The 133,691-nt window shown below is 39.2% G+C and overlaps 7 protein-coding genes and 1 long non-coding RNA gene across 12 annotated transcripts; 5 read left to right on the top strand and 3 right to left on the bottom strand.

The window, feature by feature from the left end:
- Nucleotides 1-5,149: 5,149 nt before the first annotated feature.
- Nucleotides 5,150-8,784, bottom strand: mycla (MYCL proto-oncogene, bHLH transcription factor a). The gene is made up of 3 exons (XM_077236550.1): nucleotides 8,469-8,784; nucleotides 7,217-7,806; nucleotides 5,150-6,237 (listed from the first exon to the last, which is right to left on the bottom strand). Exons 2-3 carry the CDS (start codon nucleotides 7,779-7,781, stop codon nucleotides 5,678-5,680), a joined length of 1,125 nt encoding a protein of 374 aa, XP_077092665.1. The 5' UTR covers nucleotides 7,782-7,806; nucleotides 8,469-8,784; the 3' UTR covers nucleotides 5,150-5,677.
- A 7,131-nt stretch (nucleotides 8,785-15,915) lies between these two features.
- Nucleotides 15,916-49,254, top strand: mfsd2aa (MFSD2 lysolipid transporter A, lysophospholipid a). Its single transcript, XM_077236590.1, has 14 exons — nucleotides 15,916-16,164; nucleotides 18,673-18,810; nucleotides 22,178-22,302; nucleotides 27,664-27,787; nucleotides 28,986-29,064; nucleotides 31,661-31,830; nucleotides 31,920-32,010; nucleotides 42,742-42,863; nucleotides 43,336-43,419; nucleotides 43,715-43,798; nucleotides 43,884-43,996; nucleotides 47,436-47,579; nucleotides 47,716-47,895; nucleotides 48,025-49,254. The coding sequence occupies exons 1-14, from the start codon at nucleotides 16,072-16,074 to the stop codon at nucleotides 48,077-48,079; spliced, it is 1,602 nt and encodes a 533-aa protein (XP_077092705.1). The 5' UTR covers nucleotides 15,916-16,071; the 3' UTR covers nucleotides 48,080-49,254.
- Nucleotides 49,255-49,462: 208 nt separating this feature from the next.
- On the top strand, nucleotides 49,463-58,578 carry LOC143744856 (uncharacterized). The gene is made up of 8 exons (XM_077236549.1): nucleotides 49,463-50,030; nucleotides 50,122-50,234; nucleotides 51,496-51,605; nucleotides 55,178-55,352; nucleotides 55,430-55,547; nucleotides 55,655-55,740; nucleotides 55,904-55,992; nucleotides 57,402-58,578. Exons 1-8 carry the CDS (start codon nucleotides 49,563-49,565, stop codon nucleotides 58,157-58,159), a joined length of 1,917 nt encoding a protein of 638 aa, XP_077092664.1. The 5' UTR covers nucleotides 49,463-49,562; the 3' UTR covers nucleotides 58,160-58,578.
- Nucleotides 58,579-59,264: 686 nt separating this feature from the next.
- On the bottom strand, nucleotides 59,265-84,041 carry LOC143745368 (CD276 antigen). The gene is made up of 8 exons (XM_077237480.1): nucleotides 84,017-84,041; nucleotides 82,909-83,253; nucleotides 82,511-82,795; nucleotides 82,209-82,414; nucleotides 61,939-62,071; nucleotides 60,759-61,103; nucleotides 60,361-60,645; nucleotides 59,265-60,264 (listed from the first exon to the last, which is right to left on the bottom strand). Exons 1-8 carry the CDS (start codon nucleotides 84,039-84,041, stop codon nucleotides 60,053-60,055), a joined length of 1,836 nt encoding a protein of 611 aa, XP_077093595.1. The 3' UTR covers nucleotides 59,265-60,052.
- A 3,565-nt stretch (nucleotides 84,042-87,606) lies between these two features.
- LOC143745366 (uncharacterized) lies at nucleotides 87,607-90,904 on the top strand. The gene is made up of 7 exons (XM_077237479.1): nucleotides 87,607-88,344; nucleotides 88,418-88,557; nucleotides 88,726-89,127; nucleotides 89,234-89,417; nucleotides 89,499-90,375; nucleotides 90,454-90,587; nucleotides 90,830-90,904. Exons 5-7 carry the CDS (start codon nucleotides 89,721-89,723, stop codon nucleotides 90,902-90,904), a joined length of 864 nt encoding a protein of 287 aa, XP_077093594.1. The 5' UTR covers nucleotides 87,607-88,344; nucleotides 88,418-88,557; nucleotides 88,726-89,127; nucleotides 89,234-89,417; nucleotides 89,499-89,720.
- Nucleotides 90,905-92,701: 1,797 nt separating this feature from the next.
- LOC143744855 (uncharacterized) lies at nucleotides 92,702-94,128 on the top strand. Its single transcript, XR_013205927.1, has 4 exons — nucleotides 92,702-92,778; nucleotides 92,869-92,955; nucleotides 93,891-93,951; nucleotides 94,095-94,128. It is a non-coding gene; the product is annotated as an uncharacterized LOC143744855 (long non-coding RNA).
- Nucleotides 94,129-94,160: 32 nt separating this feature from the next.
- Nucleotides 94,161-97,474, top strand: LOC143744853 (uncharacterized). Of its 3 annotated transcripts, none has more exons than XM_077236548.1 (9): nucleotides 94,161-94,281; nucleotides 94,359-94,420; nucleotides 94,892-94,926; nucleotides 95,015-95,081; nucleotides 95,184-95,218; nucleotides 96,627-96,674; nucleotides 96,740-96,893; nucleotides 96,981-97,091; nucleotides 97,310-97,474. In XM_077236548.1, exons 4-9 carry the CDS (start codon nucleotides 95,015-95,017, stop codon nucleotides 97,420-97,422), a joined length of 528 nt encoding a protein of 175 aa, XP_077092663.1. In that variant the 5' UTR covers nucleotides 94,161-94,281; nucleotides 94,359-94,420; nucleotides 94,892-94,926; the 3' UTR covers nucleotides 97,423-97,474. The 3 variants fall into 3 exon arrangements, with proteins under 3 accessions (XP_077092663.1, XP_077092661.1, XP_077092662.1); XM_077236546.1 differs by having other exon boundaries at nucleotides 95,181-95,218; XM_077236547.1 differs by lacking the exon at nucleotides 94,892-94,926 and having other exon boundaries at nucleotides 95,181-95,218.
- Nucleotides 97,475-104,592: 7,118 nt separating this feature from the next.
- On the bottom strand, nucleotides 104,593-132,937 carry LOC143744852 (uncharacterized). 3 transcript variants are annotated; one of them, XM_077236544.1, is made up of 8 exons: nucleotides 132,654-132,890; nucleotides 120,601-120,849; nucleotides 110,963-111,097; nucleotides 109,857-109,900; nucleotides 109,543-109,684; nucleotides 109,285-109,395; nucleotides 107,367-109,178; nucleotides 104,593-107,330 (listed from the first exon to the last, which is right to left on the bottom strand). In XM_077236544.1, the coding sequence occupies exons 2-8, from the start codon at nucleotides 120,839-120,841 to the stop codon at nucleotides 105,856-105,858; spliced, it is 3,960 nt and encodes a 1,319-aa protein (XP_077092659.1). In that variant the 5' UTR covers nucleotides 120,842-120,849; nucleotides 132,654-132,890; the 3' UTR covers nucleotides 104,593-105,855. The 3 variants fall into 3 exon arrangements, with proteins under 3 accessions (XP_077092659.1, XP_077092660.1, XP_077092658.1); XM_077236545.1 differs by having other exon boundaries at nucleotides 107,391-109,178; XM_077236543.1 differs by having other exon boundaries at nucleotides 104,593-109,178; nucleotides 132,654-132,937.
- Between the last annotated feature and the right edge of the window lie 754 nt (nucleotides 132,938-133,691).

The raw sequence follows: 133,691 nt of genomic DNA, 5'->3' as shown, positions 1-133,691 counted from the left end.
TGCATTACTGTTTGTGCATATAATAGGCGTATATAATCGTGCATATAATAACCCTGCTTTGTATTTTATACACAATCAAGACTATTAGTTATGCGTCCTTCTACCGCCAGAAGGCAGCATCGGATCACTAATTATGTCACACTTTATGAAGCAAGCGTTAGCCATGGGTTGGGACAGAATGCGTTTATGTTTCTGTGCATGTTTTATATATGGACTGTATGTATATAAAAACGTTTATTAATCCGTAGCATATATAAGCTAATTTTATCATGCCAAAAGCTTGAGTCTGAATCTGAGGAAAGAGCAATAGCGAGAGATAGAGGGAGGGGCAGGGAAGAGAGTTACATAACAAAGGCATGTCTGTGCTGAGGTCAGCCAGAGCTCCCTCTCTCTACACTACTGACCTATATTCAGCTTGCATCACACAAGGATACATACACACTAACCATACATGGCTAATTACACACTTTATTTTCTTTCCCAGGTGTTTATTATTTTATTTTTAATCTAGTCTCAAAATCAATTTGAGTTTTTATAGTGCTTGCATGACAAAAATAGAATAAAATGCAAATGTACAGTTCTTAGTTTTGTACATCTGCATAGATCCCATCTAGGCATAACATTCATAGATCCATAAAAAATGAGCAGAGTATAGCACCTTTTTCCACTTTTTTGTGAAAATTAAAAGTATTTGCTATACACACACCGTCACAAATTTCATAATTATTGGTGTATTATATCCAACTTGCACACAGAATTCCTATCATTTATTATTGCATCCAGGCAAATTGTAAACGGCATCAATGATAATGCATTGAAGTTAGTGCAGATAAGTGATAATTGAAGCTTTGGTTTGATGACCAGGCGTCTAAAATCTCATTAAAGACAAAAACCAAACAGACAAAGACCCCCCACCAATCTAATGCCAGTCCCTCCCCCATAGATACAACTCCGTCAGCCAATCACAGCACAGGGGGGCGGTTTCAAATGATACAACTGAGTCTCTAGGTTCAGTTGAAGGCTCTCTCCATTCATCTGAGAGTGCATCAATACAATGCAACAGCTGTTCCTTACCAACGAGCACACATAGACACACAAACCCCTATTACCACTTATAATACTTACATAAAAATCAAGTTAAGACATGTATTTCCTGTATTTAAGGCAACATTTTAATTTAGTAATTGTTAATTAGATATAATACAATGCATATAATGAAGGCAAATCTAAATACAATTGGTTTATCAAAAAGCATTTGTCAAAAAATATATATATTTAAATGAATTCATGGATGAATCATTCAGTAACATGCATGAAGAAAAAAATATAGGGTCAATTTAGATTTTGTGCCGACTTTAAGAGTGTCTAATAGTGTGTATATATGCCTTGTTGGCAAAAGTTAGCGCAATTTTACTTTTGTGTTACTTTTTTCTCATCTGGGGCTTGCTTGTTTGTTTTACAAATATAGGTTTGCATAAAATTCTGAGTTTGCATTTCACTGTTTTTATTCATTTTGAGGAATACATAATCTGTTTTGTGCAAGTGAGATGAGTAAATGCATCCTCACATTTAGTAGAAGTACAATAAAAATACCATGTTCACACAGCGCACACAACACCTCTGCACCTGACTGCCGATTTCTCTCAACATGGCGACAGGAGAGGTATCCGTCTATAAATGTTGCTTAGTTAGTCGAGTAACTAATCGCAGGTGAAGCGATTAGTCACTCGAGACGGCAAAGCGTTTAAGTGTTTGCTTAATGCAGTTTTCTGTTTCTGTTGTTTAGATTATTATTGGCTGCTAGGTAGGATTAATTCATCAACAAAAATCCCATCAAGTTTGGTCAGAAATCTTGGGGTAATCTGTAATGACCAGCTGACCCTCAAAGACCTTAATGCAAAGACAGCACGATCATGCAGGTTTGCACTGCACAACATCAGGAAGACCTGAGACCCTTCCAAACTTAACATGCTGCACAACTTCTTGTCCAGGCCTTTGTCATTTCTATGCTGGACTATTGCAATTCTCTTCCGGCTGGACTTCCATTATGTTCGATCAGACCACTAAATGATCCAGAACACAGTATCATGACTGGTCTTCATTAAGCCCAAGAGAGTCCACGGCACACTTCTGTTTATCTCTCTGCACTGGCTACCAGTTACGGTTCGCATCAAGTTCAAGATGCTTGCATATAGACCAGCCACAGGCTCTGCACCCTCCACTCTTATGAGTCTACATCCCCTCCAGAAGCCTGAGGTCCGTAAATGAGCAAAGCCTCATGGTACCTTTACTGAGAGACACAAAATCACTGTCCAGACAGTCACAGACAATCACTGTCTTACAATGTTCCTTGCTGGTGGAATGATTTTCCCAACCCTATCTGAAAGAAACAGAAGGGAAGAAACAGCTGAAGATTCATCTCAACTGCATCCTGAAAAAGAATTTGCCCCTATGCTTTTACTTTTCCTTAATCTCTGCCTGTTCTAGCTTGTACTATTCTAAACAATGCTCTGAAACTTTGTATTACCTGCACTGCTCGTGTTTGTTGCCTCTTTGGGATGAATCACTTGTAGGCTACCTCATTTGTAAATCGCTATGGATGAAAGCGTCTGCTAAATTAATAAATGTAAATGGGAAAACAAAAGTAACTTGCGTTACTTGTTTGAAAAAGCAACTCAGATATTTTCTTTTCATTTAAAAGTAGGCCTAATGTGTTACTTAACTAGTGACTTGAAAAAGTAATCTGATTACATAAATACCTTATACTGTTTATATGTTTGGATGGCAAAGTGGAGACGCACGGGTCTATCTGTTTGCAGCCAGATGGCTATTGTGTTTAAACTGTGGGATTAAGATTACTTGAGAGTTGAGACAAAAGCACTCCAAATCAAATCTGTTAATGATTTACTTAAAGCTGCAGTCCGTAGTTTTTCCTCTTTGTCGCCATCTCTGTTCGAAATCTGCAATTGCAGTTATTCTTGAAATTATCAACTTTACGTGGGTTGTGCCTCGGCACGGCACAGTGCGGATGAATCCAATGTTTTGAGGAGAATGTGCGGCTGTCAGTCACCGCGCCGGTGTGGATACTGTCAATCAGAATCACTTTTTGAAGGTATGACCATCATAAGAATTTTCACCGGAAGATGTCATCTGAACAAGAAAGTAACATCCACTTTTGTTCGGAGTGGACCAACTAAGGGGAAAAAAGCATTGCAGTAAATCGCGCTGATTAAATCTAACGATCGCTTATCATATCATGTCAAACCGTGCAAATTTTACTTTGTTCTCAAATTGTTAATGTTAACAACATCAGCATTGCGTGACTACATTTAAAAAATCGCAACGCAACATAGACAAGCCGAGATAGCCTCCTAGCCGAGACACCTTCTTCTTCTTTTTTTTTGAGAGATACCTTTTTAATTTGTACAGATGTGACGTAATGACGCAAAGACATGATCAAATATCCCGCGGAAATCCACCAGTACCACTGGAATTAAAAACATTATTACAAGCCCGTTTTGAATCGAGCTAAAGCAGTAGTTTTGAACATTGGCTGGTTATGTACTTCCTCAAAAATTTATTTTGGATAATTTTTAACCCAAAAAAGTAACGGACTAGAGCTTTAAATGTTTGGGCAGACAGATTCAGTTTCAGAGCAAGTCAAATGCAATAAACTTGCTTCTGTGCCACACCCAGACCATAACGTCCACAGACAGTGAGGTGACAAACAGACAGAGAGACAGAGAGACATAAACACTGCCTGTTGTAACTGCAGTTACTCTCTGACAGAGAGAAAAGGAGAAATGAAAGAGATTGGAGGGGGAAAGAAACACACACAGGGATTAAGAAGTGGGAACTAAATAAATGAGTATGTGTGGCAAAGATTAGCTTCATTATGATCAGTGGGTCACCGGTTGTTTGGGAGCTGTCTGACTTCCTGTGATTCTATGGGAATGGAATCTGGGTCAGCGCTTGGCAGAGATGGTGCTGGTGCAGCCGGGCTTTATGTCTGAGAGAGAGCTACTGTTTATGTGTGGATTCTTATGTAATAGACTTTGAATAATGGGAAAAGAGAGGGATATGACCTCTTTAAAAATAAACACACCAAACACCAATAATAGCTGCACTATAACAAGATAAAGTAGATAAAGTTACTACTGTTTAATAGTGGGAATGTACAAAAGCAGTTGCAGGTGTTCACCAAAACAATTGTTTCACTTATGCTCACCAAAACTATTCTGCATTTATTTTATGATTAAAAGTATAGTAAAATGTGATGTACAATTAAAAGAGTTAAACATTAATTTTCAGCAGCCATTACTCCAGTCTTTAGTTTCACATGATCCTTCAGAAATCATTCTAATATGCTGTTTTTGTGCTCAAGAAACACTTATCAATATTGAAAACAGTTGCAGTGGTTAATTTTTTTGTGGAATACAAAGTTCAAAAGAGCAGCATTTACTTGAAGTAGAACATTTTGTAAATGTTTTTACGGTAACTTTTGGTCTATTTAACGTGTCCTTGCTGCATAAATATTCATTTCTCGCTCTCAAAATAAAAAAACTTTTCTAGACAATCATGAAGTAAAATCTGATGAACTAAACTGATCCCAGTTTGGTGAAGAAATTCAGATATACGTGAAAAGGCATGGCTGCTAGCATCACTTCCTCTTTAAGCTTCCTGCATCCCACTTCTGCAGTTTTAAGAAATCATTTCAAGAAATGAGATTTGGGACTAAACTTCATATATGAGTGAGAGAATAAGCCTCCCATAAACGCAAATCAGTTTTCACACCTCTACCGTGTCACAGTTTAACCTGTTGTGCAGGATAATGGGGGTAAAGGTGATTTTTGAACTACCTGTTTTGCAGTAAATAACCAGAACACTTCCTCTTTCAGCTTTAACAGCAGACACACACAGGAAAGGATCTGAAAAACTAATATTAACGGGAGCCATAATTTGCTGCCTCTTAATAATCAGAAAAAAAAACTAAATTCTGACCAGGAATTTTACTCTTTAGCTTAAACTGAATGACTCTAGCTTAGGTTTATTCTCACAAAACATCTGGAGAGTACATACTCAGTGCACTTTCCTGTCATAGTGTTCATTTTAGACCCTGGCCCAACTTTATTTAATGGGGAGAAAACACTTATTTTAGATGCTTTATTCTTTAACAAAATAGAATCTCTGTGCAGTTGAGTAGATACAGGAGGACAACATCCTCTGAATACAGTATTTACAACAAGATTTGTACAGATCAAGTTATGAACAAGACATTCATATTTTCTACACGTTCAAACACCATGCTTCCCACTCATAATAAACCCCCCCCCCCCCCCCCCACCCCCACATGCATACAAACACCACCCACCCTTCTTGCTATGGAGGTAAATGTATCAACTTCCTCTTCATCGCCATCTGCTGAGGTTTATAAAGGCATTGCATGTGCACATTTCTGGCATTGTCTCCTCAAACAAAGTTGTCCGTGTGTCGACTAAAGTCTAGAGCCCAGCACTCACACATGTACAGATCCCTTCAAGAAGGGCAGCTTTCAATGTGATTTTAAAGATCTCCCTGCAGTGTTTTAAGTGTCATTTCAGTGATTGACAAACAATGAGTTCTCTTGTCCATAATGAGCTTTGGAAATATTGTGCAGTGTTAAAGTAGACATTTTTTTTCAGGAGTTCTGTAACGCACTGATCCTGCGGAGAAGCTGTTGTTGTTTGGCTTTCAGTTTTTTCTTCTCCTGAGCTTGTCGCCTTTGGCACCCATGAAGCTTCAGCAAGTAATCCGTCGCGTGCGTCAGAATCGCCACCTTAGAGGTCTTCGAGGATCCGGACAGACCTGGAATCTCCTCCCGGAGCGCCTGGAACCTCGAGCGAAGGTCATCCCTCCTCTTCCTCTCCAGGAAGTTACGACGCTGCTCGCTGAAGTCCTCTGAATCCGATGTGGCGGGTGAGGAAAGTGGGGACGAGGGAGAGGACGAAGGCTCCAGACGAGGCCGTTTGCTCACAGGCTCAATCTCATCGAAGTCATCGTCAGGATCCGTGTCAGGGGAGGGAGCAGCATAATTGTGTTGCTGCCGATGTAGAGACACGTGGAAGTGCTTGGGACATGGTCCAAATGGATCGGCACTCACTGTAATGGTTACCGGCGTTCGTCGGCTTGGAGGGCGACCACGCTTCGGTCGGTTGTCCACTGTCACCACGTCAATCACATCATCATCCTCATCGTCATCTGAGACCACAAAACATTTGTCACATTTAGCTAAAGCACTTAGCATATCAAATTAATTGAGACATCTTTTCCAGCACAACATGCTTTAAGAAAACCTGCTAACTATTTTCCACAAAAAAAAGGGAATAGAAACCTACAAATCAAATGAATGGATCCACTGCATAGCAGTTAAATCAGCCAATGTGTGATGGTTGTTTACACGTCACCTCACTAATAAGTCAATCTGTAGAATATTTCACAGTTCTTGGCAAGAAAGTTGCATTCCAACTGCACAGCCACATGAGCCAGTTAGTTTTTAATGCCATACCAGCTTCAATATAGCCATTTTAATGGCAAAATAGAGGCCAAAATATAATAAAACTACCAAGATTTTTTAAACCACATTTGTATAAATAGAGAAAAATACCCCAAACTCATTCTGATTGTTGTTAACCTTAAGTATTAAAAAAAAACTAACTAAAAAATAAACCAGACTAAAAATATGAATTAGAAATATTAATTCATCCATCATGAAAAAAATAAAATGTGAAGACAAAACATCTTATATGATGAATGTAAACGCTGCATGACCTTGCCTGCAGTGACAACTGGGTTTATAAAAGTGAAATTTCCCCTCACTAGTGTGCAGGGTGTGGGAAAAGGAAAACTGGGCGTGGAGCAGACTACAGAACTTTGAGCAGAGAAAAAAGGAATCTGCTGCAACAATTGACGCTCCACATCAGCTTTTAGTCTAAAAGTGGCTTGGTCACAGGCAAAGCTTGATGCTTTGGCTTCTTATGGATCAATTTTCTTTGGAATGGAAGAATAACACTAACTTCCAAATCTGTTCTGAATTGAAGTTATTAGATAAATTACTTCCGATAACATCCATCTTTATAGCGCAGTAACAGCAGCTATATCACCTCATAGGCTCAGGATTATTCTTAAGTACAAATGGACTCATGCCAGTAATCACATGTGAAGTAATCACATATCTTACCGGATGAATCCGAGCGACACTCAGAACCAGAGGAGCCCGCAGCCACTTTCTTGTTATGCGGGACAGGGAGTTCCAGGACTGCGGCGGGGCTCACGCACTGTGCCGCATGGGTCCCAGTCACGGGCGTGCCCGATGGAGCACGAGCAGTTTTCTGTGTGGTCATGGTCTGAATCTGAGCGGTCACCGGTGCTCGCTCGCCATGAGCCACTTTTTCAAGTCGGTGACTCGTGGAAAAACCACTCCACATGCAGTCTTTGATAACAATAGAGCCCAGATTACCAAAAATGTCCAGTGGGTCGAATTTGTGCAGCCCCTCGTACTCCTCATCACATGTTAATACCTTCGGCGGTGCCCACCCGAGCCAGTCCCCTGGTAGCGGCAGTAACCAATCCCCAACAAGGGTCCTTGAGGGTGACATGGGCGGGGTGGGAAGCAGCTCGAATTTCTTCCATATATCCTCACTTGGGGCTGTAGACTTAAAGAAGTCCTCCTCGGTGTCCATCTCATCGTAAAAGTAGTGCTCCATGTCCCAGCCGTACAGTGTGCGAGTGTTGACTCCAAGCATTGCTGCAGAATGTCTACAAGATTATCTGTGAAGACAACAGGGTCATTAGATCAAATGATGACTGCCCACGTGGAGTTCAAATGCGACGCAATGCACATAAACAGAAAGCTCTCATACGATGCATGCTTCTTACGCATTAACGTTACTTAACTCACATAATGTACCTATACTTTAAAGCAAGTTTGTAATGATACATATTTACATGCAATTTTGACATACAAATACATTCTCACCAAATGCATTGCTTAAATTATATCTTCCCATGTAAACGCATATGATCTACTGCACGCTCCTAATCGATTGCATTGACTAATTGTACTACTAACTATAAATTACAAACATTTGATTTCTGTAGCACGCGCACAACTGCAGGGGTTCGCCTAGTGAGCGCTCGTGCTGCCAAAAAACAACCAACGGAACATAAAGTCGTTAATCAACACTAGCAGGATTAAATCACTGATTAAAAGTCACATAGAAACCATGAGTTGCGGAATAAATGTGGTGCTTTAACGTTATATTCTATAAAGATAAGACGTACTAACAAGGGGGTAAAGGGAACACCCGGGTTCGATTAAAGGATCCAGGAAATGTTCAACGGCCCACAGGGTTAACACGAAAGTTTACAACGAAACGAACTTAAGGTACGGTTTAAGCAAATTATTGAATTCTGATGTAAAATGCACTTACCATGGGGTTGCAGACCTGCACAGTCCAGGGGGAGTCTACGGGACGCGCAGAACAGAACAAAGAAGCGCAGCGTCCGGTAGAACTCCGGTACACACGCGCTCACTAAACAATAGCGCGCGAGACACACCAGACGCCTGTTTTACGGCCGTTTAACCTGAACAACGAGAAAAGTTTTGTTTTCCCTTGCAGAAAAAAGCGGGTGTCCTGTTACAACGGCAGCAACGATCGATCCGCGTGGTGCAGTGCAGCCGCACCCTCCCCCAGCCCACTGCCGGTAAAAGTGCTTTCGCGCCAGATCTGCGTCTTTGTGTGCGAGAGCGTCGCGTGGACCCACCCACCGGAATCAGGGGGCGGGGAGAGCGTGTGAACCGCGCTTAATGTGAACGTGAAGGCAATTCGCAGCACTAAAATAAGCATTTGAATGAAAATAGAAGCGTCTACGTCACGGCTCCAATTTAATCACGATTGAGCTGATGCGTCTTTTTAATTGTCTGATCGATGACGCACTAATCAATATGTTGCGTATGAACTGGCGAGGGCAGCACGCGCTAATCCCTGAAAGCCAAGATGAAAACACCGGAGTTTTTGCCCTCTCTACGGTTTTGTTTAAAGTATCTGTTGATTAAATGTAACTGATTTTTATTTTTAATTATATTTTTACTTTAATTGCATGATAAATGTAGACCTAATAAACGTCACCAAAGTGTTGCATACAGGAAAAGCAAAAAACAGTACTAATAACCTTCGAATAACAGTAATTTGAAAACAATAAGATATAGTCGCCCTAGACTGCCTAGAGAATAAAAATAAGCCATAAAATAACGAGAATAAAAAAAAATGACTATGTTTCTTTTTTTAATTACCATGAATTGAGGTGTCTCTGATTCTTGTCATCTTGGGGCAAAATAGGAAACAAAACCAAATGGAAAAAATTGAAGTTTATATCAAGGAATATTTTGCATCAATCCGTAACCTATACAGTCCATATCATTTTGCTCCCCATATGCCCCCCGACTTTTTATTATTATTATTATTATTACAAATTTAATTGTCACAGTCAGATATCAAATATTTTGCAGATCACAGGTGAAATATATTTTATTCTTGCTATTTACCCAATTTAAAATGAGTGGTATTACAAAAAACTCTTCATTTTTTTAACAAGAGAGATAAAAATCAAATGAAATGGTTCCTTTCAAAGTGGACATTTTAGTTTAATAAAACATCTATTCCGCAAACCAAATGCAGGTTGTGTGCACCATGTTTTCCATGCCTCATTGATCAGTGTTTCTTATTAAGTTTGTTGATGAACATGCCATTTCTTTTTATTAGCCTATATGATTTCAGTCAGGAATTCTAACTCTGCTACTTTTGTATGCTATGCTACATCTATTGGAGACAAATTATCCATGTTTTTCCATTTCATTTGGATTGAGCACTCAGATAGGTTTGAGATTTAGTATGCAGTTATTGGTTGTGTTGATGTCATGAACCCCTCCACCCAACACACTCCTCGCTGAGAGCAGAGTGTGAATGCTGGTTGAGTAGAAGTGTGATCTAATGCTTGACCGTATACAGGGCATCACACATCTACGCAAATAACCAGAGCAGATACAGCACTGAGTGGAAAAGGTTTAGGTCTATCAGGTCATACACTGACATTTCTATGAAACTGCTTTTGGCAACAGATGTCTACAGATAATTTGTAGATATGGAAGTAAAAAAATGTATGTATTATGGGAAAAAGTGCCAGTGCAAAAAAAGAAATGTGTCTGGTATACTTATGTATGTTTTAGGATAATGTAGGAAAGACAAAGAAAGTGGATTGCACTCCATAGGAGTGCAATATTTCTCTTTAGGCTATTTTGTAACGTGTGCAGTTAAGATGGAAATTGGGCGTATTGCATTTATCATCAAATCCCTACACAAACACAGGAAAGGTGGATAAATGAAAGTTCAGGAACAGTGATTTGTCCTAACAACCAGTTCAGCATTTTCTTATTAAAAGTAGGCCTATGTTCAGATTATTTTTAACTGAATATAAAGGTCTGGGACACACACATTTGAGCATGCTATGTTCTATTAACTGCTCTGGACATCTGTTGTATAAGTCTGGTCAGTCAAAACACCCAGTCAAGTGGTCAAAAGGCTTATAATGGGCAATATACTTACTACTTAAACAAAGAACCCCCCCCCCCCCCCCCCCCCCACACACACACACACACACACACACACACACACTTTTCAAGGAGCACACGCAGATTGTATTTGGGCGCCCCCCTACTGCATAAAGGACACATGACACTTCCTAACCCTGCATTGGCTTGCATGAAAGAAACAAAAGATTTTTTTTTCCTGTTTCTTCCATCCCTCATTCCCAGAGAAGGGTATTTCCTGCCTGAGGGCTTGTACACAGATAATTGCATACTATTAAAATAATACAATTACATAAAATATAACATATTCAATAAAAATATAATATATATATTTGATTTATTTTTTTATTAGTAATTATAATAACACATAGTCACACACACACTTATATATATATATATATATATATATATTAACTTATACATATGTAAGTATATACTTACATGTATAAGTTAGTATATGTATATATAAGTTAAGTTTTACATTATTTTACATTATCTTCATTTTTTTAATTATTTAAAATATATTGAAATATTTTACTATTGTCTTTATTTATTTTACATCTGTGGCTATTTATACTCTAAACTCACCCCTCTCATCACCACAACATACAAACACAAAAGAAGTCACCCAAAGACATGACAGTAGTATCCATATCCCCCACTCAGTTCTGTCTTTCTCTCCTCTTCTTCCCACTCCCTTGCTTCTGTACCCCACCATCCCCCTCTTCAATAGAGGCAAAAACTTGGAGGCCACTGTCTTTGTTAAGGCAACAGATTAGCCTGTAACAAAGGGTTAAGGGAGGGTTAGCGCTCCAGGCTAGCTGCGCTCCATGTGCTAGGAGCTGGTATTGTTCTACAGAGCCTCACACTCATATGCGCATGTGGAGAAAGGTTGGAGCCTTAAAACCTTTCGGTAATTACACTATCTACACACACTCTCTAAAGTGGAGTCAGAAAATAAAGGCTTACCACTTCATTATGTGAAAATGAGATGCTGTACATGAACAATAATTGTTTTCACACATGGAAATGACCTGATCAAAGACCAAGTATGTGCAGTTAAAGTAAACACAAGCTATGGATGATGACAAAAGATCCGACAAAATAATCCCTCTGCCATTCATAGAGGTGTGTTTGAGAGGAGTCTGATCTTCAGACTAACTCCTGTTTCTGCCCCTCAATCCCCATTCCCCTCATCTCACCTTTAACCCCCTATAACCCCAATGACCTCAGAGGGTTTCAGAGTCCAGAAAGATTTTATGTGAGAGCTCTGGAAATGAGTTTGGGCCCAGTCCGATTTTTTTTATTATTAAAACAAATTTTAATTCTACAGAAGGTTTCTATTCAAACAAATGCTGTTCTGTTTTAACTTTATATTCATCAAAGAATCCTGAATAATGCATCATTGTTACCACAACATATGAAGCAGCACAACTGTTTTCAACATTGATAATAATCAGAAACGTTTCTTGTGCATAAAATCAGCATTTATTTGAATCAAAATACAGTAAAAACAAAAATATTGTGAAATTATATTACAATTCAAAATAACTGTTTTATAACTGTATATATCAGTTTTTTTCATTTGTCTCATTTAAATACATACATTAGCATAAACCTATTGTTTCCCGAGGATGGGCCATACACAAGCCAAGCATGACACAATTCACATAAGTGAACTACAGTGATCAGAGAAGCCAGTTTAAAATGTAACTGTCATTGTAATTGTCATGGAAATTTCATGTGTCATGACACATTCAACAGCTTTTGAGGGAAATGTGCTCATATTGATTGTTTTCACAGTCAAGTTAGAAGGGGAGATCTCGCTAAAGGTGGCATTTTTTTAATCATTTTGCTGTGTCTGGTAAATCATTTACTTTTTTATCATTAAGTACGATGATCTAATCCAAGATCTAATTCATTTGAATAAAATTTAGTTGCATTGATTATATTTCCGTTTGAATAAAATCCCAGCTCGTCTATTTATTGCTTGTAATTGCATTGCTGTCCAGCAGATGACGCCACACCCATAAATTCATTCGTCATTGGAACATGATTGGAACGGAGACCAAACTGTCCAAATGGCCATGGTGTTTGTTGATAGTTGAGAAGTTTAATAGTTTAAATGCTGACCATGTCCCTTCTCCAAAACAATATAATAATAGAGAACAAGAATACAGAATATATCTCAACTGTAGCAAATGACAACAGCTCTGCAGACAAGAAATCCGTTTCAGAAATGAAATCAACTGTTATGGGGGAACACATACAGTGGTGATATATTCAAAGCTTTTTCTTGTCTTAACGATAACATACACTGTGTGTCCATGAATGAACATATGCACATGCTTCTGAGAACACGTGCGAGGTAGAGGCGACAGATGTCCACAGTATCAGGTTCATACCGCATTCTCATTTTAGAATGTGTGTGTAAAGTTACAGACCACTCTACACAATATGACCTTCACATGTATGCATTTGGCAGACAGTTTTATCCAAATCAACTTACATTGCATTCAGGGTGCACTTTTTTAAAAAATAGTTCTTGCTTTCTCTGGGAATCAAACCCATGACATTGCTAGCATGCTTTGCTGATTGATTTACAGGAAGGCTTTTTAAAAAAAAAAAAGTTTAATAGTGATTAACACACTAATTCGAAGTGCTAAATATTGGACAGAAACAATATGAAAGCAGCTGAATGCACAGAGCCTACACATCAGATATAACAAATTGACAAGCTTTTGAAAGATTTGCACTGAAGTAGGCTATATGCTGAACAGCTGCAAATGGGCTGTGTATCACCCACACCCTGATTGGCTGTGAATTAAAAGTGCTCTAAGCGATGTTGGGTGACGTCACTTCTTGTTGACGTTCGAAGGAGTGTCAAACAAAACGGAGGCTAGCTTTACCTTCCCTCCTCCTCATCTGCACACTAACCCCCCATACTCAACCCCCAAATCCTTCTTGTCGGTTATTGGCTGGAACAGTTTGTTATGTTTCTTGGTGCGGGTTAGCCCAGTTTTTTTTTGCCGTTTTTGGAGCCTGGGGTGTCTGCAGAGACCGCTGTTTTTTACAGTGTGTTCAGGGGACAGGCAGCTAGTGGATAGTGAGGAGATGTTTGCTGTATGTGACAAAAAATGTGTTGGCCTAAAAAACGCGTGACATCGCTCAGAGCACCTTTAAGAGTTTTTAGTCGACCTCTGTTGGCAGCAGACTCTTTAAGTACTTTAAGTGTTTCAAATGTTCCTGTAAGAAAAGTAACAATAACTTCCTAGTAAATTATATTTAGCAGATGCTTTTCAAAGCAATTACAATACGCTTAATACAGGAACAGCATCCCTGGATCAACTCGTGGTTGTTAGGTGTTTTATTCATGGATCCATTGTGTGATCTGAACTTGACAATTGTGTGATCTGAACTTGAATCTGCTCTCTTTATCAATAGAACAGTCTTCCTCAATGGTGCTTACGTAAGCTCTTTACTCCATACAGTTTTTCTGTACATTCTGTCATTCCATAGAGGCTCAGTAGGATTGATATGAGGGCTTTGACTGGGCCAGTTCAGGATATTACCTTTTTATTTTAAACCAGCAAAAGCTGCTATCTGTTCTTCATTTATTTTCCTGCTGAAAGGGGAATTATTCCCAGCTCCACCATATTGCACCAGGATTGTTGTTCTTTGCTCCATCTATTCCCCTTACAAACATCTTCAGAACTGTTCAGCTACTAATACACAAAATAATAAAATATATAAAAGTAATCAAATAATGTCCTTGATATATTAGGTATAGGTCAAATAGCAATTAGTATTGCACAAAAGTTATTTTTATGTCACAATGATTATTTCCTTAAATTGAAATTGTTTCATGCTTTGGAATTTCCACATTTCTTCTTGTGAGTTTTCAAATCAAATCAGATTCTTTTTAAATAGTTTAAACGAGGCATCATCTCAGATCTTCACGTTGCATGGCCTTGAAAGAGATGATTAATCATAAGGTGGTGTTTTCCTGATTCTGCTCTCTCATCAACCTTCATGAAAATCAAAGTAAGTGGGACATTTTTCATAGTTTTACTGCACACAGATGGACTCTAATGAAGAGAGAAGCCATTTTAAGAGGTAGAATAAAGGTGAATCTGCCTCCATTGAAAATGCCCACATCTCAAAATCCAATCATCGACTAAAGAATAGAACAAAGCTCGTCTTACTTTTTTTTCTGATAATTCATCACACTTTTTGGTCTTTATTGGCATCAATGGTTCCATTAAGAACCTTTAACATCCATAGAACCTTTACAAAGCACAAAAGGTTATTTAAACGGAAAAAGTTTTTTCAGATTATTAAAATGTTCATCACAAAGTTCTTTGAGGAACCAAAAATGGTTCTTCTATGGCATCTCTGTGAAAACCTCCCTCTGGAACCTCCCTAAAAAAGTAAATAATTGGATTACTTAGTTACTTTTTATTGAAAGTAATGCATTGCATTAATTTTTTCATGTGGGCTGGCCTTGCTTCTTTTAGCCTGAGAATATTTGTGTTATTTAACATATTTAATAATTGCAGGTTTGTGTAATATTTTGAGTTTGCATTTCACTGTTTTTTATTAATTTTGAGGAATACCGAATCTGTTTTTGTGCCCACTGAGATGAGTAAATGCATGTTCACATTTAGTCCATCATGTTCACACACCGCACACTCCCAAATAATCTATAAGGACATGAGAGGTGTCAGTCGATGAATGGCAAAACAAAGGAACTTGCATGACTTATTTGAAAAAGTAACTCAGATATTTTGTTGTAAATTTAAAAGTACTTGAAAAAGTAATCTGATTACGTGACGCACGTTACTTGTAATGCGTTATCTCCCAAACACTGCATAGCCTACTGTAGACCTACATTGTTTTTTCAAAACCTGCTCACTAAAACTGTTAAAAAACGACTGTAGTAAAAAGGGAAAATATTGAGGCATTTTATTCGAATATTAAAATTAGAAACAGAAAATAATTAAATGCATAAACATTAACCCTCACTCTGGGACTTTTTTGCTGACTCTCTTCTCTCTTCATTAAAGTCCATCTGTGTGCAGCTGAAAAATGAGAAATGTCTCACCAACTACATGCAGGGTATGAAATGCATTACTGCATTTTGAAAATATCGTGTATCATAAACGTCGATTTTTGTTGTTTTATTGTTGTTGTTTTTTGGTGTGACTTTGGAGCAACAGCGTGTGCACTGTGCACATCTTTCGATCCGTGACAAGGAGAAAAAAGCGTGTGGGCGTGAACACGCCACGACACTTCAGCAGCATCGAAAGAGGCAGAAGTGGAGACTGAACAGCATCTCGTTTTGTTCGACCTCGGAAGCCACAACATCCTGTCAAACAGTGTTATTTAGTCAGAACACAAGGATAAAGCATTCTGCTCCTGGAATAAAATTACCTCTGATCAGTGTTATGGCAAGAGGAGAGGGAGTTGATCATTTCTCATCATCCGGTCTGTTTCCTATAGCAAAAACCGTGCATCAAGATGGAATCAAAATTTCTAAGGTAAGTTACCTAGTTAGAAATTAAATCATTGATGTATATTTTTAGCACTGTGTATTTTTGGCTCCAGGTAGGTACTCTCAGAGCAAATTGTTTAATTAATTGATAAGGCGCGAGTTTACGTTAGATTGATGCTGAATGTAAGATGATTAGCAGCTACAGCAGCACGTGTCAGCCGTAATTTTTATGCGGAACAACAGCTGGCTACCTACGAATGACAATGACATTGATGTCATATTTGTAATATAAATATAGGCTGAATGTATTATATATTGGGGGATATACTTACATGATATTGGTTTCCTATTATATTTGTCACCCTAGCTTTACTGAGGCGTGTCTGTGAACAAAAGCCGGATTTAAAGGGGACGTGTGTTTATTTTGACTTGAAGGAATAGCAAAATAAAAAAAGTTATAATTTACTCCCCCGTATTGTTCGAAATGATTGCAGCTTTTTCTTTCCTGTGTAAAACAAAAGATGTCAGGTGCTGACAGTGTCAAATCTTTGTTGTTTAACTATTCCTTAAGTTACAGACAGCTCATTATTTGAACGAATAGTTCCCTGTTATTTGTTTGCTAACTAATCCTGTCCATGATATTGTACTGTAGATATGTCTCACAGTCGGTGCTGATTACAGGTAATAGAAGACTACACTGTAAAAGAACTCCCATTGTTTTTACAAAAACAATCTTGACAGCTGTGGTTGCCAGATTAATTCTGTACAAAAACAGTAAAAATGTATACATATTTACAAAACAACCTATACATTTTTACGAACAAGAAAATTACAATTTAAACTGGTAAATCCAACAATGCACACTACTACTAAAATCTATTTTGTAAAATATACTGACATCCACCATAATGCAGGTGGTAAAAGAGGAAGCCGTGTGAAGTATCATAAAGAAGTTCATCACAAGTAGCCTTTTCACAAGCTGAATTATACTAGTGTACAGAAGGTGCACGGAGTCATTCACGCAAACACAAAACATCATCATGGTAACACGCATGATACTAAAATAATGCATTAAACAACAGAAGATGTAACAAAACCCAACTGTGCATTACTGATAACAAAAATAATTAAGAATCATAATTATTTAAGCAAAATACTTTCTAATGTGAAGTGTCACCCAGGGAATTTTGGGAATTTCAGTTTACAGTTTTTCAACCAAAATCAAAATTTTGTCATTACTTACTAACCTTCAAGTTGTTCGAAACCTGTATGAGTTTCTTTCTTCTGTTGAACACAAAAGATGATATTTTAAAGAATGTTGGTAACCAGATAGTTGACGGCACCCATTGACTCTTTTGTGTTCAACAGAAGAAAGAAACTCATACAGGTTTGGAACAACATGAGGGGGTGAGTAATTGACACAATTTTCAATTTTGGGTGAAATATCCCTTTAACAGTTTTCTTCTGTAGCGTTTTTACAATATTTTACAGTTAAAATTACACTGTGAACTTTCACACGTGTGTGGCACTGCATTATTGTCTTTCTCTGTATATATTTTACAGTTTTAAATTTGTTTTAAGTTTCAAAAGTCTTAAAGTTATTGTAAAGCACAAGGCAAACGGCCTTGTAAAATATTGTTAATGCAGCAATTTCCCTACAGACCTTTGTTACAAGATTAACACACTCTGCAGACCATGTGCAGGTTCTCAGTGTGTAAAGAGACAGCAGATTTAATGTTTTACATTTAAAATCTGGTCTATGACTGGTCAACGTTAACTGACAAAGCATAGACCATAACCATTTGTGAAGAACTGACCTCAGAGTCATCATAGTCTGACGAATAATGCTAATGAAGTAATTTATGTGTTCTGGACTTAAACAGTTCAAGCATTAGTGGTTGACCACCCTCAGCATGCTGAGGCATGCAATTGGCCTTAAATGGCAACAAAGGATTTTATTAGTAGGAAAATAGTATTGAAAGGAGGAACCAACAACAAGCATAGCTTAAACTAGAATAATTGTCACGATGTGAGACCGTTACAGCTACTTCCAGTTAGAGGAAATAGCAAAGTTTGGCTGCTAGTTTAAATGTGCTGATGATTCCATGAGCATATTAAAGCCATTAACTAAAGCATTTACCTCTGACAAATGTACAAGCAGTCAGATTGGTGAAATTACTGTTAATTTGAGGGAGGACCTTAAAATACAGGTAGAAGAGCACAAAGTCCAGTTTATCTGTAATGTCCCTGCCAAGCCAGGGAAGAATGAACTTGAGGATCTTATTACTGCTGGACTGAAATGCTAAAAGCCCTCCAGCAGTTCTGAATGGTCTATGATGCTGAGCACTGGGATTTTATTGGAAAAAAAGAGCTTCAGATGGAACGTCGCAAAAACACGAACAGAATCCAAACTAAATCAACTCTTCCAGTTAGGATCTTATCGTGTCCTCTTGCAGTGAAAAGTTCACTGGTCTCTCATGGCTCTTGTTTTACTTGCTACAATCACTGTCATTGTTCATCCTTTCATAATCTCTCTTTTTTGTCCTCCTTTCAGCTCTCACCGCAGCAGGAGAGGAAAAGACCTCTGACTGTGTGGAATAAGGTGTGTTTTGCAATCGGAGGGGCTCCGTATCAGATCACAGGCACCGCCCTGGGCTTCTTTCTGCAAATCTTCTTGCTTGATGTGGCGCTGGTGAGTATACATATAGAAATGCTATACCTGAATGCAGAGGATCTATACCGCTAGACCTCAACACCTTCTGATTATAAAAATAAACTGGCTCAGCTATTGTTTTTCTTACTATGTCATATCACTCAATATGGATAGATAGAATGGTGAGAAAATAATTTCTTCTTGCAATCATCAAACAATAGTAGGGGTGTAATGATACACTCAGCTCACGATTCGATACGTATCACGATACTGGGTTCACGATACGATATGTATCACGATATTTTGAACAAAATAAAAAAATTAAACTGAAAATCAAATAACAGATTTATTTAACATTAACAGTGTTCAATAAATGTCTTCTTATACATACAACTTAAAGAATTTACAGTACTTAAATATAAATCAAGATTTAGTTTAACCTTCTGTATGTAAAATTAACAATTGACTAGGTGTCACTGACCAATAAAACTACGTTGTATAGATGTCTTCTATACAATTGTCCTTCTTTCACTCTCTTTTTCGCATCTGGTTGCAGGAGTTTATCTTTGTGGTGCCGTTTTAAATGACACCAGTGCTTGAAGTGGGGCGGTACTCACCGGTACGCAGTACCGGCACTTCTACATTTTACTCTTAAGCATACCTGCACTTTTTCTTGCATACCGCTACTTCTCGCTTGTAGCCGGTAGGCTATACCACCACTGACAGAAAAAGCGAATTTGTGGTGCGTATTTTTTTCGCACCCATGTTAACAGGTTAGAGCTTTCACAATGCACGCGCATGCGCTCCGGCGATCCGTTCCAGGAACGGTGTGTATACACAGAGACAATTTATACAGCAGTGCAGCGATCGTTTCCACACAGAGTCAATTTCTGCTGTGCTGCACGCGCTGAATTAAAATTACAGCGCATGGTTCGTAGTCAACATGAACACAGATTGACAATCTAAATATAATAATCTTACCATAAATGCAATTAATTAAATAAAATGCTGTAATCTCACTATGAATGTATTTTTGGACTTGCAGACTTGGAGGAGTTAACGTTTACACACCCACACACACACACACAAACACACAAACACACACACACACACACACACACACACACACACACACACACACACACACACACACACACACACACACACACACACACACACACACACACGACTTGTTTAAATACATTTATGTTTTTAATAACAATAAATTGTTGTTGTACCAGCAATATCTCCAAGTTTTGTTTTTCACTGTAGAAATCTAAAATGTCATGATTTGCCAATGCAAGAGAGTACCGGCACCTTTTTCCCCCCACTTCAAGCACTCAATGACACATCATATTTTTGTGATCGACGTCGTGTATAACTGTAACAGTGTTTGTTTACAGTATTTAAACAGTTCGTGTTTTGTCTGTTTTTTACCGTCCTCCTGTCGAGTAACTGGAAAACCAAAATGCTGCCAGACATCGGACTTGTAAGTGGATGGGGCATCCTCTATTTTAATTTCAGTCAGACTCATTTCACTCATTTTGCCCTGCTACTGCTCAGTTCAAGCGATTCATTTGAGCGTGAATGCAGTGATGCAAGCGTTACGCGGGTGCGGTAGCTCAACCAATAGGATAAAATGGACGTCATATCATTAAAAAAATGAATAAAATCGGCATAACTCTACGATACATATCGTAACATTTTTGCATCGCGATACATCGTACCACGATATATCGTTACACCCCTAAACAATAGTGAATGCTAGTGAACAGTGAACCAGAAACCCCCAGAAACGAGACAACGCTGTTGTCTTGCTGTGTAACTTTAACAGTCCTCCGCTCCAGTTATCTTATTCAAAACTCCTGCTGCTTCATAATTGTGGAAGTTACCATAGCGATAGCCAATATGATCTCTTCATCCGAGTCAGCCGAGCAAATGAAGGATTGATATCAGATGTAGTTGCAAAAAAAATCATTGTTAATGTTTATAATATCTTAATATCATCATGCCTTATAGTAGCAGAATGAGACTGATGGGAATATAGTTTACATTTTGCAAGAATATAAACAATTGTACAGTTGAGATTTGAAATATAATATATATCGCTTTACTGTATGTGAGTATGCTGTATATGTATAGGGATGGGAATCTCTAGGCACCTCATGATTCAGTTACGATTCAGACGGCTGCGATGATAAAACGATTATTGATGCATCTTTTTTTCTATACAGGATTTCTTTTTTTTCACTGTGTGATTATGTATGTGGATAAAGTTGGTGATAATACAGTTGGGTATTCTAGGGTTGAGTTGCGATTCTGTCTTCTACCGATTTGCGCTGATTCACAAATTTTAAATCTCGATTTTTCTTTACTTCTTAACTTCGCAGTACTACTTAAAGTTATTGGCAAGTTATAGTGTTATTAATCACAATAAGCCGCGAAAACGGATTCAAATTTAGTTCTCTTTCACAGCTTATCGCGCTTACATAGTTAAACACACACACACAATTATGTCAAAATGCACATTGTGTGGAGTATTCATGTAAACACATTCTGTTATGTCCTACGCGAACGTAAACAGTTAGGAGAGATTTGGATGTGTAACAGTATATTAGATCCGTGCATTCATTCTTAAAGTGACAGCAGCCTCATAAACTGTTGCTGTCCGTTTCATTCATGCTAATTAAAAAAATCACTTACTGCTTTTTACTGATTCACTTTTGTATCTCTAAAATGAATCAATTTATATTTAATCCATATGGTGAAGCCTATACAGTTTTATTTTTACATTTGATTATTCAATTTCTGTAGTATCTTACTACATGTTAAATAAACCTAGGCTACTGTAAGTTAAAAAATGTAGTTTATTTATTTGTATATTTTTTCTATTGTATTTGTCATATTGTTTGTAAATTGCTTCTGTTCCTATGTTTAATATCAAAAATCAAATCTTGCTTTACTACAGAAGACTGCCTCCCATGTGTGTAGTGATTGCAGTCAGCTTAATAATAATATTTGGTTGACTAAAGTGGGAAGAAATACTAAATAAATTTCAAGGTTCACATTTAATTCCGTTGGATTTTTTCTCTTCAAGACCTATTACACTGTCTACCGCATTCAAATAGGATAAGTAAATAGAATCTATTTGAATCGAATTGTGAGGTAGATTCCCATTTGCTTTAAGTGAGTGTACTGTATGTAAAGTTGGATGTAGTAAAAATATATTGCTGAGTGATAATATAGTTTACTTTCTATCGTTACACAAACCGCTTCGTCCAACCCTGTGGGATTTTCTGAACAATTATGTTGATTACATCACAGTGGATTCTCACAGTTGAGACTTTTAGAGAGCAATGCTGCATGTAAATCCTACAGTGACTAATATCCGAATCTGTCTTTCTAGTTGGATCCCCTCTATGCTTCTGTGATCCTGTTTGTGGGTCGGGCCTGGGACGCTGTGACTGATCCTACAGTTGGGTTTTTAGTAAGCAGAACCCCATGGACACGACACGGACGCATGATGCCCTGGTATGTGGCTTCTAAAAATGCACACAATTAGGGCTTAGTATTGAAACAAATTTCAAAATTCGATCCGATTTCGATTCACAAGCTTTCAATTCGATATCGATTATTTTGGATATATGTATACACTCACCTAAAGGATTATTAGGAACACCTGTTCAATTTCTCATTAATGCAATTATCTAATCAACCAATCACATGGCAGTTGCTTCAATGCATTTAGGGGTGTGGTCCTGGTCAAGACAATCTCCTGAACTCCAAACTGAATGCCAGAATGGGAAAGGAAGGTGATTTAAGCAATTTTGAGCGTGGCATGGTTGTTGGTGCCAGACGGGCCGGTCTGAGTATTTCACAATCTGCTCAGTTACTGGGATTTTCACGCACAACCATTTCTAGGGTTTACAAAGAATGGTGTGAAAAGGGAAAAACATCCAGTATGCAGCAGTCCTGTGGGCGAAAATGCCTTGTTGATGCTAGAGGTCAGAGGAGAATGGTCCGACTGATTCAAGCTGATAGAAGAGCAACTTTAACTGAAATAACCACTCGTTACAACCGAGGTATGCAGCAAAGCATTTGTGAAGCCACAACACGCACAACCTTGAGGTGGATGGGCTACAACAGCAGAAGACCCCACCGGGTACCACTCATCTCCACTACAAATAGGAAAAAGAGGCTACAATTTGCAAGAGCTCACCAAAATTGGACAGTTGAAGACTCGATTGAGTCTCGATTTCTGTTGAGACATTCAGATGGTAAAGTAAGAAATTTGGTGTAAACAGAATGAGAACATGGATCCATCATGCCTTGTTACCACTGTGCAGGCTGGTGGTTGTGGTCACCCGCGGCGCTACCATATTTTAGGTCAGGGCCCGCCCTAGCAGTTAATCCAATAAGCAGCCCGAGGAAAGCTTTGAGTGAAAGCTTCTCAACCAATCAGCGGCTTCTACCCCACGTGTGACTTAAAGGGGTCGCACACCGGACGAGAAGCGTCCGAACACTTTATTCTCTATGAGTGTACACACACCTGCGGCGCCATTTGTCGTCTTTCTGCGGTGCCCAGCTACGGCTCCGGACCTTGTTCAAAATCCTGCCGCGCCACAGAGCACCATTTGTTTTATATTAAATTTAAATGTATTTGTCTCAAATCGTCGTTAATGTATATACTGACTTCACCCTGTGCTGCAATATACATTTAGTTTTATATTAATTTATAGATATCCGCTACTTGAATGAAAATTGCTGATGTTATCGGATTTTCAGCTGATATTCTCAATTCATTCAGTTAACGGACGCTGAGATAAAGTGTTCAGACTGCAAAGTCAGCAACGATTGTATTTAATTGTACAGTACAATCATAACATAGTACAGACATTATCTTAATTCGATAATGTCCTTAAACATAACAGTATTGCTGGCCATAAACTGAGAAAGCGGCGCGAGATGCGGCACAGCGCTGCGCTTCTTGTCCAGTGTGCGACCCCCCCAGTAGGCGTTACTGCACTGAGCTGAGGACAGCGACACAAGAGCCACACAGGTAGGCTACTGAGTCGCTGTCCTCAGTGCCGCAGAAAAGCGCTGAAACGGAGATGGAGGAACCAGTTTTTTTTTTTTTTTTTGCTTCGTTTTCTGGAGGCCCACTTACAATCAATCTCCTGGCGCCGCTAGTGGTGGTGGTGTAATGGTGTGGGGGATGTTTTCTTGGCACACTTTAGGCCCCTTAGTGCTAATTAGGCATCGTTTAAATGCCACGGCCTACCTGAGCATTGTTTCTGACCATGTCCATCCCTTTATGGCCACCATGGCATGTACCCATTCTCTGATGGCTACTTCCAGCAGGATAATGCACCATGTCACAAAGCTCAAATCATTTCAAATTGGTTTCTTGAACATGACAATGAGTTCACTGTACTAAAATGGCCTCCACAGTCACCAGATCTCAACCCAATAGAGCATCTTTGGGATGTGATGGAACGGGAGCTTCGTGCCCTGGATGTGCATCCCACAAACCTCCATCAACTGCAAGATGCTATCCTATCAATATGGGCCAAGATTTCTAAAGAATGCTTTCAGCACCTTCTTGAATCAATGCCACGTAGAATTAAGGCAGTTCTGAAGGCGAAAGGGGGTCAAACACAGTATTAGTATGGTGTTCCTAATAATCCTTTAGGTGAGTGTGTGTGTATATATATATATATATATATATATATATATATATATATATATATATATATATATATATATATATATCAGCAAATTTTCTCAAGGGAAAAAAAATCTGTCAACTAATGCTGTAAACTATACATGGGAGTCAGTTGGTACTACATCACTATAATATTTAAAATAACTGATTTGTATACTAACATTTAATACATTCAAGGAAGTTTTTATAATAATAAAGTAATAATACAACTTTACCATTACATAATTATATTTCTACTCTAATTAGTTTTTTTAAATGATGGCTGTCATAAAAACATTGACTTATTCAAGCATGCATTAAATATTGAAGAACATTTAATATTATAATGAATAATATGGTGCATATATTTAGGAAAATGCTCCTCTTTAAAATTTTAGCTGACTAACGAGTTATGGTCACTGAATATGATTTTTCTGAGATCAATTACGTGACATTTTGTTTACAAGATGCCACTTCTCTTGAAGGCGCTACAGAGATCTGTCACGGCACATTAAACAGCACCAAAATGGTATTTATATTTTGAATTTCGTAATAAGATGGATAGAATTTGAAATCTGAGACTTTGTTTCAAATTAAAAGTAACAATGCACATAGCATATTGTGATTTATTGGATGGTAGGTGCTCCACAATGATCAGTTCATTCATCAACTGAAAACAGGATAGACTAATAGATTCTTGGGATTTAATAATGGACATCGTTTCGTAAAAATGAGAATCGATTAAAATCGAGAAAACAATATTTTTTCCTCAGCCCTACACAATGAAATTGTCCTGTAATGCAGACTGAATGTGAAATGTCTTTGATGCTACTTTCTAAATTCATGGGGAAATGAAATGAAATCTCTGTATCTACTAAGCTGAAACTGTGGGAATAGCTGGGTTTTCACAGATTGAAAGATGCATATTTGAGACAGAGAAATGAGCAGTAGCTATGGTGATGGAGCCATGGTGAAGTTCATCTGTTACTAGAGTGTACAAGAGTGCCACGTGGTGTCATTTCTCTGGGATTTTGCTGACTGCTCATGCATGCACTCAGATGTGTAATGAAAACTATAAACCAAATGCAAATAAAAAGGTTTATAGGGTTGTTTATCTTCAATCCCTATCAGTAATCCAAAAGAAAAGGCAGTACACGCACCCTCACTTTCCATTAGTGGGAACTTACTGGTTCTCTTTATATACGTTCATTATGAAACACTATCCATGGCTGAGAAAAGTATACTCGTTAAATGGAATAAATTAGAAACTTTTTAATAAAGTGAAGTAATTGAATCAAACTTTTAAAGGCAAAGAGTGTGTCGGTGTGTACAAGCATGCAAAATGAAATATGATCAAGGAGTTCAAGTGAAATAGTGCAAATCTACTGTTATATTTGTGAGGTGTGAATGTGCTCTAATGACATGTGGGATGTTGAGTGCAGAAAAAAAACTCTTGCTTTCTGATTGGCTGAGCTGAACACACCACCAGAATTGACCAATCATGATCCAAACTAAATGCAGGATATATCCGAGAGAGGCAGTTTAAAAGTGTGGTTTGTTGCTGTGTCAGAGGTGGTTTTGAGTTTACTCTGCACATGAACGATCAGTAGGAGATTCAAGGAGAGTATTTACAAAGGAAGTTAAATAAATATTTGGCAGCCATATAGATGGGGAAATGTATATGAGAATGACAGAAGGCTTATTAATATAACTTTTTTTGCATTTTTTCAAAAATGGTTTGTGTATTTTGATTCAATTCTGATACCTTTTAATAATTAAATAATACATGATTTTGTTTAAATAATAAATTGGACATTTTATTTTGACCAGACAGTCTGTCTGCCCATTCACTCAGGTCAGAAACTGAAAATCAATACTTTCTGTCAATGTATTGATGCAGGCATGTATTGTGATGCTAAAGTGCTGTTATCCCACTCTGCTAATCGCCAGATGTGTGTAGCGTGTGCATTTTAAAAGCCTGATAGCATGAAGATATTAGTGCAGTTTATGTAAAGGAAGTGGAGCGACATGGAGGACATGGCGTGTATTGGACTTCTCCACGGTGGCCAACCCCCAGTAATAGACTGGGAGGATTTTACAGGATCCTGTAGGGCACATACAGTACGATTAGCTGTCTCTTGTTGATGGCTGGTTGGTTCTGTTCATTTAGCAAATAAACATATTTTGTGCACAGTAATAGGACATATGATCAGTGACAGTCCAAAATAATAATACAATTACATTTATTCATTTAGCAGACAGCTTTATCTAGTGATGCACCAAAAATAGTTTTTTGTTTTTACCAGAAATTACATTTAAAGTTTTAGCTGAAAACCAAAACCGATACTAAAGAAAATGAACTCTTTATGCTGTTCAGGTTTTTAATTTCAAGAAACCCCACCACTTCAGGTCGACTTTGCACCTGGGCCATTTTTCCATTACAATATTGCGCGGGAAACGGATATCCGATCAGTTTTCCAGATACAGAAGATACTTAAAGTGTAAAGACACTGTGTACTGATTGGCTAATAATCCGGTCTGCTTGATCAGCAAAACGCAGCCTATTTCAGCTGGACAGAATTGACATTGCTACTCAAACCAAAGTTCCACTGTATGTATTTAACCTACTACTTCTGTGAAAACATGAGCATACAATTGAGTAGACTGTGTGGAATACTGTATCCCAAAATGCAATGTAACCTTTTATGATCGTAGTAAAGAAAGAAGTTTTTCTCTCCTGCTGTACACACTGCTTTCATTGTCAGTTTGAACTTTCGATTTCAGAGTCTCTTAGTGGTCTGTGTTTTTCTAGTAGACTCTCTGATGGGATTGGTGACCAGAGTTTTGAAATAAGGTGGTGTGATTGAATCCTTTTCACGTCTCGCCAAATTCTTTTTGGCTCAGTTAGTTTGACATTCCGTGAAACCATGTGCAGCAGAGGCCCTTGTTCAGAGCCACAGGGGAAAGCCTCCTTACCTCACTTAACCTCATACCGATGAGCTAATACACACGTAAAAATCAAACGAGCAGAGATGCTGTGTGGGATTTTTTTTCTTCTTTTTTTTTTCTGATTCTACTGTAAAAACTAAAGCTGAACATCTGTAACAGGCGTCAGTTTGTACAAGTAGATGATGGTGGTGCTGATGATGATGATGATGATGATGATGAATGGCTTTCTCTCTCTGCAGGATTCTGGTGTCCACCATACCAGCTGTATTGTGTTATTTCCTGATATGGGTGGTTCCGCCTATAGAGAAGGGAAAGATTATGTGGTATCTGCTCTTCTACTGTCTCTTCCAGACTCTCCAGACAGTAAGTAAATTTAGTACATTATACACATATTTATAATTCTTCAGGAATTAAATGTAACATGATGTGACGTTATAGGAAACGTTTAATTTTACAGTACGTTAACTTACGTGTACTTACAGTGTACTTACCTAAGAAAGTATTGGGTAATAACGGTTAATTTTACAGTGCCTTAACTTGCGTGTACTAAGGTTAGGTTTAGGGGTAGGTTCAGGGTTAGTACCTAATTATTACCCAGTTATTGTAATGACTATAATAAGTACATAGTATGTACATGGGGAACAGGACTGTAAAATGAAGCGTTACCACGTTATATATATATTTACATTCTTGCCTGACAACTACTTGTTAATCATTTGGACACAATTTGCGTTTCTCGTTGTAATGAAAGCTTTTTGATCTAAATGTTTACGCTGAAATATTTAAAATTAGGTAGGAATGTCCTTTAAACTAATCTTTTAATTCTAAAACTAATATTTTAACTACTTTAAATGTAGGACTGCAAGGAAAAGCTGATAAAGGAACTGCATACATGGAATCTCCTCAATTCTGTTTAAATCACATACTCATACTTCCATTATAAAAATAAAAAATAAATGACTTTATCGTGTAGTAAAGCAGGGGTTCTCAAACTTTTTGGAGCCAGGAACCTCTTACAGGGGGACAACATTTCCAAGGACCCCCTCATATTTATAACAGTGACTGAGCCCAAAGTTTATAAATACTGAAGTCTGAGGTCCCAAAGTGATCTTTGCAATATCCTTGCAGCACCAAATTAGAGTGAATATTAGGCAATTATATTATATATAATTATATTTATATTATATAGCTTTCATTATACACACTATATACGGGGACCTCAATGGTGGGTATGGCCCTGTCTCCACCCTATGTACTTTTTAACAATACAGCAGAATTTTATAATTTACCGTATTTACCAGAAAATAAGTTGCACCTGAGTGTGTCAAACTTTGTCGCGTTGTTGAGAAACACACACACACGCACTCACTTATAGTCCGGAAAACAAATTATTTCGCGGACCCTCTGGCTATGGGTCGTGGACCCCACTTTGAGAACCGATGTATTAAAAAGTGTCCAAAATTTTGACTAGTAGTGCATAATAAATGCATTGTTACTTTGCATATTTATGGAATTCTGTCATTAGCCAGCAATGAGTATCTGTGTGTTTGTGTGTGTTTAGTGCTTTCATGTGCCTTACTCTGCACTGACCATGTTCATCAGCACTGAGCAGAGGGAGCGAGATTCAGCCACAGCGTACCGTAAGAGCATTTACACATTTTAATGCATTACCGTTGCAATCAGCTACATACTACACACAGCAAACACATTATTACTGAAGAATACTCTACAATTTGGGGTAAGATTTTTTTTAATGTTTTTGAAAGAAGTCTCTTATGTTCACCAAAGTTGCATTAATAGTTGATCAAAAATATATTTTTGGAAATGTTATTACCATTTAAAATATGTTTTTCCCTATATTATTATATTTTAAAATGAAATGTAGTCCTGTGTTGAATTTTCAGCAGCAATTACTTCAGTCTTCAGTGTCACAAGATCCTTCAAATATATATTTTTAAATATGCTTCGAAACATTTATTATTATTATTATTATTGACAATTTATTTTAGCAGAAACCATTATACCTTTTTTCAGGATTCATTAATAACTAGAAAGTTGAAAAGAACAGCATTTATTTTAAATATATTTTTTATATTTAAAAAGTATTTTGTTTAAGTATTTTTGGCGTCAGTGACTTTTGATCAATTTAAAGCATCCTTGATGGATAAAAGTGTTAGTTTCATAAAAAAAAAAACACAATCTTGCTGACCCCACACTTTTGAATAGTGTGTGTATGATGTGTGACACCTAGGGGTGAAACAAATAGAACCGGAAAACCACGATACACCCCTCTGGCAGTATATTGATGGTGTACCAAACTTGCCATGACCCCTGCTGCCCCGCCCAGCACTAGCCCATTATTGAGGATGACCTCACTTTACCTTATGTCACAAAACTAATTTTTCTACCTTGACATTTGAATAAATAGTAATTAGGGGTATAACGGTACACGTATTCGTCCCAAAAATGTTCTGTATGCTTCTTATGTGTTCAAGACGAAGACAGCGTTGTAGCCTTATCACCAATAATTACATTACAGGGAAACCGTTCAAATTGCTGAAATGCAGGAATTGCACAGGTGACATCTCCATCAAATAACTGTCCCTCGTGGATAAAAGAAAAAGAAATTCAAAAAGTGGAATGCCTTAAAAGAGTGTATGACTATGCAGAAGCTCGAAAGGGTTGAAATGCTTTCTATTTTTCAGTTTGAGAAATCAAGCGGCTGAGTGCCAGACAGATCTGACCATTTGAGAAAGAAAACCTTTAATTAATTAGCAAAACCTCAACTTCAACAACAAAGAAAACGCAAAGCACCCAAACTTCTGGTTAAACACAAACTGAAACTAGTGAAGACCAAAGTTTAGAACTGATCACAGAAAGCTGACTCCATTAAAGACATAAATATAGCGGAGAGCGTATCTCCCTGCAGTCGGAGCCCCTGTACTAAAAGTAAGAGTAGAGGCCAGGTGCCGATCTTACCAACATAATAACTGTTTTATTCAGTGGAACAGTTGTTGTGTTGATGATTCTCAATCCAAAGACAAAGACCATGTTAGTAGTTTTATAAATGTACTTATGGAAATAGCAGATGAGACTATACCAAAGACATCATCAAAGCCAAGCCAAGTAGGACCAATCCATGGTTTGATGACAATTGTAAAAAGGCTTAAAGATCTGAAAAAAGCAGAGAACGATCTTCAACAAACATCCAACAAAGGAAAATTTTATTTTAAGTTTAAAATAAGTTGAACACAAGGACGTTGAGTCATAAATTATACAAAGAGACAGTATGGCATTTTACACATCAGGACACCCTTTTAATCAAAAGCCAAGTAATAACTAATGTTCTAGTAATGTCATTCGAAAAGAACTCTTCACTAGAAAACTGTCGACTTGAATTTAAGAAAATACGTACTCAGCAGGAGTAGAAACCTTTTTTTCAAATATCACTGAACCATTTAATCAACCTTTTACTATGGAGGAGAAACAGGTTGACATGGAATATTTCAGAATGTATCACCCGAATATTCTTTCTTATGTCAAGTTGAAATGTTTTATATAATAATTCAAATTTTATGGATTGTGATATTGACCTTGTGTTTGCCATGTACATAGCCCTGATTCTAACATGGCGTTAAAACTTAATAAACAAACAAACAAACAAATATTTACCTCAAGCAAGCCATTCAGTGTCCATAGCTTGTCAGTTCGCTTGAGAAATGAACTCTTTCGTTAAATATATGCACTATATTAACCTGTGTATTCATTATATTTTACTTAACCTGTTAGTGATGTCTTAATTATTTAATGTATGTTTAAATAAATCCGTCATGAAAATTACAGCCACTGTGTATAAATGATTATAGTTCAACAACAAATTGAAGTAAAAACATAATTGCATAATAAGATTTAGAAGTTCATGCGAAAACTGCCTTAAGTGCAGTTTAAATGTTTTTATACAATTTATGTGTTGGTCATTATATCTAAAAAAATAAATAGGAACTGAATTTAGGCTAATAGTTTAGGCTCTATTGTTAACCTTTAATATTATAGTAATGTGCAAGTAAGTTTAATTTGAAAAAAAGCACCCCCACACCGAACTGTGACTTCAAAACCGAGGTGCGTACCGAACCGTCAGTTTTGTGTACCGTTACACCAATACTGACACCTGTTTATTCCTAGCATACACAATTTGACTGCTTTGGTGGCTTATTTTCTGTTTTGTCTCTCTCTCAGGCATGACTATAGAGGTGTTTGGTACAGTAATTGGCACTGCCGTCCAGGGCCAGATTGTGGGCATGGCCAACATCCCCTGCATTAACAACACATTCCTGAGCAACAGCTCCAATCACTCTGTGCATGGCAATTACTCTCAGATCTTAATGGACTATAGAATATTTAATGAGGTGAGGGGAGTGTGGTATAAAGTAGAGGATGGTTTCAAATCTCATCAACATTCTGCACATGAATAATCATATCTTTCTCTCTTTTACAGAGGCGTGCATATATGATTGCATCTGCAGTCATAAGTTTGATCTACGTTCTGTGTGCTGTTGTGCTGTTTTTTGGAGTAAGAGAGCAGGACAGTGAGTTAATTCCCTTTGCATACACATTCACACCGAGTCAGTACAAAATGTGGAATATAAAACATTCAAATAAAACAGTAAGCCAGAGGCCACGAGTTACATTGATTTTACAGCAAGGTAACAGCGATATAATGGTAATAGTTACTAGGGATGCACCGATATAAAAATTTTGGCTGATAAGATAATTCTTTATATTTGAAAGCCGATAACTGAAATTGGCCGATACATTTAAATCGAAACTCTGAAATACTTTAAGTGTAATGATGCACGCAGGGAAGCTGAAGACAGAAGACTCAGGTTCTCACAAAATACTAATAATTTTAATTTTTATTTAAAAATCAAGCAAACAGACAGTGCAAACACATCTAAACTTAACAGAGACTCGACAAAGAGTGAAGGCAAGGGAGAGGCTTAAATAACAAACTGAAACAAGCTAAGAAATGACATAGCTGAAACCAATGAACTAAAAATGACGGTAACCATGGAAACTTAACAAAGGCGGGAAAACTGAACAAAGGAACAGGTGAAACTCAGACATGAACAAAACAGGGAAACAGATCAAAAACAAACATAACCCTGACATTAAGAGCCTGATTACAACATTTTTAAGATCCAAAGTTGTATCTGTTAACATTGGTTAATGCACTGTGAACTAAAATGAACACAAATATTTGGTAACGCTTTACGGTAAGGGTACATGAATTATCATGAATTCATGTATAAATTCATGCATTAATTAGGCATTAATTCATGCATTAATATCTCAATGAATCATTAGGAACTAACACAAATTCAACGTTTTCATTAATGACTTCATGGATGAACAACACCTTAATTAAAACATTAACTAAGATGAGTACATCATGAATTATGATTTATTAAGCATGATCATGATGTTTTCTTTGTTCACAAAAAAATTGGTCTTTACTATCCATTGTGGATAAAGCTATGGTTATGGTACATGAATCATCATGAACTCATGCATAGAAAAAGCAATAATTCATGCATGCAAGACTACTCTGTGAATTATTAAAGGAATATACTAAAATCCACATTACCTCATGCATGCATACTGGCTAGAACAGTATATCAATTGATGTGAGAACTGTTTTTCTGAATTATGATCTGACTTTCCAAGCATGTTCATGTCTTCTTCATAGTCTGCAGGTAAATGGACAGACCCCAAAATTGGCCAATCACAGCACATAGAACACAAATTCTGTTGACACTCAAATACAGTAGTCGTCATTAACTGAGTATTATCTTTTAATGACTTCATCATGTGTGTGGCCCCTCAACTAAAGTGGCGACTTGGTCCTTTGAAACACTGATAAACAATGTGCTATTAACGGTGGCATAACTGTGAAATGACATGAATATGAACATGAAAGTTCAAGCCTGCAAACAATGTACTGTGGACACAAATGGACTTTGACCTTAACTTTACTGCTTTATTCTTAAACCGTATAAACCAGTTAAATCAACAGCTATACCTGGGAAGAGCTGAGAAGGAATTATGAACTTTATTTTAAGTGCCTGTATCTGAAAACTCTTTACAAAACCATAAAGCTGTTTTACAAAAAAGAAAAAAAATTGTTTTAGGGAAAGGAGTCACCTTTTAATGTACAGGTGAAACTCGAAAAATTAGAATATTGTGCAAAAGTTTATTTATTTTAGTAATTTAACTTAAAAGGTCAAACTAATATATTATATAGACTCTATTATATAGACTAATATATTATATGCGAAGTGAGATATTTCAAGCCTGTATTTGTTATAATTTTGATGATTATGGCAACATTATTTAGGCTACAAATAAAGAAAAAATGCATGTGCCATGGATAAATAAAATGGAATGGGAAATGATTTTAATCAAACCATATTGTTGATGAAGATAATACGAGAACAATTATTAGTTATTAATAATAATGCCTCAATCTTTTTGAAAGAAACATTCAGCGCACAGAAGCTATAGATGATCACCAGTACAATGAGCGCTGCGGGTTATTTACCTCAACGAAACGCATCCTATATGAGATTAATAAGATATTGATACTACATAAACTTAATATTACAACTTATATCTGCACAATATCTGTATATATTATATTTGTACAAGTCATGGTATAACTCTTCCTCATCTTTGGATCTTCACCAGTGTGACATCGTGTTCTCTTTATAATTTTATGTAGCCTATATGACGGACTTGCGCTGCACATGTTGCACTTAAGTGTATTTTCCTTTTCGAAGTGATTCCACTTATTTCAAGCAATCCAAAACATCATGGCGAACAGTGCGCATCTGAAGTGTCCCAGCTGAAGGAAATAATAAATGTTCTATCGGCTTTAATATATTGGCCTAATTTTTTTATCGGACCGATAATGATAGCATTACAAATGACCATTTATCGGCCGATATTGATATGTGGCTGATATATTGTGCATCTCCAATAGTTACATTAAATTGTTCATTGATTAACTAATGCTTTAGGTATCATGAACTAAAAATGAATAATACTTTTATAACATTTATTAATCTTGGTTAATGTTAATTTCTCAAGTTGTTTAACTGTCACCATCCCGCTAGCGGGATATCTAACTTTACTTCGCTATATTACTATTAAATCCTAATCTAATTATGACAAACTATATATTGTTGGAATGGTCTAAGACTCCTAAATAGATCTTTTATCGCTGTTTTTTTCTTACAAATTATGAATAAACAGTAATATATGAATTTATCGCTGTTTTTTTCTTACAAATTATGAATGAACAGTAATATATGAATTTATGACAAGAGTGCGCCTCAAAAAATCGACGTCATTACAGGAGTTTCTGAGCTTTGTCACAAAAAGTCGACGCACACACTTTTAATAATTTAAACTTTGGTTTTTAATGCTAAAAGTTCATAATAAAACATAATCTAGTATTTGTCAATAAAAAAAGATAAAATTTTATTTTAAAAAGTAAAGTAAGGCGTCCTCAAAAAAGTATAAAAAGTATAATGGTTCAGTTATCATAGAAACGTCTCGGTTACATATGGTAACCCTCGTTCCCTGAGGGAGGGAACGGAGACGTAGGTCATGACTGACCAATAGGAATCTCGCTAGAGAGGCCAATCTACTTCGAGTGAAACTAAAACAAGCCAATACACATTGGCGTGCAATCATTTGCATCAGCTGCGCGCCCTCGTTAGCGCGGGTATAAACGAGCAGCTGGTGCGATTGCACACTAGTTTTTTGCTGAGGAGCCAAGCCTGAGAAAGCTGGCCGCCCCGGCGGGCGGCAGCGGATGTGGCGACGGGACCTACGTCTCCGTTCCCTCCCTCAGGGAACGAGGGTTACCATATGTAACCGAGACGTTCCCTATCGGTCAGTCACTACAACGTAGGTCATGACTGACCAATAGGAATCCCTACCAAAGCGCCACAGCCGCTGCACCCCATCCAGCGCCCCCGTGCAAGCCTCTACACCTTCTTGCCTGGAAGGACGATAGGCGGAGGCTTACACAGAGTGAGTCTGACACTGTTGTTCCGTAATAACCCATACAGTGAGATATTGGATAACACTGGGAAAGCGTGCCTTTCTGTTTAGGAAGGAACGCTGCGGAAGCCACTTCTTCAAAGAGTTATGTGGAAATGCATATGGACTAGCCGAAGGCTGTACTGCATATGAAATAAAGGGTGACTTAGCCCAAGGGAAAGACACGGGCTTCCCATAGGAGCAGCCGTGGAATATACACATATGGGATCCCCGTAGGGTCACACAAATGGAACCCAGCCCAGATCCGGTTCTCAAGGATTCAGCGGATAAGGGCCTGGCGCCGGACGCTCCGCCAAGTCCGGGCCGAGGGGTTTTGGAGGACTCAACAGGTTTTACTCTGGAGCAATAAGGGTGCACAGTAGGGTGCAGCAAGCCGACAGAGCCAGACCTCTCAGTGCTTCTACCCGTCTAGGGTGAGAACACGGGAGGACACCGGCTCTACACGTAGGCTATAGTATCTAGCGAACGTGTTAGGTGTCGCCCAGCCCGCAGCTCTACAGATATCTGTTAGCGAGGAGCCACGTGCCAGCGCCCAGGAGGATGCAACGCCTCTCGTGGAGTGTGCATGCAACCTGAGCGGGCAGGGCACGCCTTGTGCTTGGTAAGCCAAGGCGATGGCATCCACTATCCAGTGGGCCATCCTCTGCTTGGAGACAGCCTTTCCCTTCTGCTGGCCTCCGTAACAGACAAAGAGCTGGTCTGAGGTCCTGACGCTTTGAGTTCTGTCCACGTACATACGCAGAGCGCGAACGGGACAGAGCAAAGCCAGGGCTGGGTCTGCCTCCTCCAAAGGCAGCGCTTGCAGGTTCACTACCTGGTCTTTGAAGGGAGTGGTAGGAACCTTGGGCACATAGCCAGGCCGGGGTCTTAGTACCACGTGGCTGTCACCCGGCCCGAACTCTAGGCACGATTCGTCGACCGAAAAAGCGTGCAGGTCTCCTACCCTCTTGACAGAGGCCAGTGCAACCAGCAGCAAAGTCTTCATGGAAAGAAGCTTTAAGTCTACTGACTGCAGAGGCTCAAAGGGAACATCCTGAAGTGCTCGAAGCACCAGAGAAAGATCCCAAGAGGGTATGTAGGGGGGTCGAGGAGGATTTAATCGTCTCGCCCCCCTAAGAAACCTGACGACCAGGTCGTGCTTTCCCACTGCTTTGCCATCTATGTGGTCGTGATAAGCTGAAATAGCGGCAGCATGTACTTTGAGGGTGGAGGGAGACAGTCTACGCTCCAACCCCTGCTGCAAGAAGGAAAGCACAGACCCTATCGGACATCTTCGGGGGTCTTCTCGGCGAGAAGAACACCACTCGACGAACAGGTTCCACTTCAGGGCGTAAACACGTCTCGTGGACGGCGCCCGTGCTGAAGTGATGGTGTTAAGTACCTCAGGGGGTAAGTCACCTAAACCCTCCGCGTCCCGTCCAGGGACCAGACATGGAGTTTCCAGAGGTCTGGACGCGGGTGCCATAGGGTGCCCCGTCTCTGAGTCAGAAGGTCCTTCCTCAGAGGAATGGGCCAGGGAGGGACTGTCACAAGGAGCATGAGTTCTGGGAACCAAGTCCTGGTGGGCCATAGGGAGCCACCAGAAGGACCTGCTCCTCGTCCTCCCTGACTTTGCACAGTGTCTGCGCAAGTAGGCTCACTGGGGGAAACGCATATTTGCGAAGGCCCCGGGGCCAGCTGTGTGCCAGTGCGTCCGTGCCGAGTGTTCCCTCGGTCAGGGAGTAAAACAGCTGGCAGTGGGAGGTCTCTGAGGAGGCAAACAGGTCTACCTGAGCCTCCCCGAACTCTCTCCAGATCAGCTGAACCGCCTGGGGGTGGAGTCGCCACTCTCCCGGGAGCACAGCTCGTGATAGCTCGTCGGCCACACGGTTGAGCAAGCCGGGGACATACATGGCTCGAAGCGACCTCAGATGCTTCTGACTCCAGAGGAGGAGATGGCGGGCGAGTTGCGACATGCGACGGGAGCGTAGACCACCTTGTCGGTTGATGTACGCAACGGTCGCAGTGTTGTCCGTACGGACCAGCACGTCCCTGCCCTGTAGCCGTCTTTTCAAGCGGGTCAGGGCGAGATGTACTGCTAGCAACTCGAGGCAGTTGATGTGCCAATGCAGTTGAGGGTCCGTCCACACCCCTGACACTGCATGCCCGTTGTACGTGGCACCCCAGCCGGTGGCAGAGGCATCTGTGAATACCACAGCATACCTGGACACCTGTTCCAAGGGGACTCCTGCCCGCAGGAACGAGGGGTCTGACCACGGGCTGAAGGTCTGGCGGCACGCCGGTGTGATTGCCACCCGGTGAGTGCCATGATGCCACGCCCATCTCGGGACTCGGCCGTGAAGCCAGTGCTGAAGCGGTCTCATATGTAGCAGGCCGAGCGGGGTTACCGCTGATGCTGCTGCCATATGCCCCAGGAGCCTCTGAAAGAGTTTCAGTGGGACCGCTGTCCTGCCCTTGAACGTGTTCAAGCAGTTCAGCACCGACTGAGCACGCTGCTCTGTGTGGCGCGCTGTCTGGGCGACCGAATCCAACTCCATACCGAGAAAAGAGATCCTCTGCACAGGGGAGAGTTTGCTCTTTTCCCAGTTGACCTGAAGACCCAACTGGCTGAGGTGCCTGAGCACTAGGTCCCTGTGTTCGCATAGCTGATCTCGAGAGTGTGCTAGTATGAGCCAGTCGTCGAGATAGTTGAGGATGCGAACGCCCTGTTCTCTCATGGGAACAAGGGCCTCCTCCGTGACTTTCGTGAAGACACGGGGGGACAGGGACAGCCCGAAGGGTAGGACTTTGTACTGATATGCTCGACCCTCGAACGCAAAGCGCAGAAATGGCCTGTGTCGAGGAAGAATCGAGACATGAAAGTACGCGTCCTTCAGGTCGATCGCTGCAAACCAATCTTGGGGACGGATGCATTCGAAAATGCGTCTCTGCGTGAGCATTTTGAACGGTAGCTTGTGGAGGCTCCGATTCAAAACTCGCAGATCCAAGATCGGTCGTAACCCTCCACCTTTCTTGGGTACAATGAAGTAGGGACTGTAGTGCCCTGACCTCATATCGGCTGGAGGGACCGGCTCTATCGCATCCTTCGCCAGTAGGACTGCGATCTCCGCACGCAAGACATGGGCATCGGCTGCTCTCACTGTAGTGGAGTGGATGGCCCGAAACTTGGGGGGACGCCGGGCGAACTGAATCGCATAGCCGAGCCTGATGGTTCGAATGAGCCAGCGAGACGGCCTGGGGAGCGCTAACCAGGCTCGCAGAGACCGTACAAGCGGGACCAAAGGGACCGAAGGCGTACCCGGAGTGGGGCAGCGAGGTGGAACACAGGGACGCAGCTCGGGAGGCTCTCTCTGGGAGGCGGCCCGTAGCGGGGTCTGAGTGTGCTGTGCAGCACTTACCTGGTTCCACGGGGCAGGAGGTGCGGGAGGCGGCTCGATGGCGTTCTCGGACCGTACGCAGCTGCCGGCTGGCGATAGAAGAGGCGGATGAGAGTGGTGAGGATTCTGACCCCCCACTACTCTCCGGGCCCTCTTCGGACCCAGAGATGATAGAAACTGCTCTTTTATTGAAAATTTGGGTACCGCTGGTTTTAAGGCCAGCGGCGGAACACAAACAAAACGAAACAAAGGATTTTCCACCCAGCCCTCTTCCGGGGGAGGGAGCGATGCAGTCATCGTCTCCTGGAGAGCAGTCCCTTCCACCTCTGGGTCGCCCGTCCTAGGGCCGCTTACCTTTGGCTTTGCCGCCCCTCTTGGCGGGGGCCTGGACGGGCGGGGCGCCCTGCCTGCGACTGGCTCCACGGTGCCGCTTGGATGGAGGCTGCTGCTGCGGCGCGGGAGCAGGGGCAGACACAGGCGGACGGCGACGAGCAGACCGAGGAGCCGCGGGCGGTGGGGTGGAGGCAGCAGCTGACCGCCGCGGCAGGATATGTTTAATGGCCTCAGTCTGCTTCTGTACAGCCGAGAACTGCTGGGCGAAGTTCTCCACCGCGTCGCCGAAGAGGCCGGTCTGGGACACGGGGGAGTTAAGGAACCTGATCTTGTCGGTCTCCCGCATGTCAGCCAGACACAGCCAGAGGTGGCGTTCCTGGACCACTAGTGTGGACATCGCACGACCCACTGATTGCGCAGTGACCTTCGTCGCACGAAGCGCGAGGTCAGTTGCGGCACGAAGTTCTTGGAGAACTTGTGGATCATGACCACCCTCGTGCAGGTCCTTCAGTGCCTTGGCCTGATGAACCTGCAACAACGCCATAGCGTGCATGGCAGAGGCAGCTTCCCCACAGGCCTTGTAAGCCTTGCCGGTCAGGTCCGACGAGTACTTACAGGCCCGGGAAGGAAGACACGGTTCTCCACGCCAAGTGGAGTTAGGGCACAGTTGCATAGCAACGGCCCGTTCCACTGGCGGGATACGCGCGTATCCCTTAGCTGCCCCGCCATCAAGGGTGGTGAGGGAGGAGGAGCCACCGAGACGGTTTCGGGCAGTAAAAGGTGCCGTCCACGTCCCTGTGAGCTCCTCATGCACTTCCGGGAAGAAAGGCACTGGGGTGGGTTGCTGAGAACCAGCGCGCGCCACCCCGAGATACCAATCGTCCAACCTCGAGGGCTCGGGACACGGTGGAGGGTTCCACACGAGCCCGATCCTGTTGGCGGCCCGGGAAAGCATGGCCATCATCTCCGGGTCCGACTCGGGCACCGCTGACACACCTGAAGGAGGCAGCGGCTCCGAGCCGTCGTCCGCAGAGAGGTCTGACCCACCCTCCGATGCAGCGATCGACATCTGGTCGTCGCAGGGAGCGCCGAACGAAACGACCGGTACACATCTCGAGGACGGTCCAGAACGTTCCGTTGGCAGCTCAACTGGTTGCGGAGCATGAGAGGAGTGAGGGTTCCTAGGGGGTTGGTTCCCCGAAGGAAGCGCGCTCACTGTAATCCTCAGGTCACCCGTGTCACTGCCCGAAGCAACCCGCGAAGGGGGGTTGGAACGAGGTGCAGGCACGGGGACTCCGCCCCTTTGCAGGAACGTGAGTCTCGACCTCAGCTCCGAGATGGTCATCTTCCCACAATGGGTACATGACTCATCCACGAACGCTGCCTGTGCGTGTTCGAGGCCCAGACACACGAGGCAGCGATCGTGACCATCCCGCGACCCCAGGTAACGACCGCATCCAGAAACACACAGATAGAACGTCATCTTGAAAAAGACGCGAACTATCTGTGTAAGCTCTTTTAGGGACTACTCTCACTGGTGCTGAAGCACGCAGGGGAACAGCCACAGCGATCACAGACGGGAATGTGCACCCGTCTGTGCACTGGATCTCTCTCGCTGGAGGTCTTACCAGCTGTTACAACAGCTTTTGAGCGCTTGCCAGGCGCACCTTACCAGCTGTTATAACAGCTTTTAAGCGCTCTGAAGCGCACCTCACCAGCTGTTAAAACAGCTCTTTTTTCTTTGCTCAGTTTTTAAAATAACAAAAAAAAGAAGAGAGAGAAAGAGAAACTGCTCGCGCTGCCGTGCTGTCACGCCCGCACCGGGAAGGAGAGGTCCAGAAAGGCTCGTAGTAGTTGGTTTCAACTGAAAGCAGAGACATCGAAGTGTTTGGCTCCGAAGCAAAAAGCTAGTGTGCAATCGCACCAGCTGCTCGTTTATACCCGCGCTAACGAGGGCGCGCAGCTGATGCAAATGATTGCACGCCAATGTGTATTGGGTTGTTTTAGTTTCACTCGAAGTAGATTGGCCTCTCTAGCGAGATTCCTATTGGTCAGTCATGACCTACGTTGTAGTGACTGACCGATAGGGAACGTTATTTTTTTATTAGGCCCCTCCCCTTTTGGGCATCATCTTTCATAATTTATTATCAAAACCTTTTCTAATCTTGACAAAACACATATTGTCAGAAAGGTCTGAGTCTCAAGGTTCCAGATTTAGTGACAGAAGTGATATTTGGATAGAAATTTATTAATTTGTTATGGCAGAATGCATACAATTAAATTCAATGGAATTCAATGGCACCCGGTGGCTATTTTTGGTATAACGCCTAAACAAAATCTCATGGGAACTTCAATTTTTGTGATATCAACTTTAAATTTGGAACACTACTTGGTTAGAAATATAGCTTTCATTTAATAGTAATTTTATATTAAAAAATATTTTGTAAAATATTTATTTTATATTAAAAATATATATATCAATAAAGTATATTTGATTTACTTTAAATTATAACTTCCATAACTTTTTCATATTTTAATTGCTTTCACTTCAGTAATAATCTGCTGATTGTTTTCTTTAAAACAAGGCCAAACTTAGGTCTATATTCCAAAGCATTCTTGAATTACAACCATTTAAGTTTGTACAGTGCATTTTAATGTCAATTATCAAAAGGGGGTGGGGGAGTGACGGTTAACGGGTTAAGGGGTTAAATGATCATAGTATTGAAGTATTTTATATATATATATATATATATATATATATATATATATATATATATATATATATATATATATATATATATATTTTTTTTTTTTTTTTTTTTTTTTTTTTTTTTTTTTTTTATATACATTTTAAAATTCTTCTGTCGAGTTCATATAGTAGTCTAACTCGGGTATTTCCAAACTTTTTTGTTAAACTTTAACCTAAAATATTTACTTGAAATCCCTCCTGAGATTTTAAGTTAATATTTAAATAATTTAACAACACATTCACATGGTCACGGTTCTCTGATATTTAATCTTTTTATTAAATGTTTTATTTTGTTTATTTTTTGGTAACCCTTTAGTTTAGGGTCCAATTCACACTATTAACTACTTATTAGCATGTGTATTACTAGGATATTGGCTGTTTATTAGCACTAATAAATCACATATTAATGTCTTATTCTGCATGACCATATTCTACATCCCTTGATTCTACCCAATACCTAAACTTAACTACCTTACTAACTATTAATAAGCAGTAATTGGGAGTTTCTTAAAGCAAAGGTCATAGTTAATAGTTAGTAAATAGTGAGAATTGGACTCTAATCTAAAGTGAGACCATTTTTTAAATGATTTATTTTCATTTGACATTTTTATTTTATTAGCTTTTCATTGATTCACAAACCCCAGTTTAGGAAACCCTTGTCTATTTCTATAATTGTTATAACATTGGAAGTGTTTTTTGATGCATTTAATGATTTCCTCCATCTTTTTCAGATCAGGGTGGTTTAAAAGCACAAAAGCATGTGTCGTTTCAGACCGGTCTGCGGCTGGTAATAGGTCACGGGCCCTATGTTAAACTGGTGCTGGCCTTCCTCTTCACTTCTCTGGCCTTCATGGTAATAAAAACATGTTGGTGTCTTTTAAAAAGGCATGCATGTTTGTTCGCATATGCTGAAATGTACTTATTTTAATTCCTAATTTATGTTGAGAGATATCCCAGATTCCACATTGTTTACAAAAGATGAAAATGTTTTCTTTTAACTGACAAATTCTCAGGCCATGAATGTCTGTGATAGTATGTTTAAGTGAAAGCAGTTTCTGGAACTGACCACGTCACAGCTCTGTTACAGAGATAGGCTATGTGTGTTAAAACAAAGAGAGCCACAGAGAGAGAGAGAGAGAGAGACGCTGCCATGCAAGAGATTAGGTTTAGAATAACAGTCAGCATTAGGACAGGTCTGCGGACAAAAGTGAAGTTCAGAATTGGTTTGAGATTGAAGTTGGGTATGAAATGAAGACACTGTATGGACAATAATCATCAATCATTTGAAGGAATCTCAGTTCGTCTGTCTGTTTTTTCTTTCTCAGCTGCTGGAGGGAAATTTTGCTTTGTTCATCAAGTACACGCTGGGATTCAGAGAGGATTTTCAGAACATCTTACTGGTCATCATGGTGAGAGTGTTTTCAACCGACCACTTGAATAAATGTTTTTGTACGCTTCTAAATGGTTTGGTTTCGTGTTATAAGAGCACTCTCGGGTTTAGATGAGGTTAGCAGTCTCCATAGTGATGAAAGACATGCTTTTCTAGTTTAAAAAGCAGCATGACTGTTAGGCAACAGATGAAAAAACTTTTTAACTTCAGCAGTGTGTGCAGATGAACACTATTATCTGACTCTTGCATAATATGGTAATGAGGTTTTGTAGTGGTCAGACGTAAATAAATGTTTGTGCAATTTGTCCTCCTAGTTGTCTGCCACTCTTACCATTCCCATGTGGCAGTGGTTCCTATGCCGATTTGGGAAAAAGACTGCTGTATACATCGGCATCACAGTGGGTATTTGATTGTCCGGTTACGTTATTGAGAGATGTGTGCGATGGCAGTGATGATTAATCTTGTGTGTGTGTGTGTTTTTAGTGGGCTGTGCCCTTCATTATCCTGGTGGTGTGTGTAGAGAGTAGTCTCATCGTGTCCTACGTCGTATCCATCGCAGCTGGTGCTAGTGTGGCAGCGGCCTTCCTCCTGCCCTGGTGAGTGTTTGTCTGTGGTGCACATTACAGAAACATTAAGTGTCAGAACAGAAATGAATATTTTCAGAGTATTTTTTTTAAAGCTTTAATCAATAGTAATGAACAGAGGAGTGAGATATAGGTAGTTTTGGCATGTGTTAACTTAAGTTGTGCTGTAGTCAAAGAGAAAGGAGACAGAGATGTATTTCAGGATGTTTGCTAGTTGATATTAAATGGAAGCATCTATAACAAAAGGCCATTAGAAATATGACTTCTTTAAAAACAACTGAATCATTGGGGAATATTGACATGCCATGCCAAATGATTCAGGTATTAAAGTGAAAAAAATTCTGCTGACTGAACTTTCCTTCAGGCCAAGTCATATTCCTTTAACTTTATTTAAATTGTCGAGACCAATAGCGTTTTAAGGGGAGATGTTTTAATCCGCTTTAATATTGCCAGTCTGCGTATTTTAAAATCTATTTTAATCTATGAAAAAGAATTACTTAGCTTGACAAATAATCAAGCATCTACATAACTTTTCAGAGCATGTTTTTATTTATCTTATAAGACCAAACAATGCTAAACTATATTAATATATAGTTTGTTCCGTGGCAAATCGTTTTGGCTGAGGGCAAAGTGAAGTTTCATAACTTTATATATTTAGGCTATTTAACTTTAGTCAGCTCTATAATAGGCTACAAAGCTAAAGTCTGACTGAATTGTTTGCTTTATTTCTCATTGTATAGCTTCTTATAGCCTACCTTTTAGGCTACTTATACTTTTATACTGGATATTATTGATCATTAAAATTGACATTTAACAAAAAGAGACAGGGTTGTGTAATGTTATATATTCTAAAATATATAAAATATTTATTTATATATATTTTACTATGCATTCTCTTCACTTTATGTGTACATGCATAATAAAATAAAACGGTACAACCCTGTCTCTGTTTGTTAAATGTCAGTTTTAATGATCAGTAGCCTAATGTTTCACATTTTTAAAATGAAAACAAAAAGCAGCAGGGTTGTGTTTTATATTTCGTCTTGTTATAAATATATGCAGTGAAGTAATCAATGTGCATTGCCTGAACCACATTTGTGTGGCCAATATGTTTATGATAATATGTTCATTTATAAATGAAAAGAGGTGTTTTATATACATTTCGTTTTAATGTTGATGAAAAGAGGCAGAGTTGTATTTTATACCATATTTCGTTTTATTGTTGCCTAAAATATACATAAAGACCGGAGTAGCCAGAATGAGCTGAGTGACGCGATCAAGAACGCGCTGTTCCATTTGCAGAATAACCGGACTCCCGTCCTCTTGTTCTCGGGAGTTCGGTTCTCCTGAGTCGAACTTGGCAAGTCTGAATTACCAAGGACGCAAGTCCGAAGTTTGCGTACTTGGTATTGAGGCACGGCCAATATTGACCCGCGTTCTGTTTTCTATCATGCGCCGTGCGCGTTTGCGATGACGTAATATGCACGCAAACGCACCAGGGTTCGATAGAATCAAGTTGAGTGTGAAACAAGACCAACGCTGCGGGGGGCGCTGGGAACGAACGCGCTCGGATTCGGACCGCAGCAAACCAGCTGTAGCCTGACATGCACTTCTCCAAAAGTGAACACGGAGCAGTTTTTCCGTGAGCGGGAATTGAAAACCCAGAGTGGACCAAAAGCGAAGTGATTACAGAATGCTTAGAGTGGAGAGAGGAACGTGCTTTCGCTCCAATCCAGGCTTTATCACATCCCCCTCAGCAGGGTGTAGCACGCATTTTTTATTTGTAGCACCTCGTCTTTCCTTAATTTAAGACCTATTCAAACTAAAATTATGACATTTATCACTCTATTTGAGAAACGAAAGCATATTTACAGCCTTAAAATTATGAAAAGTGAATTTAAGGCATGGACAGATGGGAACCCTGCAATTGATGGAAATCAATCATAGACTCGCTGCAATTAACGGAAATCCGTCGTAGCGACGGAGAACTTTAATCCCTGCAAATGTGAGTAAGAATCGGCATTGGTAAGTAAATTAAACCGTGTCAATTGCCAGATTCCTGGTAAATTTGTATGAATTCTAACAGTGCAGTGTTGTGACAACACTAACTTGAACAAACATGAATGACGCTCTGGACATTGACGGGATGGTGTTGCATCGACATGAAAGTTTAAGCCTTGCCAATTTAAATTTTCAAGTGTAAGAAGATGCAAAAGGGAGCTCATTTCGTTACTCACGCACTGTGTGGGAAGTTTAGTGTGCGCACAAATCCAAAGCAGATCTCTGAAAGCTGCGTCTCAGACAGCGCGCAAATTCTGAGCTCTCTTTCACGTCGTCTTGCGTTTGAACAGCCAAATTTGCGCAAAATTGAGTCAAAAAATGCCTGTCTCTACGAGTATCCTAGTAAACTGTCAGTTATTGCTTAAGTGAATGTAAAATCAGTCGAGAAAGAAAAGGCATGTGTACTATAAGTATATTGGATACATGCATTAGTCTTAAAGTGACAGCAGCCTAATATTCCCGCTGCTGTCTGGGTTTTAATGTTAAAGGACAAATTCGGTATTTTACAATTAAAGCCCTGTTTTAAGATCGTTTCTGATGAAATAGAACGGTTAAGATTGAAATTTGGACAAATGCTGTCTCGAGAATTTTCGCTTTCTGTGTTAGCGTATACCGAATAATAAGGATTAATTTGTTTAATTTATACATTGAAGACTATCCAGTGTTATTTTAAATTTGATTACTTTATTTAGTGTCTCTACTTGAAAACTACCATTACTTGTCTTTTAATAATGATTTAAATTTATATTACCGTAGTTAGGCTAGTAGTTTTAGCGGTGTATTGAAATGGGAAGGGAGAATTTTCACTGGTATCTAAAATGTTGGTGTCATAACCTGTTTTTGCATAAACAGTTTAATGGCTGGTAAAAAATATTTATGGCCGGTACATTTTCTAAGGGATATTCAGCCCAAAAAATAAAAAATTCTGTCATTAATTACTCACCCTCGTCTTTCTAAACCGTTTATCTTCGGAACACAAATGAAGATCTTTTTGATGAAATCTGAGAACTATGCAACTGACACTTTGATGCTTCACTGGAAAGTTCAGTCAGGAAAAAGTTTTAATATTTATGTTTAAAAACAACAAACTTTGGTAAACACAAAACAAACATTCATGAAAACAAATGAAGACATTATTTCATATATATTTTTGCACATACTTTTAAATGACAGGAAAGAGATAAATATGAAGCAGTACAACTGTTTTCATGTGTTCCTCTCAGTCACAGGAGTAAATTATATACATTCCCTGAGTAAAAAGTCATATGAAGTTGTTAATAGTTTTATAAACTCGTGAAACCAGGAAACGAACACATCTGATCCCGTGGACCACTTTAAAAGAGAGCGAGTGAATGTAAGCATTAATGACATAAATGTGCTTCTGTTTCAGGTCCATGCTTCCAGATGTGGTAGATGATTTTAAAGTCCAGAATCCTACCTCTCAAGGCCATGAAGCTATTTTCTACTCCTTCTACGTTTTCTTTACCAAATTCGCCTCTGGAGTGTCGCTTGGAGTATCAACACTATCATTAAGGTAGCTCGTCCTTTTTGCGCCTGTATTAAAAAGCCCTTTTATTGATTTGTGACAACAGATCATGATCTGGGTTTACAATCTGGCCTTCACATTTAATCTTCTCATGTTTTGGTTCTTTTGCTCTCCATCTCTTTAGCTTTGCAGGTTATGTGACGGGAGTTTGTGTTCAGTCTGATTCGGTGAATCTGACATTGAAGATGTTGGTGTCGGCTGCTCCTGTGGCTCTTATAGCTCTGGGGCTGCTCATCTTTAAAACATATCCCATTGATGAAGAACGCAGGCAGAACAACAACAAAGTGCTCCAGTTGCTTTTGCTGTAGGACATACGCTTCTGATTCTATCTGTATTTTTTTTATGTGAACCCTTGGGTCAAAAAATGTCATGAGTGCTACTTAAGTCATGCCAGCAATTGATAACTAGTATTTTATCATGTCTTACCTTGCAGGAGTGAAGAACAAGAGTCTGAGATGGAGGCGTTAAAGCCTGATGTCACAGCATGAAACGACTGTTCCTGCTCTGGCCTACAGAGGGTGCCAAAATACATCTTAACCACGGCAATGAGGGAAATCTATGAACTTTCCTCACTCGGCTGGTTAACCGGACCAGTGAAGGATGGAGGGGAACCCTTATATATCTGCACTGCTGTATGACAGCTACTTGTTTATACAACCATAACAACTATTTGCTGCTTTCAGTAACAGTTACAGCTCTCCCTGGTCAACAAAGGGAGACTAGTGAGAAAATTATGAGGTTCAAATCTACCATCTACTAATACATTGTTTTGTTGCAACTCTTTTTATCTCATTTGATTAATATTTTGGTTTTTGAATGTGAAGGAAATGTTGAGTTACAGTTTTTCGAGAACATATTTCCTCAATGTGGTGAAGAATTGTTGCTTTGTTTTTTGCACTCTGGGTAAAATATTTATAACAGAACAAACAAACAAAAATCTTTAATGTGTTTAAATAACTCATGAAGGCATTGTGCTTGTGTAGGGCAGTTTATTAGCCTGAGGAAGATTACACTTTATTTTTTATGGTTCTGTATTTGTTTATACTGCCTTATATTGAGATTTTCTGAAACTTGATCGAATGAGATTCTAGTATTAAGCACAAGTAAAATTCTAGTCACAGTCACAGCTCATAATAATATCAATCACCTGAATCGGCAGCTGTGCCAAAGAGCCATTAACTGACTAATATAATGTTTAGATTACATATTTTATTGTTCATTGGTGCAGTATTTTTTCCTGCATGAAATGTAAGGATTTCTTACCATGTTTGTGTTTTATTATGTGGTAAAAAGGTGATTGTGCACATAAAGAAGCAGTTTGGCTGTTTCACTGACTGGATAGTGACTGAATTTAAAGATGGTGTAAGGTTCTCATTCGTGCTGATCTAGAGGGATGTGGTTGATGGGTCATGTGTTAAATGTCTGTCTGTAAAATTATGGGCCTGCAGTTTCTCTATAAATGATGAGATGAAATGCATACATTTTTGTTCAGTAGCACAAAGTGTCTCTAGACAAAGAGGGTTTATTGGGAGAGTTTTAATTTTTTACATTACACAATTACAAAATGTACAATATGTCTATAAATTTTTTTTATGGTCTTTATAAACGTACTGACATTGTTGTGTATTTATATTGTGCTTATTAAATATCTGGCCAAAAATTATCTCTGCTCAATTTGGCATGTTTTATTCTGTTGTCATCACAAATAAAACAATTGACTCCAAGCACAATTACGCAATATGATTTAAAAAAGTCTTTCAATAATAATTATTATTATTATTATTAATAATGTATAGGCGCCCTCTAGTTGCCAATGCCGCACAGTGCGAGCGGAAATCAATTATAAATGTCCAATCACATCTGATGATTACCAAATGAAGTTTTCTCAAAGGGCCTTTTGATTGTCTAGTTTCCACCTGTAGGATAAAGGATACGTAAAGCACGAGCAGAATTTACTTATAGATAATTGATATGAAAGTGAACAGCATCACTCGCCTAGTTCTAGGTTCGGTTCTTGTCATTTTCTCCAGACCAGCATTGTTGAATAGTGGCTTATCTTTATCAGATAAGAGAGTCGATCTCCCACAAACAGCACGCGAGAAACGCCCTGGGAAACTTGTAGTGTGTGATCCGTTCAAAAACACGCCGGACACGACGCGCCAGAGATCGGTGCCTGTCCTGCGGATCCGGGGCCGAACTCCTGCGAGGAGGATCCCACCTGGCCCAGATTACCTGCCCAAATTCACCCGCCTCCCGGACGTCTCGGTGACTTGCTCGAGCAGCAGTTTCGTCTTAAGGGTGAAGAAGATTTTCTACGGGTTCTCGGCCTCCACAGAGGAGCTGACGCTCGGAGAAACATGCAAAAGCAACGGGGTCGTTGAGCCGCATAAAGACTTGCTCTTCAAATACGCGCTCACGGACTGTCAGGGTGAACAACAGGTGATTGTCATCGTCATTTCAAAAGAATCTAGGAATCTCTGTTATCTATCATTATTGCCAAATAATGACATGGTTCATCTCCAAATGAAAGGTGTTTCCTGATTACGTAGTGCACAAGTATATCCTTCACTACGTGCCACTCTTACACCGAAACCAATTCGTTCACCGCAGAGTGAACGTGGGCGTGGAGTGTCGGTATAAAAGGTAATAGCCTACCAGGTCGTGGTTTGGTTTTGAGTCTGTTCACTAAAAAGTTATGAAATATTTCAGTTCTGTTTATTTTAAAAATAATCTTTTGTACTTTTCTTTTGTACTATTTTTTTAAATTAAATTTGTTTTTATTAATTACTAGGCTATTTACATTTTTATTTTATTATCATTTTTTTATTTATCCGGTTTTGAATAAGAATCAGTTCTTACTAAGAATTTTTTTTACGTTCTTGCCAGTTTTACTATTATTCTTTAAAGAGTTCAAATAATTAGGCTATATTATCAAATAAATTTTATTTTTATTTTAAATAAATATGTGATAATCAAAGTAGAAATAGTAGTATTAAATGTAGATAGCCTAATATATTCCTAGGCATCTTAATCATGCATTTTAGACATAAAAAAAATCTAATGACAGGGTTTGAAGTCATACAGAGTTTTAAGAGCAAAATTCAAGCACCTTTTCTGCACTTTCACTTTTTTTATAATTATTTTGTATATATAAATACACACACATACGCATGAATGTGTTAAGAAAAATGTTAAGAAAAAATTTGTTATTTATATATGAAATATTTTTATGTATAAATAATATTTATATATAATATAAATTATGTATGTGCATGCAAACATTTCCATGTATTGTGTGTACTGTGATATAACTGATATAAAAAAACTATATATATTACACAGAGCAAAATGAATATGATTTTTGCACATGATTTTGAAATTTATGATTTTTGAAAACGCATTTTCAAACCTTGAAAACATAACAGTTAAAATCAAGCACTTTCAAAACTCTGAACATTATGTTAATTGAAGGTAAGAAAGCAGTTGTAACCACAGGCAGACTCTTGATGGCCAACAGAGGCTCATAAGAGTTAACAGAATCGAACAGAAACCATGACACTTTTAGGTTAATTTTATTATAACAAGTTTTTTGTTCAACTGGTTCTGCATACGTGTTACATTAACATTTGCATTCATGAATTAAACAAGGAAACAATTTGTTGATTGATTCTTGTTTCAATCGTAAAAACAATGCTAAAGAATTCTTAAGTCACAATCAACATTAACTCATAAATTCATAAATCAATCCAAAACGTTTTGAAAAAGGCACAATTATGAAATTTCTTTGTCATGTAGGCTAAGATGTAAAAATCAAATTTAGTAATTTCATAATCTTTTATGATTATGTTTTCTATTACAGTCAAGGATGAGTAGAAACACTGTTCTGTTGTTGTTTGTTATTCAGTAACCGTCATGTGCACAGCCTGACCATGAGCCCGAGCCCGACGTTGCAGACACCATTCCGCAAAGTCATCAGGAGCCGATCTGGTGACTTTCAGATTCAGCTGATGGACGGTGAGCAATTTTTGTTGTTTAAAAAGAAAGGAGAAGGAACACATTATCATTATGCATTAACAGCTTATATCACATTTTTTACCTGTCTGCATCACTTGTCAAAAACATCACATATCTTCAATACAAAGGTTGTTTTTTTTCTTGAAAGTTTTACCATTTTTATACGTGTGTGTATATATTATATAATTGTAATAATCCAGAAAGATTTTTGTATGAACAAGAGTCTGACAACAGTGTATAGCTTTGCAGCTCGGTTTCTTCAAACATCTTTGAGACATTTCCGCTGTTCTTTTTAGTCTATCTCAGTTTTTTCTGTTTCTTCATGTAATCAGAGACGGATTCGATGATGGTGATGTCAGAACATAGCGGCTGTTGTCAGACTCCTTGTGCATACAAAAAAATTTACAATTAAAGGAGCTGTATGTAAGAAATGTATTTCAATTAATCATAAAATGGCCCTGATTTGTCACTAGACATTAAGAAATCATGTTCATTTCAAATACTTATATCACTGACAACAGTAGTCCGGCCAGGATATTGTCAGTTAAAAAGTGAAGTTGCAGCCCTCAACTGATGTTGATGTTGTCAAGTTGTGTTTTGGTCTGATGCGCCACCATCAACCTATCTACCAATCACGAAGTCAGTAGTGTTGCGGCATCCGGGTTGCCAGCTCTGCTAGTTACCACCGGTACAGCTGCAGCTACAAACGTGTCGGAATCGGATTTAAAAAATGTCTAACGTTGCGAAACCCAAAAAAACTCGTTATGAATCCGAAATATTTCGTGACAAAGTCCGAAATAAAACAAGGATCTGTAAAGGAGATGCCTTTGAAAGATGGAGACGGCTGAAAACGGAGAAGAATTTGAAGAAAGACGCCAACGTTGCTAATAAAGATTCATCTATTTTTGGCTAACTTGTACTTGATGTAAATGGACATTTCAAATATTCATGACAGTCGAACAAAGTTATGCATATTCGTGCAAAGTAACGTTACGTTAGCTCATATGGAGGAGGTGGGTCATTGAATTGAAAAGGTAAGGAATTGTTTGGGTAATAAAAACGGCGAGTCGTCATTACTAACATTAGCAATGCATCATCAGAGCCCGTTTCTCTGTCATTATGATGAGAGGCTGAGGAAAACAACATTAACACGCCCATTATTGTTTATCATGCTAGTTCTACAGCCAAAAATAATAGAATGACACGTAATCTTTCACATCACATATTTTAGTGTCATTCACGTTTACTGCAGGGTAAGTTAAAAAATACAGCTGGTCGCTTTCTCTTATAGCGTCAGCTAAATGAATAGCTGTATCTTTGATATCGGTTACACACAGTGACAGAGGCTTGTGCTTGTACTTACTTTAATGACAGATACCTACCGTTACAAGTTAGACTAACAGCTACTGTTCTAACAATGTAGCCTACTGTCACATACGAGCGTACATCTTTACGATTATATTTGGCTAATCGCCATTAGTAAATTTTTGCGATATATAATTACTTTGCAAAACATCTTCTACAGAAAAAGCTTCTTGTAGCAGCCTACGTTCCTGCTTTATCCTGCAGCGTATCTGGCAACCTGGAGTCAGGGAGGAGGGGGAGGGGATACACCGCTCTGCAGTAATTTGAAAGTGATTGCAGTACCAGTTTTGGCCACATTCTTACACAGGGGCATTGCCAAGGATTTTGGGCCCCATGAAAAGAATCTTGACAGGGCCCCCAACACAGCTGAGACTTTTTTCATATTAATTTACATAAAATCATGCACTTTTATGGTATTTTGACTCATATATTTAAGTAATTTCCTATAGCCAATCTTTTCCACTCTACAGATGCCTCTTATATTTTGTGTGTATCACTTTCAGACATTAATGTGGTGCCATTAAACCAATACTAATAGCCACTCACCTTCTTCTTCATGTGGGAGCGCAGGGGCTGATTCAGGGGATGCTGGAGTTAGGGGTTGGGAGACCGCCTGACCATTAGCTGCTGCTGGTTCATTTGACTCTGTTTGGAACTAGGCATGATTTTGACAGTGCGTTTGACTGCATTGAACGTTTAACTAAAACTGTGTATTGTTATTTTTTCCAGCGTTTTCTTGACCTAACATAGGGAGAAAATTGAGTTCCCTTGCACCAGCAGTCATTTCAACCGCAACATTTAAACTTATGGTTATTATCTGTAACACTAGAACGAACAAGGGGTCATTTTGACCGTTTTGAAATTTGCATAGTCAATAACTTTGTCTAAATAAATCACAAAGCCTTGCTGCTCCCTGACTTTTCCTAAAACTACATGAATTTTCATTAAAACTAGTTTAAATATTTATTGTGTGAATTAAAACAGAAATATAATCATTTCTACCTATAACGTCCACAGGCAGTCATTTTGCGCTGTTTAAATTGAGTTTTGCCGACGGTCTGGATCAGATAATGTGAAAGTATTATGTGAAGATGGTTGGCAGAGATGAATCATGCTGTGTTTGACAATATAAGGGACATTGTAGTAGTAATACAACTCCACATCATCTTCAAGAGATGCACTGAAACCTCACAAACAGCTGATAGTAGTTTGTACAGTAGCTGGCAGAGGATTTTTTATCAGAGTTCATGAAGTTAGACTGCTTGCAAGACAGGTGCAACAGTGTGGACCTCAGCAGGGTGCTGAAAGTGGGCGGAGCCTCGTACAAAGATGCCGACACCGGCTGCATGTGAGGCAAAGCCGTGCACTGTGCACCCGCTGCACCCTGCTCTATCGAAACGTGCTAACTTGTAGAAAAATGCTACCGTAGAGACCTGGGGCCTCGTGTACAAAGCGTGCGTACGCACAGAAAAGTGCCGTAGCCTACGATCATTGTCACGGGCGGTCCACTAACAATTTAGGCCTACTTACAAACCCACCTTTTCTTGTGAAATATTGGGTAACATACTGTCGACCCTTTGCCTCTTTCACTTCTCTTATTTTTTTCTCTTTCCGTTTTTGACTTCCAGATTTTTGAGGGATTTTCACTTCCTCTTCCGACAAGTTGGTATTCTGCCGCCGCTATAAGTGAAGTCAAGCTGTTTGTGTTGCCTGGATACAATTTGGGCGGACTGAACCATTTTATGATAATCGAGAGAGGGAGACGGGCCCACGGACATTTGTGTTTCCTAAACAAATAAAAAAAATTGACACCAGGAAACAGCAAATAGAATAATTTAAAGTTAATAATTTTTAGTATCAAATATATTTTTTTAGCACCACAATTTTATTGGGGGCTTCTCTGGGCCCCCTCTTAGTCATGGGCCTCGAGAATCGTCATCGTTTATCCCCCCTTTACACCGCCCCTGTTCTTACATACGGCTCCTTTAACTAACTTGCTCAAAAATACTTGTCTTCTTGTCTAACTTGTCTTCAAACGGTTATCAGCAAAGCTTATTTAGAAGCATTTTTTTTTTTTACATTCCATTACTTGCAGAGACATAACCACACATGTTTTTAATCTAACCGGGATTTAATCTGTAAACTTGTTCTCTTTCATGGCGATTGTAAAATGATGCTGATGGTCTTATGTAATGGCTGTGCTGTAGACTCCTGGTCTTCTCCAGTCAGGTCTGCTGTGTACCTGCTGGGTCAGAATGTGAACGTGCAGATCTCCACTCGACATCATTACTCTGGGGTCAAGCTTTTTATCAACAGCTGTTATGTGGCCACCGTTAACACCTTGAGACAAGACACCAAATACAGCATCATAGACAATTATGGGTGAGTGGAGCAAAACGCTAACTTTGTGGAAGATTTATTGATGCAAAACTTTCTCACACACACACACACACATCCAGGTGTTTACGGGAAAGCCGGATAAATCCAGGTGCTTCGAGATTCCGGTTCTCCAAGGCGGACAATGTTGTTCAGTTCTCATTTGGTGCTTTCCAATTCACTGAGGCTCCAGATGCCCAGGTGTGTGTATGCGCTTGATTCTCTTCTCACCGCCTTTGAAACATTTTGTAGACAAAGCGATGCTGTAGTGTGCATTATGATGTGTTCATTGTGTTGATTTGCTCTAGGTCTCACTCCATTGTGAGCTCTCTGTGTCTGGAGGAGGCCCTAGTCCAATGCAGAAGTCATGTTTTTACAGGCACCCAGACAAAAGGTTAACAAGACTTAACATCTGCCTCAGTGTTATAAAGATCATGAATCACTCTTTTAACACCATTCCATTCCACCCCACTAAATTCTCTAAATATCCAGTAAATTCATGTCTTCCATGACAGATGTTCACTTTAAAGATTTGTCTCTTACCACTTCTTTACTAGATGGATCTCTGTGTTTGGGCAAGATTCTGTCTGTGACTGCTGTGACTCTGTCTGCAATCAGACTAAAACCAAACGGAAAGTTCATGAAGGTAAGTATATAAAAAGCATAACCATGAACATAAATAATCAATCAGAGTATTCATATGTTAAAAAAAATTAAAAAACAAACAAACCTCATATTACTTGGGTGTGTAGGTTAAAAAAGTCAATGACTGGAAAGATGAAAAAGCCTGCACATGATATCCATGGAAGAATGTTTCAAGAATAATTCTTACAAGGCAAAAAAAAGTACCAAATGTAACAAAATTGTGTTTTAGTATTATTTATATACCATTATAGTATTAATATTTTGGCCTAACTGATGCTTTTCCAAAATAGAAAAAAATCAATAAATCATCATTTGTTTCCACATGTTAACAGAGATATCAAGACAAAAATATTTCTTAGTATAATAATAGCTAAGTTATTTTTTTAATATAATAAACAAATGTAAAGTATAACAGTACAGTGCCCTCCACTAATATTGCACCCTTGGTAAATATGAGGAAAGGCGGCTTTGTAAATAAATCTGCATTGTTTATCCTTTTGATCTTTTTTTGATCTACCCTTTCATTGAAAGTAAAACAATTGAAAGTTTTTCTCTAGTTCACGTTGCCACAATTATTGCAACCTCCTTTTGCCAAGATAACTGCTCTGAGTTTTCTCCTCTAATGCCTGATGAGTTTGGTGTATTATTATATAAATATAAATATAAATAATACAGCAATAATTAAAACAGTACTAAGAAAGAAGAGCAAAGAGACTGATAACAAAACAATCACTACAAACTGGCAGGGAAAAAAAGTTTTTCTTGTGCTCTGCTTATTAATATTTCAGGGGAGAAGACAATTTTTTGATATTTTGAATTAGCTTTTATTTTTATATTTTCAACTTTCTTTTAAAAAATTCAAGTTGTAGTAAATATTGTTGTGCTTTTTTTCCATTATTGTGTCTATTAGCTTTATTATTATTTTCAGGTTTAGTAATTTTAGTACTTATACACTTAGTTTATTTATTTCCGTCTAGGCAACATTTAAAAACAAATCATGTTTTTTTCAGTTTTCTTCTAATATTTGTATTTTATTTGAGCTTTGTATCAATTAGTGTCAGTTTAAGTTAACAATAACGACACCGATTTTGATTGACATAGTCATTAGCGCACAAACAGTTAAATCTTAATATCTTTTATTAGAATTTATGTAGATATCATGAGCTGACCTTTTCTATTTGCTTCCTTAATTTGTACTATTTTGGTCTCAAATTATTCAGCATTTCATAAATGTATTAAAGGTCAAAGGTTGTAGCTATAAAAAGTACTCTGTAAAATGTTGGGTGTTTAGGTTTTAGGTTAACTTGTTAAATTAGCACAAAAGAGCTTTCATTTCCTATGTACTGTGTAATAAAGGTCATTGAGAAAATAAAAGTCTTGACCTTTCCTCTATTTTTTTCTGTGCGTCAGGGTTCGTAAGCAGTGATCAAGTACTCTTCTCTGACGCACCTCCTCTCTCAACTCTGCCTTCCTCTACTTGGAACTCCACTCTCATGACTTCTAGAAACGATGACGCCATCTGGTTTGAAGCCGAACTGGCCAAAGAGCCCCAACGATCCTACACGCACGAGGACTTTGTTGCCTCTGTTACCCTGATTTCTTCTGAGGAGGACCATGCTAGGAGACCGCATGAGTCTCACACCAGCACAGTGGAACTCATAGAGGAGGAAAGAGAAGAGAATGAGGAAGAGAAACATGGGGAGGTGGAAATTTTGATGGCTATCAGTAAGAGCTTTGTGGGATCTAAAAGGCCAGATTTCGATTCCATGGAGCAGGTTGAGGTTGAATCCTTGAGCTGGTCTGGAGAGAGGAAGATGCAGGATCTGAATAAGGGTCTAAGTAACTGGTCTAAAGTTCAGAGAGTGGGAGAGTCCGTGAAGACATCAGTTATGATGGTCAATGAAACCATGAATCAGCGTTCCACTACGGATGAATCAGCACTGGGTGACGGGCAACACCATGAGGTGTTTCTGCCATCCTTTATCTCTGAGGAAAAGGATAAAGAAGATGAAAATTCTTCTGAAAAGGAACAGGAAGGTTTGGATTTCCTTTTAATTCCATTGTTTGAAGAGACGTCAGAGTTTCAGGTCGGATCTGATGAGCTGGTGGAGCAGGGTCTTGTGACAAAACTAGATCTTAAGCAAAACTCAGATGATTATTATGATTAAATGCATTTATTTTTTGATGAATAAACCAAAGAAACACATAAAGCTGAATAATTAAAACTAGTATTTCATGAAATTCTTGTTTTTGACTGATAAGCTGTGAATTGAGGGATGTTAAATTACTTTAGTTACATGGTTTCCTGGTTTCCATTATAATGCCCTTTCATTCATTATGTTCAAAAAAAGCCTTTTCAATGCTTGAATCTGAACATCCTGTTAATTTTGATCGTTACGGGCAGTATGAACACATGTTTGGTCTTGCTGTCTGTACAATGACATTGCAATGCTTCAGGGAAAAGTCAAACTAAATATTTATATTCTGAAATGAACAACATTTATTCAAACATCATCGTGACGGTTGTGTAAATGTGATTTGAATTTAATCCTTGTGAATATAAATGACATATTTTGTTTCCCACCCACACTAGCCTTTTCATGTGTCGTAATTTCTATAGGAAAGATCTGGTTGTGCGTATAGCCTAGTCATTGTTCCTGGAACAATTCTTTCTGATTTCATTTAGCTGATGTCATTTTGGAAAAGAAAAGAAAATGTCCTACATAGACAGTCAAGTACTTTCGTCGAGAAAAGTCTTTACCTATTGAGCTTCATTGGCAAGAAATGAGAGTTCCAGAAGTCAAAATAAGACTTTACTGAACAAAGCAACAAAGCCGAGATGCCTGGAGGACATCTGACCATCTCAGTTGCAACTCCGACTCTAATACAGTTTTAACCAATGATCTCATTTGCAGGTGTTCTCCTTCCTTTTCTCTTCCTAGAATCTTCCCAATACTTTAGCCACAGTTACTTCATTAATTCACTAGCCTATTTTATTTTTAAGGGTGGTTTACTCAGTGTTTTACCTCATTTTTATCAAGAGAACATGTTGAAAGCCATGTGAACCAAAAGAGTATCAGTGCAGAAGCAAGCAACTAGCTAAAATCCCATTCTTTCCCATGTGCGTTCTCTCAGTCATGTAGGCCACGAGGCCTTCAAAACACATCTGGCTTTATAGTATTCAAACTTTTTACAATTGTTTTCTATAGGATAAATAAAATATTTATTAGTCCAGTCATGATTTGTGAAACAATATTAAACACTGATGAGATACTATTGAAATATACATTTTATTTTTTCTTAATCACTGTGTAGTTTTCTTAGTGTAATAAGGAACAATATTCTGTTTCACACAGCCCTCAATACAATGTAGTTAACAGTAAAAAAAAATATTTAAAAGATGCTAATTCAAAATCTAAAAACACATACATTTGTGTAAAGCATGGGTTCAATAAATAGTGTAAAAAAATCTTTGACTGCCATCAGGTAAAAATGAAAAAGCATTTATGAATACAATGCAATGTTTCAGTGCACAAACTCAACATCCACGCATTGTAAAACAGCAATACAAAAAACTGCACATGTTATCAGTGTAAAATTCTATTTAGAATTAATTTTGGGTCCGTTTAGCACCTAAGTAGATCTGGTCATTTTGGCTGAGAGAGACACTGCAATTATCTATACAGATCACTTGAATGATGGACTGAAATGTTACATAGTCAATTTCTCGTTACTAATAAACTATTTACCGTTCGTTAAAAGCTGCCAAGTTTCTGAAATAACATACAATGTAAAAATAAATATAATGCTATTGTCTGCAAATCACAGAAAGTCTTTAAGTTTCATATACTGTATGATTACTGTTAGATGGAATGGTTTTGTAACAGAATAACCATTATGGACATACTAAACTTTTCCATTAAGATTATGAGTGTCAGACTTGAACGAAGCAGTATGTATTACAGATGGTAAGTTGGTTTGTTTGATGAAAATAAGAACATTAAACGTATTAAAGTTGCATTATATCCAGCGGTGATCTCTCGTTACATTCCATGTCTCCATCAAACCACATCATGATGCATGCTTTCTAAGGGACATGCTGAAATTTGAGACTTGAGTCCGTTAAATAAGCCATTTTGTTTTGTTTGTTCTGTTCTTCTTCTTGTATTGAACAGAATCAATAAACCCATCACAATCAGCAGCAGCAAAACAGGGATCAATGTGAAGTATCCGTGCCATCTGTATGCTGAGTGTCCTTCTCTCCTTTTCTTATCTGTATAAAGAAATTAAATTAAAGAATTAGTTTTAGAAACTTAATTGTTATTTATTATTCAAGAGTTTTAAAGCGCTTGTGTTTGACTGTCCTTACCTGAGTACAGCAGGATCTCTCTCCTGATGTCTTGTCCCAGAGGTTTGTTGTGGAGTCTGAATGTCAGAGAGGAGTTTGTGACTTCTGTGAGGTTTATCCAACTAGACACAATGTAAAGTCCTGTTTGTGTGTCCTCCATGAGGTGTGTTTGTGTTTGGTTAGTGATGTCTGAGTTTTCCATCAGCCACTGCAGTTTAGGAGAAGGGTAACCCCCATCTGATGTCACTAGCAGATTGAGTCCATCAGTTAACATGGAGAACTGCAGACGAGGTTCAGAGTAGAACGCTGGAAAACAACAGAACACAGACGTTAAATCACAAGACTGTTACAATCACACTGTGAGACCTTGAGATTGATTCACATGATTTTCTATGAACATCAGTCAACATTGTGGTTACCTGCAATTTTGACTTTAAAGCTCTTCTTCTGGCTGCCAGTGTTTGTGCTGATGGAGCAGGTGTAAACACCGGCGTCCTGCAGAGTGACTCTGTCCAGTTTGAGTGATGCGTTTCCTGTTGCCATCTCTTGGATGAACAGGCTGGTGCGTTTTACATAATGAGGATTCTGACGGTCCAGCTGGTCCCGACTGTAGTAGAAGCTGTGAACAACGTCCAGCTCACGCTGCCAGGTAATAACAGTGCTACTGAGATCCCATGAGTCCACAGGGAAGGTGCAGGGGAGGATCAGCGCCTCTCCGTAAAACCCAGTGACAGGACCTCTGGGCACAGTAATCTCAAACTCAGCTAGAGAGTGAAGGAGAGAAAATACATCAGCATTTGAGTTTCACAATCAATCATTACTTGCAGTATGATTTTGTTGGCAGATCTTGACTTGCCAAAATGATTTACAGAAAGCTGCATTTATGGTTGATGAGATGATTATTTCGGTAAATATATCACAACATTTCCTCTTGAAAAAAATTAAAGATATTCTCTGACATATTAAAATAGTATTTTTGTATATTACTTCACAATTTATTACAGATGTTTTTATGCCTTTAAGTTGTGAGGAACAGTGGACTGATCGAGCTGTTGAAGCTGTAATGCTTTTCTTGGCTCAGGTGAGAAACCACAGAAATGGGCGTGAGATTATTTTGAAGAAACCACATCTTCTAGACTTCTAGATAAAAGTTTTTCTTTTAAACACAAATAATAATAAGCCCCAACACCGCCTACACTTTACAAAACAGCCGGAACAACAAGAAGGAATAAAAAAATCTTTATTTGTAAGCTCATGTGAATATTGAATAGCTTCACGTTAGTTTGATTGATCAGTCCAGTAATAGATCTATAGTTCTCGAAGGATTCAAATAAACTTTAAAGAATTTAAAGTGCTATTAAAAAAATAATATTTTCTTAATTTAAATGCCATGTTTATTATCATATTCTGTTCCTTAAAACTTTAATTTCCAGTAACTGGAATGTTACTGAAACTGTTTCACCATTTTCCGTCATTTAAAATACAAATAGTAATGGCCGTGATTTGGCCAGTTTTGAATAGAAATTCTGGATAATATAGATTTTTGATTGGCTTCATAAAGATCCCTTTCATAATAGTTTAAAGAAATAGCTTACTCACTGAAACAGGAGGCTTCAAACAGAAGGAAAGACAGGCAGACCACTTTTAGGTTCATATCCCGATCCACGACCATTGGTAACAGGTAAATCCTCTGAATCACACCAGATGAACTTCGACTGTCCTCTGTGGTTTGTCAGAGATCAACTGTTGAGATCCGATCCCGATCACACTTCTACCACTTGAGATGTCATAGGCGCCAACATCAATGTCGCAATTCCGTTTGAAAAAAAAAAATGAATCAGGTTTCGTACTTGGTTTCGTCATTCGTGTGACGACGAAAGTCAGAAAAATACAGGTTGATTTTATTTCGGAAGGCATCCGGACTTTTAATGTTTTTTATTTATTTATAAAATGTATTAACTTGGAAATGTATTTTTGTGTCGGACAGCTAAAGCGTTATGCCACCCGTGACTGGTAACCTACTTTCATAACCGGTCTCCCCATTTCAAATGTGTGCGCTGAAACTTTGACAATAGTCATGTGTAACGAAGTCAAATAGACTAGCCAACAGATTTGCATAACAACCCTACAAAAATAACAAAACTTTGATTTTGTGTTATTCTTATACTGTTTAATTAAAAACATTGAAATCGCTTAAGGACAAATAAGTCTCCACAGCAACCTGAATGACTGGAATGTTGTTGATATGTATTTGCTTAAGGACTGGACGTCACGGAAACGTTACGTCACATCATTATACTAATCGGTGTCAAGTCAACTTGTTGCCACGTTGCTATGATTAAATTAATAACAATGTATATATTATATTATATATTGATTGTTATAGAAAAAATGTAAAGACTCGCACATAAAGGTGAGCTGCTTATTTACGTTAAACCAATGTGGGTGAATTAATAAAGGCAGCTCACCTTTGTTTATTATTAGGCTAATTGAAAACATTTCAGAATTGCTTAGGTGCCTGACCAAGTGTGCAGCCAGTATTTTAACCCTTTATGGGGCTATTTATGAAATCACAGTTAGAAAAAAAAAGACTAAAATCATTTTCCAAAACTAGTTTTCTACATCTGACCTTTCACCATTTTTTAGGGCGCTGTCATTTATAACTGACTTTTTCTTATAAGGGTAAATTATTTTGGGCAAATTATCTGAAACTTCACACACATTCAAAAGCGTTTTCACTATGTGAAAATTAGTGAAAAGCTCTTGGTTAAAAAAACCCTTTATTAACATTCCATTTTATCTTTTGCTACTTCATTTGGAATGTGAGAATGTGAATGTGTAAAATGTGAAAATGTAAAAAAAATTGACAAATACAAATGCACCTTCGCTGGCTGGAAAATAGTGCAACCATGTCTTAGTCTTTCAAAAAACATTAAAAAATCTTTAGCATTGCTTCTTTCTTGGAATCCCAAATCAATTATTGTGGCACAAGTGAAAATCAACCAGACTGTTGTTTTTTTTTCAGTGTACCCCACACTTTCCAAACCTAACCTAATTTTGACCTGTTTATTCATAATTTCTGGAGCATCTCTGCTTGTCAGTGTAGACTAGAGGCCAATATTCAAACTCACTGCCTCCTTGATCTTCAACTTCTTCATTTCTTACTATGACCTTATCTTCTGATGGCACTGCCATATCACTATCATCAATACTTTCTGGAGAAGGAATAGCTTTTCCTCTCTGTCTTCTATAAAACTTACTAACATAACTTACAGGGGAAAAGGCTATTATGCCAGTACTGAACAATAGCAGCTACACAGAAAATATGGATCCCCTAAAATGACTTTGTCATTTATGCATAACGCACAGATTATTATTATTTTATGGTCTTTGAGTTATTGATTTTAGAAAATGTGCATTAATTTTCAAAAACTTTAGATGTGGATGTTCAATAATATATATATATATATATATATATATATATATATATGTATATATAATCCGAACACTATAAGCTTTTACCAATAACATTTTATCAACATCAACAAAAGCCGTTGTAACGAACTGCTCCGAGACACGAAGGTTAAAGATCCAAATGCAGTGTTTTCATGAAAGGGTAATCCACAATCGTAAAAGACAGGCAAAAGGTTAGAGCACAGTAAATCAGTCCAATCAAACAAACAGATCCAGAGGGTGAGACAGGGATAGGGAAAGCAGGAACGGCACGAAAGCTGCATCTGACATGGCATGTTAATTCACACAGACTTCTATATAATGTAACGCTCAACACTGCAAAAACTTTGTAAAAAGAAATCTATGATGCAATGTGAGCAGATATGAATATAATGCTGCAGTTGACACACTTCATTCAATTGCACTTTAATCTCAACCATTATAATAGATTAGTTTCATTGTGCAAAGACATATTTTGAATAATCCTTATCCTGAATATGGGAGGCATTTTGGCTCCAAGCCCTGTTAATTTTACAGTGCAGAAGACAAAAAATTACCAAAATAATAATAAATTATACACATTTTACAGTATACACACAGGCATCAAATTAAGTTGTTATTTTGTTTTTTCCAGTACGCAGGCCCAAAATGATGACAACCAACTACTTCCAACACATTCTCCACTTCTCTCAAATGGCTAAAAGGAGCCTCCATTTATAATCTGGGTTTAAGATTGAGTCCCATTTAAGTAAAGCCATTTAGTTTGGTTTGTTCTCTTCTTTTTCTTGTAATAAACACAAAGAACAGACCATTATCATCAGCAGAAGCAGCAGCAGAATAACAGGGATCAATAAGAAGCATCTGGACACTGCCTCTCTTTGCCTCTCTTATCTGTATGAAGAAATTAAAAGTTTAATAAAATAACAGCTTCCATCCACTATAGAAAACATCCATAAACAAGTAGCATGTCTGTTTAGAAAAAATAACCTGTATATGTAATCAGTTATTAGTTAATACAATACAATACAATACAATACAAAGTTTATTTATAAAGCACAATTTAAAAACAACCGAGGTTGACCAAAGTGCTGTACAAAATAAGATAAAACAAACACAAGCTGTACAATAAGTGTAAAACATAAAAGTAAAATCCTGAAACAGCAAGTCAAGGTATATTAAACGCCAAAGAAAATAAATGCGTCTTGAGGGAAGACTTAAAGGTAGATAAAGTTGGGGCAGTTCTTATATGAACCGGGAGAGTATTCCATAGTTTCGGGCCGATGACAGAAAAGGCACGATCACCTCTATGTTTTAATCTTGTCCTTAATCAGTTATTGCAGGCGTATAGTGACATTTCACAAATAAGCTTTAAGGCCCACACCTAGTAATGAACCATCTTAGAGCAGAAAAGGCCTCAGTCACCAGGGCTACCATCAGATAAGACTGTTTTTCTGTTGTAAAAATGTGGTCACGTGAAAAGCAAAGGCCATAGGAAAGGCCATAAAACCTGAAAAACAAACTTTTCTGCACTAATTTATAGATTAACTTCTATAAATTCGGTTCTGTTCTATAAATGAACATGCATATCCCTAGTATCTATTATTACTGTTTTTTGTATATAGTCTTGTTGTATTTTGTTCTATGCATGCCTTATGATTTATTAGATAATAGGGGAGAGCGGAGCACAACCTAACACATTTTGGTTTTGGATTTAGATTCGTCTTTTTTTTTTTACACAAGCAACATACACATCTCTGCTACAAATGAACACTTAAAGTTTTTTTCTAGGACCATTTTTGTACAGTTGCACTGAAAGTGACAGAAGTGCAAATGTTACAACTTACCCCATATGCAGGGTTAATTGTAACAGACAGAGGGGTTAGTTGCAACACTTGTGTTTAACACATAATTGCAGTACTATTTTATCTGTATATTGTTTGATATTGTTTGTGTATCTGTATGGATAGATATCCATACATCCATCCCTCAACCAATCATCCTTCTATTATGGATCAATATCATGGATAGAGATATAGGAAAGGGCTGCACAGTTTTGCAATAAATAAATAAATAAATAAATAAAATCATCAAATTTTGTAATTGCAATTGAATTATATTTGTGTGTGGCAGTTTCATGCAAAATTATAATTATAGTAAATAATAATAACCGTAATAATAATAAAACAAGCTTAAAATCACATTTTAAAGGGTTTATTGAATTAAAAACAGGGTATATTTAAATAAATAAACAAGTGATCAATGCATAGTAAAAAAAAAATTCCAACATTGTTTGTGAAAGTCCAACAAAGTTAAATATATAAAAAAATACTCAAACCTGAAAAGTTGTGTGGCTCCCTGTTTTCATTTCATTATCATTGTACACTTGGCGGCTTAGTTTAACACTGTGCTACAACTAACACCGGTGTGTAAAACATATTTTAAGCCTAGCAAACAGTTGCTAGGAGTTGCTGATATGTTTCAAAATGGTGCTTATTTTAGCCAACAAGACTTTTGGTGACGTACACACCCAACCCAGAAACCGAAAAAAAGTATGATCTTTTTTTTTTTTACTTTCATGGTGTCAAAACACTCTTTGTCCAGTATCTTCACGAAATCTTATTAAAACTTTCCACAAATTCGTGGGAGACCGTCTTCTGGCAGGGAGAGAAAAAGAGCGGAAACACAACCTGCTCGATCCTGAATAACTATGTAAAAGGTCTTTGTTACATTTAAAGGGGCATTCAGCAACCCTAGCTATTTCTTCGCTGATTTTCACTTTTGTTGTCGCATGTTTTCTCAACGAGCTCCCCCTACAGCTGTAAGGCGTATATTTCACAACAATGTCGTAAAAAAACTCAATGGCGGCACCCTTCTCCCCCTTTCTACCGCTGCTCATGTGCATTTGTTATTATCGGAGCCGGCCAATTTTATCGTGTGGAGCTATGTCTACCGAGGTGGGTAATACATCATCCACATTGAGGGCGGCGTGTGTGTTTATGTCGAATTGCCATAAACAGTTTGTGTTTCTCGCTCTTTCTCGCTTCTCACGAGACTTCCTATTTCATACTTACCGGGACGTTAATCCTCATGTTGCAAGGTTGGTTTTCTGCCTGGGAACGCTGGGGGAGCGGGGAAAATCACCATTCTCATCGGAACAGGTTATTAAACCATCCAAATGTGCCCCGCGCTCCGGTTGAATAATCACTTGAGACATGTACAATCATGTATACGATTTCATTATGTGATCATTCTTTTATAGTGTTTTGCCTGTGTATTAATCCTTGAATGAATGTTAGTATTATTTGATTAATCAAGATCGCATATATATCATTCTTGGTCTCTTTCACATCGCATTTGTATTTTGATGACCTGCATGATCGTGTATATTATATGTTGATATGCATAATGCAACATATTAGTATTTCAATTTTTTTTTTATAGTTTCTACATCAACACCCAGCTATACTATGCTTCCAAACAAAGAAGCTTTTCTCGCTTGCACCTGTCCCATTGGTCTAGCCCAGGGCAAGTTCGGTCCTAGAGAGCCGCTGTCCTGCAGAGTTTGGCTCCAACACTGAAAAAAAACTCACCTGCTGCCTATAGTCTTTGTAATCCTGAAGATATTGATTAGCTTGTTCAGGTGTGTTTGATTAGGGTTGGAACTAAATTCTGTAGGACAGCGGCTCTCTAGGACCGAACTTGCCTACCCCTAGTCTAGCCAAAACTCAAGAGGTGTGGCTTCAATTGAACAACACGAAGTTCCCTCCCTTCTCTTGTCTCGTCTCTGCGTCTTCTGGCTGCGGTTCTTTGGGGCCTCTCACGGCCCCAGGGCTGGCGCCGGCAGGCCTCAATCTACTATGTGCTTACTCAGGAGAGAGAGAAAGAACTCGCTCTCAACCATAATAGAGTCAAACTTCATCATTTTCTTCATTCGACGCAGAAGAAATCGATTGCAACTTCAACAAAGTAAACATTAAAACCTTCAGAAACTCTACGAAACTGCTTCAACTATCGTACATTTAATGAGGTGTTTTTGAAATCAGAGCTAATGGTTCCTTTCATATGGTTAAATTACTCATTTCCATAACTTAATTTCCTGCTCCTGTTCCCGGTTGAATCCACTTTCACTTTGCCATTCTCCATGTCCTCATGTTTTTTTGTTTTTGTTTTTTAGATTAGTTCTAAAAAATGTTCTGTGGCCATGAAAAATACCCTTTCTTAGAATTAAAAAATCAGTACTGAGTGTTCGCTGGACAAACTGATTAATTGATTGTAATTTTAATTTAGCTGCATCAAATTAATCAGATTAACTGATCCAAATATATGTAATTAATTATAACAAGTTATGATTCATTTTTAATGTTTCCCCTTTGAGTCAATTTGCTACACAGGTTACTGAGACCAAGCTATACCTAAAACAGCTGTGGTGACAAACTGATCATTTGTTTTAGACACTTGATGTTTTTAATGATTATACAACATTTTAAATTAAATAAGTTGTGTTTTGAAAGACCTGAGTACAGCAGGATCTCTCTCCTGATCTCTTGTCCCAGGGGTTTGTTATGTAGTATGAAAGTCAGAAAGTTTTTGGTGATTTCACTGAGGTTTATCTAACTACACAATATGTTTGTGTGTCCTGCATCAGGGGCCTGTTTCAATAAGGAGCTTCAACCAACTCTGAGTTAAAACTTGAACTCTGAGTTGACTTACCCTGAGATGAGAAACTCTGAGTTTTCGGTTTCAGAACAGCTGAAATGAGTAAGTTCAATCAACTCTAAGTTGACTGACTCTGAGTTAAGCGCGTGCACCACATCTATAAAAAGCCATTATCAATGGAGCGCAGATATTATGAGTCACCATGGTAACAGCGCCACACAAAAAGAGGTCTGTATATCTCTCACCAGCAGTACGCAAACATTTTTGTTTTAAGCAACAGGGCAGCAGCGGCGAGCGAGATAGTTAGTTTGGGAGAAAATAGTTGCTCGAGTCAATGCGTAAGTTTACATTTTAATTACTGTTATACAGTGTTGGGTGTTATTACCAAGTAATCTAAATACTGTAATTTAATTAAAGGGATTACTCTTAATTCTTCTGTAATATAAAGTAAAATATGATGTCATTGCATTAAATACTGCATAGACTATAGAACAATTCTGTATAAAACAATAGTGGATTTAACATAACATTTTTTAAAGGTATGTTTTTTAATGTAACCTTCTCTCTCTAGAAACTTTGGTCAATTCAAGAATAATTCATGCAATTGTATATTGTTAATTTGAAAGCATTAAAAGTGCAGTTTATGGTCTCTTTTTGTATTGTTCAAGTGGTTGAGGTTGATATGGGATTTATAAAGTAAATAGTAATAAGTAGACCAATACTTTCTAGAGATAGTAATTGTTACATTAATCTAATTACACTGTTGAAGATGTCATTTGTAGTTAGTAATTAATAAGTATTTTAGAGTAACTTACCCAACTGTTATACTATCAGAGGTGAAACTGGAAGAACAGTATGTTATTCAACCTAATTTTAATTTTCATGTAGGTGCAATCCTGCAGGCATTAAAAGAACATGCAGCAGCTGAAAATGAAATATAAAAACATAATTCAATCAGGTAAGGCTTGAGCATATCATGGATGTAGGCTACCTGACTTTACAAACATTTGACATATTCAATAACTAAATAGCATCCAGTGTCTTGCAGTGCAGCAGCATTTTTGACATAGGTCTAATTAACACAATTAAATGTTCATTCTCATTTGACTTCTACTCAGCCAACAGAAAGAAGGAAGAGGCTCGCAAAGATGGAGATGGAGATGAAGATGCAGAGGAGATGGAAATGCAGAGGAGATGAAGATGCAGAGGAGATGGAGATGCAGAGGAGATGGAGATGCAGAGGAGATGCAGATGCAGAGGAGATGGAGATGCAGAGGAGATGGAGATGCAGAGGAGATGGAGATGCAGAGGAGATGCAGATGCAGAGGAGATGGAGATGGAGATGCAGAGGAGATGGAGATGCAGAGGAGATGAAGATGCAGAGGAGATGGAGATGCAGAGGAGATGAAGATGCAGAGGAGATGGAGATGCAGAGGAGATGGAGATGCAGAGGAGATGAAGATGCAGAGGAGATGGAGATGCAGAGGAGATGGAGATGCAGAGGAGATGGAGATGCAGAGGAGATGGAGATGCAGAGGAGATGGAGATGCAGAGGAGATGGAGATGCAGAGGAGATGCAGAGGAGATGGAGATGCAGAGGAGGTGGAGATGCAGAGGAGATGCAGATGCAGAGGAGATGAAGATGCAGAGGAGATGCAGATGCAGAGGAGATGGAGATGCAGAGGAGATGCAGATGCAGAGGAGATGAAGATGCAGAGGAGATGCAGATGCAGAGGAGATGGAGATGCAGAGGAGATGGAGATGCAGAGGAGATGGAGATGGAGATGCAGAGGAGATGGTGATGGAGATGCAGAGGAGATGGAGATGCAGAGGAGATGAAGATGCAGAGGAGATGGAGATGCAGAGGAGATGCAGATGCAGAGGAGATGGAGATGCAGAGGAGATGGAGATGCAGATGCAGAGGAGATGCAGATGCAGAGGAGATGGAGATGGAGATGCAGAGGAGATGGAGATGCAGAGGAGATGAAGATGCAGAGGAGATGCAGATGCAGAGGAGATGCAGATGCAGAGGAGATGGATTTGCAGAGGAGATGGAGATGGAGATGCAGAGGAGATGGAGATCCAGAGGAGATGGAGATGCAGAGGAGATGAAGATGGAGATTCAGAGGAGATGCAGATGGAGATGCAGAGGAGATGGAGATGCAGAGGAGATGCAGATGGAGATGCAGAGGAGATGGAGATGCAGAGGAGATGGAGATGCAGATGCAGAGGAGATGGAGATGCAGAGGAGATGCAGATGCAGAGGAGATGGAGATGCAGAGGAGATGCAGAGGAGATGGAGATGCAGAGGAGATGAAGATGCAGAGGAGATGCAGATGCAGAGGAGATGGAGATGCAGAGGAGATGCAGATGCAGAGGAGATGGAGATGCAGAGGAGATGGAGATGCAGAGGAGATGGAGATGGAGATGCAGAGGAGATGGTGATGGAGATGCAGAGGAGATGGAGATGCAGAGGAGATGAAGATGCAGAGGAGATGGAGATGCAGAGGAGATGAAGATGCAGAGGAGATGGAGATGCAGAGGAGATGCAGATGCAGAGGAGATGGAGATGCAGAGGAGATGGAGATGCAGATGCAGAGGAGATGCAGATGCAGAGGAGATGGAGATGGAGATGCAGAGGAGATGGAGATGCAGAGGAGATGAAGATGCAGAGGAGATGCAGATGCAGAGGAGCTGCAGATGCAGAGGAGATGGATTTGCAGAGGAGATGGAGATGGAGATGCAGAGGAGATGGAGATCCAGAGGAGATGGAGATGCAGAGGAGATGAAGATGGAGATTCAGAGGAGATGCAGATGGAGATGCAGAGGAGATGGAACTGCAGAGGAGATGAAGATGGAGATGCAGAGGAGATGGAGATGCAGAGGAGATGGAGATGCAGAGGAGATGGAGATGCAGAGGAGATGAAGATGCAGAGGAGATGAAGATGCAGAGGAGATGGAGATGCAGAGGAGATGAAGATGCAGAGGAGATGGAGATGGAGATGCAGAGGAGATGGAGATGGAGATGCAGAGGAGTTGGAGATGCAGAGATGAAGATTCAGAGGAGATGGAGATGCAGAGGAGATGCAGATGCAGAGGAGATGGAGATCAGAGGAGATGCAGAGGAGATGGAGATGGAGATGCAGAGGAGATGGAGATGCAGAGGAGATGAAGATGCAGAGGAGATGCAGATGCAGAGGAGATGGAAATGCAGAGGAGATGGAGATGCAGAGGAGATGGAGATGCAGAGGAGATGGAGATGCAGAGGAGATGCAGATGCAGAGGAGATGGAGATGCAGAGGAGATGGATTTGCAGAGGAGATGGAGATGGAGATGCAGAGGAGATGGAGATCCAGAGGAGATGGAGATCCAGAGGAGATGAAGATGGAGATTCAGAGGAGATGCAGATGGAGATGCAGAGGAGATGGAGATGCAGAGGAGATGAAGATGCAGAGGAGATGCAGATGCAGAGGAGCTGCAGATGCAGAGGAGATGGATTTGCAGAGGAGATGGAGATGGAGATGCAGAGGAGATGAAGATCCAGAGGAGATGGAGATGCAGAGGAGATGAAGATGGAGATTCAGAGGAGATGCAGATGGAGATGCAGAGGAGATGGAACTGCAGAGGAGATGAAGATGGAGATGCAGAGGAGATGCAGATGGAGATGCAGAGGAGATGGAACTGCAGAGGAGATGAAGATGGAGATGCAGAGGAGATGCAGATGGAGATGCAGAGGAGATGGAGATGCAGAGGAGATGAAGATGCAGAGGAGATGCAGATGCAGAGGAGCTGCAGATGGAGATGCAGAGGAGATGGAACTGCAGAGGAGATGAAGATGGAGATGCAGAGGAGATGGAGATGCAGAGGAGATGAAGATGCAGAGGAGATGCAGATGCAGAGGAGATGCAGATGGAGATGCAGAGGAGATGGAACTGCAGAGGAGATGAAGATGGAGATGCAGAGGAGATGCAGATGGAGATGCAGAGGAGATGGAGATGCAGAGGAGATGAAGATGCAGAGGAGATGCAGATGCAGAGGAGCTGCAGATGCAGAGGAGATGGATTTGCAGAGGAGATGGAGATGGAGATGCAGAGGAGATGGAGATCCAGAGGAGATGGAGATGCAGAGGAGATGAAGATGGAGATTCAGAGGAGATGCAGATGGAGATGCAGAGGAGATGGAGATGCAGAGGAGATGGAGATGCAGAGGAGATGCAGATGCATAGGAGATGGAGATGCAGAGGAGATGCAGATGCAGAGGAGATGGAGATGCAGAGGAGATGGAGATGCAGAGGAGATGAAGATGCAGAGGAGATGCAGATGCAGAGGAGATGGAGATGCAGAGGAGATGGAGATGCAGAGGAGATGGAGATGCAGAGGAGATGAAGATGCAGCGGAGATGCAGATGCAGAGGAGATGGATTTGCAGAGGAGATGGAGATGGAGATGCAGAGGAGATGGAGTTCCAGAGGAGATGGAGATGCAGAGGAGATGAAGATGGAGATTCAGAGGAGATGCAGATGGAGATGCAAGGGAGATGGAGATGCAGAGGAGATGGAGATGCAGAGGAGATGAAGATGGAGATGCAGAGTAGATGGAGATGCAGAGGAGATGGAGATGCAGAGGAGATGAAGATGGAGATGCAGAGGAGATGGAGATGGAGATGCAGAGGAGATGGAGATGCAGAGGAGATGGAGATGGAGATGCAGAGGAGATGGAGATCCAGAGGAGATGGAGATGCAGAGGAGATGAAGATGGAGATGCAGAGGAGATGCAGATGGAGATGCAGAGGAGATGGAGATGCAGAGGAGATGGAGATGCAGAGGAGATGGAGATGCAGAGGAGATGGAGATGCAGAGGAGATGAAGATGGAGATGCAGAGGAGATGGATATGCAGAGGAGATGGAGATGCAGAGGAGATGGAGATGCAGAGGAGATGGAGATGCAGAGGAGATGGAGATGGAGATGCAGAGGAGATGGAGATCCAGAGGAGATGAAGATGGAGATGCAGAGGAGATGGAGATGCAGAAGAGATGGAGATCCAGAGGAGATGAAGATGGAGATGCAGAGGAGATGGAGATGCAGAGGAGATGGAGATCCAGAGGAGATGAAGATGGAGATGCAGAGGAGATGGAGATGCAGAGGAGATGGAGATGCAGAGGAGATGGAGATGCAGAGGAGATGCAGATGCAGAGGAGATGGAGATGCAGAGGAGATGGAGATGCAGAGGAGATGGAGATGGAGATGGAGATGCAGAGGAGATGGAGATTCAGAGTAGATGAAGATGGAGATGCAGTGGAGATGGAGAGGCAGAGGAGATGGAGATGCAGAGGAGATGGAGATGGAGATGCAGAGGAGATGGAGATGCAGAGGAGATGGAGATGGAGATGCAGAGGAGATGGAGATGCAGAGGAGATGAAGATGGAGATGGAGATGCAGAGGAGATGGAGATCCAGAGGAGATGGAGATCCAGAGGAGATGAAGATGGAGATTCAGAGGAGATGCAGATGGAGATGCAGAGGAGATGGAGATGCAGAGGAGATGAAGATGCAGAGGAGATGCAGATGCAGAGGAGCTGCAGATGCAGAGGAGATGGATTTGCAGAGGAGATGGAGATGGAGATGCAGAGGAGATGAAGATCCAGAGGAGATGGAGATGCAGAGGAGATGAAGATGGAGATTCAGAGGAGATGCAGATGGAGATGCAGAGGAGATGGAACTGCAGAGGAGATGAAGATGGAGATGCAGAGGAGATGCAGATGGAGATGCAGAGGAAATGGAACTGCAGAGGAGATGAAGATGGAGATGCAGAGGAGATGCAGATGGAGATGCAGAGGAGATGGAGATGCAGAGGAGATGAAGATGCAGAGGAGATGCAGATGCAGAGGAGCTGCAGATGGAGATGCAGAGGAGATGGAACTGCAGAGGAGATGAAGATGGAGATGCAGAGGAGATGGAGATGCAGAGGAGATGAAGATGCAGAGGAGATGCAGATGCAGAGGAGATGCAGATGGAGATGCAGAGGAGATGGAACTGCAGAGGAGATGAAGATGGAGATGCAGAGGAGATGCAGATGGAGATGCAGAGGAGATGGAGATGCAGAGGAGATGAAGATGCAGAGGAGATGCAGATGCAGAGGAGCTGCAGATGCAGAGGAGATGGATTTGCAGAGGAGATGGAGATGGAGATGCAGAGGAGATGGAGATCCAGAGGAGATGGAGATGCAGAGGAGATGAAGATGGAGATTCAGAGGAGATGCAGATGGAGATGCAGAGGAGATGGAGATGCAGAGGAGATGGAGATGCAGAGGAGATGCAGATGCATAGGAGATGGAGATGCAGAGGAGATGCAGATGCAGAGGAGATGGAGATGCAGAGGAGATGGAGATGCAGAGGAGATGAAGATGCAGAGGAGATGCAGATGCAGAGGAGATGGAGATGCAGAGGAGATGGAGATGCAGAGGAGATGGAGATGCAGAGGAGATGAAGATGCAGCGGAGATGCAGATGCAGAGGAGATGGATTTGCAGAGGAGATGGAGATGGAGATGCAGAGGAGATGGAGTTCCAGAGGAGATGGAGATGCAGAGGAGATGAAGATGGAGATTCAGAGGAGATGCAGATGGAGATGCAAGGGAGATGGAGATGCAGAGGAGATGGAGATGCAGAGGAGATGAAGATGGAGATGCAGAGTAGATGGAGATGCAGAGGAGATGGAGATGCAGAGGAGATGAAGATGGAGATGCAGAGGAGATGGAGATGGAGATGCAGAGGAGATGGAGATGCAGAGGAGATGGAGATGGAGATGCAGAGGAGATGGAGATCCAGAGGAGATGGAGATGCAGAGGAGATGAAGATGGAGATGCAGAGGAGATGCAGATGGAGATGCAGAGGAGATGGAGATGCAGAGGAGATGGAGATGCAGAGGAGATGGAGATGCAGAGGAGATGGAGATGCAGAGGAGATGAAGATGGAGATGCAGAGGAGATGGATATGCAGAGGAGATGGAGATGCAGAGGAGATGGAGATGCAGAGGAGATGGAGATGCAGAGGAGATGGAGATGGAGATGCAGAGGAGATGGAGATCCAGAGGAGATGAAGATGGAGATGCAGAGGAGATGGAGATGCAGAAGAGATGGAGATCCAGAGGAGATGAAGATGGAGATGCAGAGGAGATGGAGATGCAGAGGAGATGGAGATCCAGAGGAGATGAAGATGGAGATGCAGAGGAGATGGAGATGCAGAGGAGATGGAGATGCAGAGGAGATGGAGATGCAGAGGAGATGCAGATGCAGAGGAGATGGAGATGCAGAGGAGATGGAGATGCAGAGGAGATGGAGATGGAGATGGAGATGCAGAGGAGATGGAGATTCAGAGTAGATGAAGATGGAGATGCAGTGGAGATGGAGATGCAGAGGAGATGGAGATGCAGAGGAGATGGAGATGGAGATGCAGAGGAGATGGAGATGCAGAGGAGATGGAGATGGAGATGCAGAGGAGATGGAGATGCAGAGGAGATGAAGATGAAGATGGAGATGCAGAGGAGATGAAGATGAAGATGGAGATGCAGAGGAGATGGAGATGCAGAGGAGATGAAGATGAAGATGGAGATGCAGAGGAGATGAAGATGAAGATGGAGATGCAGAGGAGATGGAGATGGCCCTGAGCCTGAATGCTGGAAGGCTAATGGCTGAGGGAATTCCTGGAGGGACTTCAGAGCCAGTCACTCCCGAAGATTCAAGTGCCTTCATAAAATGTAAGAGGTCTACATATGTGTTATTTTTTATATAGGCTGTTTTTGATATTTCCATATATTTTACTTTGGGTTGGGTTTTTTGTTGCTCCCAACAGATTCTGATGGTAATAGTTGTCTTTTGGAGCCTCCTGTCCCAACAGAACCCCAGACAGTTGTAAGTAGCCTACTCAATACACCAGAAATTATGACAAATAGTATTATAAAATGTGCTCAACCAAATGCTCATCTTCACAGGACGATGGGGATGAAGAAACAGTTCCCTTTCAAGGGAACTCGAGCTGCGTCAAACGCTGTGGGAACGCCCCTGCATTGTGCGTCATGAAGCACGTATGGAATCAGCCCAATGGAGAGATGGACGTCATAGGCGAGTGACGTCATCGACCAGGAAACTATAAAGCACCCCATAAACACAAGTGCAACAGCTTTTTGTGCCTTCAGTCGCGCTATATGTGAATCTGTCCCTGTGTGAATATTGTCTGTCTTTACATACTCTGCACCACACAAACAATTTATATATATATATATATATATATATATATATATATATATATATATATTAAGAGAGATATGGCGAACGAACAGCAGTTTAGGAAGTGTGTCCCTCCCTGCTCGCGTTATTTTACGAGTGGGGATACACACGTTCTTTGTGTTGTTTGTTTGGGAGTGCAGCATGCCCAGTCAGCTGTCGAGGGAGCTGATTGTGAGCATTGCGAGCGTCTGCCATTAAGGACGCTCCGCTCCCGCCGGGCGCTCTTCGAGGAGAGCGGTTTGGTGCGCGCTCCCCGCGGTTCGGGTCCCGCTCTTGCCGAGGCAGAGAGACGACGCGTATCGTGGGGATCGCATATGGATCTCTCAGCGGGGTTAGAGACGGGCTCTGCCTTATCTCTCCCTTCACCTGTGAGATCCAGTGCCTCAGTCCCGTGTTCGGAAGCACGCGCTGCGGTTTCTTCCGCTCGGGCTGAGGCACCAGTTATGAATGAGGGAGATGTGGACGATTCGCCACCTTACACTCCCGAAAGTGATGAGCTACTGGAGGTATTAACAAGAGCTGTAGAAAAACTCAGCATTGTATGGGCAGTGACTAGACAGGAGTCTGTTTCTAAATCAAAATTAGATGAGAGATTTTTGCCGTCACGAGTGCAACCTCCACACTGAGGTGTCGAAATCGTGGAAAAAACCGGTGTCACATAGAGTGTTTAGTCCCCAGACTTCAACATATTCTAATATTGTGGGGGCAAAATCATATGGTTATTCGGCCTCGCGTGGAAGAGACGCTTGCGAATTTTCTCTCCCTCGAGGCTGCGTCATCTGTTAAGGCACCGACATTACCCACCAAGACTCTTAGAAATATTTCGGTTTTTGTGGGTAAAGCGTATTTGGCGGCGGGTCAGGCTGCGTCATGTCTGCATACTATGTCTATTATGCAGGCATACCAGGCTGACCTGCTGAGGGACGTGAGTGAGAGTGAGGAGGTCTGTGCTGACGTGGTTTGTGAACTGCATCAGACTGCTGATTTATCCCTGCGCGCAACCAGAGAGTCGGCCAAGCTAGTGGGTCGATTAATGGCAGCTCTGGTGGCCGCAGAAAGACATCTGTGGTTAAATCAGACAAATATAAAAGAAAAAGAAAAAGCTTTCCTTTTAGACACTCCTCTCTCCCCCCTGGGTTTATTTGGCACAGACGGTCCCAGCGAGCGATTTCCAGAGGGACGCTCGCTCCCTCTGAGGAGGGTTTCAGAGCGGTTAGACCAGTTGTTCCCTGCCGGTGTGCCGTTACAGGGTGCTGCGTTTGCTGCTCAATTTACACCAGAGGCCAGTCTCGAGAGACTGGTACCCTTAGTAGAATTTCTGGCAGAGTGGAAAAGCCTTCCAAAAATATCTCATTGGGTCCTGCAGACAATAGAAAGGGATTATGCTATCCAATTCAGGTGTCGTCCACCAAGATTCAGAGGGGTTCTGCCTACAGTGGTGGGCCCCGAGCAGGCTCTGGTTATGGAATAAGAGGTGAAAGCAGTCCTTCAAAAGGAGGCTATAGAACGGGTTCCTCCTCCCAGTGTGGAGTCAGGCTATTACAGCCGATATTTCATCGTTCCAAAATAGGATGGGGGGCTGCGTCCAATTTTAGACCTGCGCCTATTGAATCGCTCGGTAGGGAAGCCAAAATTCAAGATGCTCACTATCAAGCAGATCGTGTCTCAAATCAGATCCGAGGACTGGTCTGTCACGATAGATCTAAGGGACGCGTACTTCCACATTTCCATCCTTCCACAACACAGGAAGTTCCTGAGGTTCACCTTCGGGGGCGAGGTGTACCAGCACAGGGTTCTTCCGTTTGGCCCAGCTTTATCTCCCTGCACTTTAACGAAATGCATGGACGCAGCACTAGTGCCCCTGAGGCTTCAGGGTGTTCGTGTCCTCAATTACATCAACGATTGGTTGATTTTAGCTCAGACAGAGCAGATGGCGGTTCGACATTGAGATGTCGTTCTCGTTCATATCAGGAAGTTGGGGTTGAGGCTGAACGCAAAGAAAAGTGTATTATCTCCTCAGAAGACCACTTTTCTGGGTGTCGTTTGGGTTTCGGTTTCGATGCAGGCGCGACTCGCTCCGACCCGCATCGTTTCGATTCTCTCAGCTGTGAAACAAGTAAAGCTAGGCCAGCTACTTACTGTAAAACAGTTTTAGAGACTGTCGGGTCTGATGTCAGCAGCGTCCGACGTTATACCTTGCGGCCTGTTGTACATGAGATCGCTACAGTGGTGGCTCAGGACCAAGGGATTCTCCCCGAGGGGAAATCCGCTCCGCACGGTCAAAGTCACGCGGCTCTGCCTTCGTGCTCTGGTCATGTGGAAAGAAACTTGGTTCCTATTCAAAGGGCTTGTGTTGGGGGCTCTTTGTCATCGCGTAACGCTAGCGACGGATGCTTCCCTCACAGGGTGGGGGGCGGTCACGAGTGGTCGTCCAGCCCAAGGGCTGTCGCAGGACCATCATCTATCACGGCTTATAAATTGTCTAGAGATGTTGGCGGTGTTACAGGCTCTGAAACACTTCCTAGCAGACCTGAGAGGTCATCATCTGTTAGTTCAGTCAGACAACACGTCGGTGGTCTCTTATATAAATCATCAGGGGGGCCTGCGGTTTCGCCGGCTTTACAAGTTGGCCAGTCAGATCCTCCTGTGGTCCCAAGGGAGGTTACTATTTCTGAGAGCAATGTATCTTCCTGGGTATTTGAATGCGGTAGCAGACTCCCTGTCGAGACAGGGGCAGAGGCCGGGGGATTGGAGACTCCATCCCGAGGTGGTGGAGCTCCTTTGGTTGAGTTTCGGTCGCGCCGAGGTGGACCTATTCGCTTCCAAGGAGACCACGCATTGTCATTTGTGGTTTTCCATCAGCCATCCAGCCCCTCTGGGGTTGGACGCTATGGTGCAGTCGTGGCCGAGGTCACGTCTGTTCGCCTTTCCCCTGATTGCTCTGCTACCTGGAGTTCTGGAGAGGGTTCGCTGGGACGGGGTCAGCCTACTATTAGTAGCCCCGTTCTGGCCGGCCCGAGTATGGTTTGCGGACCTGATTTCTCTCCTTGACGGCTCTCCCTTGGAGCTCCCGGTCAGGAGGGATCTACTCTCTCAGGCGGGCAGCATGATATTTCACCCCCGCCCAGTATTGTGGGCTTGGCCTCTGAGGGGGCCCAGCTCATGAACTCTGGTCTCTCAACCGAGGTTGTTGAGACCATTCTTCACTCCAGAGCTCCATCCACGAGGAAGCTTTATGCCTTGAAGTGGAAACTCTTCACTTCTTGGTGTGGAGAGCACCTGCAGGACCCAGTTAACTGCCCAGTGGGTGCAGTGCTGGAATTCCTGCAGGAGCGCTTCTCCACAGGGCTATCCCCCTCCACACTAAAGGTGTTTGTGGCGCCACTGGCTGCTTACCAAGTCCCTTTCAGTGGAGTTTCTCTTGGGAGACACCCGCTTATAACTCGTTTCCTTCGTGGCACACTGAGGCTGAGGCCAGCAGTTCGTACGAGGGTGCCGGCCTGTGATCTGGCCATCGTATTAGAAGGTCTTTCCCTAGCTCCTCTTGAACCTATCGAAGAAGTTCCTGAGAAGTTTCTCATGTTTAAGACTATCTTTCTTCTGCTATCTCCTCACTAAAGAGAATCGGAGATTTGCAGGCTCTGTCGGTTTCACCCTCGTGCCTGGAATTTTCGCCTGGCATGGTTAAGGCTTTTATGCATCCTAGACCAGGTTACGTTCCCAAGGTCCCTACTAATGTTGTTAGACGTACAGTTCTGCAGGCCTTTTGTCCTCCTCCATTTCTGTCGTCTGACCAGGAGAAACTTAATTTACTCTGCCCTGTTAGGGCGTTAGACGCCTATGTCCACAGAACTGCCCTGTTGAGGAAGTCAGAACAACTATTTGTGTGCTTTGGGCCACCCAAGAAGGGGTGTCCCGCGTCTAAACAGAGAATGAGCAAGTGGGTGGTCGAGGCTATCTCACTTGCCTATGAGTCGGCTGGTCAGCCTTCACCATTGGCTGTACGAGCCCACTCTACCAGGAGTATGGCGGCTTCTAAAGCCTTACTGTCAGGAGTTTCCCTCAGTGACGTTTGTGATAAGGCTGGATGGTCTTCACCGCATACTTTCATTAGGTTCTACGACCTAGACTTAAGTTCTACCCCTGGGGCACAGGTGCTCTCGTCCTCTGTGCGCTAGTTCTCACATTGCGGTCACTTGGTCCTATGGCGACGTGGGTATTAGCATTCCCACAGCGTTTGACGCAGCTCGAGTTCCCTTGAAAGGGAACGTCTCGGTTACGTATGTAACCCTAGTTCCCTGATAGGGAACGAGACGCTGCGTCATTCCACCATACTGCCGGCTTTCCCGCTTCCTTCAGGCCTATCAGAAGCTGTCGCGCTTGTGTTTATGGGGTGCTTTATAGTTTCCTGGTCGATGACGTCACCCGCCTATGACGTCCATCTCTCCATTGGGCTGATTCCATATGTGCTTCATGACGCACAACGCAGGGGCGTTCCCACAGCGTTTGACGCAGAATCTCGTTCCCTATCAGGGAACTAGGGTTACATACGTAACCGAGACGTTTCTGCTGCCACAGAGAGGCCTACAGAGGTAATGTTAATTTTATGTGTCTACACATCAAACAATCTACACATTCACATTTATTCACATTATTTATGTGGAGTAGCCTATACAATCTAATTTTATATCTAAGTATAAACGGATATTCTTATCTCTCCCCCGTCCCCAGAGTGTGGAAGAACAGCAGGAGGAAGGTCCATCAACTTCTGGTGCACAGATGAACACAGTTCAGTGATTTTCAGTGAATGCCACAGTTTAATTCTGTAGAATTTGTTTAGAACTCCATGATGTAACTCTAATCTACTGTAATTTCAGTTGCCAGTTAAGAAGTTAAATAGACTTCATCTTATTAAAAAAATTGGGGGAAAAAATAGCAATGAATAAATGCACCGAAAGAATGAATGAGGTGTTTAAACACCGCTTCCTCTTTAAAAAAGGGGAGGAGACCGAAATAAACTCTGGGTTTACGGAAGTAAACCTGCTCCCGACCAGGTTAGGTTCACAGAGTGAGTTACCATGGTAACTGACTCTGAGTATAAGTTACCTCTCTTTCAGAGACAGGCTTGACTTACCCTGCTTTCTCAGGTTTGACATACCTCCCATTCTGAAACAGAAAACCCAGAGTTTCCCTCATTTCAGGGTTAACATACTCAGAGTTTTCACTTAACCTCCTTTCTGAAACAGGCCCCAGGTGTTTAAATGTCATATGTGATTACTGTTAGATGAAATGGTTTTGTAACAGAATAACCATTATGGACATACTAAACTTTTCCATTAAGATTATGAGTTTCAGACTTGAACGAAGCAGTAAGTATTACAGACGATAAGTTGGTTTGTTTGACGAAAATAAGAACATTAAACTTATTAAAGTTGCATTATATCCAGCGGTGATCTCTCGTTACATTCCATGTCTCCATCAAACCACATCATGATGCATGCTTTCTAAGGGACATGCTGAAATTTGAGACTTGAGTCCATTAAATAAGCCATTTTGTTTGGTTTGTTCTGTTCTTCTTGTATTGAACAGAATCAATAAACCCATCACAATCAGCAGCAGCATAACAGGGATCAATGTGAAGTATCCGTGCCATCTGTATGCTGACTGTCCTTCTCTCCTTTTCTTATCTGTGTAAAGAAATTAAATTAAACAATCAGTTTTAAAATCTTAATTGTTATTTATTATTCAAGAGTTTTAAAGCGCTTGTGTTTGACTGTCCTCACCTGAGTACAGCAGGATCTCTCTCCTGATGTCTTGTCCCAGAGGTTTGTTGTGGAGTCTGAATGTCAGAGAGGAGTTTGTGACTTCTGTGAGGTTTATCCAACTAGACACAATGTAAAGTCCTGTTTGTGTGTCCTCCATGAGGTGTGTTTGTGTTTGGTTAGTGATGTCTGAGTTTTCCATCAGCCACTGCAGTTTAGGAGAAGGGTAACCCCCATCTGATGTCACTAGCAGATTGAGTCCATAAGTTAACATGGAGAACTGCAGACGAGGTTCAGAGTAGAACGCTGAAAAACAACAGAACACAGACGTTAAATCACAAGACTGTTACAATCACACTGTGAGATCTTGAGATTGATTCACATGATTTTCTATGAACATCAGTCAATATTGTGGTTACCTGCAATTTTGACTTTAAAGCTCTTCTTCTGGCTGCCAGTGTTTGTGCTGATGGAGCAGGTGTAAACACCGGCGTCCTGCAGAGTGACTCTGTCCAGTTTGAGTGATGCGTTTCCTGTTGCCATCTCTTGGATGAACAGGCTGGTGCGTTTTACATAATGAGGATTCTGTCGGTCGAGCTGGTCCCGACTGTAGTAGAAGCTGTGAACAACGTCCAGCTCAAGCTGCCAGGTAATAATAGTGCTACTGAGATCCCATGAGTCCACAGGGAAGGTGCAGGGGAGGATCACCGCCTCTCCGTAAAACCCAGTGACAGGACCTCTGGGCACGATAATCTCAAACTCAGCTAGAGAGTGAAGGAGAGAAAATATATCAGTATTTGAGTTTCACAATCAATCATTATTTGCAGTATGATTTTGTTGGCAGATCTGGACTTGTCAAAAGGATTTACAGAAAGCTGCATTTAGAACAGACATCAATGCAAGAGGGAGGGGAAGTTATTTTTGATTATAGATTATGAGTGCCCATGAATTAAATATAATGTGCACAGATAAATCATTTATAATAAATACGGCAATATTCCATAAAAAGGCGGTCAATTTTGATTTCATGTCTATTTTTGATTTTAGCTTCTTTATTTATTCACCTTTGTAATAATTACCTTATTTATTTATGTGCATGTTATAATATTTTTGTCTGTTTTATTCTTCCTTTGTATTTTTTTATCCTATTTATTTCTGCCTGTCGCTTTTACATTTCTGTATGCATTTCTGCCTCATTATACAAATGAGGAGGGGCTGTGTCTTAAGGGGTCAACTTCTGCCCAATGCCCATTGGTTGGTTTGCATTTTACTGCATCGGTCAAATCTACATGCCACCGGCGGCCGATGCGGCCACAGTCACAACAAAGATGGTTGCCTACGATGAAGTTGTCAGTGAGCTTATTGACTTTATTATTTTTCGTTTGGACGCTCTGACAGAACGTGTGTTTCAGTTAGCGGCACACATGGACACAGATGTCGACAATGTAGTTTTTGAGAATCTGGAGGAAGCGGATAAGCATATATCTGCTTATGTGCTGCCTGTGGACGCCGTGGAAGGACTTTTACATGCGGGTTTGCCTGTTGGTGCCATTGGCGTGATTTTTTTCCCCAAACCACTTCAGCGGAAATCCCGCCCTGCAGCCGATTCTAAAGTTTTCATTGGTCATGTCAATCACTGTACTGATTGCCTACACCAAACACTGATCCCTAAACCTACCCGTCACTGTAACCTAAACCAATGAAATCGGCTGCAGGGCGGGATTTCCGCTGAAGTGGTTTGGGAAAAAAAATCACGCGTGCCATTGCACCATTCCACGCCACGGCGTCCACAGGCAGCATATAAGCAGGGCGACCAGCTATCCCAGGTGTGTGATTAACGTTAGCGACCGAGTTAAGAAGATGGGCGCTTCCTCCAGATTCTGAAAAACTACATTGTCGACATCTGTGTCCATGTGTGCCGCTAACTGAAACACACGTTCTGTCAGAGCGTCCAAACGAAAAATAATAAAGTCAATACTTATAACGTTAGCATTGTTTTCAAAAACAGTTGCTAAATGCCTCAGCTCACTGACAACTTAATCGTAGGTAGCCATCTATGTTGTGACTGTGGCCGGTGGCATGTAGATTCGACCGATACAGTAAAATGCTAAACAACCAATGGGCAGAAGTTGACCCCTTAAGACACAGCCCCTCCTCATTTGCATAATGAGCCAGAAATGCATACAGAAATGTAGAAACGACAGGCAGAAATAAATAGCACTGAAGAAATAAATAGGGTAAAAAAATACAAAGGAAGAATAAAACAGACAAAAATATTATAACATGCACATAAATAAATAAGGTAATTATTACAAAGGTGAATACATAAAGAAGCTAATTAAGAGATATATACATTTATGTCTCACTGTATAATTTAATTTCTACCTACATTTATTTGTTTATTGTATTTTTTGGGGCAATTAATTGTATGCTTATTTATTTATTGAGCATTTATTTATTTCTGTATTTATTTTTAAATATGGTAGAGCTGGTCCTCTATATTCCGCGAGATGTTTCAAAAGTGCTGGTGGTATTTTATTTTTTTGATCTGACGTAGTTGGTTCCTCAACTACATAAGATTCAGATTATTTTATTTAATGCCATGTCAGCATTCAAATTTATTTTCATGGCAAAAATTCAATTATATGTAATGGGGTAGAATATGGACTACAAACTAGATGGACTACAAATCCCATGATTTAAGATGCTATAAAGGGAAACCAAACTGTTTAGACTTCCTCTTTGTGGTACCATGTGTCAAGCAGGAAAAGCCGTTTGGTGTCTTTCAAGGCTGTGTAATAGCAGATGAAAAACTAAGTTGATTAATGAGCAGCATATAACTGAATTGGGAAGGTAATTTTTGTGATTTATGATGAGTGAGTTTGTCTAGTTTTAACATGTTTGTATTGGTCTTCTGTTTTAGTATTCTGATGGGAATGGTGTTGATTGGTGCCTCAGAGAATTAATCCGATATATTTGAGAACACAGGTACTGATCTTAATTGAATTATTGAATAGGGGGATTTGTTTTTAAGCTTAATTTTATAATTGTAATTTGTGTTATGTTTAATGGTTTTAAGGTTTTTTTAATCTTTGTAAATATTTTATTGGGCAATCATCAATTTGTATTCTATGTTTTATTTACAGATTATGCATGATTGCCGTTTACTTTATTGAAAGCATTGGTGGCTTAATGGGTGTCTGAAGAGATGACTTTAATGTTGAATTGAGTCTTGTGTACAGAAGTGGCAAAGTGATTGATTTAATTTGTGATATTGTTTTTGTGTTTTGTTTTGGACCTATAACTGACAGTGGGGTTCCCATCTTCTTGTATATGATCTACTCTGTTAAGGTTTGGGGAATAGATTGTAGTGGTTTGATTTACTTTACAATTGTGGAGGTTGGATTGAATTTGTGTTTGGTGAACTTGTGAGTGTGCACACAGTTTCAGAGTAATTTCTATTGGATAGGATTGGGAACCCTGTTGTAACGGTTACAATTTTGTTTGTTTTCTCTCTTTGCCAGTTCTGATTACCCATTGTGAATATTGTGCAATAAACTTTGTTATCTTTGCAACGAAACACACTGTGGTTGTGGCCCTTTTATTTAGTTCTCCTCATCTCTTGCGACATGACGGGGTTACATATAAAAATACAAATATCATATAAATACAATAAAACAAAACAAGAAGTAATTTTATACAATATATATTCTTAAATGAACATGATAAAAAATCCAAAACCTTTTCAGGCATAATCTCATTAAATATGTCCTTTAATGAAGTAACTTCATAAAAGAGCATTCTGCTCAACTATATCAGACATTCATAATAACAGAAAAAAACTTGCCATAGTTTTGTCATTTTATAAGTAGCCAGTTTTGGTGTAACAAGTTGTACATTTTGTTGCCAATTAGTAAATGTAGTGGGTGTATTAAGAGGCTACAATTTCCAAATATGCCCAAGTGTAACTTGATCCCCTCCCATTATGCTGATCTGATGTGTGTTGGTATGCCTGACCCCTCTTTGTTTGGAATAATTTAAATGTTACTCTGCCTTATTTGGGAAAGCTGGCCTACAGTAGCCTTAAGACATCTCATTTTCTAAATACAATTAAATAAACACATTTCGACAAATGATGCAAACTCCGCTAGATTATAGATACAAGATTATTATTGTTATATTCACTATGAATAGGAGATCATATCCAATCCTTTTTGACAAAAGTTGAAATTTGTTAATTTTTTTTTAATAATACTTATTTCAGGTTTCAAAAACTATAAATGCCACCACTTGTGTCGTAAAACAGCACACTACCACTGTTGTTACTTTGACAAAACAGTAATTGGTCGGACTGACATCACAAAACACCTGCTTATTCATACAGCAGATAAGAGTGCAGGTTGACAAGCCACCAGGACTGTGGCTAATAACCAGGGGGAAAGGTCATTCACTCTGGTTCATGGACCAACTGACCAGCCATCAGCAAAGGCCAGTGAGCGGAGGGTCCAGCAGTCCATAATAGTTTCTGGACCAACTGACCAGCCATCAGCAAAGGCCAGTGAGCGGAGGGTCCAGCAGTCCATAATAGTTTCTGGACCAACTGACCAGCCATCAGCAAAGGCCAGTGAGCGGAGGGTCCAGCAGTCCATAATAGTTTCTGGACCAACTGACCAGCCATCAGCAAAGGCCAGTGAGCGGAGGGTCCAGCAGTCCATAATAGTTTTTGGACCAACTGACCAGCCATCAGCAATGGCCAGTGAGTGGAGGGACCAGCAGTCCATAATAGATTCTGGAACAACTGACCAGCCCTCTACCACAAACCAGAAACACTGGGGTCTACCATCGGTGGAGCAGGAGCTAAGACATCATAAATCAAATTTAAAAAAAGTTCCCTGTCCTAAATGTAATGTGACATTATACTTGAAAAATTTACAACGACACATACAAAGAAAGCATAGAACTGAAAAAATTGACATTTGTGCAGATCGCCACCTTGCCAGCCAATGTATTGATGCAAGAAATGGTATTTTTGCAGTTGGCAAAAATTTCTGTGGGCCACCTGTTCATGTTAAACAAAAGCTGAGAGGTCCAAGTGAATGCGAGATGGATGACTGCTCTTTGTTTTATGATGTAGCAGGTAGGAGTGGGCATCAATCATTTCGATGTTCTCACCTAAGGTCACTTGACTTTTGTTCAACTCCCTCAAACACCTGTCATCTTGAGGAGGACACACTGAGTGAGCTTGTAAAGCAAAGATGGTTTAAAGAAAACAAGAAAGAGATTTGTCTTGCTCGACTAAAGGAGGCAACAGACCAAAGTGCTCCACTTGCTGTGGGTGTTAAAATTGGGCCACCCAAAAAGCATTATGTGTCTGTCTTGGAGAACAAACCATCATACTACAGTCGATTGGGAAGGGTGATGGTTATGTATGATGCCCAGAGAAACAGCTGGCATTGTCCCTGTGTTAATGCACGGGTGCCTTGTCCACATAAGTATGTCGCAAAGTGGTTCCTTTTCAAACTAATAGACAGCTTTTTAAATATGTCAAAATCAACTGGAACAGAAGAAGATTACTTGGATGGTCATCAAGAAGATGACAAGGAAAACATGGAAAAGCCGCTTGGACTTGGGAAAGAACTTTTGCGGAGAATTTTAAAGTATATCATGGATTAAAAACGGTATCCAACAAATTTTCCTGAAAATCTTTTGCAGAGGAGTGTTTGATCCTCCCCCACCAAAGCATATTGTGCCATCAGAAAAGTTCTGCACTGAATGTGGTTATAACTTGCCTCTAAGTGACCCTATCCTTATCACAGCAAATGCTAAGATTGTGACACTGACATGTGTCTATGAAGGTAAGTGTTATAAAAAATTAAATATTACAGCATGCTGTCACATCTATGTGTCTAATCAATTTATTCCTTTCAGGAATAAGCACATACTTAAGGAAATGTCTAAGATATGGAATGGAGTACCGTTCCCAGTCTTGGTAACATGGAATCCACAACTTTAACAATCATATTCTCATGGGTTTCCACTTGTGTTTGTATTTAAGGGCATCACTCCAGGTATGGTCCCTGTACATTTTAAATGCACCTTTATTCCTTAAAATTGAAGCTCTCTTTCTCTCTTTGTATATGTTGTTTATTATACCTTCCCACAGTCCTAATTACTGCTTATTGTTACTAAGTAACAATACCTGCCACAAAGTATAACACTTTTATATTTGTCTGTAGACTCATAATGCAGCAGGCAGAGTTTTCAAAGCAATGGAACTTGCATCTTGTTTAAAGCTTCCTTCACATAACCATCTGTTTCATGGTTACCTACATTTTGAAGCATTGGTGCAACATGACTACAAATATGCATGTATCAATTGTGGTTCTCATCCTCCTGTGGTTATTATGGATCTTCATAAAAAGGGAGTTTTCAGTATGCCAGATATGACAACATACACATTAAAGCTATTCTGACAATGTTTGTTTTAGGCTTTGTTTGTATTGTGAGGAACAAAGAATGTTGGTTTCCTTTTGCAGTGAGTGAGGTACCTGATCCAACCGATTATACTGGGGAAGTTAATGTGAGTGACTTCTGGGAGTCTCTGTCCTTGAATATTATTTCCCTTGGGTTTGTGAAGGGTAAGACATGTTTTTTTCTTTGTCACTGAAGTAAATTGTACATGCCTCTATTGAATGATTGATTAACAAACAAAAACAACATATATTTAAAAGTTTTCTCATGTAGTTGGAGAGGAGAATCCTTTTGTTGTCAAGCCGACCTTTGGTTTTTGGGCACCGTGGATTGGACCTGAAACTCGAAAATCTGATGTGGTTTTAAACGCAGAGTGGGAAAAAGTACACCGCCCAGCAAAAACAAAAGAGCAGGCACCACTGAAGACAGACTTCTCGAGGAAGTCATGAAAATGAAGGTCAGGATTATTTGTAATATTTGTCTGTGTGAATATGTATCATATTTTTACTTTTTTTTTTTATTTGTTTCAACTTTACAGGTTGATGATGTCAAGAAACTGTGCAAAGCTTGTGGGGTGGATCCCTGTGGTTCAAAAACAGACCTTATCCTCAGGCTTCATAATGAAATTAGGAGTAGGAGTACTTATGATAAGATTTTTGAGAAGATCTGGGGGTGCATCAGGTAAGGAACCATACTCTGATTATGTTTTTTTTTCATTTGAATTTAAAGAATTTATATATTTTTTTATAATTGGTTTATAATGGTTTTAGGAGGCTGGTCTGCAGTTATGTGCCCATGTGGAGTGGTATACAGCCTGAAATTCAACATGAGAGCGGAAAGTCCTAGAGACTATGTTGATATTTTACTGTCCTGGCAACATTTACCAAATGTGACCATTTATGATTTTGCCAGAGGTCTGGCAACACATGGGAATCTGAGGGGCCCATTGGTGTTGCCATTTGCTCCACATGAGGGAAGACTACTTAGGCCTACAGAAGAAAACATTTCTTTAGCCAAAGAGGGCAAGGTCAAGGTTTATCTTCCCTGGTTAACAGAGCCACGAAATCCCCCCGATATCAATGGGCATCCTACAACAGGGAGTTCAGAGCATTATGTCCTATATGATAAACTGCATGAAACAAATGCGAAAGATCCCAAGGATTTTTTAAGAAGAACTGCTCTGGTGCCAGAACTGGCTGGGAAGGTTAATACCCAAGTAGTAGAACAATTCTTTGCTCAAATGGAGAAAAACAACTACTTTCTCAACATGATGGCACCCAGCTCTCAAATCTTTCTAATTCGTAATATAGTCCACCATCACAACACCCAGCTCAACAGATCAAGGCTGGAGAAAATACAGAAGTTAATGGGAACCAGACAAACCTTCATGAACAAGAATGGGCAACTTATTATAGGTAACATGTCTGTGTTTGTAACATACTTTTTTGCATGAGCATGTGTACTACGATTATATATATTTTTTCCCCTTTTAGGTCTATCTCAAGATATCTCAAACGCTGACAATATTAAGGTTCTGCAAAAAGATGAGGCTATTACTAAACTGCAGAATGTTAGTGCTAACTCCAGATGTTGGCAACATCCATTGAGTGCAGAACTACAGGAAAAGGTATCAAGTCAAGCCAGCTTTATAATATTGTACAAAATTTAGCAGCTTTAATGAAAATCATACCGTTATGTCTCATAATTTTACACTGAGCAGTTTAACGGCTGAGACATACAATTATATACAGTATGTTAATTATATAAATTATCAACCAATTGAGATTTAACAATAATAATGAAAGGCCTATAGAAGATAGAATTGTAGTTAATATGAAGAATGTTGTTTTTATGCGTTTTCATTTTTAGGTTTCACATGTACTGGATGAGGCCATGGATCCCAAGGATCATTCAATTCAATTCAATTCAAATTTATTTGTATAGCGCTTTTCACAATACACATTGTCTCAAAGCAGCTTTACAGAAAGTGCATTTCGGAAATGTACATAGAAAAATACAGTTAGTTAATCAAGTAGTAATTTATGGCATAACATATCGCCGGCTTTGAGTCGTCTCTTCACAGGCGTCGAGTCGTCTCTTCACAGGCGTTGGGGCATCTGAAGTCTCCGTGAGAGGCTGGATACAAACTGGAGCTGACAAACGCTATTTACCTCGGGACTAGCGTCCCGAGATAACAGCAGAAAGGCAGATGGGAAATAATTAGCATAGCTGATGTTCATAATGTTAATGCATTCGAACTGATTCAGCAGTAGTATTAAAGGTTAAGCATTAAGTGAATGCTTGGTTAAAGAGATGCGTCTTTAATCTAGTTTTAAACTGGGACAGCGAGTCTGAGCCTCGAACAATATCAGGAAGGCTATCCCAGAGTTTAGGAGCTAAATGCGAGAACGCCCTCCCTCCTTTAGTGGACTTAGATATCCTAGGAATGACCAGAAGCCTCGAATTTAGTGATCTTAAAGAGCGCGATGGATTGTATGGCGATAGAAGGTCTGTTAAATACACAGGAGCTAAACCATTTAGGGCTTTATAGGTCAGTAGGAATACTTTGTAATTGATACGTAACTTAATAGGTAACCAGTGTAGAGATGATAAAATAGGTGTTATATGATCATATTTTCTTGATCTAGTAAGAACTCCAGCGGCTGCATTTTTCACTAACTGTAGCTTGTTTATTGAGGATGCAGGACAACCAGCTAATATAGCATTACAGTAATCTAGTCTCGAGGTCATGAATGCATGAACTAACTTTTCTGCATCAGAAACAGATAGCATGTTACGTAGCTTAGCAATGTTTCTAAGGTGGAAAAAGGCTGTTCTTGTAATATATGAAATATGATTTTCGAAAGTCAAGTTGCGGTCTAGTATAACACCCAGGTCTTTTACTGTAGTGGATAAAGTAACAGGACATCCTTCTAAATTAAAGTTGTATTGTAAGGGATTTTGTGGGTAGTTTTTTGGACCAATAAGTAGTACCTCCGTTTTATCTGAATTTAATAGCAGGAAATTACACGTCATCCAGCATTTTATATCATTTAGACACTGTCAATTTAGATAAGTTAGTGTTTTCATCTGGCCGTGATGAGATATATAATTGAGTGTCATCAGCATAACAGTGGAAATTAATTCCATGTTTTCTTATAATATTACCAAGTGGCAGCATGTATATTGAGAATAGCAGAGGGCCTAACACCGATCCTTGCGGCACTCCATAGTCCACTGACGTTATCTTTGATTTTTCCCCATTTAAACAGACAAAATGGTAACAGTCTGATAAGTACGATCTAAACCAGCTTAATGCCTGTCCCTGAACACCAGTGTAGTTTTGTAGTCGATCCAAGAGTATTTTATGATCTATAGTGTCGAACGCAGCGCTAAGATCGAGTAGAACTAGTATTGAGATACAGCCTTGGTCATATTGTATGCGTTTATGGTGAAACACTTACCCGTGAGGACTTCTTGACATTAGGGCTACAGAATTATGTAGAGGCCATGGTAAGACAATGGAGTAACATGCACTCATGTGTTAGATGTGTAATTTGCATTATCATGGATTTTATTTTTGTGCCTCTTATGCAGATTCTGAATTCCTGTCTAAGGGTTATTGGTATTGTAGTATTTACTACCAATGCACTACATATCGACAGTATAATATGTAAATTACAAAACAAACAAAAACATTGTGTAAATACTGTAAAATCAACTTTGTGTTACAGGACATTGACATCTGGGTGACCAGCAGTTACATTTCAGTGACCTGCTTACCACCGCTCTCTGCAAACCCATTGGACCATTTTTCTGTATGTGTTTTTTTCTGGGTATATACTTTTTTGTAAAAACTTTTTTAAAAATGTATAACTCTTTGTGTGTGGATAAATTATTCTTTAAAGGTGGACATTTGCAACAAAGATGTCATTTTACTTCCATCTTGGAAACCAGGCCTTTTAACTTGGGAACAAGGCCATTGGATGATTTCTGTAAGTTAATATTTCAAATGACATACTTATGCTTTTAGTGCAAAGGGTTCATGAACTGTATCTGTTATAGTCCCGGTATGCCATTTCTTGGGATTTCTCAAAAGTGGGGGTGCAGGCTGACAGGTTAAATTATAATTTAAAGTCATATTTTTATGTGAACAATTTATTTAAAAAAAAAAAAAAAAAAAAAAAAAATTAAATCCATTTAAAGTTGTCTTAATGAAAAGTTTGTTGCACAATAATAGGTTAAAGTGTTCTCGGACATTTTTCAGATGATGAAGCCAAAGCAAAGACTGTTCTTTCTTTACTCGCTCTGTGGCTCCGGTTTAAGTGATGCCAAATACATTCAATTATACAGGTCCTTCAAATGTTCACAACAGCAGTGTGGTAGTTCTGTTTGAAACCATACTGCTTGTTTGTTTTTGTTCTTAAGGAACTTAAGGAATGAATTATTGTTACTATGTTTTACTAAGGTGAACTTGAAACTGAATTCCAACTTATTGTACTTTTTTGATGCGAGTTAAACTTGTGTGTGTATATATCTATAACATATATGTGAATATACGATCTATTCTGCTAATATCCATTCTGTACATGTGCATTGATCAGTCTCGCACAGCAAGAAAAGTACAACTGAGTCCATTTGGATTTCATGTTGACGTCAAATTGTACGGTAGTTCAGTTTTAGACCATTTTTTTTTTTTATTATCTTATTTAACTTACTGTTTGTTCATTCAAATTGTTCCAGCCCAACTGTTCAAAATTAATTTCCATGCTTGCAAGTAAGCGTTATTGCAAAATTCCTCTTAGTTCCATTAATCCAGCCAGGTAGCCGCACACACTGCCTTGCAGTCCTTAAAGAACAATATTTTTGCTCATCTTTATTCATTGTTCATATACCTCTGTTTTTTGTTGTTGTTTTTTTTAATTGATAGAGAGCTTGCCCACAAAATTGCACCAGGACTATGGTCGGAGACTGTCCTAAATGACATTACGGTGGGATTTTTATTTTCATTTTTTATGTCCCACATTACTATGATCACAGCTTCTGCTGTAATGTATAAAGTTCTTAATTTACAAGTTGTTGTGTGTTTATCATATCAATTAATAATTTATGGTGTGTTTGATTTCATTACTAGGACAATGCAAGACAAAGGCTGTCAAATAACTGTGGAGTGTTTGTCTTGGTGGCAAGTACAGAATATGTAAATGAGGAACATCGAGGTGTAATCAATTGCTGTTACCCATTTAACTTTTTTTGTGTTTCTTTGCATATTATAGTATGCACTGTATGTTGTTCTGGGACAGAAGTTTGACATCCCTGAAGTAAATATTTATTTTTTGTAGCTAATGCATTTTAATATAATTGAAAATTATACTAATTCATTACTTTATGTACACAGCTAAACATGAAGAACATAAGAAAATGGTGGTGTGCCATCTTGCTTGAAAATTTCTCTTTAGAGTAAATGTGAAAAACTTTGCTGTACTTTTAACACGTGGTGTTTTTAAGAAACCCTTAAAGAAGTGAAGAAATCTTGTTCAATCTGTAAACTGTTTTGGGAAGTCAAGGAACGGAATGATTTAGTGACTCGCTCATAACACTCAGTAAAAATATATTCTGCAGACCCTTTGATTGAAAAGGAGTTGCAAAGTGTTTCAGTGATGATAAAAATCAGCAGGTGTAAACTACTTGCTCTATCAAACTCCTTTAATATCTGTTCCTAATACTATTAGGGGTTGGCAAGATTTTGAAATGTTGTATTCATTGGTGAATAAGGTTTTTTAAGAAATATTTAAAATTGGACCATTAATTAGAATTAACTGTAATCTGTGATCAATGTAATGCATACTTGGATTCAATTAATTTTGATATTGTACTTGTTCTATTGCTTACTTTATTTGTTTTTGTTGCATGACAATCAAATTGTGGAAGACATGGGAGAAAGAGGAAACGAGCTGTTGTAGCTGGTATTGTCAGCTTTTTATATTTTGCTGATATTTTTTTGTCAAATGAATGGATAATTTATCAAATTTTTTTATTCTAATCCTCTTTCAGATGAAGAAGAATGCTCTGCACTCCCTGAAACCTATGGGAAGACAAAAAACTGAACTTGGATATGAAAGTAAGAACTTTGATATGAAACGAAATACATATACTATGCTGGGTTTCAAATTATGTAACTTTAATATTGGTCAGCTAATTTTAAATTACTTCATTTTAGCAGACCAAACCCCAGTTGTGCCCTCTGTTTTTAGCAAGGTATGCATAATCAAATTTAATGATGATTTAAAATGTGTATCATAGAACAATTTTAATCCACGTATATTTTTCTTTAAAGTAACACCAGGTAACTTTTGCTCTCGGGGTCCCCCTACAGTTGGGAAACAGTATTGTCCTCTACTCCTGTCTCTTTCATTCTACATGCACGTGCATTTGTTGACAACCATGATAGCCCTGAACACTGTAGGAGGAGGTCACATGCAGGTGTTCTGCTTGCGTCGCGTGTGAAATGTCTTCATCCCAGGTACAGTGGCATATATTTCAGCATGTCATATGAATATAATTTCATGGGTTTTATTTTTTTTCTAACGACAAATGATCGCGATGATCACGTTTACAAGCCAGCGTCATTATAGTAGGCTAGCCTAGTCTGGTTACCGTTTTACTGAATCTATATGATACTTCAATGCAATCTTTGAGTTGTAGATAATAACCATATATCGTCAATATTATAATATCAAGCTACCATAAAGTAATCTGCAAATTTTACAAATCGATTTGCATTATAGGTTGAGGCAAGACAAATAAACAAATATCACAGACATGTTAGGCATCCTAAAATATGATTTTGTATATCTTATATATTTACTTGCAAGAATGTAGCCCCTACCAAACTTGTACACGCCGTTTAGACATAGGCTTTCATTTGATTTTTTTTTTTGTACATGTTGAGTAGAGTACACTTTTTAGGTCAAACATTTGCTATTTGCATTTCATCGATTGCAAAGTTCAAATCAGAACGAGAATGCTAGGGATAGCCAACCATCAAAAACTAGAATATCGTTTACTAGCTACCAGATTGATAATTTGCTAGCCTACTCTACTATCATTACTTGATTCATAAACGGAGGATAAGATAGCTTCCGTAACATAGTCAGGCAGACAAAAAAACAAAAAAAGAGATAGTATGCAAGCAATATACTTACTAGTCCAAAAGCATGACAGCCAAGTCCGCATCGGTCGGGCACCCCTCCTCCTCCTTCAGCTCACGCCAGCGAGAAAACGCTGGCCCAATGTTGATCCTCGTTCTGCCTTTAACGCGATCACTTTCTCTTTTTCTCTTTTTGCTTTGCTCCGATAAAACCTTTGCTTTCTTGTTTTTCTGTGCTGCTTCGGCCATGACTCTAACATTTGGCTCGCACGTCCGATTTTAAGGAAGTGGCGGTGGTGGTAGAAGTGACGTATATGCCGTAAAGCAGTCGAATTTTGTAGTTCTCTTTGTTCGCCGGTTACTACCCGAAACCCGAAGTTTAAAAGTACGATTAAAAACGATACAGACCCCGTCAGGCTATGGCAGACGTGTCATTCAACCTATTGTAAGTCGATGTACCATCACAAGAGACTTGGAAATATATTATGAAGGTTGAAAAGTTAGTGTTACTTTAAGGATGAGCTGTTAAAAGACGATGGCCCTCCATCATGCTTCATCTTCAAGGTAGTTGAATAATGTTATATAATGTGCTTTTTAACGGTCTATGCTAACTGTTGCTATCTTTTCAGTTATCAGGAGCGTTGCTGAAGAACATACTTCTTGAAGTTGTTCTTCAAAAAGGAGATGCTGCTTACATGCCCCTGTCATTGGCTTGCTCAAGGTTCAGGGACATAGTTGGGAATGACAATTTCAAGAATCAAGCACACTTCTTATGGCTAGAGAGTAAATATTGACATTAAAAAATAAAACGCATAACAAGAACATTATTGATAATGTTAAATGTTATGTTAATTTTTTTTGTCACCTCAGGGGTTTCATGCTGGAAAAATAAGTCGTCTCACTACAAACAGCTCTTCTGGAGGATGTACTCAATCTCCACTTGTTTGGAGTGTGGGTTTGAGTACAAACGCTGCACACCTGGTACGTTTTGTGTAATTTGGTGATGAATAAAAGTTGTTGGTTTAAAGGAAAACTAAAAATCTAATTTACTTATGTCATCCCTTGGAGTTTAAAAGTTCTGGACACCATTCACTTGCATGGCATGGACCTACAGAGCTGAGAAATTATCCTTAATGTTTGTAAATGTTCAATGTCAACTATAACCCTAGTTCTTATTGTGCTTCTTGTGTATCCACCAGGTTATGCTGGGAAGGGAAAGCGAGGCGAGCTCCAGGGCATTTATTCAGAAACTTTCCACCCTGGATTTTGCAGTTTTCACTGCATGCAGATCAGTTCTAATGAGCTGATATAGTGTCCTTACAAATAACAAAAAAGACTAAAAATAATAAAATAAAATAAACACTTTTGCAATCAATTCTGAGTGACTTGTACATGATTTTATTAAGTGAAAAAAATCATTTATCCACCCTGAGATTTAAATGTGATGTATGTGTAACACGTTCAGAAGAACATTAGTCTGCTATTTTAAAGAATTATGCAGTAAAGATGGATGGTAACTTTTTTTTTTTACATTAACCAAATATTTTTCATGTATTTACACATTCACTTCACTGAGTCCAATTGCATCACATTTTAATATGTTAATTTACTTGTTTACATTTACTTGATACTGTAGAATATGTAGCATAAGGCCTACAGCCTGATGAATTTAAAACACCATCACTTTAAGTATGGTAAAAGGTGTAAAGACGTGACTTCATCATTGACAGTGAGTGGTATTGAACACACACAATGATAACAAAGCTGTAAGAAATCAGACCATGAACGTAATATTTGATCGTTTATTTTCATTACTGTCGCTACTTCCTGCCATACTCATGGACGTCCTCGGCAATGACAGCTTGGGGATTTCCGCATAGGCTCCTCCCACTTGTGGCGTAAACTCCTCCTACTTGCACATTTGTGAAACCCCTCCTACTTGCGGCATAAGCTCCTCCCACCTGCAGGTCTCCGGGCTGCAGCGATATATACGTGGAGATAACCGTGTAAATCGAAGTGGCGCCGCCTCCAATATCGCAATACAGGTGTTGTGCCGAATTCTGACCCCCGCCAAATTATTACCCCCCTAGTATGGTAGGTTTAGGATTAGTTGTGTGGGAGGGGTTAGGATTAGGGGTGGGGTTAGGATTAGGCAATCAGGTACCGATTTCAACGAGGGGGGTAATAATTTGGCAGGGAGTCAAAATTCGGCACAACACCTGTTGTAAAACTGTAGGCTATCTATCAAAGGTTGACAATCACAGGTTTCGTGTGACTTGACTAAAGGCAGAAAAATACAGGTTGCTTTTATTTCGGAAGGCATCCGGACGTGTTACTGAGCAGAATCAGACAGCTTTAATTTTTTTTAATCTATATTTTTTAACTTTATTCAAGACACAAAGATCCATAGAGACAACACAGTACAGATATATAAATGTAAAAACAATACAGAACAATTAAGAATGATGCGCGGATGAGGCATCATTTAGGCTATAGAGCATATACAGGCTTTCGGGTCCAATGTTTCCAAAAGCAAGATGTATACCTTGTGCACTCTTAGAAACATCAGCTATGGGCACAATGATCATATTCTTAGACCCTGTCAATCTGCACATGAATCTATACATCAAATTTCTTAAAACGGGCACATTATTAGACAAAAATTTTACTGGCACTACTCCACCTAGGAATTTTAAGCACAATTCTCAGTGCATCATTATTAAGCCACTTGAAGTTCTCATTATCAACTCACTAAAATTACACCACAGGTGGGCAGTATATAATGTAGTGCAATATGTTTTGAACAGAGAGATTTTAACATCAGGAGTGAGTGCACGTGTGGAATTTGCGTGCCAGCATGTTTGCCTGCCCATACAGTTTTCCACACTGACGCTGCACATCATCATCATCATCATCATCATCACAGAGGTCATCTCTTATCACATGTCCCAGATATTATATAAAATGTATCAACTTGGAAATGTATTTTTGTCTTGGTACAGCTAAAGCGTTATGTCACCCGTGACTGGTAACACGAAGTCAGTTGTAACTCAGTTTGAAAAGTCAGAAAAGAGCTGTGGTGAATGTGATGTCATTAATATCATACACTCGCATGGCATAGCATCACCCTTTTTGAGCTCACATAAGAAGTGGCATGTGAGCAACATTGTAGCTAAATTTTATGACCAAAAAAATTATTTTCAGGAAGGATAGTAAAAGTGATAACCTCACACTCACATGTTAAAACAGTTGCGCGATAGTTGTAACAGTTCATCAAAAATGTTACAAAAAATTTAGATTGTGGCGATCTTATTTAGCAAAGTACCTCATCTATCTCTATTGTAACTTACCACAGTAATGGTTGGAACAACGGAACTCTTTGTGTTTGACATTAACTCAGATAATCTGTGATTGTGTTGTACACGTCCAAGTGCGTTATATTTATAGCAGACAAATGTGACCATGTATCAAATTTTGAGATGGCACAAACAACTGATGCACAAACAAAAGGTATAATTTCATAACCGGTCTCCCCTATTTCAAATGTGTGCGCTGAAACTTTGACAATAGTCATGAGTTACGAAGTCAAATAGACTATAACCTACAAAATGTGCACAACAACCTTACAAAAGAAAAAAAAACTTTGATTTTGTGTTATTCTTATATTGTTTAATGAAAATACTGAAATCGCTTATAGAAAAATGTAAAGACTCGCACATAAAGGTGAGCTGCTTATTTACGTTAAACCAATGTGGGTGAATTAATAAAGGCAGCTCACCTTTGTTTATTATTAGGCTAATTGAAAACATTTCAGAATTGCTGAGATGCCTGACAAAGTGTGCAGCCAGTATTTTAACCCTTTATGGGGCTATTTATGAAATCACAGTTAGAAAAAATAAATCACTTTATATTTAAGACTAAAATCATTTTCCAAAACTAGTTTTCTAAATCTGACCTTTCACCTGTTTTTAGGGCGCTGTCATTTATAACTGACTTTGTCCTAGGGTAAATTATTTTTGGAATATTGTCCGAAACTTCACACACACTCAGCTGCATTTTCACTATCTGAAAATTAGTGAAAAGCTCTTAATTTAAAATAAAAAAAAAACTTTATTAACATTCCATTTTATCTTTTGCTACTTCATTTGGAACTCACATGTGAAAATGTAAAAAAAATAATGACAAATACAAATGCACCTTCGCTGCCTGGAAAATAGTGCAACCAAGTCTTAGTGTTTCAAAAAACATTAAAAAATCTTTGGCATTGTTTATTTTCTTGGAAAGTGTGGGGTACACTGAAAAAGAACAGTCTGGTTGATTTTCACTTGTGCTACAATCATTGATTTGGAACAATGATTGTGGCACAAGTGAAAATCAACAAGACTGTTTTTTTCAGTGTACCCCACACTTTCCAAACCTTAATTTTTACTTGTTTATTCATAATTTCTGGAGCATCACTGCTTGTCAGTGTAGACTAGAGGCCAATAGGCAAACTCACTGCCTCCTTGATCTTCAACTTCTTCATTTCTTACTATATCCTTATCTTCTGATTTTCTGATGGCATATCACTATCATCAATACTTTCTGGAGAAGGAATAGCTTTTCCTCTCTGTCTTCTATAAAACTTACTGGCAAAAAGGCTATTATAGGCTACATGCCAGCTGAACAATAGCAGCTACACAGAAAATGTGGATCCCCTAAAAGGACTTTGTCATTTATGAAAAATGCACAGATTTTTTAATTTTTTTTAGTTATTGTACAAAATTTGCATTAATTACCAAAAACTTTAGAAAAGACAACTAAAAATTAAAGCTGCAAGCAGCATTTAGCGGTGTTCAAGCAGTTAAGGCCTTTAAGGCCGTTAAGCACAAAAGCATCAAAAGACATTAAGTTTTATTTAGCATTAATTTAACCACTGACATAATAGAAACCGGTGTTTTAAACACATTGTTCTTTGTCTATGCCGTTATAAAAGTGTGTCCTGAATGAGCGCAGTTTTACAGCGTTTTTAATTAAACTGCTTAGGTTAGTGGGAAGAAGAAAGAAAACCCTGACAATAACACTACCAATACACAAACCAAGACTGAATATATTGCTGAAATCTTAAGTAAATCAAAATAATATGCAATATGTATGATAAATTAGCCTACATGAAATAGCAAATACTTTCTATTTTCCAAGACTCTATTGTGCATGTGCGTTAAAATTAAAATATGAGCCTTATTGTGATCTAATAAGTACAATTGTTTAAATGCATTAAATCCAAAGCTTGATATCCGACATTTTAATAGAAATCAGTGCATGCTGGTGCCATCACTTACCCAGGTAAAAGCGTAGGCCTACATGTACACAGTCGTCCACATGATAAAAGAAAACGAGACTCATCAGACCAGTGAAAACGACCTTCTTCAATTGCTCAAAGGTCCAGTTCCGACACTCACAGACCATTTGTTGGTGCTTTCAACGGTGGACAGGGGTCATCATAAGCACACTGTGGCTGACACATTCCTCCGATAACCATCATTAAAATTATGCATGATGTGCCACAGCAGACCTTATATTGGCTTGGATCAGATGGGATAGCCTTTGTTGCCGTCATGGAGTGATGAGTCTTTGGTGCCCAACACCCTGTTGCTGGTTTGTAGTTTGTCCCTCCTCGGACCACTGCTGACTGGGGGCAACCCACAATCCTGTAGTTTCAGAGATACTCTGTCCCAGTCACCTTGCCATAACAATTTGGCCCTTGTCTCAAATCTTTATTCCTACATCCAACAACATTGATTACGAGAACTAATTGTTTGCTTTCCAACTAATCTACCCAGACCATATGTGGCCTTGTTAGGAGATGATCAATGATATCCACTTCACCTGTGACTGGTCATAATGATTTGTGTTATCAGTGTATACCGCAATATATATATATACAGGTCCTTCTAAAAAAATTAGCATATTGTGATAAAGTTCATTATTTTCCATAATGTAATGATAAAAATTAAACTTTCATATATTTTAGATTCATTGCACACCAACTGAAATATTTCAGGTGTTTTATTGTTTTAATACTGATGATTTTCGCATACAGCTCATGAAAACCCAAAATTCCTATCTCAAAAAATTAGCATATTTCATCCGACCAATAAAATAAGTGTTTTTAATACAAAAAAAAGTCAACCTTCAAATAATTATGTTCAGTTATGCAATACTTGGTCGGGAATCCTTTTGCAGAAATGACTGCTTCAATGCGGCGTGGCATGGAGGCAATCAGCCTGTGGCACTGCTGAGGTGTTATGGAGGCCCAGGATGCTTCGATAGCGGCCTTAAGCTCATCCAGAGTGTTGGGTCTTGCGTCTCTCAACTTTCTCTTCACAATATCCCACAGATTCTCTATGGGGTTCAGGTCAGGAGAGTTGGCAGGCCAATTGAGCACAGTAATACCATGGTCAGTAAACCACTTACAAGTGGTTTTGGCACTGTGAGCAGGTGCCAGGTCGTGCTGAAAAATGAAATCAGATGGAAGCATGAAGTGCTCCAAAATCTCCTGATAGCTAGCTGCATTGACCCTGCCCTTGATAAAACACAGTGGACCAACACCAGCAGCTGACATGGCACCGCAGACCATCACTGACTGTGGGTACTTGACACTGGACTTCAGGCATTTTGGTATTTCCTTCTCCCCAGTCTTCCTCCAGACTCTGGCACCTTGATTTCCGAATGACATGCAAAATTTGCTTTCATCCGAAAAAAGTACTTTGGACCACTGAGCAACAGTCCAGTGCTGCTTCTCTGTAGCCCAGGTCAGGCGCTTCTGCCGCTGTTTCTGGTTCAAAAGTGGCTTGACCTGGGGAATGCTGCACCTGTAGCCCATTTCCTGCACACGCCTGTGCACGGTGGCTCTGGATGTTTCTACTCCTGACTCAGTCCACTGCTTCCGCAGGTCCCCCAAGGTCTGGAATCGGTCCTTCTCCACAATCTTCCTCAGGGTCCGGTCACCTCTTCTCGTTGTGCAGCGTTTTTTGCCACACTTTTTCCTTCCCACAGACTTCCCACTGAGGTGCCTTGATACAGTACTCTGGGAACAGCCTATTTGTGCAGAAATTTCTTTCTGTGTCTTACCCTCTTGCTTGAGGGTGTCAATGATGGCCTTCTGGACAGCAGTCAGGTCGGCAGTCTTACCCATGATTGCGGTTTTGAGTAATGAAACAGGCTGGGAGTTTTTTAAAGCCTCAGGAATCTCTTGCAGGTTTTTAGAGTTAATTAGTTGATTCAGATGATTAGGTTAATAGCTCGTTTAGAGACCCTTTTCATGATATGCTAATTTTTTGAGATAGGAATTTTGGGTTTTCATGAGCTGTATGCCAAAATCATCAGTATTAAAACAATAAAAGACCTGAAATATTTTAGTTGGTGTGCAATGAATCTAAAATATATGAAAGTTTAATTTTTATCATTACATTATGGAAAATAATGAACTTTATCACAATATGCTAATTTTTTGAGAAGGACCTGTATATATATATATATATTGCGGTATACACTGATAACTGCATATACAGTATATACACTGTATATACTGATAATATATATATTATATATATATATATTATATATATATTAAATTGTGCTATTAAATTGCACTGAAAAAGACGAACCAACATTCAGAGCATGTGGGTTCTGAGAAAAAAGAAGAATGATCTAGAGATGTCAAAGGTGTTATTGTAAACTTGGCTTGGTCAAGAAATCAATGAAGCAGCAGGATAATTTTGAAATAAACTACATTTTGATTTGTAAAGAAACCCAAGTGCTGATAAAACCAATTGTATTTGTTTATGCGAATACATTTTAAACATGTATAAATTAACATTAACGTATTACAAACGCGCATGAATTAACAATGAACAATAGTATATGCAAAGCACATTTATTTATAACAACATTTAGCTAGATTAAATGCTGTAAAAATCGTGGTTTATTGTTAGTTTACGTTATCAGATGCATTAAACTACTGTTAATGAACTAAACTTTGTTTTTTTAAGTTTGCATTTTATGAGAGGCTTCAGAAAGATCAGTTTAGAATTTGATTATAATTTCTCACTGTAACAGGAAAAAAGGAGAGATAGGCAAAACACTGTTGATAAACAATTAAATAAAATCTCTGTGGAGTGCTCGTCCAAACTTACGATCACACCAGATTCACTTGGAAATGTCAATTTATGAATGTAAAAGACTTTTTTTTTTATTTCTTCTGTCCTTCTGTTCAGTGTTATTCTGAGTAGTTATGTTCATAAATCAACATCTTATCCCCCCTTTAACTGCTATATAAATATTAAACAGTAGCAGGAAAATTATATCTAAACCTTGACTTGTCTACACTTGAATCTTTACTGTTAGCTGAATATATTTTGCCTGTGACACCACATTTGTAATATTGACCTGGGTTTTAAAGACTACAACAATTCTGATACAATAGTTTTCAAAATGCATGTGATTGTAAAACATTCATAATGTATTCTTTTATTTGAATGATTTGTAATATAATATTGCAGTGCCTGATATATTAAATAAAAAGTATAATCTGTTAAAACTTGGCCAGATTTGAAGTCACCATGTATCTACTTTAGTAACTTTACAGTCTTTAATCTTGTCAAATGATGAAACATTGTTAAACATGAATGACCATTATCATCTTTGATAATTTTGTAACAATGTGTAAATAAGACATTTATTTTCTCCTTTATATAGAACATAAGGAGACAAAGCTGGCTGAAATCAAAGGAACAGCAAATCAAAAAGTTAGCAAAGTGCATGAAAAAAATCATATATTAAAAACATTAATTTCCTTTTATTTGCAAGGTCTGTGTAGACTGTAATATACATCAACTTAGAGTAAACTAATGAACTTCTCTTTGAAAATAAAAACAAATAAACCAATAGAAATCACTAAACAGAGATTTACACCTTAGACCTCTTGTTTATGTGGTGGCATGACATGACCACCAGCTTGGCCCTACTTGCATAGTCACAATGATGAGTAAACAGCTTTTACTCTGTTCATTTGCTTCCATCATTCTGTTTCTCATACACTTGATCAGAATCCTAGTCTACATTCCTATGTATGGATACTTGGGGCGGGGAGTGCTAACTTTATTATTACAATCACATATATTGATTTGGTGTTTTTAAAGTAAAATATAGACTTATAAAAAGTACAAAGCAAACATCATAGATGGAAAAAAGAATAATCACACATCCCCACCCCAAAATCAGTGGTCCATGCTCCCAACTTACTGTTGTTCTTCTTTTGCTTAGCTTCTTTTCATTCTTTATCTTACATTCTTTAACTTCATTTCTTTTGTACTGCTCTTAAATTCATTATTCACCAATACCTCTAAAATTCCACTATAGAGTTTGGGGTGTAAACTCTGTTTTACAAACATCATTCTCATGGTGCTTTCCTGCTGTTTTATACAGTGCTAGAAGTTAGCATGGCTTCTGTCTAGAACTGAGGACACATAAATAAAAATAAGAATATTTATAATTTCCAAATACCAGTGACATGCATTCCCATGAATGAGAATCAGTTACACTTAACCAGTGTACAAAAAGTGCAATATGCCTATCTGTACATAAAGACTTTAAGTATTTTATATTTCAAAATTGCTTAAGCAGTTTGAGCCTAATATCTAAAGCCTTGTTTATCTTTGAAAAAGCAAAAACTCTAGACTTAAATCATTTGTGTATGTGTTTGTTAATTTGTTTTTCTCTCATAGTTCTCTGTCTGTACTTCCTGTCCGGCAGTTTGTACAGTTTCTGTTTGCACATGCTCAGTCTTGGCAACAAACTCTGCCTCTGCAGAGTTCTGAACAACGCTCTCAACCTTAGTGTTGGGTTTCTTAGAAATAGGTGGAGGAACTTTTATAGCAGTTTTGTTGGAGTCATTAGACTTGGCTGAATCGGAAACAGATGCAAACTCTGCCACCAGGGTCCTCCTCAGGTCAGCCTGAACCTCTAAGGATGACGGTGTCTCTATTACGACCTTCTTTGGGCTCTTGGAGAAGATGAAGCTGGCCGTAGATGCAGGGGAGTTGGGTAATGTGGTGCCACCGGCCATGACTGGGAGAGGGGAGCGCTGACTAAAGAGCTTGGCTTGCTTGTCTTTTGAAGACATAGTGGCAGCCTTCAAACGAATAGCATCCTGGAGACGCATGGAAGGGTTAGCGGGCAAAGAAATTATAGGAGGCATGGAAGAGACAGTGGGCATTGGTGTTTGGGGTTTAGGCTGCTCACCCTCCAGCTTTGAGGGTATTTCAACAGTGCTTGATTGCTTCTCGGGATTGTTGAGTTCTTGTGCCTGAAGTTGAGTCTTTGGCTCACTTCTTGATTGGTCCCTTCGTTCCATTGTCTTCGGCAGGGTAGCAGGAACAGGTGCTGTAACTTGGATTTGTTCCTTGAGTGTTTGGGGTTTGAGTCCTTCTTCAGAACAGGGTTGTTTAGTTGCTGGTTCAGTAGGAACTGAAGTGTTACTTGGTTCGGTGGTTGGACTTGTAGTTGATGAGCATGCTGGCTCAAGTCTTGTGTTTTGGGTTTTTTGAACAATGTTATTTGATTTAGTCTTTAGTTCAGTTGACTCTTTATGAGTATTTGATACAGTGGTTGTGTTTGTGTGCACGTTGACAGATGGAGATTCGGTTTTTGGCTCTGTGCCGGACAGAGCTTCCACATCAGGGGGCAGTGATGTCATAATCAAAGACCGTCTAATTGGTTTTGGTGGCACCTCTTGATTGAAAGCCGATTTTGGTTTGGGTTGTGATGATTTATCGAGATCTACAGCCTGACTCTGATTGGACTTTACCGACCTGAGACGAACCATCTGTAAGAGAGACTGGGTGACCACTGGACTGGAGGTCTCCTCTTTGACCGGAGAGGGACTGCTTGTCTGTCTCTCTGTTTCTGTTGTCTCTAGTCTGTCCTCCATTTTTACATCAGTAGGTAGTGGAGGAGGAAGAGGAACAGTGACTTGTTGAGATCTTACAACAGTGGGTAGTGGAGGAGGAGGAGTAACTCTGATTTGTTGAGAAGTTGCAGGTAATGTTACTAACACATTGGGTATTGAAGATTGGGATTCTTGCAGAGGGGGTGGGATTTTCTGTGGTTCAGAAGGTGGTGTTTGTGGAAGTGGAATTTCTTGTGGTGGAGCTGGTGGAAAATCTTGTGGTGGTGGAGGTGAAACTTCTTGTGGAGGTGAAACTTCTTGTGGAGGTGAAACTTCTTGTGGTGGTGGAGGTGGAACTTCTTGAGGTGGTGGCGGTGGAACATCTGGTGGTAATTGAGGCATCATAAGTATAGACCGTGGCGAAAATGGTGGGGGTGGCGGAGGAAAGTCGGTATCATTTGGCACAGCGACAGGAGTTTCAGAAGCGGTGCCTGCTGGCGGTGCCGGAGGAGGAAACAGAGGAGGTGGAGGGATCCAAGAAGTCAAGTCCTTTATAGCTTTGGCAGCTAGCGTAGAAACTGAAGGAACAAAGTCTGGAGGGGGCGGAGAATGTTTGGCTTGGCTGATGTTTGGCATTGGTGGGCAATGTTCTGGGGGAGGTGATGGAGACGGGGTGACACTGGCAGCTGGTGCTAAGGATTTAACTTTGGCTTTTAGCTCCACTGCCTGCAACACTGATGCTGCGTCACCATTTGATGAGGTCATGTCTGGTTCATCCACAATTTTAAGACCTCTCTTTTTAGCCCAGCGTGCATAGTTAACAGGCCCAGGTCCACACAGCAGTTTGAAAGTATGCTGGTTGTGAGCCCAGGTCTCTGGAGGAGGAGCTGGGGGAGCCAGTACTTTGGGATGGTTAGGAATGTCAAACAGAGCCATTACAGCTGGGGAAAATTTGTTACCATTAATTAAGTTTGCAGACAGAAAGATGTTATTCAGTTCAGCATGCTTACTTGTGCCATTAGTGTATGAATGGGGTGCACCAATGGAAGACATTTGAAGATTATTTCTGTATGTCTTTATCTCAAATGGAGTGGTTTTCTTGTCCATGCTGACTGGCTGGATCTCTTTTGATGGGACAGTTGTGAGTCCATTGGAGGTAGATAAGCCTTTCTTAGTGCTTAACTCATGAGTGGTCACGTTCATTTCAGATACAGTGGGGTATGGTGATCCATCTAGAGTGCTGACATCAGACAAGTAGTAAGGATTTTCAGATCTCTTCTCGGTCTGTTTCCCGTGTAAGGAGTATGACCTGCTGGGAGGAGCTGGAGGTATCTTGCTCCGTTTCATCACTGATAAGTTACATGTGAAAGCATCACCAGATCCTGTTTTTCTGCTGTCCTCCTCTTCTTTAGAATCCCCATTCCCATGAGTAGTTCTAAATGGAGCATGGGAACCAAAGTTGTTCAGCTTGACTGGTCTAGCCGTGTTCTCAACCTGACTTCCCCTGCTGGCCACACGGGGAGTGCTACTGCTGGAGATGGTTGATGAATCAGATACTAGTGTCTCTGATGATCCTGAGCTGCTCCACCCAGAATAGTTTGAGCGGCTTGAGTAATAATTTGAAGAGGTTCTGGAGGATGGACGGGTGGAGGAATAATTTGAAGAGGCTCTGGAGGATGGACGGGTGGACGCTGGGCTGGCTGACACTAGGCTGCTCTTACTGACGGTTCGGACACTGCTGCGACTTCGGCTGCGACTGAGTTCCACAACATCCACAGATGGTGGAAGTATAGCATTTGGAATAATTTTAGACATGTATGTGGCCTGAGGTGAGATAGACATGACTGCACCGGTTGGGTTCTCTGTCCAAGGAACAACTAGAGTGCCTGCTCCGGACTTTTCTGGATCTACAGAATGATTTACGGACCTTTGGATTATGTCATCTTTGGGTAGAGCCAGTGTGGAAACCTCTGTGTTGTGTTGCTTAACTGTGTGCAGATTCTCTTTGCCCTGTAGATGGTCTTGTACACTAGCAGAAGCACCATCCACATTGGAAAATATGGCACGTATTATCATGTCTCCATTGGACAGCTGGCCATCAAGAGGATTGGTGGTGATCCATTCTGCCCTGTCCAAGCCTTTAGATATGACATATTCAAAAATAGAATAAGTGAACATAACATGTTTTCCACTAAATAACTTTAAGACATGCTGTACAATACAGAAGACTGCAGTGAAACGTACCCAGTTCTCTCTGGATGTGTCGAGGAATTCCTACAACAGTTCTCAAGTGTTTCCTACGAGACTTGGTCTTCTCTGCAGTCTTATCCGGCTTCAAAGGTCTAAACGTTGAGGCTGGAAAAAGGAAATGGAAAACAATGTTGCTGTGACATTGCATATTTTATATGAATTCGTAAAGCACTTTATGAGGATACCAGGCCATGGTCTTCTTATGGCAAAAATGGATATGACTGATAATGTGTATATGTGTGAATGTGTCACCTTGGCGTTTGAGTCCTGAACGTGTTGATCGCGAGGACATGGAGGAGCACATCGAAACAGAATCAGCAGCTGTGCTTTCAGATTCAAAGCCTCTCAATTCACTGAAGGCCATGCTGTCTTCAGTCTGAGCTGTTACTGTTGACTAAAGTAAGCAGCATGGTTAACCCTCTAAATTTAAAATCGTCAATCACCAATATAAAAGTATAGAACAGTTTAGGTACACAAGCATCAAGCAGGCTGTCACTCTAATGAGAACAATTAAAAGCAATCGTAATAGGAACTGAGGGCTGACTGATGCATTGAGGAACACTTACAATCATACTTTGGTCATCAGGGTAGTCCGTCCCATTCCTATCATCTGCAACATAAAACATTATCTCTTAACCCAATTAAATGAACTGCTGTATGCTGCATGTATTTAGTGCAGAGTAAAAGGAAGTCAATTAAAGCGGCACTATGCAGGATTTCCGTTTTTGTCAAACAGTGACCCCTAGAGTCGCTGTAGAGTACTTGTATTTAACTTTACTGTCGTAATCGTAAATACAACTCACGCAGAGCGTGACAGTCTATGATCTGCACTCACGGCCTCTGCACTTTATAATAATAAAGTAGAATACCGCGTTAGGCTAACCTGAGCCTAAATGCCAGATTACAGATTAACTTTATGTAACTAAAGTTACATCATGTACGTCGCATTATTTCATAACAATGTCCGTTATTATGATGTTGTTAGACATGATTATTGCAATTTATCATAATAGTTTGCAAATTCCGCTCATTTACACTATTTACAACGTGTAGGCTTATGTATGTCCTGATAATTATGTGAGATATTGACAACTGTTCTCATGATAATCGCAAGAATCAACTTTAACAGTGAAAGCCTGAGCGAGTCGGACTCTTGTCCGGTTCCTCGCGCTGTTAGATTCTCGTTACCTTTTTCTAGACTCTTCCGACAGCGCTTTCTTCATTTGTTTCTCCATTCTGAAAACGCAGGTCCGATATTTTCTCGTGTCTGACTCCTTGCTCGGTCAGTCTGCCGTTTCCGCTTTTCCTCCGACAATGCTTTCCTAGCTTTCTGCTTCTTATATGCCGGTTTAGCCATGATGATAGTTGTTCTTATAGCTAGCCGGATCCTGGATGGGGGCGTGTATGCGTGTAATGTGTGCAGTGCCGTAAAGCAATTCGTTACATCGCGAGAGCTGAAATCACGCGATACTTCCTGACGGCGGACCGCCGGCCCAAAGTTGCAAGTGTGGGTTTTCCACTCACAGGCACCAGAGGGGGGCGAGACGACCACCATTCAACCCAAAAAGAGTCATATAACCATTCCAATAACTCTGAAGCTGTTCAGTTAAGCTAAAAGAAAACTGCATAGTGCTGCTTTTAAGTCTCTGATTAGGAGTTTGATTTTTCTTACCCTCCTGCTGCTGTTTAAGGCCCTGCTGGGCCTCTGTGTGCAGGTCTAACACATATTTAGGCCGATCACCCTCCACAAACACATTTTCTTGGAACTTCTGAAGAGAAACAGCACCCACATCATCCTCTTTAGGGCCTGCAGAGAGAGAAACAGAAAGTAATAAATTCAATATCTAATAGATATGCAGGTGACAGACAAATACACTGTTATAGAGACAGAATAGAATGTTTCAAATCTACATGGCTTTGATGTTTTAAAAGTAGACATACCTACACAAACAATTGCATTGTTGTTTTTAATTTACTGCACTGTGATGACCAAACACTTATTCACAATGCAAAAAGTTTATAAATTTTTTTTTTTAAACTTTTAAAACTGTTAAAAACAGAATACTGTTCACAAATCTTCATTTACCCTTTACATGTAAACATGACATTACTTGTTTACATGAATGATACTGCATACTGAAAAGTAGACATGGATTATGTACATGGGCATAATACAGACAGTTTAAAAACTTTCCAGTCAAATTTGACAAAATCTGACAAAAAAAACTACCTTTTGATTTAAAGAAGGAGAGAAAAGAACTGTAATTTTGATTCAGCAAAAGCGCCATGTCTGATTTACCACCAGAGTTTAAAGTGATTACCGGTACATCCTTAGTCTCTGCTAAAGAGGGCACCAGCACACACAAATTTTAGAGTGAAGAGCTTCACTTAACTTCAGCTAACACACAGTATTTGGAGAGTTTTGGTAATCCTAATACAGATAAATACTCCATATGGTATAAATTATGTCTGACTTTCAAGATTACACCAAGGTAGTGCAGGCAAAGGTAGACCAAGAGTGTACCTGCGTTAATATATATATATATATATATATATATATATATATATATATATATATATATATATATATATATATATATATATATATATATATATATATATATATATATATATATATAACCTTTAGGTAGGTTATGGATTATTTGTGGTTTCTTGAGGTTTTAGGTTGTAAACAAAGCTTTCATGCAATATGAAGATGAAGCCTGTGCCATACTACCAATACTAATTACCTATGGTATTTGGCTTAAGATTTCAGGTTATAATTAAGAAAATAAAAACAAAGAGTACTGAGCAATGTGACAAGCTTTGAATAAAGTGCCTCATTCATAAGTACTACATTTATGATGCTTTTATGGTTCTTTTTTTGTCCACATTGTGTATAACATTTTGTGTTTCATAGAAGAAAAAAAAAATACAAGAGGCAAGTAAATGACGAAATTTCCATTTCTCAATGAAGTGTTCCTTTAAGACAGCTGTTCAACATGTTAATTTTCTCAACACTAGATGGAGTATCAGAAAAAAAAATGAGGTCACAGGTATGCTTAAGGAGAACAAAACATGTTGCTCAACCTGAAGAACAAAGAAATATTTCCCAACAAATATCAAAGTAGTATATCAACAAATATTAATTTACAAAAAAAATCCTTGTAGATGGTTAAGTAACAGATCTACATTTGATACATAGTCTGGCCCTTCACACATTACCCTTTAATATGGCAATCAAATTATTTGATTTCTAGTTGGTCAGCGAGGACTGCAGTGAGAATGATAAAACCCAACCTCAGTCATCTCAAACCAGGTCAGACATGTCATCATCCCTACAGCCCAGAGAGACCCGCCCACTCATACATCACATGACTGGCCCTCCTCATCCAACTTCATTAATCATCGTAAGAGACGACCAGTAAGATCTGCAATCATATATTAAATGAAGCAGTATCAGAACAAAGAAATTTTGTTCTTTAAATCTATTAAACATTCACCGCTTTTTTGAACTGGGAATAAATTTAAGTTAAAAAGTGCTAAAAAAAGGAAAGAAAGTGAAACTTCTCTGGTCGTTGAGATTTCTGAGTATTAGTAGAGTATTTCTGTATGTCTCACTGCTGCGTCCTTAGATGCAGACAGCCAAACCACAGATAAAATGTTCCTGCAATGGTTTTGGAACATTTAAAATAGTTGGACAACCACAGAGCTCATCTTTTCAGCCCTGAGGAAGATAAAATGCTGTATATTAAAGTCAAGAGAGACTGCATTCTTAGGCATGATGCTAATACCTTATGTCATCTTGTACCTTCTTGCTTTTATAAAAATGACCACATCAGCAATATGATAAAGACAACAATGTTCAATTTAAATAACAGGAATCATATCATAAGTCCTTCTCCAGTCCAGAAAGACAATTTCAGACCAAAAACATTAATGTTACATGACCACCTGCATGCCAGGTGTGCATTTATCAACATTTTTGAACGTCCATTCAGAATTTAAAGTTATTTGTTTTATAAAACTACATTAGTGACACAAATTCAATATGAAATGCTCTAATCTAATGGTCAATACTCTTTCTGGGTGTTTGTGTGTGCATAGAGTATTGCGTTGATGGCTAAAGGTTATATAATCTGTACCATGACCTAAATTGTTGTTGAATGCATTCTCAGAAGTTCAGAAACGTTCTAAAACTTGATAACCTTCTGAGAAAGCAAAATAAAAGCAGCACAGAATAAGAAAGACTCGTACATGCCTGGACCTGTTGAGGGCAGATGTCAGAACAGCTGCAAGGAGTCTTGATTGGGATAAAACTCACACAGAGACACAGTTTTAACTTCGGTTTTAATTGAACTAAACCTCATGTTTCATGGTGGTTGCGCCTTTCTATCAAAACCAAAACCCGTCAATGACTTAAAAACAAAGCAACAGAAAAATGTTTATCTCATTTCTGCGAAGGAAACCTTGACTATGTTACTCGGGAGACTTTATTCAGGCGCCTGATGCTGCTGTCTTTCAGAATAGATTTAATAAAGGTTAATAAATGTATAGTAATCAGTAAAATCAAGCCAAAGGTGAAAAGACAAGAAGCGAGGAAGAAAGAGGAACACAATGTGCTGGAATGAATGATAGAGATTAGCAATGTAAACAGGCACAGTTCAGTTCTCCTCACTGGTAGCTGGATCCCACAGGCAATGTGTGTGCTGGCAGGAGCTCAGGACCGCCCTGCCCTGACAATGCCCTCTGTGTTTTAGGACAGCAGGGGGCAGCATTTCGGGACTGTTTTCATGCCACTCGTATAGAGTGGTGCAGGTACGGCGTCACTTTGTAGGCCATCAGGCAGTTCGCATCACACGGGTTACCTCGACAAAAACCCAAAAGGATTTTCCCATAGTTTTTTGGATTATCACTAAAAACAAGCTCTGTGATCTTTTGCATCTGTCATCAAGCTCTGTAAAAGTCTTTTCTACGCAGCCTGTTTTTTCTGTGTGTGTGGCCCTGCTGACCCAATGTGCATATAATATAGCAGTTGTCCGTGAGGGGCTGCCACATTACTTTCGTTTATTTTGATATTAAAGTTTCGTTGAACGTTCGCCGGTTTCCACCACCTCCTTCCCTGAACACAAACCTTTTTACATATATGTATGCATGTATTTTTTTTGGTTTTATATTTATATATATATTTATATATATATATAATGATTTATTTAGCTGGAAATAAACTTTAAAAAACTTTTCTTCAGCAAATGATGCACTATTATAAATTAATTAAATAAAAGTGCTCAAATATAAATTATAATAAGTGTTTTATAAACTTCAGAAATCTTATCTTCAGCAATGTTATCTGAAAAAAAAAACTATTTAATAGAGCTACCTGTATTGGCTTTAACAGTGGCAAAAGAAAAGAAACAAGAGGTATGGCCCATCACTTACTGACTAAATTGTGAGTGTGACAGAACATAAAGTGATTTCTGATTTAACACATTGAGTAATTTCTTTGATAACTACTGTAAATTATGAAATGGTTAGCAGAAATTGGACCTTGAAAACCAACTTGAATGACATGAAATCTAAATTTCCAAAGGGAGGGGGCTCACATTTGCATCCAAATGTTAAATAACTTATGCAGAACTCAAACTCCAAAGTGTAGACTATAAACTGCTTCAATATAGTCTGTATTCAATCGGACTTACTGAACGGAAAGCGTTGTTTGTGTTGTCTCTGACCTGTACTAACTTGCATCAAGCCTGACAGACATCTTTTATCAAACAATGGGTGACTCACTCACTCGCTCCATATTTTGTGTTGCTTCATAAAAGCCTGCAGTATATTGCAGAATTTTGTTTCACTAAATATGCTTTTTTTATGCGTTTAGTGTGCGAAGCCCAGCACGAGTAGGCTGAGTGTTGAAACGTTTCATGCAGAGCTGCTTCTGCTTGTTACAGTGGCACACTGCTTAAACATGATTGAATGCTGTAACCTGTTAACACAAGCGATGCAACGAAAACATGCTGCTGCAGACAGGAGATGTATGAAACAGGCCTTAAACTTAATCTGCCTTGGAAAACGGTCCATTTGTCTCAGAGGCATTATCCATTCAAAATGAAGGTAAAGGTTAACTGAGGCAAACATCCCTCATCTAAAGCCAATACAAAAGTCTTGATTAATTACAGGTTTATCATACATGCACACAATCGGTGTTTCGATTTTGGATGATTTTAAGAAAGAGGTAAGAAAGGCCTCTGCCTACCACACCTATATCAAATAACAGTAACATAATATTTGCTAATTCTGCAGTTAAACCCAGCAGAGGTACAACTGCTGCATAAATCGATCAATAATATAACATTTCTTAAAACCTTACAGCTCCTACAGCTGGTATCATGGAAAACACAAAGCTGCAGACATGCATTTAAAGCCGTCCATGTTGTCAATCCCTTTAATTTGATTAATTTTAGAATGTTTTCACACTGGTTTTGAATTCTTGGTGCAAACTAGAGTTTAAATCCCAGTGATCATAATGCTTTGGGTCTCTTGCCGCATGCAAATTATCATTCTAATTTTGAAATGTCTTCTTTCACTTTTGCCCTAAATCAAGTTCTAACAGGTAGCCTACCACTGCAGTGTAAGCGCACACAACTGAGAACAGATAACCAATCTATACAGTCTACGATGCGAATATCATTTAGAAAAATGAATTTTCAGTCCAAATTTAAAGTCATATCAGACGCTCAGTCAAAATTCCTCTGGGGAGTAGCGTCCTTGAAACCCCCCTGATCTTTGCTATAAAACAGGCAAGCTGAAACAGATTTGAAATCAACACTTTACAATTTATGGCTTAAAGGGGCTACACACACATACCAAGCTTAAAATGAATGTTGAACGTTATCTAGAAAAATGATGAATTTAGAAAAATTTGGAAGCAATGAATAATATTACAAGTCAGCTTGCATCAGTCTAGCACAGAGCGGAGTTCTGTTCACACGACTATGAAACAGAGAAAGAGCTGAGCGGAGAACCAGTTTCCCAACTTTACACCTGTTCATTGTGTCAGAATCTCCAGGGCAAAGCTCAGGAAGGCAAGGAATTCTGCACAAACACGCCCACGCGTAATAATAAACGACGTGCAAATAAGCTTCGTCTGTATTCATCTCTCAAACCTTCCCTTATGTTATAAATGGTGTTAGGAATGACTGACATTTCTTATGATGAGTTGAAAAGGAAAGTCAGAAGAAAGATCAGGATTGTGGGTAAAGCTGGCAAGCATGTCACTTCTATCAGGACAAGTCAAAAAAACTTTGGAAAGAGCTGTATGTATGTGTGCACGAGTGTGTGTAGGTGTGTGTCAGCGGAACATTTCATGGGAAACAAGTTTAAAGTAACAGCTCTTTGTTCAGACTGAACCGGCAACATCCCACAGGAAGTTTTGACGTTGCAAGGTCTGGGATAGAGGATGCAAAACACAATATTATGAGTGTGTTCTCAGTAGCTGTGACCCTCTTATTAGCGGTGCTTGCCAAAGTAAGCATTACTATTACTAATGCTCATACTTGGGGTATGAACAAACCCTTAGCCTTAAATATTAAACATTGCTATATTACTTGTGCTGTTTTTTGGGGGCCCTTGGCTAGATAATGAATACTGGCCTCATAGGTACAAACCTTTTCATAGCATAAAACATTTAAAGAGCCACTAAAATATGACTTGGTTTCTTTTTTCGGGCACTAAAATGTCAAATTTAAATATGCAGTTGTTAACTAAAAGCAGTTATTTCTACCTGATCTGGCCAATAAAAATGACTTCTGCGAGTGTAAGCCAATGGAGTCTGGTTAATCCAGTCAAATTTATGTGCGCTACGCACATAAATTTGTTGTAAATTTGACTGGATCAACACGTGTACGTATGTGTTGTGACATTGGCAGAGATTTTTCGTAAGAAGCTCTCCTGTGCGTACAAACACAAAATAATCCACGCAATTATTAGTGAATAAGGTGACAATGATTTTATAACAATTATCAGCTTAGCCATCACGGGAACAAATTACATTTAAAAATATATTTTAAATTACAATAATATTTAATAATGTACTGTACTTTAGATCAAATAAATGCAACCTTGTGAGCATAAGAGACTTCTTTCAAAAACTATTTTAAAAATATTACCAACCGCAAACATTTGAACCATTGCTTTTTTTTATAATAGTAATCCTACAAATATTTCAATGCAGGTTTTCCCTTTTGTATTCCAATGATTAGTTAGTTACTGTGTCAAGCATAAATAAACAACTATGAAAACAATGACACGACACAAAATAGAGCTCAGCAATTAACCCAGACAAACTAATCTAATCAGTTCTTACTGAGACTGAATGTCATCGCCATATCGGAAGGGAACAGCGCTAGATAACCTTATCAAGTTACCAAACACACTGTAAAGATTTTGTGTTTTTAAAGTAACACATTTTTAAAAACAACACAGGGTCATTCACAAGAACCCAGAATGATCAAATCACAGATGATGAAACGCATAGATAGCATTTTAAAGCATCAACGTTGCACTACCAATACAAAGCAAGTTCCAAAAGGCAGGCGTCTGCATCTGTCCTTCATGGAGAAAGCAATCCCATAATCCACTGCGACAAGCTCAGCGAAACAGTTCCCAATATGGTTCAAACAAACGGAATGTTGATTATAAAAAAATCTCATTCAAAACTGAAAAGTATTACTAAATCTTTGCGCTATTAAAATACACAAATATTGGCTAAAGTAATCAGTTTTAGAGTACTGTGGCATTAGATTATTATAGAAATCTTATTGAAATCAACTGCGAGTCACATTCTTCAATGCGTAATGCTATTTGCTTAAAGGGTAACTAAACCCTAAACCAACTTTTTTTAGTTAATGATCTGTAAGAATGGGGCTTTATTAGTACTGTTCATTGATTCAAGTAACTTTTTTGACATTTGTGTATAAAGTGTTTTAATTCTACAAAATATGGTGTAAAAACGTCTGAGTGCTGCCCTCTTCCGGTTGAACGGTGGCTACTGCAGTTGAATTTTCCTATTGGATGTTTGGGGTGGTTCGTGACGTAAGGGGTTGTTGGTGAGGTAGGCAAGTTCCATACAGACAGATGCGTCTCAGGTGCACGCCCCCCTCCGCTGGGCTCTGCCCACTTTTCCAGCATTTTTCAAATATTGCCAGTGGGTGGAGTCAGGCTCAGACCAGGGGTTTAGTTACCCTTTAATGATGGTCTGCATGCTGCATATTTCATTTCTAATAAGGGTGACTGTCAAGGGTTTAAATAATCCATCCGCTTTTTTGTACAGTCTTTAGCGTCAGGCAATGACCACGCCCTCTGGAGAATCACATAACAGCTGTTTATTTTTGGTGGTTATGCACCATATCGATCATTAAGCTGCAGTCTGTTCTGTCAGCCCGGTGTGCATGTGTGTGTTTGAGTGGATTCATGGTTCAATAAATGGGAGGGGTTGAGGTGTGTTCTCACAAAGTTCTCCTTTCCATTACAGCCCATGTGGAACCTTTACATTCATCCTCTGCTCAGCTCACAAAGAAAAGCACACACACACAAAAAAAACCATAATGTGGACAATTCACATGCATCCAATTCTTGTTCCGATCCCAAGCTACACCACAAAATGTACTGCACACTTTTAAATAAGTATTTGAGACTTGTACACACAAAGCAAGCACTTAAAGTGACCTCAAGTAGAGGTCAAATTTTATCTTCCTGGCATGTTGAAATTTCTGCTCGGAAAACTGCTCATGACTTTGCGATAATCATAAGGCAAACTTTTTCCAGTCTCAGTCTCGGCACAAATACACATAATAATAAATAGGTATTAGAGACATATCTCAAGATGGTTTAGGGTAATTTGATGCATCAACAAACAAGGAATAAACCACTGCTCATTGCAATGTTATAATTTGAACCAGTATTAAAACCAAAACTGCCGGAGAACGCTGGAAAAGTTACCCAAACTAATGACTTCTAGATTGTAACAGAATTACTCTACTAATTACACTGTCTGAACAGAAATTACTGAATGTCTGAACACATTACCCACAGCTGAAAACACATAACCACCATTTACTAGTTGGGCATTACAAGGACAGATTATGGCCTGGTTTCACAGACAGGGCTTAGATTAAGCCATGATTCTGTCTAAATTCAATTAGGATATTCAAGTACATTTTATAAACATGCCTTAGAAAAAACATTACTGGTGTGCATCTTGAGACATTGACATATTTTAAGATATGTCAGTGCAAGTTGCTTTCAGTTACAACAGCTCATACGTGCATTTTAGGCTTAAGCCTTGTCTGTGAAACCAGAGGAAAGTGTTTTAAGATCAAATACATTTAAACTCTTTAAATACAAACCTAACTGAATCCCTTACTTTTAGTTAGTGCAGTAGTTAGGTTAGATTAGTTGCATGTTGCAATATCAAATGCTTAAAAACCAGGACATAACTTACATTTTACTGCAATATTCTTATTTGCAAATGTCACAAATTCTAAGTATTTTTATTTGGCAAAACATCTTGTCCTAACAGCCTAGAGAGCTATTAAAGCTATGCCATTAAACAGCAATTACATCACAGAGAAAACAAACATGTTTTGAATGGTTTGAATGTTTTGAAAGAAGCAAATGAATTTGAGTACAATCATGTTGATTAGAATAATGCTTGTTTTTCCACATTAAGGCTAAAGTGTGTTATTTTTCGAGATTAAAATACCTTCTAGCTCAGTTTAATGTGCAGAGTGAACAAAATTGGAGAAACTGGTTGGTTAAAGTGTTGGTCTGGTACATTTCATAATTTACTAATTTTGGAATTATCTTGGAAATACTTCCTGTAGCTCACGCTAGAGCGTGGCACTAGCAACGGCAAGGTCATGTGTTCGATTTCCAGGAATGAACTGCATGAGCTGATAAAACGTATACCTTGAATGCAATGCAAGTCGCTTTGAATAAAAGTGCATATACGTTTATATATGGGTTTATTCATGCTGATGTTGTTGCTAAATTCATTACCCAAGCTGCACTTCTCCTTTTTCTTTAACTTATCTGAGACACATCAGCTTACAGAACCAGTTTATGTTATGATTGATGTGAAACTAGTTATCTAGCATATATGGTTAATACGAACACAAAAGTCTTCCAAGCGAGAAAGAAAAACGACACAAGCCCAACAGTAAACAAAAACCCATACACCATCTGATTCTGGAGAACTTATACAAGGAAGGAAACACTGTTGTTGAGGGGTACATGATGGTAAAGTGTTACCTGTTTTAAGTGTAGATTGTGGTAGTTCTACAGGTGATCCAATGGCGAGCAGGTCTCCACGTATCTCTGTAGCACGTCGGCGGGATTTCCTGCGCTGGCTCTTCAACCACCGGAACGCACGGCTGAAGGATCCTATCCGTCTCCTGCCCCGTTTACCTCTGCCCCCCTGGCGTTCCTCACTGAACACCTGCAGCATATCTGAGGGTATCAGATCCCCCACGGAGTCACTGCCAGAAGACATCGTTCAGCCTGCCACAAAATCACAAATGATAATGATTCACATTGTTTTGTAAAACTTGTTTTCTCAGGTTTGTAAATTACCTGGACACTAGACCAACCCCTAAAATGAAATGCTTACTCATTCATGTTTAACCATAGAGTGAATTTCACATAGAGCACTACATAGAGAAGGAGTGAATGAAACATTATTTCACACTATAGAAGTATAGTGAGCAAAAGCTAAAGAGAAACAAAGCATTTTGTCCTCCAAAACACATCAATGGTCATCTGTCTTTCTACACATTTTTTATAGATGGCATATAGAAGACAAATAAGTATTTCTTCAGAATTATAAAACACTCAAGTGCTGAATCTCTAAGAGAAAAGCAGAAGAAACCGAAAGGAAAAAGATAATTGCCTCATCTACCACTAAACAAGCAACCATTTTCCCAGTCTGGCATTGCTGGAAATTCAACCTTAGATCTCAGCGATGCTGTTCTGAGGAATCACCTTATCACGTGTTTCGGTTGACACATTTATTACAGAAGTAATATTTCATTTATATGATGCAGTGATTTGCAGTGAGCCAAATTCTTAAAATCTTTGAAACTTACAGTCGTGATGAAACGGAAGTAGCGACAATTTTTTTCTTCTGTACTGTGACAGACATCAGAGTGAAACTTATCAACAAAAAAATTTTTTTATGAATCAGCTGTTGATTGGATTTCGTGATGAGGCCATTGCTTTCACAAATGAATGCAATCTTGCAGTCGATTGTAAACAAGGGACAGGTTTAAGCGGACTAAAATGATAAGAAGAATAGATTGAGATTTTCTAATGAAATCATTTTATTTAAAACGACATGTTAAAAAAAAGTTCAAAATAAGATCTATAACATGCATTTACTTTTAATGTTTAAAACTAATGTTTTAGTTTTAATGACTTTTTACTTACATTAATTAACCTAGCATTAGTTTTTGCTGACATTTAAAATGTCTCATATCATGAAATAAGACTTTAATCATATTACCCACCAATAATCGTGTTAAATAATCATGATTTCAATTTTGACCAATATAATCGTGATTATGATTTTTGCCATAATCAAACAGCCATACATGGTGCAGATAAAATAACTATATTTCTACTCATCCTTTTCATAAAAATGATTTATCATTTTATCAAACTTTTTTTTATCAAAACTTTATTTGAACATTTAGCACATGTAACTAAATAGATACCGTTTTATGTTGTATAAATCACCCAACCAATATTTTTTGTTAGCTTAAAATCAGGCCATCATTTATAATGTTATTATTTAAATAGGTTTATGTTTCTTTTTGTTTCTTTTTAATTCAATTTATTTCAATGTAAAATTTTGCTTTTAACTTGGTGAAATGATTTCATTGTGGATAAGGGTATGAGTACTTTTTGAACATTTCCAGCACATTTCACAATACTTTGATAATATTGATAACCATAATTTTGGGTCACTATAAATGCGATTCATGATTTGAAATGTCCATACCGTTTTATCATTACCAACGCCACAGCGGAACGATATCATTTTCCAGCTGAGGAAGGATAAAAACATTAACAGCCAATCAGAAATCCACCAGTCTTTAAAGAGCGCGAGCAACTATCTTGCTCAGGTAACCAATTGAACCGGGACTGATACTTGCGTCCCCTCAAAAAAAAAGAAGAAAAAAAAGGTCTAGAACACTAAAGAAAAGAAGTGGAATTCTATCCTCAGTTTGGAAAGAAATTGTTGTGGAATTCGGTGATCCTTACATATGAGGGTCTGGTCCTAATGATGTGCATCGCACACCAAAATTGAGATTGAGTCTCATTCCTGAACACCTAGTCACCAGCTCCACCCTTACACACACAGATACTGGCACACACCCTTACACAGCACACACATATTCATGATGTGTAAAACTTTTAAACAAGGCATTATATCTTGAATAAACACACCCAGCAGATGTATTTACTCAAGGAGGTCATTTTACTCAATTAAAAGACGCACAGTCACACAAAGAACAGAACTTCACATGAATGCACAAGGCATAAAGTAAACAGCAACATGAAAATGATGCTGTTTAACATAAACAGTTCATTCAAAGAGGCGAGATGGATGTTGGAAAAAAGCAAAGCAAAATAAATGTACATCGACACACTAACAGTGTAAAAAATGAGGAAACTGGAGCCAATTTCACGTGTGTGAGGGAAACAGAGCAAGACATCCTCATGTGGCTGCCGAGCTCTGTTTGGCAGATCAATGGACCAATCAGAGTGCAGCTTTCTGACTCAGTCCCTCACCATGGAAATGCACAAAAACAAATAGCAGAACCAGCATGCAGCGTTGCCACCGAGTTTATCCACTCCTCACCGTAATCACAACAGTTTGATCCAGGATCAGAGTTAAAAACACTGACTCACATGTTCTCTGCAAGCTGCACATGATTCATTTGCATTTGGTTACATAATATTAGTTATTATAATATGCATGGTAGTAACTCATTTGCATGACATCACAGGTCTGTTTTGTTTGGATGATCTACCCATGGTTTAATCCACACATTCACAAGCGCGCTTGCAGACAATTGCTGCACACACTCCCATACAGAAACTCTCACAGCCCTGAGAAAAATGCACTGCTATTTCGACAAGCGTGTCTATGTGTCATGTGATTCAACAGTTTTAGGGTGGATTCAAACAATCATTTGTGGTATTCCCCATAAAAAAATTTCATGCAGTATGCTTGTATGTTATTATCTTTCTCACATGACATCATTAGGTACAAGTTATTATCAAATTTCAGACTGTTGTTTTGCAGTTTTAATCCAATTCAACTCGGTCCAAACAAATAAGTCAAGGCAAATGAATTAAAAGATAACTGTTTACTGTTTGTGTCACACTGGAAATGGAAAGATGAGTGCACTGCATAATTGGATAGATCTGCGATAGTATTTTAGGTGTGCTATGCTACCATACTACCCTCTTAGTATGTATACTATACACAGATGGCCTACTACATTAGCCAAAATGTGCAGTATACAACGTAGATAATTGCAAGATAAATCTCACAATGCAATGGAACAATTCGACTTTCATTTACAGTGTGAAGGGTGAATCAAAAATATCAGATGTGTCTTTTAACATATCTTTCTTGACTCATTAGTAGGCTTACATTTTTGCATAAAATTCGGCTAAAAAAAGTTATTTACCATATAAACTGTACACTAACTGAAGTCATGTGACAACAACATAGGCTAGCATACTAATGTTTGAAACATTTGTGGAAAAATGGCAACGGTTTCATTAAAAAAATGTTGCGCATTGTAAAAGCAAATGTTTGCATATGTAAAATTTGCAAAATATACATAGTATACACTACCGTTCAAAAGTTTGGGGTGAGTTGGATTTTTTTTTAAATGAAAAGTCTCTTCTGCTCACCAAGGCTGGATTTATTTGATCAAAAATTCTGTAAAACAGCAATAATATGAAACAATTTTACAACTTAAAATGTTTTCCATTTTAATATATATATATATATATATATATATATATATATATATATATTTTTTTATTTTTATTGAAAGGAGTAAAGCAATATACAGTGAAACCATGAATGTTACATTTTTCCTCCTTCTAATTTTAACAATAATAACCCCCCTCACCCCCAAAACATCCCTAGGCAGCTTAAATACAACATAATAACATAGCGTCTGGTTACAAAGTCAAAATATTGTTATGCATAACTATTATGCCACTACACCTTTTCAAGACATGTACCCATGCATACCAACCAAAACAAAGTAATGATGATAAAAGTATCACTATTACAGTATAAATGCATACACAAAAGAGAGAGAAGAAAAAATTATAATAATAATTTTGCCATTCTGTGAGACAAACTACACTGAAGTCAAAGCAGCAAATACAATGACACAACAAGAAGGAAAGAGAGAGATACATGGAAAATAGGTTAACTTGGTAATTCTTCCAGATTTTTAAAATATGACAAAATAGGTTCCCTTTAATGTAAATTTGATCTTTTCTAATTTTAAAAAGAACATTCTTCTGCGGGCCAATAAAGAAGTATATGCAATGATGTCCCTCTGGGTTGCAGTTAAGGTAATTGTTATAGTGTCACTGGGAGATCCAAAAATAGCTATTGAGGAACAAGGCCGCAATGTCACCCCAAGAGCCTCACTGATAGTTTTAAAAACCAATTCTCAGTAACTATTTAGCGAGGAGCAAGACCAGAATGTATGTGTCAGACTGGCTGGAGAGAAAGAGCATCTATCACAGGCTGCATCTAACCCAGGATATATTCTCGCTAACCATTCCTGGCTCAAGTGAACCCTGTGAAGCACTTTAAATTGTATGAGCCCTAACCTAAGACAGGATGATGATGAGTGGACCCTTTTACATGCCTCCCATTTTAATATATTTTAAATGTAATTTATTCCTGTGATGGCAAAGCTGAATATTCAGCATCATTACTCCAGTCTTCAGTGTCACATGATCCTTCATAAATCCTTTTAATATGCAGATTTGTTGCTCAAGAAACATTTATTAATATTATATCAATGTGACAGACAGACAGACAGACAGACAGACAGACATAGATAGATAGATAGATAGATAGATAGATAGTAGATAGATAGATAGATAGATAGATAGATAGATAGATAGATAGATAGATAGATAGATAGAGTACTATCCAAACATTGCTACACTCTCTAAGTGTGTGAGGTGTGTTCAAGAAATAGAAACCTGGATTAGCACACCTGCACACACTACAACAGAGATGATAAGCAGGGGAGGGTGTGTGTGTTCCTGTGGGTTACAGGAAATGGAGGTAAATCTAGAAGATAAAATGCCTGAGGTGTATTAGCCTGGAAACTGTGGTCACATAAACACATACGCGCATGCAGGATTGAACCATGCTTGCCTTATTTGCAGTTCGATTCTACACCGTCCTATTCTTTCATGGCACGGTGCTCACCAGGTGGATGGAACAGACAGATATTCTTACACACACACACACATATCATGTACGGGGGCTTTCCACTCAAAGAAATGAGACATTCACTCATGATTCATGAACAATATATTTAGAATTGGTTACACATGAGACATTACGTGCACAACTATGTGCAGAGTCACAACTGTGTGAGACAGGAGCACTTCTGTCTCTCAAACACAGAGTGTGAGAGCACTTTGGAAGTGTCTTTCTTTCTAAGCCCCAAACCAAAGACATTTAGGGTTAAGGAACTGAATTCCTCCGTAAGTGCAGAGGGGAAGTGCTAGGGGTCATTGCAGTGCTGCTTGGGAACAGTGAAGGAAAGCGCTGATAGCTGTCATGCTAACTGCACATTATGTCCTTGTGGGAGTGTCTGTCTTTCCTCATAGCTACCATTACAGTAACAGCACATTAACACAATAACACCCAACAACACAGAATGACACAAAACACATGAATCTGAGAAGACCACCCGAGGTCTGTTTTTATATCAGATATCCGTGTGACGTAAAATAAATCCAGTGGAGAGAATTGTATTTTTTATGATGATGAAATACAATCACTATTTAACTTTCAAACTTCAGAGATGTGTGCTGACATTCGTATCAGATTTCAGTGTGATTTCATGCTCACAAAAATACACACTCTGACGTTTTGATGCGATCTGTGCTATTGTTGAGTGTGTGTGTGTGTGTGCGTGTGTGTGTGTTCTGGGGCTTTGCAGCGGCTTGTTGAGAGCAGGAGTAACATTCCTAAACGACTGATAATTGTATAATTCCTGTGGGTTCCTCCTCCAGCTCCACCTCTTCTTCCATCATTGTCTTCTTTCTCTCATCCTGTTTTTCCTCAGCTGTTCTCCCATTAGATTGCTAATGTTTAGGTTTTAATGGAGCTGCTTGAGTCTCAACACAAACTGTCCAGTACTGTTTAACTGTATCATCATTAAATAATCTGAAACTGTCTCACTGTATCATCTTCATGAAATCCAAATCTGTCTCACTATATCATCTTCATGAAATCCAAACATGTCTCACTGTATCATCTACATAAAATCCATAATGGTCTCATTGTATCTTCATAAAATCCATAACTGTCTCACTGTATCATCTTCATGAAATCCAGAACTCTCTCACTGTATCATCTTCATGAAATCCAAACATGTCTCACTGTATCATCTACATAAAATACATAATGGTCTCATTGTATCTTCATAAAATCCATAACTGTCTCACTGTATCATCTACATAAAATCCATAATGGTCTCATTGTATCTTCATAAAATCCATAACTGTCTCACTGTATCATCTTCATGAAATCCAGAACTCTCTCACTGTATCATCTTCATGAAATCCAGAACTGTCTCACTGTATCATCTTCATGAAATCCAGAACTGTCTCACTGCATCATCTTCATGAAATCCAGAACTGTCTCACTGTATCATCTTCATGAAATCCAGAACTGTCTCACTGTATCATCTTCATGAAATCCAGAACTGTCTCACTGTATCATCTTCATGAAATCCAGAACTGTCTCACTGTATCATCTTCATGAAATCCATAACTGTCTCACTGTATCATCTTCATGAAATCCAGAACTGTCTCACTGCATCATCTTCATGAAATCCAGAACTGTCTCACTGTAACATCTTCATGAAATCCATAACTGTCTCACTGTAACATCTTCATGAAATCCAGAACTGTCTCACTGAATCATCTTCATGAAATCCAGAACCGTCTCACTGTAACATCTTGATGAAATCCAGAACTGTCTCACTGTATCATCTTCATGAAATCCAGAACTGTCTCACTGTATCATCTCCATGAAATCCAGAACTGTCTCACTGCATCATCTTCATGAAATCCAGAACTGTCTCACTGTATCATCTTCATGAAATCCAGAACTGTCTCACTGTATCATCTTCATGAAATCCAGAACTGTCTCACTGTATCATCTTCATGAAATCCAGAACTGTCTCACTGTAACATCTTCATGAAATCCATAACTGTCTCACTGTAACATCTTCATGAAATCCAGAACTGTCTCACTGCATCATCTTCATGAAATCCAGAACTGTCTCACTGTAACATCTTCATGAAATCCATAACTGTCTCACTGTAACATCTTCATGAAATCCAGAACTGTCTCACTGAATCATCTTCATGAAATCCAGAACTGTCTCACTGTAACATCTTCATGAAATCCAGAACTGTCTCACTGTATCATCTTCATGAAATCCAGAACTGTCTCACTGTATCATCTTCATGAAATCCAGAACTGTCTCACTGTATCATCTTCATAAAATCCAGAACTGTCTCACTGCATCATCTTCATGAAATCCAGAACTGTCTCACTGTATCATCTTCATGAAATCCAGAACTGTCTCACTGTATCATCTTCATGAAATCCAGAATTGTCTCACTGCATCATCTTCTTGAAATCCAGAACTGTCTCACTATATCATCTTCATGAAATCCAGAACTGTCTCACTGTATCATCTTCATGAAATCCAGAACTGTCTCACTGCATCATCTTCATGAAATCCAGAACTGTCTCACTGTATCATCTTCATGAAATCCAGAACTGTCTCACTGTATCATCTTCATGAAATCCAGAACTGTCTCACTGTATCATCTTCATGAAATCCAGAACTGTCTCACTGTATCATCTTCATGAAATCCAGAACTGTCTCACTGTATCATCTTCATGAAATCCAGAACTGTCTCACTGTATCATCTCACTGTAAATGCCAATCCAGACTCAGAGCTAGTGTTCACACGGCTAACATGTTTAACTGTTGTAGCTTATCCACATTTACCCCTTTTCCACCAAAAAAGAACTGGTTCGGAACTGGTGCTGGTTCAAAGTTAGTTCGGAGTTGGTTCAACTTGCGAACCTTCTCAGAACCTGTTTGTTTTCCCACTGACTAGAGCGCCCAGCGAACGACATCGTTACGTCACTGTGTACGTCGTCATACAGAAACGCTAGCAAGTACATTATCTTGGGATTATGTCTAACTTGTGTACCATGAAGGCTTTAAAAACAATTGAAATAAGTAAGTCTTTTAATCTTTTCCTTTGATATGTAATCATTTCTGATTAGTTATGTACCTCTGTCTTGTGTCTTTTTTTCTTTCCGTTTATTTGTTCTATATTTTGACTGTTTTCTTCTTTGCTTACATAATGTTTTCAATAAAAAAATAAAATTTACAAAAAGCTAGAAATGCTTGCGCCAACTTCAAGCATAATAATTACAATGGTGGACTAGGCTACATCGTGTTTCTGCAAATGTTTCTCCTGGCTTTGCGGTCAGAAAATATGTTTAGGACACATCTAAACCCGCCTCCAGCCCCGCCGTAAGCATGACGTGGTAAAAGAACGGTTCTCTTGTTCTAGTCCAGCAAAGAGTTGGTGCTGCTTTGGAACCAGTTTTCCTGGCCGAGAACCGGTTCTTTGGCTGTCGAAACACAAAGAACCGGTTCGCAAGTAGGCACCGGCTCCGAACCGGCTCTCAAAATGCTTTGGTGGAAAAGGGGTATATGTGTGCTCGAAATAGACTCTGAGCACAGTCAAAGTCGCCATCAGAGAAGCACTACTTAAACGTCTGCTTCGGACACTGATTTCGGCCCACCAAAACAATTTCAACCTGAAACTGAAACTTGCCAAAATTTTTCGGTAAATCCCTAATTTTCATAAAATCCAGAACTGTCTCACTGTTACACTAATTGGGAGTGTCTCACACTTAGTCCTACAGTTTTCAGGGCTGATTATATAATGAATAAGAGCCTGATCAGCCTGTTTCATCAAGAGTTTAAGATTAAAACTACTTAAGCTTTGTACTAATACAATCTTCTACAAACAAACACACACATCAATGTGATCAAATCTCTCAGCTGCTGATGAAGCGATCATTGATCAATCAGCTACAAGGTTTATGAAGGTTTTCTGAGGGTTAATTTACAACCAATGAATGATGCCCCAGAGCAAAACCAGCCAATTGTCAGCCACTTTAACCTCGCATCAGCTGCCAAAGAAAACCAGTTTTTATTTCCCTAAATAAAGCAACATTTGAAAACTAGCGTGGGAAAACTATCATCAACAACATTACCTCAAAGAGATCCCTCCCTCTCGACTTTGCATTTAAGGTGCTGTAAGAGATTTCCACAATTTTGCTAAATTCAACCACACACCCTCAAAACCTCACCCCCTCCAACATCAGTAAACCCATAAATGCAAAATGATTGACAGGCAGATTTAATTTTTTTTTAAATCACAATGAATGAAATGGAAGTAGCGACAAATCTTGTCTTCTGAATTGTGACGTACACCAGAGAGTAAAAAAAAAAAAAAAAGTAGGGCGGTGACTTGTTATGCGTTGTTTTTGATTGGATTTTGAGATGTGGCGGGGTTTAAGTAAACTGTATGATTGGATAAGTCCTACATGCGTCATCAGAGAGAAGTCGGTCGTTTTCACTGGAAGATCCAGTTATGAAACATTTTCTTTTTAAATTAAGCAAATGCATGGATGGATGGTTCACAATAATATATATATAATATGCATTTAGCACATTTTAATGCATTTATCAGCTAAAAGGTGAAGATTTTGTGAATTTTCAAAATTCACACTAGTATACTGATGGCCCTCAAACAAGAGACACGTGACTGTGATATGATGATGGGTCTTCAACGGGCCTGTCAAAGACATATATGTAAATATTCTTGTCCTTCTCTCTCAGAGTAGCTTCGGCAGTCATCCTCACACGTTTCATACACAACTCATCACCATGACAGCTGGCTTTGACCTCACCACGTGGCTGTTCATATGTGTGCAAATGTGATGGATTCAGATCATGCAAAAGCAAAACTAAAGAGGCTCTCTATTTAATCAGTCAGTCACTTAATTTCCTACAGTTGGGCAGTGGAAAACACACACACACACACACACACACACACCTCCTGCTTCTGCACACACTTGCGCAACTGATCTGGAATCTCTACAGAAACAAGCCCCAGCATGGCAGGCTGACGGGTACAGGGACACACCCAAAATCAACAATACCTACAATCACCTTTCTTTCTCTCTCACTCTCCCACAGGTCACTCATGATCGACAACATACTACCTGAGAACATTAGAGCAGGAGTCCCTCTGTCTCACTCCACCTCCTCCAAACCCTACAGGTCTCCTATCTGTGTCAGGTTAATGTACAAACTTGCTCAAGGTCTTTGAGCTACACATGTGTATAAAATAAACTATCACGCCGCAGTAAAACACATCCTCAGAACTGCTACAGATTTTCCAGAGCTCCCCTAGAATTTAATGATTTATAGGAATTCTGTGACAGATAAGAATGTCTGAGATGATACAAAATTGGGGGGGGGGGGGGGGGGGGGACCTTTAAGTCTTACAAATCAAGTTTGTAGGACAGGAATATTTTTATTCATGTTGGTTTCAAGCCTTTATTTAAAAAAATGTTGTAACATAATTGCATTTTACATGTCTATTGTCATGTGGTGTAACCCACAAGTAAAAAGTAATAAAACATTTTCCATGTACCTTGAATACACTTGAGTGTTAAATATTAATTTCCAAAAGGAGTTTTTATGTCATTATGATAAAAAAACACAAAAATAAAAATGTAACCATAGCTATCATTAAGGTTTTATAGGTTTACTTTATTTGACCTTATCTAACCTTAGCCTTTATATATATATATATATATATATATATATATATATATATATATATATATATATATATATATATATATATAGTGCTGGCAAACGATTAATCGCATTTAAAATAAAAGTTTATATTTGCATAATATGTGTGTGAGTACAGTGTATAATTACTTTGTATATATAATTACACACACATGCATGTATATATTTAAGAAAAAATATTTATATTTATATATTATATAAATTATGTATAAACATATATACAAATTCTTAAATATATACATGCATGTGTATTTATGTACAAAATAATTATACACAGTACACAAGCATATATTATGTAAACACAAACTTTTTTTATTTTGATTAATTGTTGCCCAGCACTAATATTACATATATATATCTATACATAAACCTTACTGATATATTGACAGTCATGAGTGTCCACAGGGGTCCTCTCCATGATATCATTTCCTGTTTATGGTTGTCCACATGGCAACAACTGGCTTTCTGCACACTGGTTGCACCACACTGACATTGATTTGGTAGACAAAAGTTTTAAAATATTAATCATATTTAAACAAAAAAATTTAAATTATTTTCTTAAAGAAATAAAAAAATGAATGATCATGGCAATCTACTTATGCCAACATTTAATTTTTCAAGAATTTCAGTATTTTAATTACCCCTTCCCCTTTTTGTCTTTGTTTTTACAATCTCCCAAAAGTTACACCAAGACATTTTTGCCTTTAAGTCCGACAAAAATATAAAAATGGAATTTAATTCAGTAATGATCTGCAATTAATTGTCTGTGTGAATTGCTTTATGTAACTTTTAAATAGATCCTCTCAAAACGTCACTGACTTAAATATAGATTTAGGAATATATGGGGTCAGAAAATGAGAACTTGCACAAAAAAGTGAAAAAAAGAGCAAGCCACACATACAACTGAAAGTAAAACCCACATATACTACAACATACCAGGGAGCACACACTTTTAATGATTAAACACACTGGCGCTAACTACGAGTAAATAAAGTTCTAACTTCAGTTATGAGTTTGCGTTATAGGCTACGCATTACACAAGATTTGAAGTCATATTGGCAGACTGGGTAGGGCTGTTACCTGTAACTTCTGGATCCCTCAGTTTCCTTGTTCGGCGCTGTAAAATCCTTTACATCGGACAGTCCATATGAATCTGGTCTGGAAGGTTCAGTTGAGGCATTTCCACATTATTCCAGTTTTCTTAAGAAACTCTTGTTCTTCAGAGAGAAATCAGTCTTGACCAGTCCATACAGACTATGCTCTCCTCTGCTTTCAGTCAGATACTCCTCTCTGCTGAATCCTCAAGAGGCTCCAGGTGAGAATTTTAAGGGAGTTTCCAAACACTGTCAGGTCCTGTAGCGCTCAGGGACGCCACCCTGCGGCCACAGGATGAACAGACACTCACACTATGGCAAGCCGTTTTGGCATATAAATTTAAAAAAGTTTGGACTGTCCATAAATATATTTTGGAAAGTTACAATTGTATTTCGACGAGTCAGAATTCTAATTTGACTAGTCAGAATGATAATTAGAGGTAGGCTACAAGCAATTATAATTGCACTAGTAAGAAATCTGATTCAAGATATCTCTAAATATTTTATGACTAATCAAAACTCCATTTTGAAGATATCTATAATGACGTAGATATCTTCAATTGATGCGTCAAACATACGCAAATGTATTTAGAGATATCTCTACTTAATTATCACTAGTAAAATTGTAATTTGAGATATTTCGAATTAGAATTATGCCTAATACACAATAAATTAGTGATATATTTAATTACAATTTCTACAAGTCAAAACTCATTTCAAGATATCCAGAATATGACTAGTCAAATAGCATTGTAGATATCTTAATTCCAATTACGACGACTCAAAATTGGAATTAAGATATCTGGAATTGGACTTTTGACTAGTCAAAACTAAATTATGACTAGTGCAGCCATGGGTATTTAATGCTAAACAGCTTGCCATACTCACACATCCTGAAGACATGATTACGTAAGACACTGATTAAAGGCCGTCTGACTGATTTATGTCATTAATGACTTGCAGGATGTTTTGCTATGGAGATGCTTAGTCATCAAGGACACAATTTTATGAATTAAATCAAATT

The sequence above is a fragment of the Siphateles boraxobius genome, unplaced genomic scaffold, assembly GCF_051911475.1.
Source record: "Siphateles boraxobius isolate OS27281-9 unplaced genomic scaffold, OSU_SipBor_1 20, whole genome shotgun sequence".
NCBI classification, from domain to species: domain Eukaryota; kingdom Metazoa; phylum Chordata; class Actinopteri; order Cypriniformes; family Leuciscidae; genus Siphateles; species Siphateles boraxobius.
The sequence above is the reverse complement of the archived record's forward strand: the minus strand, read 5'-3'. Positions and strand labels throughout refer to the sequence as shown.

What these genes read in the sequence shown, in the direction of transcription:
- mycla (XM_077236550.1), bottom strand. Translation starts at nt 7,781, where the DNA reads ATGCTTGGAGTCAACACTCGCACACTGTACGGCTGGGACATGGAGCAC. An exon ending in GTGTCGCTCGGATTCATCCG is followed by an intron (nt 6,238 to 7,216) that starts GTAAGATATGTG and finishes TTGTGGTCTCAG; the next exon opens with ATGACGATGAGGATGATGAT.
- mfsd2aa (XM_077236590.1), top strand. Translation starts at nt 16,072, where the DNA reads ATGGCAAGAGGAGAGGGAGTTGATCATTTCTCATCATCCGGTCTGTTT. An exon ending in ATGGAATCAAAATTTCTAAG is followed by an intron (nt 16,165 to 18,672) that starts GTAAGTTACCTA and finishes TCCTCCTTTCAG; the next exon opens with CTCTCACCGCAGCAGGAGAG. An exon ending in TCACTTCTCTGGCCTTCATG is followed by an intron (nt 42,864 to 43,335) that starts GTAATAAAAACA and finishes TTTCTTTCTCAG; the next exon opens with CTGCTGGAGGGAAATTTTGC.
- LOC143744852 (XM_077236543.1), bottom strand. Translation starts at nt 120,841, where the DNA reads ATGTCTTCTGGCAGTGACTCCGTGGGGGATCTGATACCCTCAGATATG. An exon ending in CCTTAAACAGCAGCAGGAGG is followed by an intron (nt 109,901 to 110,962) that starts GTAAGAAAAATC and finishes TTTATGTTGCAG; the next exon opens with ATGATAGGAATGGGACGGAC. An exon ending in ACACATCCAGAGAGAACTGG is followed by an intron (nt 109,179 to 109,284) that starts GTACGTTTCACT and finishes TCATATCTAAAG; the next exon opens with GCTTGGACAGGGCAGAATGG.
- LOC143744856 (XM_077236549.1), top strand. Translation starts at nt 49,563, where the DNA reads ATGAAAGTGAACAGCATCACTCGCCTAGTTCTAGGTTCGGTTCTTGTC. An exon ending in ACTGTCAGGGTGAACAACAG is followed by an intron (nt 50,031 to 50,121) that starts GTGATTGTCATC and finishes TCCAAATGAAAG; the next exon opens with GTGTTTCCTGATTACGTAGT. An exon ending in CAAACGGAAAGTTCATGAAG is followed by an intron (nt 55,993 to 57,401) that starts GTAAGTATATAA and finishes TCTGTGCGTCAG; the next exon opens with GGTTCGTAAGCAGTGATCAA.
- LOC143745368 (XM_077237480.1), bottom strand. Translation starts at nt 84,041, where the DNA reads ATGGCACCAACAGGCAAACCCGCAT. An exon ending in GCATGCATCATGATGTGGTT is followed by an intron (nt 62,072 to 82,208) that starts TGATGGAGACAT and finishes GTTGATCTCTGA; the next exon opens with CAAACCACAGAGGACAGTCG. An exon ending in CTTTAAAGTCAAAATTGCAG is followed by an intron (nt 60,646 to 60,758) that starts GTAACCACAATG and finishes GTTGTTTTCCAG; the next exon opens with CGTTCTACTCTGAACCTCGT.
- LOC143744853 (XM_077236547.1), top strand. Translation starts at nt 95,015, where the DNA reads ATGAAGAAGAATGCTCTGCACTCCCTGAAACCTATGGGAAGACAAAAA. An exon ending in TGCCCTCTGTTTTTAGCAAG is followed by an intron (nt 95,219 to 96,626) that starts GTATGCATAATC and finishes TGTTACTTTAAG; the next exon opens with GATGAGCTGTTAAAAGACGA. An exon ending in CATCATGCTTCATCTTCAAG is followed by an intron (nt 96,675 to 96,739) that starts GTAGTTGAATAA and finishes CTATCTTTTCAG; the next exon opens with TTATCAGGAGCGTTGCTGAA.
- LOC143745366 (XM_077237479.1), top strand. Translation starts at nt 89,721, where the DNA reads ATGGTTTTAGGAGGCTGGTCTGCAGTTATGTGCCCATGTGGAGTGGTA. An exon ending in GAATGGGCAACTTATTATAG is followed by an intron (nt 90,376 to 90,453) that starts GTAACATGTCTG and finishes TTCCCCTTTTAG; the next exon opens with GTCTATCTCAAGATATCTCA. An exon ending in GTGCAGAACTACAGGAAAAG is followed by an intron (nt 90,588 to 90,829) that starts GTATCAAGTCAA and finishes TTTCATTTTTAG; the next exon opens with GTTTCACATGTACTGGATGA.